This window comes from Tamandua tetradactyla, chromosome 6 (assembly GCF_023851605.1).
Source record: "Tamandua tetradactyla isolate mTamTet1 chromosome 6, mTamTet1.pri, whole genome shotgun sequence".
Taxonomy (NCBI): domain Eukaryota; kingdom Metazoa; phylum Chordata; class Mammalia; order Pilosa; family Myrmecophagidae; genus Tamandua; species Tamandua tetradactyla.
Genome location: NC_135332.1, coordinates 171,947,789 through 172,073,338, shown reverse-complemented (window position 1 = coordinate 172,073,338; position 125,550 = coordinate 171,947,789). Strand labels below are relative to the sequence as shown.

General features: G+C 45.0%; 1 protein-coding gene, 3 long non-coding RNA genes and 1 pseudogene across 6 annotated transcripts; 2 read left to right on the top strand and 3 right to left on the bottom strand.

The window, feature by feature from the left end:
- Positions 1 to 6,299: 6,299 nt before the first annotated feature.
- Positions 6,300 to 12,768, top strand: LOC143686508 (uncharacterized). The gene is made up of 3 exons (XR_013177211.1): positions 6,300 to 6,561; positions 11,728 to 11,857; positions 12,539 to 12,768. It is a non-coding gene; the product is annotated as an uncharacterized LOC143686508 (long non-coding RNA).
- Positions 12,769 to 13,591: 823 nt separating this feature from the next.
- On the bottom strand, positions 13,592 to 17,197 carry LOC143686890 (AP-1 complex subunit mu-2 pseudogene; annotated as a pseudogene).
- A 5,733-nt stretch (positions 17,198 to 22,930) lies between these two features.
- MYC (MYC proto-oncogene, bHLH transcription factor) lies at positions 22,931 to 28,158 on the bottom strand. 2 transcript variants are annotated; one of them, XM_077167654.1, is made up of 3 exons: positions 26,153 to 26,305; positions 25,133 to 25,904; positions 22,931 to 24,018 (listed from the first exon to the last, which is right to left on the bottom strand). In XM_077167654.1, exons 2-3 carry the CDS (start codon positions 25,890 to 25,892, stop codon positions 23,456 to 23,458), a joined length of 1,323 nt encoding a protein of 440 aa, XP_077023769.1. In that variant the 5' UTR covers positions 25,893 to 25,904; positions 26,153 to 26,305; the 3' UTR covers positions 22,931 to 23,455. The 2 variants fall into 2 exon arrangements, with proteins under 2 accessions (XP_077023769.1, XP_077023768.1); XM_077167653.1 differs by lacking the exon at positions 26,153 to 26,305 and adding an exon at positions 27,581 to 28,158 and having other exon boundaries at positions 22,932 to 24,018.
- Positions 28,159 to 52,915: 24,757 nt separating this feature from the next.
- On the bottom strand, positions 52,916 to 72,490 carry LOC143686507 (uncharacterized). The gene is made up of 3 exons (XR_013177209.1): positions 72,234 to 72,490; positions 63,384 to 63,447; positions 52,916 to 53,158 (listed from the first exon to the last, which is right to left on the bottom strand). It is a non-coding gene; the product is annotated as an uncharacterized LOC143686507 (long non-coding RNA).
- Positions 72,491 to 81,739: 9,249 nt separating this feature from the next.
- Positions 81,740 to 125,290, top strand: LOC143686506 (uncharacterized). 2 transcript variants are annotated; one of them, XR_013177208.1, is made up of 4 exons: positions 81,740 to 81,999; positions 86,487 to 86,668; positions 122,341 to 122,492; positions 124,661 to 125,290. It is a non-coding gene; the product is annotated as an uncharacterized LOC143686506 (long non-coding RNA). The 2 variants fall into 2 exon arrangements; XR_013177207.1 differs by lacking the exon at positions 81,740 to 81,999 and adding an exon at positions 82,577 to 82,812.
- The last annotated feature ends 260 nt before the right edge of the window (positions 125,291 to 125,550 follow it).

Here is a 125,550-nt window from a genome sequence, read left to right as displayed (position 1 = left end):
ACCCCACTAGGTGGATTTAATTTATCTAGAATAATACATACAAACACATCTGGCCTGGCTGGTAGTAAACACTCATGAAACATCTGTTCCTTGTTTGTTCTCTCTGTCCTCCTTTTTCCCCTCTCTTGACTCTGTGCAGACCTTTTCATATATTAGAAGCTGACACTTTTTTTAAAATGTAAAACAATTTGCAAAGCTGTCGGATGAAAGCTCTTGGACACAACTCTCCATTCTCAGGGTTAGAGAGCACTTAATACTCCATCTAATCCATCTACTGCTTTGATGGGTGACTCACCCTTCTTTTTTTTTCCCTCCTTGGCCTGGCTCTGTCATCAACCAAGTAGGATAGTCTCTGTAACAGGGTAAATTAGGCACAGGGAGGAGGCTCAGTGCTTTCTGCATTCTGTTTCTTCACCCTTTCCTCACAGCTCAGCTCCCAGCCACTTCTGCCTACAACTCTGTGCACTTTAGGATAGGCTGCCATGTCCTGAGGAAGCAAAGTTTGATCAATATTGATTTCTTCCTTGCCATTAGCTTGTGATGTGTTCCTTGGCATCTCATCCAAAGGTGAACTAATGCTTTGAATAGCTTGCTGGAGGTTATGTCCACTAGGGTGGTCACTGAACTCTTTCCAGGGATTTAGGGCCAAGAGGCCAGAGTCAAACAACAAGTGGGGCTTGGGGTGGGGCTGTCCCTTGGCAATCCCCACTGTCCCTTTTCTTTTATGTGGCTAATCACTATTCTTCCAGCTTATATAAAACACTATTCTCATACAATGCCAAGACCCCTTTTCAACTAAGTTGCCTTAAGCAAATCTATTTTATTTGGAAACATTAGAACTGCAAGAGACCATGGAAAAGCTAAAGGAAAATGAGAGAGAAGTCATGCTATACTTTTCTAATTAGAACCTATTTTATAATCTCTCTCATTCATTCATTCAACACAGTGTTTTATTGAGTATCTTCTCTATACCAGGCAGTAGGTAAGTTCCGAAGGTACAGGTGTAGACATGATGAAGGACATGACATTTATCTGCAAGGAATTTACAATCTGAGAAAGACCACATGGTCAATGAAACAGACATGAAGAATTATCTGAAGTAGAGTTCAGGTTTCCCGGTGCCCAAACTTGTCAAACTTGTTGCAGGCTTTAGCCTAGGCCTCCTTCACTTCATACTTTTTACCATCCAGTTAATCTTGTTGCCTCCTTTCAAATAACAGGAGATTTAAAGAACAGTCAATCCTGAAATCAAGAAGGAAGAATCAAGTTCCCTCAAGCAAGAATGAAGGATGCACTAGTTGACCTTTGTCCCAGGTGTAGGGATGCAAAGATGAATACATCCACTCCCTGCTCTTGGGGAGCTTGCAGTCTGGAAGAGACAACTACAATTCAGTGTGGTCAGTGCAAAGATAGAGGCATGCTGCAGCTCAGAGCTTTCCAAACTAGGGTTCTGATACCAGCATGAAAACTTGACATAACTTTAGGTGGTATACTAACACTAATAGCAATAATGTCATTTTCTTTTCATGAGTATGAGAAAAAAATATATAACCACAACCCCATATTAAATGCTTCCATTTGCATCCATTCATTCATTCATTCAACAAATATGTATTGCCCACCACTCTGTTCCTGGCACCGTTCTAGCCTTTGGGTATCCTGCAGTGATGAAATAGCTGGAAATTCCTGCCCTCATAGATTTGATATTTAAATTTTAAAGGTGAGATGATTTACAGAAAGAATTCCACAAATATAAAGAGGTAGGAGAGTGCAGCAGACAACTGGAAGCAGCACTACTACTTACTTGATCAGTTTCTCAGCCTCTTTGAGCCTCAGTTTCCTCATCTGCAAAATAGGGATAATATTAAAGAGTGCTGTTATGACCATTGTATGAGTTGATAGTGGGTAATGCACACTGCGCTTGGGACACCTTAAGCACCACATAAATGTGTGTTAATTAAAAAAAAAATACATGATAAAAATTGTGAAGATGAGGAAGATGCTCCGATGGCTCACTTTCAGGAGACTCATACTAGGTAGGGCCTCTTGACAAGCACCTATAGAACTTATGACGTGAATTTCACAGGCTACATCCCAGACTAGGAGCAAGGCTCAAGGATCTGCTTTACACAGCCAGTCTCCTGCCCTGAGGATGAGCCATCCTGCACTGCCTTAGGATTCAGGCGAGGGGTCCCTACATCATCCTGAGGTGGGCTGGGGGAAATGCCTTCCTGGATGCTATAGTGCTGGATCTTGAGGACAGCCTAACAGGCAAATAGCTGGGTTGAGAGGAAGGAGATAGGCCAAGGGGGCAGCAGCTGCAGAGGCAGGAGAGAAGGGGCTTGCTCACGAGACCGGGAGATGTGCCCCCTGAACCAAGCTGTCTTGAGGTGTGGTAGTGATTTGAGGGGACATGACAACTTATCCTCCGCACCCTGAGCATGCTGAATCGAGTTTAGTGGAAACCTGCCAAGGAGGAGCCTTTTGAAATTTCAAGTAGTTTGCATTTTAGGGCATAAGCACTATATCCAGAGGCCCAAAGCAGCTGCTGAGAAAAACAGACTCCATGGGAATCTTTGATCAAAGATCCACAGGCAGCTCATGGGTTCCCTTTTAGCACAACCCCACCTGACCCCACCTCACCCTCTCAAAGACTTTGGAGGAGAAGGGAAATAAGAGGAGTCTGGCTTAATTTCTTAAAGAAAATGACAGACTATTCCTAATGGTCTTATAGGGTTTTCAGGAAGCTCAGCGAGGAAGTAACTTGTAGGAATAATAATCCCAAGGGTCCGTTCACAGACCTGGCCTAAGGAAAAGTGCTCTGAAAACTGATGGACAAGCCTCAAATTCACCTTCCACCTTCACCTAACTGCGTGTCCTTGGGCAAGCTACACAGCTGCTCTAGACCACTGTAGGATGAGGAGCGTGCAAAGAATGAGATAATGTGTGCAAAGTGTTTGGCACACTTCTTGGCACAGAGCAAAAAACTCATGAAGTGATGACACGTTAATATTTTCATCAGAAAAAGTGAAGGGGCATAATGAAACTAAAGAAAGAGGAAGGCATGGGCAGTGCTAGCAATGAGGAACTTTTTACTAAGGACTTCTAGCGAAAAAAAATAGGAAGGGTGTGTGGCTGAGAGAATATCTGAGTAAGGGTGAGAGTTTCGGTCAGCTTTTGGGGGCACGCTAATCACCTTGCCCCTAGGAGCACAGACTAAAGAAGGGTTGAATGGGAGCGTGCTTGAGGTGGGGAGGGAAGAGGGGGCTGTTAGCTCAGAGATGCGTGCGTGTGCAAACACATACACACACTCCCCTGACCTGCCCCTCAGCCTGGTCATTTGTGTCTGGGAGGAAGGAGGCAAGAGGAAAGGGGGCAGTGGTGGCAAGAAGAGAGCTGTGTAAGAAAAGGGCAGGAAGCGTGCTTGGGAGTGGTTTTCGGTACAGTCCACAGGGGCCTGAGAAAGAAAACTGGCCTCAAGTGATCCGAGTCCATGGCTGCCCGCCCTCATGCACCTCTGCCCTTGTGTGCAGGTCCCACCAGGGTTTGGGGGTGCATCTGTACCCATGCCCCAATTCAGCCACCATGGGCTGGTCTATCTTGCATCCAGTCCCCAAGGGGCTTCCCCATTGTGGCAGAAACAAGGAACACTGACAGTCTCCCCTTTGCACACCCTGTGCTGACGGAACTGTGTGCAAATCAGCATGGCGTCCACGCCAGTGGGCCCCTTGCAGTGCTCTGTGCAAAGCAAGGATGGCCCCCAACCACCCCCCCCATTCACACACACACACACACACACACACACACACACACACAAATGAAGAGACACAGACGGCTTCTAATCGAGAAAAAAATTAATAAAGAGCAGTCCAGGATGAGTAGAAACTTAGAGGGTGCACAATTGATGAGGGGCTTCCTGTTATAAGTGCGTTCTCATTGGGGTTTTGTAAGATTGAAAGAATGTAGCTCTGTCAGAGAAATCACGAATGGGCATGTTGGGTATGTCCCCCTGTTATTTCCTTCAGGGTCCCAGCACCAACTCTGTCACTTACTTGCTCTGAGATCTTAATTTCCCTGTGTTTAAATTTCCTCATCTGTGACATGTAGATGGTAATTGGAGTGAAGATTCATACTGGTTTGCCTGGGAGACTGACACCTGATTATTTCTTTTTAAATTTTTTACTAAAAAAGGTATAGCATTACAGAACAATCATGCATAAAATACATAAAATACAACTTCCTTATACCATCTTATTATTTTATTAACACCTTGCATAAGTGTGGTACATTTGTTGCAAAGGGTGTAAGAACCTCTACATAACTGTGCTATTAACCATACTCCATAGTTTATTTTAGGGTTCACCATTTGTGTCGTACAGTCCTACGGATTTTTTTATTCCAGTAAATTTCCCCTTTAAAGCACATTCAGATATATATACATATATTTCAGTGCTGTTAATTACGTTCGTAATGTTGCGCTGCCATCACCTTCTAGCATTAAAACTTTTCCATCATCCCAAATAGAAACTCTGCACAGCTGAAGCGTTAGCTCCCCATTTAGCCTAGAATTGGAGACCGAGGCCTCTGGAGTGGACCGAAGGGGCTATGTCTCAGGTCCACCACCTCTTAGCTGCATAATCCTGGCAGTTCACTTCAGACACTCCCCCCCCACCTCCACCCCATCCTAAGTCCCAGTTTTCTCATGAATGTGACAGAGATAATGGTGAATTATCTACAAGATTGTTGAGATGATTAAATGGTATATGTAAAACCTTTGGCACAATACCTATCACAAAATAATAACTTCTTAAATGGTGTTTAAAACATCAAAGAAGTGTGTTGGAACTGTGCAGAATTTATTTGGGTTTGAGATGAGGACTCACTTTTAGACAATGAGTGTGGAGATGCTACAGGGTGCAGCCTGCCTGCTGTCCACTGAGCCCGTGGAGCTGAATTTCAGTACAAATTGTCTTTAAATGTAGATAATCAGAGAACCAAAATATGCAGCTGATGAGACGAGGAGACATGCCTCAGAAGATGTTTATTGCCAGGGTTTGATCATATTTGGACCTTGTTATGACTTTCAGTGTTCCTGTCTCTTGGCTTTTTTTTTTTTTCTTTAAGCTGTTGTTGTCTTGCTGCAAAGCAAAGTAGCATGGTATTGTGGAGAAAGCCTGAATGTTCCATTATTCAGATCTTTTTAGTTGCAAGAAATAGGGAGTCTTAGTGGCTAATTTAGGTTTAAAAGGAATTTGATGGAAGGACCTTGGAGATTTCCAGAACTGATGGAGGGCTAGAAAGCAGGGTGAATTCAGGTGTGACACAGGCAATGCCACGAGTCTAGAGAGCCAGACAACACGGTCTCTCCAGGGCCTCTCCAGAAAGACTGTGATTACGCCATTATGCTCTCTGCCCTTGGGTCACTCCAGTTCAGATTCGAGGTCTTGGGAGAAAGAGGCTGCTCCGTCTCCCTGGGACTCTCCATGGGGAGAGGAGGGCAGGTCCCTGCCGTGGGCCTACCTGGACCGCTCACGTTGGGTAAGAGGAAGTTCCGAAAGGAGATCAGCCTCTGTTATCCAAAGAAGCAGAAAGGATGCTGTGAGCGGCCTTCACGCCACAGGCCTCGCTAAACATGCACGGAAGGCCGCCCGAGTTTGTGCGGCAGCTGGCTGCGGGATATCCCGGTACAGGCCTCCCCACCGCGGCCTCGGCCACTTCATCTGCAAAACGAGGTGGTCACCTCACCAGCTATCGGGGCCTTTCCATTTGCAACGTGCCGGGCCCTTGGCAGTTCCCACTGCTCTGGTCTCCGGGTTCCGTGTGTTAAAACTCCTCGTCCTCCCACCTCGCTGGTCGCAGATGGAGACGACATCAGAGAGCAGGTTCTGAGCAGAGGCCCGCGGCAGGGGCCTGCGGGTCACCCCCACAGGCCAGCGCGGGAGGCGGCCCCTGACCATTCCTCACATTTATTGTGGAAAAGGCAGCAGTCCCCGGGCTGGGAGAGAGATCTGTGAGGGAACTGCCCACCACTAGCGAAGTAGGAGGAGAGGGAGGAGCCTGGAGGCCCAACTTCCCGCTGCCTTCCGGCCCGCAGTGATGGCGCCGCCGCGCCCAGGATCCCCTTCCGCCCAGGATCCCCTTCCGCCCCCAGGATCCCCTTCCGCCCCCAGGATCCCCTTCCGCCCAGGATCCCCTTCCGCCCCCAGGATCCCCTTCCGCCCCCAGGATCCCCTTCCGCCCAGGATCCCCTTCCGCCCCCAGGATCCCCTTCCGCCCCCAGGATCCCCTTCCGCCCAGGCCCTTCCTTCCGCGCCCAGGCCCTCCTTCCGCGCCGGCCTCTCTCGGTTCCTCACGCTGCGGGGCCCGCGGACCTCGGAGAGGCACTCACTGACCTTGGGGAGGCGCCCACAGTGCAGGGAATGAATCTGCGGGGCTTCACCCGGTACCTCTGCAGGGTCACACTGGGCACCTTGTGACAGTCCAAAGCAGCAGAAATGGCCGTCAAAGCCTTACACTGGCACAACCGTTAGGGTTGTCGAGGCCCTAAGACCCGGCATGCAGGTGGGGGTCAGGCCGAGGGGTCCCAGCGGCCCTAGGTGTGAATTCCTCCTCTGCTGCTTCTACGCTATGGGGGGAGGGGGCGGGGGGGTGTCCTTGGGCAATTTATTTAATTCATCTGCAGTCTTTCCTCTCATTTGCCAATGGTCTCTTAGTTGGCTAAGACTGCCGTGACAAACGACCACAAACCCGATGGCTTAAAACAACAGAAAGTGATTGTCTCACAGTTTTGGAGGCTAGAAGTCCGAAATCTGTGGGGGACACCCCTTCTCTGCCTCTTCCTAGATTTTCATGACTTGCTAACAATCCTTGGGTTTCACTCTTGACTTCACTTGGCATATCACATGGCCTTCGCCCTTTCTGTGTGTTTATTCATATCCAGTTCTCTCTTTCTTATAAGGACACCAGCCATACTTGATTAGGGCTCAGCCTAATCCAGATTGGCTTAGTCTTAACTAACAATATTTTCAAAGACCCTTTTTCCAAATACAGTCACATTTACAGGATGGGGTGTGGGGTTGGGGTTAAAGGCTAGAGCACATCTTTTGGGGGGGTCACAATTCAACCCATAACATATGGGCATAATCATATCCTCTCTTTAACTGGTTGTCAGGAAGATTCGATGGGAAATGCATGTGAAGTGCTTTGCATAGTACTCAGCCCATAGAAAACAATGTGTTAGTGTTGTTATTATTTTTCATTACCGTTATTATGTGCCCATTGGAAAGACCTCAAGGTTGGCAATTTGATGGTCTGTGTTTACTGACCCATGTTACAGACAAGGAGACTGAGGCCTGAAGGGATATATTGACAGTGTAGGAAATTCAGGGTCCTAGCACTCAGTCTCTTCACCGCAGTCTATTGAGGTGGTGTCACCATGATGGCACTGTGCGACTGGAGCAGCCAGGCAGACATGGTGGGAGTGGCACAGCCTTTTCCACTGCAGAGACTGTACCCCTTCATGAGGGCCTTGGGTGATTTGTCCTGCCACCTACCCCTCGTTCTTTCTGCTCGTTCCGTGATGTTTTGGTCTTGGTTCTCTGAGCTTGTGTTATTTTCTCCTATAGTAGGGTTCCAGCATGCTTGGCTTGCCTAATTCATGCCCATCCTTCAGGTCTTGATTGTAGCTCTTCCCCAACTCCTAGGCTGTCAGATGCCCCCACAATACTTTGAACTTCCTCATCCCACAACTTTACACCTTTGAATTTATTTAGTTAATTAGGTGTGTAAATACATGCTCAATGTCACCCTTCTTTATTAGACTATAATCTCCCCCAGGGCACTGTAGAAACTGTTGTCTGCTTTGTGGACAAGCTAAATAGTTGTTGACTGGGGCAGTCTGGGAATCAGGATAAGACCTGGGATGGACTTCAGAACTAGGGCAGGTTGAAAGGTCAATTACAATTGCAGATTGTCCCTGGTTTAGGAGATTGTCCTGGATTCATGTATGGTGTTGAAACAAATTCTGTATCTCAGAAGACCTGAGATCTTTAACTAATTCAGCAGAAAGCAAGTGGAGAACCTCAGGAAGACTGTTTCTTCTTTATTCTCTAGGGGTTTCGTCTAGAAGGTTTAGACTAAGCTTGTGTCCATCTTTGCACCTGGTATTCTATGCCATAGCCTCATGCAGCACAGCAGATACAGACTCATCTGAATGTAAACTTATAGCCAATCTCTTTTCTGACCATGACTGTCAGCACAGTGACTGCATTTATTCAACAACATTCATTGAGTCCCTTCTATGTGCCCAGTCCGGACTAAGCACTAGAGATATTAAAACATAGATGAAAGCATCTCAAATTCCAGTGCAGAATACAGGAACTGTTTAAAAAGTTGAAAAAGTGATCAGGTTTTGACTAGAGATATGAATGAAGCTGACCTGGATAAGAAGAAGGTAAATCAGAATACAGGGATGATATGGTCCATATTTTAAAACTTCAACTTCTGTGTGAGACCAGAGGAAGAGATGTTTTTTGATATAAAATGTATATTTGGGGCAGTGCATTATCTAATTTAATTGTGTGGTCAGTTTAGTTTAGTCCATAAGTATATGGACGCTTGACTAGGGCATGAGATCTTGTTTGTTTGTGCAGGTTAATGTGATGCCTTGGGATAACCCAGAGTAATTTGGGCAGTGAATGACAAAGTATTTGCAAAGTCCCTTTGGAGAATGGGGGAGAAAGGAGGAAATATTCAACTTCCCCATTTCAGGAGTTGCTGATGTTCTTGCACGCAGTGGGGACAACAAAATCAATAGGCTGAACCCTTGATCTTGGGGCTCACCCCTGTGAGACTTATTCCTGCAAAGGAGATACTAAGCCCACTTATAATTATGCCTAGGAGCACTCCCAGAGAACCTCCTTTGTTGCTCAGATGTGGCCTCTCTCTTCAACTCGCAGGTGAACTCACTGCCCTCCCCCTACATGGGACACGACTCCCAGGGGTGTAGCTCTCCCTGGCAATGTGGGACAGAACTCTTGGGCTGAGCCAGACCCAGCATCATGGGATTGAGAAAGCTTTCTTGACCAAAAGGGGCAAGAGAGAAATGAGACAAAATCAAGTGTCAGTGTCTGAGAGATTTCAAATAGAGTCAAGAGGTTATCCTGGAGGTTATTCTTATGCATTATAGAGATATCCCTTTTTAGTTTATGGTGTATTGGAGTGGCTGGAGGTAAGTGCCTGAAACTGTTGGGCTGTGTTCCAGCAGCCTTGATTCTAAAAGACATTTGTATAATGATATAGCTTGTACAGTGTGACTGTGTGATTGTGAAAACCTTGTGTCTGATGCTCCCTTTATCCAGGATATGGATAAATGAGTAAAAAAATAGGTTAAAAAATAAATTATCAGGGATAAAGGGTAAAAAATTGCATAGGTTGAAATACTGGTGTTTAATTAGAGGGAGGGGTAAGGGATATGGGATGTATGAGTTTTTTCTTTTTTCTTCTTTATTTCTTTTTCTGGAGTGATGGAAATATTCTAAAAATGATCATAGTGATGCATACACAACTATGTGATGAGATTGTGAACCAATGATTGGACACCATGTATGAACTATATGTGTGTGAAGATTTCTCAATAAGAATATTTTAAAAGCTAGGATGTTTTCTTGCAATAAAAAGAAAAATCCAATGGGGAAGTTAGGAGAGGAAACAGGCCATTTCAGTATGGCGTGGTGAACTGCAGGAAGCCGAGAAGCCCAGTGAAACGGAAGCAGAAAAATGTAGATAGGCTTCACTCCCTGCCCTGACACCTCCTTGCTGATATGACCCTGGGTAAGTTACGTGACAACTCTAAATCTCAATCCCTGGATGTGCAAACTGAGGATTTAAGAGCTTTAAGTAAACACTTCATAGGGGCCTTGTGAGATAAAACCAAGCCGAGACCAGCTGGGTGAATGGTGAGCCTGCTGCAGCTGTTGTAAAGGAGCTAAGCATGGAAAAGGAGCACCGGGGGAGCAGCGGGAGGACTCCCACGAGAGGCACCATTCAAACAGAAGCAGGAGGGCAACGAATGAAAACCAATCAGGGGAGGGGAGAGGGGTAGAGCACACCCGCCTTTCAGAGAAGATGCAAATTGCTTCAATAAGGTGACAGCCTAGATGAAAGGGAGCTGATAGAGCAGGAGGCCAGGCCAGACAGGTAAGCAGTGGACAGATCAGGGACTGGTACTAAGACATTAGGACCTTATCCTCAGAGCAAGAAGAAGCTGTACATTCTTTTAAGTGGACGAATGAAATGATCAGTCATTTTTGAAGACCACTGCTCTGCCTTCAAGGAGCCCAGATTAGAGGCTGGGAAAACCTACTACAGAGAAAACTACGGAAGAGACCCAGGCAAAGAGGACAGTGGGCAGGGGGAGGATAGCAGCAGTGAGCAAGGAGATGTGCAGAAGAAGCCGGAAATATTTAGGGGGTAAAATCTAAAGGACTTGATGCTGGATTGGAAATGAAGGGTGAATGAGGGCAAGAGGGAAATGACATTCTTATTTATTGAACATGTGCTGGAGCATTTCTCATTTAATTCTCTCAAAAGCTCTGGCTGGGAGGTATGAATCCCACCTTCTCCCACCCCTGCAATTCAATGAAATCAGTCTCAGAGAGGCTAGGTTATTTACTTTAGGTCACACGGCTAGTGGGCAGCACAGCTGGAATGAAACTTCAGGAGCCACAGACCTTCAACTTTAGCATCAGTTCCTAAAACTACTTGTTCAACCCTCTCATTTGTGGAACTTTAAAAAACGATGGGATCCTAGGCCCCTCCCTCTGGGAATTCTGGTTTAGTAACTCTGGTATGAACTTTGAGAATTTCCATTTTGTAAAATGATCCTCCCCAAGTGATTCTGAAAACCAGTCAGGTCTTTAAAAACATCTGGGACTCTCCCATGCAGTTCTGTGTTTAGTACCACAATTGCCTAATGAGTCAAGCTAGGAAACATCTGTTCCTTTTTTGCATGAACATCTTTCCCTTTTGGAAATCGTCTCTCCTGGGCCTGGTGGGCCCATCTCATCTACCACAGAAGTGGCCTGAGAGCCAAGCTGATCACTGGGCCTCTGCGACTAACCAGTCCGAATCCTACCTGAAGTCTTTGCCAAAGGGACAGGAGGGGCTTTCTTTCCTTGAGGAGCTTCTGTGCTCCCAGGGCTGCTAATAGCCAGCTTAGCCCCAGGTGGGTGCAACCAGACTGAGATGAAGATACGGAGAGAATTCTGAAGCTGTTTTCAAGTCTGTAGGTCCAGTCGCTGGACTTTCGCAATTACATGAATGAACATATACCTCTGTGTGTGTATGTGCCCATCTGAGCTGCTCTTCTGACCCTTGTAATCTAGAGAGCCTGACTGATAGACTGTCCGCAATGAATGAGGTGGACATCAGAAGGGGAACGAAATGGGCCTGGGTTGAGCACAGAGCATAGGGTTGAATGGGGTGGAGAAGACAGATAATAACCTGGAAAGAGACTGAAAACATATGGCAAAATCCATTCATTCACTCCTACACTCTGACCTTCAGGATACAATAATGATTAAGAAAAGCAAGCTCTTGTCTTTTAGGAGTTTAACATGTAGCAAGGGAGAAAGAGAATGAAACAGGTTATTTCCACACACATGTCACGTCCTGTGACAGCAGAGTGCCATGAGCACCTACAGAAAGACACCTGGCTCTCCTTTGCAGCCACAGGACACTACCGAGAGGACAAAAACTTAAGCTGTGACCTAAAGACCAAGGAGTACAGTTTGTGGAAGCAGTTCTGAGGACAGCCACGTTGGGATTGAGACAGGAAGAAATGCTTTTTCAGGGACAGGTAAGAATGAATGCAAAATTTTCTTCATCTTTCAAAAAAGGAAAAAAGTGAATGCAAAGGCCTGGAGATGAGAAAAAGCCTGGCCCATCCATCCATTCTGGAAACGCCAGGTAGATGCAGAACTAGGTGGCAAAGTTCCCTGGGAAAATGTAAGAGCTGAGGCTGGGGTGGGGGAGGGGGAAGGGAGGGCTTTGGGAGTTGGAATACAGTCTGTGGTGCTATCCTATCCTAAGGATACAGCAAAGTTTTTAATCTAGGGACTGAGACCCTTCTCCCTTCCCCTTCCCCCTTCCCCAATATTTAAAACCAAATGTCAAATATAGCATTTCTAGAAGCTTTGAGTTCAGGCCTTAGGCACAAGGACATAGTACAGTTTGAAGTATTAAGGTAAGATCCCTTTCTCTCCTCCCATCACAATCTCTACTCCCTCCCCTCCCCTCCCCTTCCTTCCCCTCCCCTCCGCTTTCCTACTCATCAAACTGACTACAATGAATGGGCTTATCTCCAGCCTGATCTCCAGACTCTTGAGAGTTCCTCATTTTTTGCCTTTCCTTTCCTCCTTTGCCTCCCTCTCTCCCACCCATCATGCCATCATGCCATCATGGTGGAAAGAATATCTTTCCTTTCCTTCATGGCACTTCCTTCACATTCACCTCAGGAATCTGTCCCCTTTCACTTCAGTCCAGTTTCATACCACTCCAGAGTTCCAGGCAACCTGCTTGACATGGACGGACAAAGAGAGACACTGCCCTCAAGGAGGCTCCATCTGGCCACATCAAACCCTCTCTTCCATGTCTTCAATTCTCCCACCAACAGCATGTAAAGAGATCATCTCTACTATCTTTAAAATCCAGACCAGCCTGGAGCAAATCAAGCCGATCAAGCCAAATAAAAACCTGTACTTCATTTGATGTAGCCTTCTTTTATTGTCTCTTTCCTTTTCTTCAGTTAAGCTTCTTGAAAGGTTGTCCAAAAACTTTTTTTCCACTTCCCTACTTATTTCCTTTTGATGCCTACTGCACCAATAAAATGGCTCTTTATTCAGCAATTCATCAAATAATGACTGCGTCACTGTTACATGCCATGTATTTATGTTAGTTATGAGGATTCATTTGGTCAACAGAATCAGTGCACTCCCATTCCTTAAGGTGTGATCTAAATAGTTAAGAGAACTGATTTCCATAAAGAAGGAGGCTTTTGACAGGCAATTCTAGTTCCCTTTGGAACCTTGTCTTGAGGGCAGAGAAAAATAGAAGGTGAGCCAGGAAGGCAGGGTGAAGGCATGTCAGGCTGGTGGACAGCACTGTTGGTGGATGGTGTCGTGGGTCAGCAATGTTTGTTTGTTTTTTTTTGATTCCTCTTTTTAATGATATACCAGCATTCAGAGGAATGGGCCAGGGGGCGTCTGGTTTTAGCAGCTGATGGAGGCGGGGTCCCCAACATCCCCTAAGACCTGTCACCAAAAGAAGACACTGATAAGGGGGGTCTTCGAGCCCCTCCCCTATTTCTTCATACAAAACCTGGGGTCACCTCGAGAGTAAGGGGCATAGGGAGAACATCTCTGCCAGCCTGTGGGTAGAGGAGGAGGCCAGGAGGGGGTGGTACTAGGATAAAAAAACTGCCAACTTAGGGAGGCGCCTGTCCTCACTGACCTTGCCACCCCACCCACCCTGCCCAACTCAATGTTTTCCAGCCAGGGCCTGGAGAGAGGGGGGCCCCACCACTCTCCCTCACTCAAGCTCCATCTCTCCTCCTTGTAGGTGGCCTGAGGTTGTAGGTGATGTAGCCCACCCAGGGCAGGGCCTGGTGGTCACTTTTCTCAATGATCTTCATGTAGCAGATCCCGGAGATGGCGAAAGAGGGTGTGCCAGTTTGAAAGGATTTGTGTGCCCTAGAAAAGCCGTGTTTGAATCCTGATTCAATCTTGCAAGAGCAACCGTTTCTTCTAATCCCTATTCAGTACTATAGGTTGGAAACTTGATTAGGTTATCTCCAGGGAGATGTGACTCACCCAAGTGTGGGTATTAATTAGAGGGAGGTGTGATTCCACTCATTCCAGGTGGGTTTTGATTTTAGTTTACTGAAATCCTTTAAAAGACGAAGCATTTTTTTTCTGTTTTTTTTTAATTTCTTTTTCTGAATTGATGCAAATGTTCTAAGAAATGATCATGATGATAAATATACAACGATGTGATGATATTGTGAGTTATTGATTATGTAACAAGAATAAAATGATCATATGGTAAGAATGTTTGTGTTTTTATGTTGAATAAAAAAATAATTTAATTGAAAAAAAGGAAACATTTTGGAAAAAGCTTGAGAAGGACATAGCCACGAGAAGCAGAGAGTCCACCAGCCAGTGACCTTTGGAGATGAAGAAGGAAAATGCTGCTGGGGGAGCTTCATGAAGCAAGAAGCCTGGAGAGAGAAAGCTAGCAGATGTCGCCAGGTTCACCAGGTGCCTTTCCAGTTCAGAGAGAAACTCTGAACTTTATCAACCTTTCTTGAGTGAAGGTAACTGTTCTAGTTTGCTAGCTGCTGGAATGCAATATACCAGAAACGGAATGGCTTTTAAAAGGGAGAATTTAATGAGTTGCAAGTTTACAGTTCTAAGGCCAAGAAAATGTCCCAATTAAAATACGTCTAAAGAAATGTCCAATCAAAGGCATCTAGGGAAAGATACCTTGGTTCAAGAAGGCCAATGAAGTTCAGGGTTTCTCTTTCAAGTGAGAAGGCACATGGTGAACACAGTCAGGGCTTCTCTCTCAGCTGGAAGGGCACATGGCGAACACAGCGTCATCTGCTAGCTTTCTTTCCTGGCTTCCTATTTCATGAAGCTCCCCAGGAGGCATCTTCCTTCTTCATCTCCAAAGGTCGCTGGCTGGTGGACTCTCTGCTTTGTAGTGTTGCAGCATTCTCTTCTCTCTCTGAATCTCTCTGAATCTCCAAAATGTTTCCTCTTTTATAGGACTCCAATAAACCAATCAAGACCCACTCAAATGGGTGGAGACATGTCGTCCCCTAATCCAGTTAAACAACCATTCTTGACTAAATCACATCACCTAAGGCGATGATCTCATTACAGTTTCAAATATACAGTGTTGAATAGGGAGTATTCTACCTTTAAGAAATGGGATTTATATCAAAACATGGCTTTTCTTAGGGGGCATACTTCCTTTCAAACCAGCACAGTAACCTACTGTTGGTGCCTTAATTTGGACATTTCCATAGACTTGCTTTAATTGGGACATTTTCATGGTCTTAGAACATGTAAACTAGCAACTTATTAAATTCCCCCTTTTAAAAGCCATTCCATTTCTGGTATATTGCATTCTGGTAGTTAGGGAACAAGAACATAGGGGATCTTGAACTTGACCCCATGGGGGCCAGCCCTCCACCTTCTACTTCTCCAAGCTGGGGGAGCCCAAGTGGGCTCACATCAGGCACTGTTTACCACCCAGGAAGGATTTAATACTCCAAACCATGACGTGTTTCTCAGGCACATATTGGCACTGTGCATGCTGGTCTTGAAATGTGGTGAGTCAGCATCACGGAGAATGGGCAGGACATCTTCACACTGTTACCATCAACTACTTCTTTTGAAATTAAATTAAATTTTTATTTTTTATTTTTTTTAACTTTTTTGATTGTATAATATAATAAATATATGAAGCAAAGAAAGAGGAAAGCAATAGTTTTCAATGCATTCATCAACAAGTGGTGACAGGACAGATCCCACAGTTTGTCATGGGCACCATACTGTCATTCAGATTTTTCCTTCTAGCTGCTCCAGAATATAGGAGGCCAGAAGGAAAAAACATTTCATCACAATCAACCTTTTTTTTTCTTTTATGTGAAAAATGCCATATATGAAAAAGCAATACATTTCAAAGCACCATACAACAATTGGTTGTAGAACAGATTTCAGAGTTTGCTATGGGTTACAATTCCACAGTTTTAGGTTTTTACTTCTACTTGCTCTAAGATACTAGAAACTAGAAGAAATATCAGTGTAATCATTCAGCAATCATATTTGTTTGCTAAACCCTACCTTCTCTGTATAACTCCATCATCATCTTTGAGCTATGGCCATTCTATTTTTTTTTATGTTGGAAGGGGTGTCAATAATATGGAATAGGGAGCTGGAACTAGCTGATATTCTGGAGAGCATGGACCCTCTAGGTTTCAGGTCTTATCTGGTTCAGGGACCCATCTGGAGGTTGTAAATTTTTGGAAAGTTGCAGTAGTGCATAGAACCTCTGTAGAATCTTTTTTTTTTTTTTTTTTAACTTTTTTTATTAATTAAAAAAAATTAACAAACAAAACATTTAGAAATCATTCCATCTCTGTAGAATCTTATATATTGTCATAAGTGTTCTTTAGGATTGGCTGGAATGGTTTTAGTTGGGGTTTGGCAAGTTATGATAGGTAGCAATTGTCTTAGTGAAGCTTGTGATAGATTGCAATTGTCTAACTGAAGTTTGTGTAAGAGCAATCCCCAGGGTAGCCTCTTGGCTGCATTTGAACTCTGAGCCACTGATACTTTATTAGTTATATGTCTTTTCCACCTTTTGGTCAGGATGGAATTGTTGATCCCATGGTGCCAATGCCGACTCATCCCTTGGAGATACCTCCCATGCCGCCACACCGATTGCTTCTTACATTGCCCCTTGGCCTTGACCACGATCTCCTTATGGCTGTGGGAGAACTTCTCTATGATGGACTCGATCCATATCTGGGGCTTGACCTGGGTGCTGAGGTGGTAGGACATGAGCTCAAAGTCACTGTGGGGTGGAATGATTGAGAAGGTTCTGTCGTTGTCCAAGCACCAGAGCTGCACACTCTGGTGGAACTTCATGTCCTCCAGCTCCATGGACTTGTTCTTGCTCTCTGATTAGGCCAGTGAGCCCCAAAAGCATGCAGTAGTTGAGCCCCAGCCACAGCTCCTGCATTCCCAACAGAAGACCTTGAGCTTGATGTATCCAGGATCTCACTTAGCAGGATAATGTCATTGGCATTGACCAGGAAGTCAGCTAACTCTGTGACATCAATGAGGACCGCATTCTTCTTGTACTTGAGGCCCTCCAAGTGCCAGGACAGCACTGGTGACAGAGGGTAGTACCCGAGACTTGCTGGTCTCCAGCTTTTTGCTCTCCTGGGTGATGTACTCCTGCAGGTTCTTGCTTCGTGGTCCATGGGAAACCAAAGTCCATGAGCTCATCCAGCACCCTGTAGATGGTGGCAAGGCTGTCCCAGATGTTTTCCTCCCTCCAGCTCTTTGAATGACTTAGAGAATACCTTGCCCTTGACATTGAAGATAAACACAGCCCAGGTGGACATGGTGGCCAGCAGACCTGGGAAGCAAGGAGGATGGATCAACAGTGTTTTGAGCAGAAAGGACACAGTAGATGGAAAAGTTCACAGGGCATAGGGAAACTATAGTGGAGGGATGAGGCCTGCAAGATCAGCAGAAGCAGGGTGCAGAGAACCTGGTAGGGTGACTTTGGTCTTAATCAAGAGGGTAGCGGGAATGCTCTGGAAGGTTTTAGGAAGGAGAGGGTCACAACCGCATTTGAGTTTCAGAAACATCATCGAGGATGGTGTGATGAAGAAGGGCAGTGGTTCTGCAACTTTGGACTTGTTAAACATAGCTTCCTGGGCCCCATCTCCTGAAATTCTAAGTCAGTGGTTTGGGATGGGGACTCATGTTCACATTTCTGATGAGCTCACAGGTTTTTCTTATGCTGGTCCAGGGACCACACTTCAGGGAAAAGGGACTGCAGGCAGGCAGGGCAGTGGGAAAATTATTTGAAAGCTGTTTCAGGTGATGGACTGAAGGAAGAGAGTGAAGGAGAGGGTGGATCCTGGATGGATGGAGCTGCCGTCCCAGTAGGGAAGAGGTATGACCAAGAAGATGGTTTGCTGGTTTGAAAGAATTTCGTACCCTAGAAAAGCCATGTTTTAATCCTGATCCATCTCATGGAGGCAGCCATTTCTTTTGATTCCTATTTAACACCTTAGGTTGGAAACTTGATTAGATTATCTCCACGGAGACGTGACGTGCCCAATTGTGGGTATTAACCTTTGATTAGAGGAAGATATGACTCCACCCATTCCAGGTGGATCTTGATTAGTTTACTGAAATCCTTTAAAAAGGGAAACATTTTGGAGAGAGTCTGGAGAACCACAAAAGACCACACAGCCAGAGATCTTTGAAGATGAAGAAGGAAAATGCTGCTGGGGGAGTGTGCTGGTTTGAAAGGAAGTATGCCCCCTAAGATAAGCCACGTTTTAATATAAATCCCATTTCATAAAGGTAGAATAATCCCTATTCAATACTGTGTGTTTGAAACTGTAATGAGATCATCTCCCTGGATGATGTGATTTAGTCGAGTGGTTGTTAAACTGGATTAAGGGACAACATGTCTCCACCTATTTGGGTGGGTCTTGATTGGTTTATTGGAGTCCTATAAAAGAGGAAATATTTTGGAGAATAAGAGACTCAGAGAGAGCAGAGAATGCTGCAGCACCACGGAGCAGAGAGTCCACCAGCCAGCGACCTTTGGAGATGAAGAAGGAAAATGCCTCCTGGGGAGCTTCATGAAACCAGAAGCCAGGAGAGTAAACTAGCAGATGATGCCGTATTCGCCATGTGCCCTTCCAGCTGAGAGAGAAGCCCTGACTGTGTTCACCATGTGCCTTCTCACTTGAGAGAGAAACCCTGAACTTCATTGGCCTTCTTGAACCAAGGTATCTTTCCCTGGATGCCTATGATTGGACATTGCTATAGACTTGTTTTAATTGGGACATTTTCTCAGCCTTAGAACTGTAAACCAGCAACTTATTAAATTCCCCTTTTAAAAAGCCATTCCGTTTCTGGTATATTGCATTCCTGCAGCTAGCAAACTAGAACAGGGAGCTTCATGAAACAAGAAGCCTGGAGAGAAAGCTAGCAAAGGTCGCCATGTTTCCCATGTGCCTTTCCAGTTGCAAGAGAAACCCTGAACTTCATCAGGCTTTCTTGAGTGTAGGTAATCCTCTTATTAGTGTCTTAATTTGGACATTTCTATAAACTTGCTTTAATTGGACCATTTTCACAGCCTTAGAACTGTAAACTAGCAGCTTATTAAATTCTCCTTTTAAAAGCCATTCTATTTCTGGTATATTGCATTCCAGCAGCTAGCAAATGAGAACAGATGGCTTCTGTACTGCTGAGTTCTGTACTGCTGAGTCCAATGGACCTTCTCCATAGGATGTTGCAGCATCTCTCTGCTGCTTTTGATATGCCTCTGAAGGACCTACTCTTTCCCCCGTTTCCAAAACATCGTTTTCTCCTAGTTTCCCTCTGATGACCATCTTGGATTTGACTCCTGCGTATTCTTGGCTCCATCCTGGATTTCATTGCCCCTAGGAGACTTCAGTAGCTCCCACCTGCCGTAGGGTAAGCACTATAAGAATCTAAAATAACTTACTGTCTGTGGGATCTTCACTCCGTATCTCCTCCCACTTCCAGGGCAATATGGGCGCATAATAGGTCCCCAATAAATACTTATGAACAAATGAATAATTCTGCTTTCACCATTTTGCCAGTTCCGTGAAAGCAGACCAGTTACTTAATCCCTCAGTGTTTCAGTCTCTTCATTTGTTGCTTTGGGGATGAAATAACAGCGTGCATGTAAAGTGTTTAGCGTGTGGTAAACATTAACTACGACGACATCTTTATTGTTGCCGCCTGTGTGACTTTGGACGAGTTATTTAACTTGCGGAAGAGACTTTCATATTGTCATATTCACCGATTGCTCTCCAGCCATTCTTGGGCTATTCGAAGGGTCACGGGAGATGTAGGGTCTGGCGCCTAGTAAAGTGTGCAGCAAATGTTCATTCTGTCTGCCCCAGCGCTCCCCTTCCCAACCCTTAGAGGACAGAACGCACTAGTGTGTTTTATCCCTTTAATGGGCTGACAGCGTGACGAGAGAAAGAAAGCCTCGGGGATCCTGGCTGACCTCCCTGGCTTTGTTTAAAAACAAAGAACATTCCTTTTAACCTCAGAAAATCTACATCCCATTAACACTTGTTCCCCTCAACTGCGCCTTCCTAAAGAGCTTAGGGTAGACTTATATTGAATGAAATAAAATTAAAAACAAATTACAAAATCAACACAGACTCATTTAGAGTCACCTTCGGACCTATTTGACAAAGCAAGTGTTGCTGGGTGTTTCCTCTCAGTTTGGAGTTAATCTAAATTCTCCCCGAAAGGAACTGGAACCAAACAGGATTATTGCTACTGGTTTAGTGGTGGGTGGCAGGGTCTTTTTAGTTTTATTTTTTTCAAATGGGTTCCTGTTTTCGCCCTGTCGCCTTTGTTTCTACTCTCTTTCTCCTTTGAAATGGGCCTATAATGGTCTAATAACCTTAAACTGAAGAGGCTTTTGTAAAGCTATCTAGTTCATTTATAGATAGTGATGGGGGAAGGGGGACCCTTTCAGCATTTTCTTGCCTAAGGATGATTTATTGTTGGAAAGAAATACTTTAGGGGCTCTTGTAAGTACACTAAAAAATAATTATTTACTGAGTCAATTATAAGAAATTGCACAGAAAGCTTAGAGAACCTCCAAATTCAACCTTTTTTTTTTTTTTTTTTAATGGCCTTTTCCCAAGCATTGTACTACAGAATTCTCCACACGGTCAGCAGAGATCGCTACTTATTCGTCCAAGCTGCGTGCAGCCCAGGTATCAGGCAGGGATTGTGAAAACTTTTATTCACTTTAGACTTTGTGTTTATGCTGCTCTCCTTTGTGGCTTCAAAATGGCAGCATAATATCTAACACTTCCTTCCTCTTCATACATTCTATCCCTAAACAAAAAGCACCCCAGGAATTCCCTGGGTTAGTCAATTCCTGGACAGTGCCGCCGGTAAAGGCACATTGGCATCAGTTTATTCCTTCCTGCCTTGTCTGTTCTGACCAAATTGCATTCTTCGCTCCTCCATCTCCAATTCTTGATTACTGTCATCTACAAAGCAGATTGCACAATGCCTTAGATCCTTGGGGCATAAGGCCCAATTTGTACTGGAGTCAAGATCTGCCTGGCTTTCTGGTAAGGAGCTGGCATCTCTCCTGTTTCCAGCCCATTCTCTGGAGGTGTAAAGCTAAGAGGGGCCTAATAGGTAGTTGGAATGGTTCCCTCCCATTCCCACAGCCAAGCTCTGCATCCCTAAAGTCATTTCCTGGTAATTTGGAATGGGGAATTGTTTTTCTAGCAAGGAACATGCTCTCCCATTCCAACCGCCTGCCCGGACTTAGTGATTCAAACGAACACCTTCCCTGTTCCCAAGTGAGTCACCCCAAGGCTGCACTCCAGCTCTGGGCCGCAAAGGGGCAAAGAGTGAACCATTTAGGTCACCCTGCTTTTGTAACATTTGAACTGCTCAACTTCTGTGGATTGTATTTCCCTTTAAACTAAGGATATAGGGTTTAGCGGCTTGCAGTTATTAGGATGGGATCCAAAAAAGGATCAAGAAAAAGACATTAAGGGATTGAATAGATTATTCTATTATTTTGGTGTCAGAAACAAAGACAGTTATCATTCATTGATCTATGGGCAATGAACTAAAGTCTCAAAGAAACTATAGGGATTTGAAAATCAATTCTGAGGCTGAGACAATGAGGTAATTAGAACAGCGATATGGTAATTTCCATTTATGTATGTAGTCAACACTCTAGTTTCTGATTTGAGCAGTGGACACTCAGAGGCTTATAATTTAGAACCTATACATTAAAAAACACTTTTCATGGACCCATCATGAGCATGCATTATGAGTGTATCTGTAGGAAAGAGGTTGGGATAAAGGAAGTTTGTAGTTTCCAAAATAATGATTCACATGACAAAGAGTAGGTATGTTTTATTTTAGGATGTGAACAGTAGCATTTCTAAATTGGCTCTTTCCCAGGAACAACTAATGAGTCTCCTTTACCAATTGGCTAAGGCAGGAATGGATGAGCCGTGAGCTTCTCAATGTGAAAGGCAAAACTAAGCTACGAACAACAAAATAAGAAACTAAACCAAACAAACACAAACAAGCAGGACTGATGCCTGACCAGGTCTAAATGTTGAAAGTGAAGATACACAATCCATGGGGCTGATGACCCATCTTCCCTAGCATCCACCCTGCCGATGGCTATTGGCCTGAGAGGCCGCAGCATGGGGTCAGGGCCTGGACTGTCGCAGACTGCCCGGGTTTGGATCCCGGCTCTACTTTCAGCTGTCAGTGAGCTTTGGGCAAATGGATTAGCTTTCCTGTGTCTGGGTCTCCTGACGTGTAACATGGGAAAATCAGCAGTACCTTCACAGCATTGCTGATAGAATGCTTAGAGTGGTGGTCAGCACATACATAGGGTTTGCTGTTATATTGCTAGTCAGTTTATCAGGCCCACGACCAAAACCATCCTTGCTGCACTTCAGACATGAGCTAAGGTTTATTTACCAACAAACATAGAACTTTGACCCCTTTGAGCTTCTGTATTTCCTTGTTTGCAAAATAGAATTAATAATAACACCCCTCCCAGAGCTGCGGTGGGGCTTAATCACAGGTAATAGGGTCCCGGCACCTACTAGTATCAAGAATGCAACAGAAGTTCCCTTCCCCGTCAACTCTTTTGCTGGGCAGAATTCCTGGTTTGATTCCTGGCTTTGAGAGGAACAGGGGTAACTAAACTGAAGGGGCTCTCATCTCCATCCTGCTCCCCACCCCCCAGGCTTTATCCGCCTTTGTGTGCTTTACAAACTTTATCTTTAACCTATTCTATCTCCTTTCCCCACCTCTAACCTTCTCCCCAGCCTCCGGCCTACCCTTGCATTCTTTTAAGTATCAACTCTGGCCCTTATCTCAAATCTCCAGGAAGCATCTTATAACCTTGAGAACTTAAAGACCTTAAGGCCCTCAGACTCATTTGAACAAAGAGTTTTTCTTAAAATAACTTTTGCCACCTTTGTAAGCTCTGCCCTCCTAAGGGCCCAAATTCTGTTGATTTGTAATTCATGAAAAGAAAGTCATAAACAAAGCAAAACACAGAAAACACTCACAACTTAAGATTTGGCTCAATGATATATTTGCCAGACATTTAGTTTTTTTTCTAAAAACAATAGAAAAAAAAACAACTTTAAAAAGGAAAACGTACTTAAATAAAAAAAATTATGGTTTATATAATACATGGTTTGGAATCTCGTATAACTGCTATAAAGGTTTTATTCAAGTTATTTACATTTAATGGCTATATTTACACAGGAAAAATTGAGGGTAAACTTTTAGGATTTTTTAAAAACAATTCTTAAATACAAACCTGTTAAAGAAAAAAAAAAAAGACAGCAAGCATAAAAAAAGTTTTTATGCCCAAAGTCCCATTTGAGGCAGTTTACATTATGGCTGAACCTTTCAGTCCCAAGACCCAGCCAAGGTTGTGAGGTTGCACTTGACCATGCATTTGAAATAAGTTCATAAGTAATGAATTGTTGCAGTTCTGTTAGCCTTTTTCCTTACTTTCCCTTAGTAACAAGTGAGAGTTCACGAGCAATTCCAGATCCCCCCTCCAATAGGTCAACTTAGGCACCAGAGTTCCGTAGCTGTTCGAGTTTGTGTTTGAACTGTTCTCGCCGCTTTCGCAAGGAGTCCTTTTCTGCAACCAACTTCTGCTCCTCTGCTTGGATGGACAGGATATAGGCTGTGGCTTTTTTAAGGATAACTACCTTGGGGGCCTTTTCGTTGTTTTCCAACTCCGGGATCTGGTCACGCAGCGCAAAAAAGCTGCGTTTCAGCTCGTTTCTCCTCTGGCGCTCTAAGACGTTGTGTGTCCGCCTTTTGTCATTCTCCTCCGTGTCTGACGACCTGGGGCTGGCGCATTTCCGGTTGTTGCTGATCTGTTTCAGGACTCTGCCACTGTCCAACTTAGCCCTCTTGGCGGCGGGAAAGTCCTTCCTAGTGGAGGGCGGGGCTGCATAGTTGTGTTGGTGGGTGGAGACGTGGCACCTCTTGAGGACCAGCGGGCTGTGAGGGGGCTTGCTGTGGCCTCCGGGCGACGGTGACCCCGATTCTGACCTTTTGGCAGGGGGCTGCCTCTTTTCCACCGAAACGACATCAATTTCTTCCTCATCCTCTTGTTCTTCCTCTTTAAGAAAGGAAATAGAGATCACCCGGTTAGCAGTGCTTCCCTTAGGGCAATCAATGACCTGATAAAGTATAAATGATGTCAGAAAGAACCCTGGGATCTCCTCGAGGGAGAAAGTTACTCCCAAGGAGCATCAAATTGGGAAAGCACCTCTTCTGCCCAGGCAGTAGTCTCAGAAAGGGAGGAGAGTGACAGCTGGGGCTATGGCACAGACAAGACAATTACACTTTACTGGGATTCAGAAGTGATGCCAATTCTTACCTAACATTTAATAAGGCTTTGGACACACCCAAAGCAAAGCACGTTCCCAAGCACCTCCTATTTTTAAGGGACTTGACCAAGAATGCTTCAGGTGTTGTAAATGATAGCTGCACATTTCTTGGTATGTTTTAGCAACTCCCTAGTTTACTGGAAGTGCAAAAAGAAAAAAAGAAAGAAAGAAAGAAAGAAATCTTGCAGTCCTGCCCAAAGTTCTGAAGGGTGAGGAAAAAGAAGTGCAATTCTGGCAAGGATCTGCTTTAAAGTTTTCGAAATAAGCTAAAAAGATCCCAACTCTTCAAGCCATTTATTCACTTATAAGGCACTTTCACTAGCTCCCAGCACCCAGGCAGGAAGGAGGCTTTTCTGTCCTCTGTCCACTGCCCCTCTTTAGTCCCCCCCCCCAGATTCCTAATCCATTCAATTCCAACTTCTCAGATGTTAAGGGAAGAGGGAGGCAAATCATTCATCCTTTCAGAGATCAATCCCCTCGTCCTCACTCACACACCCTCCCCCTGCCCAATAGGGCAATTAAAATGCTTAAGAGAGGTAAGAGGGAGTGGATTGAGTTGCAAGATAAACCAGAAGATTTAAAAACCCAAATGAAATTCCTAAGGGGTGGGAGGGATGGGGTGGGGGAGGGTGGGCTGGCAACTAGGGCGGTCTGTGGGGAAGGGGTGGGGGGGGGGGAAACGAAAGCCCAGAGCTCCAGAGATTAAAAAAAGTCCCTAGATCCTTCCAGATCTGCAATTTCTTCTTCCAAACATAAAGAAAAGCTGAATTAGCCGCCCGAGAGAATATCGCCAGATCTCCAGCCGCTCCCTCCCCCAAGCAGGTCCGGAGGGGCCCAGCTTACCAGAGTCGCTGCTGGTGGTCGGTGGGGTGTCCTCGTGGAGGGCCAGGGGTTCGGGGCTGGCCCGGGGGGAGGACTCCGCCGAGGAGAGCAGAGAGTCCGAGGACGGCGAGTAGGCGGTGGAGTCCGGAGAGGAGCAGGACTTGGGCGAGCTGCTGTCGTTGAGCGGGTAGGGGAAGACCACCGAGGGGTCGATGCACTCAGAGGCGGCGGCGCTCAGGTCCTGCAGGTACAGGCTGGAGGTGGAGCAGGCACCGTGTCCCCGGGCGGGGCTCGGGCTGCTGCTGTCTTTGCGCGCAGCCTGGTAGGAGGCCAGCTTCTCCGAGACGAGCTTGGCGGCGGCCGAGAAGCCGCTCCACATACAGTCTTGGATGATGATGTTTTTGATGAAGGTCTCGTCGTCCGGGTCGCAGATGAAGCTCTGGTTCACCATGTCTCCCCCCAGCAGCTCGGTCACCATCTCCAGCTGGTCGGCTTTGGAAAAGCTGCCGCCGCCGCCGCCGTCATCCCCCCCGGGGGAGAAGGACGCAAAGGCTAGATTGTAGGAGGGCGAGCAGAGCCCGGAGCGGCGGCTCGGGGACAGGGGCGGGGTGGGCAGCAGCTCGAATTTCTTCCAGATATCCTCGCTGGGCGCCGGCGGCTGCAGCTCGCTCTGCTGCTGCTGCTGGTAGAAGTTCTCCTCCTCGTCGCAGTAGAAATACGGCTGCACCGAGTCGTAGTCGAGATCATAGTTCCTGCTGGCGAAGCTGACATTGAGGGGCATCGCGGCAGTCAGCTAAAGGGGGCACACAAAGCAGGGGACCGGTTTTGAGTTAAGGGGGCTTTGGCTGGTGCCGAACCCCGACGCAAGGCACAGTGTGCACAGAACCGACCCGCTCGCCTTCCAGCGCTAGCTTCTCCCAAAGGGGCCCGAGGTGGGGGTGGGGGGTAGAGGAAACCAAAAAAAATAAAAAATAAAGGAAAACCCTTTCACCCCCTCCGGGTGAAAATGCTAGTAATATGCTTAGTATTTTGGACACGCACTGGGTGGACCAGCCTCGGAGTACCCGCCGAGCTCCCGTCCCCCGCGGCGCCCGGAGCGCAAAGCCCGGGAGTCGGCCCAGCAGCCTCCTAGGAGTCGGAATCGGCCTTGGCTCCCTGGGAGGCGGCGGCGGTGGCGGGGAATGCAATCTGCCAAATCTGAAGGCGCAAAGTTTTGCGCCACCTGAAGGAAGAAGGCTGGAGGCGCCGTGGCGCAGGCGGCTGCGCGCGGCCCCCTCCCGTGCGGGGGCCCCTCTGCGCCGCGCCCGTTCCCACTCGCGCCGGCGCCGGCGCCCCTCCCAGCCTCCCCTCCCCGCCTCCTCCGTCCCCACCCCCAGCGCGGCCCCTTCCTTCCTTTGCCGGCTTTTCTTCTTCTCTCTCCGGCTGGACAGGCGAGCTCAGCCGCGCGGGCTTTTAACATCCCTCCTCCCCATAAAATCAAAGGGGGCTGCTAATAACAGGGCACCTCCCTTCAACACCCAATACGGCGACGCAACTGTGCCAGAGACCCCGCTGCGATCCGCGCCGCGAGCGGGTCCTCCCCTCACCCCGCCGAAGGTAGCAGCTGTTCTGAAGAAGCCGGGAGCCCCGCTGCCCTCCTCCCCTCCGCATCTCAGGGGCGCGGGGACACCAGCGGGCGGCGGCGGGGGAAGCCGAGGCTGGGTTGGGAGATTCGCCCTGGTTTTCCCAAAGTCGACGATTCTAGGAGGGTCGGACACATCACTGCCCCACACTTCCCCTTCCTTCCCGTGCGTCAGGATCTCCCGAAATTTAAAGATTTTTTTCTTTCTTTTATTTTTTAAAGCCAAATGGCAACTTCTTAAAAGGAGCCGGGGGCGAGTCGGAAACGCGGCGGGAACGGGCTGGCGCGCCGCGCCGCAGTGTCTGTCTCCGGCTGTCAGCCACGCAGTACGCCGGAATTTAAATGCCCTCCCCGAGACCCGGGGAAAGTCAGCGGCTGCGGTGCTCTCTCGCTTACACACGCAATATGGAATTCTTACTCCAAGGAGCTCAAGATGCGAAGGGCTTTCTACCCACCGGGAAGCGCAGAGACCGCTCCCCCCCCTCACCGGCCCCAACTCCCACCAAAAAAAAAAAAAAAAAAAAAAAAAAGCAATTAATGCAATAAAGCAGGAATGCCCGCCCGGGTCAGCGCGTCACTACACACAGGCGAAAATTAAAGGCTAGTTTCAGAAACGCAGACCCGCTTTCCGCTGCCGTGCCCCCTCCCACCTTGACAAGTCGCTCTCCCCCCGATCCCGTTCTGGTCGGCCCCCCACCCCAGCCCGACCTACCACAACTCCTCAAGAGAAAAGTGTCAATAATGCAGAAATGGCAGAAAAGCAGCCCCCCAATTCGGGCATTCGAGTCTTCGCGGCATTACAGCGGTAGAGAAAATACACTAAAATACCCATCGATCCGGGCGCTTACCGGGTTCCCCACTCTCCGGAGGTAATCCAGCGTCCAAAAGGCTGCGAGGAGCGCCTTTCAGCCGAGCGGGTCGGGGGCAGCCGCGGGGAGAAGTGTCTCCCCAAACGGGCGGAATCGCCTGCCGGCGCCCTAGAGCCTGTGTCCTCGCTCGGGTATTGTAAGTTCCAGTGCAAAGTGCCCGCCCGCTGCAAGGGGCAAAGTTTCGTGGATGCGGCGGGGCTTGCGGACCGCGAGTGGGGGGTCGGGAGGAGGGGTGGGTTGGGTGCGAGCGGCTGCGCGGGAGGCGAAGCTCCCTTTTCCCTCCGGATCTCCCCGCCTGGGGCTCCCGGAGCGCGGACCTGCTCTGCTCGCCCTGCCCTCCCTACCCTCGCGGGCCCGCCCGCTCGCTCCTTCGGCTTCTCGCTGGAATTACTACACAGCGACGGTCAGATAAAGCTGAAACCCGGCTTTTATACGGCTGCGCAGGCTCCCTCCCTCCGGTCTACTTTCCCGCCAAGCCTCAGAAAAGCCCTGCCCTTCTCTAGGCAGGAGGGGAGCCGGGCGGCGGCGGCGGCCGCGAGGAGCGCAGCTCGGGGGTCTTCGGCCGCGCAGACCCTCTTTTTTAAAAAGGGCCGGTGGGCGGAGATTCGCGAGGGAGGATCGTCCCCCCCCCTTTTTTTTTCTTTTTCTTTTCCTTCCCCACCCTCAGCTTTAAGAACCCGGGAGGGGCGCCTCTCGGGAGGGCGGTACGGGGGAGGAGACTTAGACCTCGCAGCTCTCACTCCTGGGCGCGCAGCTATCGGGGATGTAAACAAGAGTGTGCATGAATTACGTCCCCGCGCTACCATTTTCTCTCGCACCGGCTCCCCCCGCACCCCCACCCCCCGCCTCTCCCTTTCTCTGTTGCTTCTCTGGCGCAGCACTCAGCTTGACAAACCGCGCACTTGGCCTGCGTGCTTACACCGCCGTGCTGGGAACAGCTGCGCTTTAGAACACTGCGAATACACGGCGTACCCACGGCCACACCACGCACGTCCGGGGCGAGCGGGCGCCTCCCTAAGGCTGGGGAAAGGGCAGCGTTTTGAAAACAAGTCAGATGAAGAGAGGAGGAAAGAAGGGGGTATACGTGCGCGCGCGCTGCGGGTTGGGGTGGCAGGGGAGCCGGGCGGGTGTGTAGTTGGGATTCAATACCGTAGATAGAAGCACAGAAAAGGTGCCGGGAATTATTACAATAACGCAGCATCGCATTGCCACGTATACTTGGAGAGCGCGTAATGAATACACACCCGTTGCATTTCCAGGGGGTGCAATGCATTCTGTGCGTACGGCTATCTCGGTTGGTCACCTTCCTGCTAGAATGAACCCCCCAGTTTGTTGCCCAAGAAGCAGACGCCCCTCCCCGCCCCGCCCGCGCGGACCTCCACGGGGACCCGCATGGGAGGTGGTGGCTGTACCTCCAGGACTAGCTAATCCCGCAGATCCTCTGCGTGTCTCCGAGATGGAAGAGCGGAGGAAAGCGGTTGTCAGTGAGAGCCGCGGCGCTCCCCCCCGCCGCCCGCTCTATGCCAGTATGCACCCCTCGCCCACCCTCGCGCCTCCCACTCGGAGTTCCCGATTCCGCAACCAGGTTCCAGAAAGACACAAATCCTCTTTGCGCCCCGTGGCGCGGGTTTGCACCAGGCTCGGGCTCCCGGGTTTGGGGAAATCAAAGGCGCGAGACAGGAGAATATGGAGGGAGCAAGGGGACGGGCGAACCACGGGGCCGGACTCCCCAGAAAGGGGGGAGGGGGCGAGCCTGCGGACCCCGAGGAAGGAGGGAGAAATTGGCCGAGACCCGGGTGAAGAAAACCGTTAACTCTTTCCTCCCCAGATAAGCTGGACGTTTAATTCCTTTCCAGGTCCTGCTTTCCCTTTATTATCGGAATCGTGATAATGCACAAAAATGCGTCGATTCGCATCAAAGGAGAGCGGAGTATTACTTCCGAGCTTTTTTTTGAGGGGGGGGAGGGAGAGTCTTGAGCTAATTAAAAATTGGCTGCATTTCAGGCATTAATTTTCTACTTCACTGACTCTAAATTTTATTCTGAATACCATAGTGAAAGTGCATTCTATATAATCTGAGTACATGTATACACATTCCTTGTACACGTTCACGCGGCTTGTCGCCCAACCCGATAGGACACATGATTTGCTGGTTCCCTGAATGAATCTACATTTAATACAGAATGCAAGTTCCCTTGGGATTTGCTACTGGCATCATACCAAGGCATCAAAAACAAAGACTATCGTTCCGTCCCTGGTCCCTTACCCAAAGATAATTTGTGTCAACTTTTACCACTCACCTAAAAAAAAAAAAAAAATCGGGGTTGGGGTTGGGGCGCCGGTACGACGTGCCTACATGTTCGAGATGTTATCAACCGTTGGGTTTGCAGCGTCTAATTGTTAAACGAGTGGTAAATTCTCCCAAAGCAGGCGTCCTGCACGGTTCAGCTTTAAGGATCACAAATTACTCCAGCCTCCAGGCCTTTGCCCCAAACGCGGGGAGCGACCAATCGCTGGGTGCGGTTTCGCAGCGAGGCGTCCTTTCCCCGCCCCCACCCCGCCTCCTTCCCCCGGCTGCGGCCCGGCGCTGCTGGCGAAAGTGAAGTAAGGGTGCCCTCTACTGGCAGCCCGCGGCGGGGGCGGCGGGGCCAGGGGCGGCGGGAGCCGGGCTGCAGGGGGGCGAGGGAAGAGGCGGCTCCTTCCATGCGGTTTCCAGACACCTCTGGACAATTCCTTCGGGCCGGCTGCGGAGGGGCGGGGGATGATAGGTTCCTGGAGGAAAACGAGGCTCGCCCCCGCCCGAGCTGTGGCGGTGAAAATGAAGCCATCACAGCTTATTGACAACGCACCTCACCCTTTGGAGAACCGATGCTATTTATGGGAAATGCCAAATAATTAACAAGTCCGCACAATAAAAGTTCCCAACAAAGCCCCGAAACTACCGAACAAGCTACAAGCCACATGACTAAGAAACACCCTATAGCTTCTAACCACATTTTTAGGGCGAGACCTTGGGTTGGTGGGGGAGGGGAGGCGCCCTGAAAGGTTTTTGGGTTTGCTTATTGTTATTTTTTAAAATTGTGGGTGAACAATCGCCGGATTTTGTTTTTCTTTGTTTGTTTGGATAGTGAGGAGGGGCTTTTGAGATTGCACTGCCAAAAGTATGAAGACTCATTTTATAAAAGTTTTAATAGGCCCACTCGGCCCAGAATGACCCAACCGGACAGATAAGGAAAGAGGGGAGCCTCCTTGGATCGGTTTTATATTACTTGTTCTACTTCACCAGGAGATAGGGTGCTGCGACTTTGGATGTTTTCTAACATCATGACAAGGAAGACTTGTTCCCTTCCTCTCTAAGAGAGCATAGTTTTGGAGGGGAGTATTGGGACCAAAAAAAAAAAGAAAAGAAAAATTTCATTTGGATTATGAAGTATGAAAAAAAAGTTGTCAACTCTTATATAAAAAAAGTTTTACTAGCCAAAGGCCGGGGAACTGCGACAGGACTGAACACAGCTGGTGCCCGTTTTAGGTGTGACTCTTTTCGGTAGTTTTTTTCCGTGAGAAGGAGGCTCCGCAGCCTCCTGTCCCTGGGTCTGTCCTTAGGAAGTGGCAAAGAGGAGCGTCCTTCCTGGAAGAGGGCTCTTGGGGATTTGCCAGGAATGGAGCCTTTAGGCGCTGCCGGGCTGGTTGCTAAATACCTGCCCTCCACAGTGGGGGGGGGGGGGGGGGGGGGGAGGAAAGGAAAGAAACGCAAAAAAACAATAGAGGATTAGCTTGACCTCAGAGTTTTTCCTTTTTTGTTTTTTTAAAAATATTTTGTGTATCTAATTTATAAACTTAGGTTTATTCAGATTTAAGACTGTTGTGCAGTAAGAATATGTTTATTTCACAAGTGATTTTAGTTCTTCTGCCATAATTTCCCCACCACTTTTTTTTAAAACTTTTTTTATTGTATAACATATATACAAAGCAAAGAAATAAAAAAGCAATAGTTTCAAAGTACTCTTCAACAGGTAGTTACAGGACAGATCCCAGAGATTTTTCCCACAACTTTACATCTTTTTTCCCCATACATTAAAAATATTAGATAGAGAATTTGCTAGAAGTCAAAAGGGAAAAACATTCCGTCTGTTGAATAATATCACACGTTTAACTTAAAATTTATTAACCTTTTGACTACCAAGAACTGAAGCTGCCCTGGGTCACAGGAATTTGGAGGTCCCAAAGTAGCTCCGAGGTCTAAATTGGAAAATGTGTTTATAAACTATAAGAAGACTCTCAGAGGGTTAGTTTTCTGAAAGTGTTTGCAGGTGACAGAGGAGCCCGAGCTCAAAGTGCCCGCCCACGTCCCAAGCGGGACTCTCCCGACACAGGACTCGGCGTTTTCGTCCCCCTCACTGGCGACAGCACCCGCAGCGTTACTTTCAAGGAACAACCTGGAGTTATTTTGAGTCAGCAGAAAAGATAGGGGCCACCCCCATTTGACAGATGGGGAAATGGAAAGTTAGATCTCAGTGAGGGCAGAGGACGCAATTGTCTTTCTTTAAGTAATTTTTGAGAACCATTTGACCTCGGATAAACATTTACTGGGTTGATAAATGGCTAAAGAGAGAGAAACCAATAGTAACATTCCATTTACTATTACCAAAGTATGTGTGTTCATTATTTTAAAAAAATGTAGAAAGAGGGGGAAAGAAAAGGAATAAGAAATTAAGAATTTCTAATTCCTCCCGCTCAGAGATAGGTGCTGGAGCACATTTTTAAGGAGAATTTTTTGACACCCTTGGTCTTTCTAATCCAAATTTTCCCTTTGGAAGTTGCCGAGGGATGGCTTCTCAGAGAACCGAAGGAGTGGTTGGTTGCCCTAGGGCCACTCTAAAGCGCTCCCTGTTTGTGTGCTGCTGGGGAGCAGGGCAGGACTTCTCGGAAGCAGCAGCTCTGGTATTACCTATGAGGTTAGCACGCCAGGTAAACAGTCTGATAGGATTGCTTCACAGAAGAGAACATTTTGTCACTGCAGGGAACATTCTTTCCTATAGGACGGTGCAAACAAGAATCGCGAATTCTCATGACTACCTATTCTCATAATAGTACTGCTGCGTTTATATTTGACGAGGAGAAGGGCTGGAAAGAAGGAAAGAAAGAATGAGCAATTTGACCAAACCATTCCCCCCCGCTCTTTTTTTTTTCCAGCAACACAAAAAGGAGAGATTCAGAATATGTGACTTGTATAAAATAATGCCAGTTTCCCTTTCACCTTATTTGAATATCTCTTTCCCTCCCTCTCATAAAGTTTCCTCCTGAGCTGATCGTCCGCAGATTAGAGCAGTTACTAATATGGAAAGAAACAGGACCCCAGTGATCAAAAAGCTAGCTCCAAGTTGGGGGTGAAAGAGAAAACTCCTCAGGATGGCTGGGCTGTAATTTCATAGATGACGGAAGACCTGACAAGGACACTCAGTCTAATGGGAGGGAGGCCAGGCAAGAGAGTGATAAATACCATCCACGGCACAAAGATCATTTTTGAAAGAATGGCTGTGAGATTAAAACCCAAGCTAGCCAGGGAATACTAAAGGAAGAGAAGGCCTCACAAGCATTTTAATGCCAGCCAGGAATATATACGAGGTGCAAACACTAAACCAATGACTCATGTGCAGTGTGTCCTGATGGGAAGAACGAAGTTCAGCTCTTTAGCAGACAAACAAAACAAAACAAAACAAAAAAAATCAGCATCATTAATAGATAGGAATGATAAAAAGGTGGCAGGTAAGAATGATAAAGCGGTGAGCAGAATCTTTGCATATTTTTAAAAATGCATTTTCTTTGTTGTCCTACCCCCTCTCACTTGCTTCTAGCATACTGCATAAATTAAAAGAGCTGAGAGGGGAAAAAAATTAGTGGATTTTTTTTTAAACCTGTGACGCTGAAGCTTATACTTCCTGGGTTGGTTGGAGGACATTTGGATTTTTGTTCTATCTCACTGGCTTCTAGACCTCAGGTCCTGGCGAAAGGTCCTAGACTGGATCTAGAAAAGTCCCAGGCTCATCTCCAGTGTGGTATTCTCCTTTCATTTCTTAGTGCTTCCCTGAAATCCTGCCTTGTTTTTGTAGCTCCCAGTGGAGACACATGGTTCCTTTGTTCAACCTCTTCAAAGGCTTGGTTCACTGTTCTGTAGGTGCTAAACCCAAGCAAATCCCAGCGGTTTCTACACTTTGGATCATTTGGCTTAACTTTGGGATGATCCTTTGGAGCAACTTCTGTCTCCAGAAGTTGGAGGTGGAGGTGACTCCAGAGGACACTTGTTAGGGACAACTTTTGCTTTTCCATCTTGGACCTTCATTTGGAAGTGAATGGAAATAGGAGCCTGTTCATTTCACGAAGCAGCAGAGATGCCAAGCCATGGATTCTGCCTTTCTCTTTAAAGCCAGCCTCCCTGAGCAGTTCACCTTGTGTGGATCTCTTTTTTACATTGTCTCTTCCCTCTGAAACTCCTTGTAAATAGACTTCTTTCGAAAAGGAGCTTCCTTGAAGGAATCCTGTGACCTCCAATCACCAAAGTCAGTGGTCTCCTGACTTTCCCCTCTTGATTTTGTTACTGTCAAGGAAACTGATGACTTTTGGAAATGAACTCTCTAAATAAACTTTTTTTTATGTAAAAAGTTTTATTCCCACACCATGCAATTCATCCTAAGGGTATAATCAATAGCTCTTCATATAATCACATGGTTATGCTTTTACCACAACAGTCAATACGCGAGCATTCTCATTTCTTCTGAAAACAAACAAAAATTCCATACCCCTTATATCCCCTATTATTGACATTTCGACATTTCTATTATTGACATTACTTTCTTAAATTTGTGCAATTAACCACTGTCATCGTCCACTCTGGGTTTTGCAAAGTTATCCAGTCCCAGTTTTTATCTTCTAACGTTCCTTCTGGTGACATACACAAGCCTAGCCTTCCTCTTTCTTCTGTACTCACACTCAGTTTTGTTACTTACACGGACAGTATTGTGCTACCAGCACACAGTATTGTGCCGTTCAGGCAGTGAACTCTCTTTTGCTTTCTATAAATCAGTGGTTCTCAGCTGGGGGTGATTTTGTCCCCTAGGGGATAGTCGGCAATGTCTGGAGACAATTTGGCAGTGGGGGCGGGGGCTGCTGTTGACCCCCAGTGGTAGAGGCCAGGAACCCCGGGAACAGTCTGTAATGTGTAGGGCAGCTGCCGCCACCAGGAGATTTGGGGTTCCAAGCGTCGGTAATGCTGATGTTGAGCGACCCTGGCCCAGCTCCATCTTCTGACAGTATTTCCATGGCTCCAGCTCATGCTTCTGTTCCTCTTTTTGGCCCTTTCATCCTTTTACCACTGTATGCAGTTGCCAGCATAGTCTTCCAGCAGATTCTTGATAGCCCATGGCCTCCCCTGTTCCATTCCACTTCACATGATGATGGCTTTTCCTCTTTATTTCAAATTCTTTGATGGCTCCATTGCCTAAAAATGAGGCTCCCCCTCATGAGCTGGGCACTCCAGGCCATCAGGCATCTGCTCTCCAACCTTCTCTTACCTTATTTTCCACCAACCCTGCCCTCCCTAGGAACAGGTATATTTACAGTCTCTTCCAAGTAATATTGACGTTCCTTCCTCATGGTGGGTGTCCACGCAGTTCCTCCAGGCTGCTTCTTTGTTGATCTAAGAGCTACCCTTTCCTCAAGGAAGAGCTGATGGCCCCTTTCTCTGTGGACCCTTCCCTCACTGCCCAAACATCTTACAGGATTGTAAGAATTTGGACATGGAAGAAGTTTTGGAGATCATCTTAGTACTGGGTTGAGTAGTGTCTCTCCCACCCCACGCCCACATCCCCCAAATTCACATCCACACGGGACATGTGAATGTGATCTTATCTAGAAATAAGGTCTTTGCAGATGAAATCGAGTTAAGATGAGGTCATACTGGATCCTAAACCCATGCCAACTGGTGTCCTTTTAAATATGTGGGCGCATAGATGCACAGGGGGAGCACCTCAAGACTGGACAGACACAGAGATTAGAGTGAGGGTCTATGAGCCAAGGAACCCCAAGAATTGATGGCAACCACCAAAAGCTAGGATGAGGCAAGAGAGGACCTTCCCCTAGAGCTCTAAGGGAGAGCATGGCCCTGCTGATACCTTGATTTAGGACTTCGAGCCTCCAGAGCTATGAGACTAAATACCTGCTGTGTGAGGACACTGAGTTTGTGGAGCTATGTTACTGCAGCCCCGGGAAACCAATACACCCTAGGTAAGCTGTCCTAACACATGAACACTTGTTCTCAGAGTCGATATCAAGGGTGATACCCTGGTGAAAATGGACGGCTGTGGCCTCTTCTAGCTGTTATAGAAGGGGTTCCCCCTCTCCCTTCCCCAAGGCTATTTGTCAAAAAGTCAGGAATCCAGTCTGGCCCATTGTAAAGTACTCAGTGAAACCATTTAGAAAGAATGAATGAAGGTATACAACCCCAGGGAAGAGAATTTAATGACTAGACTTTTACCGATAACTTCTTAGTTATGTAAGAATTGAGTATATGGGCAGAGGCTCTGGAATCTGTCTGTCTGGGGGGCCTATTCTGTTAGGACCACTTGCTAAAATTGGCAAGTCACATAAACTCTTGAACTTTAATTTTCTCATTGGTGAAACGAGGCTTCCACAACTGCAGCACCTGTGTTATTGAGGTGTTGGAAGAACTAAATGACATAATGTATGTATGGAATTTAAGGCAGAACCTAGCACTTGGGCCGTACTCAGTAAAGGCTAGCAATTCTTAGTATGGGCTCCTGGGCTAGCAGAAAATTATGCATGATGCTATTTTAAGTTTAATGTATCAGCATTTCACCATTGCTCCACAGAGAGCTCCATGGCATTTGTGTCCTCTATCACTTCATCAAATGTGAAAACTGCTGGACTAATCCAAACTTGTCATCAAACTGATGAAGAAGGGAGGTCAGAATCACAGAGATGTTATCTTATGTTTGGTGATTGATTTCTAACCCATCTCCCTGACTTCTGAAGACTTTACTTGTTGTCCTCGACATATGCTATTTTATAGACCAATCCATCTGGAAAAGACAAAACCCTGGAAGCTCTGGAAGGCAGACATTGTGCCTTGTTCTTATTTAATACAAATCAAGGAAATGTGCTAGGATTCTCTCCTTTAATTGAATTCATAGGTTGTCTAGTGATTGACCATGAGGGTGTGTCCTGGAGGGCCAAGGCACAAGGTAGTACCTTGGTCCCTGCTGGACAAGGCGTCTGGACTCTACCTGTTTTCTTGTCCTGGTGATCTTCTCTGGATATTAGAAAAATCTTTTCCTCCAAAGCTTAGACCAGCGCTCAAGTTTGGAAGCCCTTTCTGGCTTCTACCCCATAATCACCCCAACACACTTTAGATTAGGGTTGCAAAGCAGGTGCCTACAGGGTCCTGGCAGAGAATATAAGTGTAGAACCTAAAAGGAATGGTGGGGCCTGTGATGAACTGGAGAGCATTCACCTGTGCAAGGTTGGCAGCGGCTGCTCGGCACCTGCCAGGCGTTGTCTGTAGGAAGGACCATCCCATTGGTGGCAGCTCTTCCAGTTTTTCTAGGGAAGGTGGGAATCGAGGTTTTTAAATGTGGGAAATTACATTAAAAAACTATATGGACATTCAAGACAGAATTGGCCCTTGGGCTGCCATCTGAGATCTCTGCCTGAAGGCCTCAGCGATCTAAGTGTGCACCTGTAGGATCTTTTCCTGATGACATTTATCTCCCCTCAAGAGATTAAACCTCTCCTTCATTCTTTTGTGACAGCAAATCTAAAACGTTTTCATTTTTGTGGATTCTAATGTCTGACTCCTTGGCCATAAGCTGCTGGGGTCAAGCCTGATTGTGTTGTATTCACTTTCGCCTCTGCCAAGAATGCCTCCATGGTGCACAGCTCTAGGGGGCGCTGTTCAGGGAACGTGACCTTACAACCCAGCACAATGCTTAGCACATGGTAAGCCTTGAATAAATGTTTATTGAATGCAAGATATCACAGGGAGCTTCCAAGATAGCTCAGTCCAATTTTAATCAAAAGAGAGAGAGAAGCTCTAAGTCTCTCTTCTTCAGTTCCGCTGACCAGTGGGACACTGTTCATTTGTTCTTGGTGACAGGGCCCTGCGATGGCTAGAATGAGGGGGATGAAGACGGGAGCCAGCCCCAGATCTGTACAATTGGACTCACTGACATAAAAGCAATTGCAATAAAATAGAAACCAAACCACATTTCAACAGCAACTCAAAGCAGCACCTCTTGCAGGTTCCAGAGGGAGTCGTGGGAACAACTGATAGGGACTGGGCCGGGGAGAACCACATAGCCTCAGCGTATTCAAGCTGAAAGTGAAGGTCTATTAGCAGATCAGGAAATCAGTTTAATAGGTTGTGATTAGCATTTTCACAAAATAGAGTAGCATGGAAATTATCAAATTATTTTATAGATTAAGTGTTGTTTTGTGAATCATGCGTGTGTGTATATGTGTGTATGCAGTTGATCATGATGTGAAATGCATTTCTGGGAGTTAAAAATGTGAGAAAACCATGACATTAGCTCACCAAGCCTCCACTGTAACCCTATGAGGTGTAGATTGATAGATTACTATTCCATTCCACAAATGAGAAAACGGAGGCTCAAACTCACGCAGTGAGTTGTAGAGATGGGATTTGGCACCTGAATCCTTTTGATTCCACAATCCGGGCTGAAGCTGCTCCACCGTAAGTCTCAGCAAACCCTGATGCTGGAGGTTTGTTCTTTCTCTGTTGCTGCTGGTGCTGCTGGTGCTGAGCAGGGCAATTTCCTCTGGGAAATGCTGGAAGAATTAAAATAGAGGCTTCTCCCTCAGCCTCCTATGCTTCTCTTAGGGCGTATTCCTAAGGGGTCAAAGACAACATAAATACCAAAACAATGGATACAGAAAAACGTACAAGTCTTTTCCCTCTTGGGAGTTTGGTATAGCACGCTCTCTCCCTCCTGGAGATTTCCATATGAGAGATTAGTGTTTGTGAATATGACTTTTATCTTGGTGAGGGGATGAGGGCAGAGGAAGAGGCGGTGGTGGAGCAGGGAAAAGAACACAAGCTTAGCAGTCCTATTAGCCTGGGCTCAGATTCTGGCACTGCCCTTTATTGGGTGGGGAGCCTTGGAGAAATTACTTAAATGAGCCTCAGTTTCTGCAACGGTAAAAATGACAATGACACTAGCTGCCCTCAGAGTTGTGTATAGAGCCTCTTGCTGATCATGAGACACATTGCAAATGCTCCAAAAAATGACAGCTGCTTTGTTGTTATGTTCTGTTTCTCAGAGCCTCCAGTTTCCTCATTTTTTAAAAATTGGAACTTTTTTTGCCCACCTCTGGGATTTATGCCAGGATTCTATGAGACAGTGCCCGGCAAGGCCTGAGCCTCAGTGGGCATCTTGTGTCTGCATGTGACAGTTCTTATTATTGGAGGTAAAACAGAGGGTCATCACTTTGTATTTGCATATCCACAAGTTCACTGTATCAGGTCTGTAGTCTCAATTTAGCTGGGACATCAGTAACTTTGCAAACCCTTGCCTACGGCGCACTGGCCATCTTGGAATTCTTTCCCTCATCCTAGTCTCTCTGCATCTCTGCAGGCTGGGGTGTGTGGGTGGGGGTGGGGTGGGGAGAGAGTAGACCCTGGAAACTGGCCAGGGGACTTTGCAGGCCCAACAAAGAATTTTTTTTAAAGGGTTGATTTGGTAATAGGCAGAGGGGAATTCCAGGGATAAATAATAATTTATGCAAGGAATGCCATCTGCTTCCTTGGTGAAGCATTAGTGCATAATTACAGGCATAATTTCCTTCCCATTTCTTACCCTTTGCCTTTAAACTCCTTAAATAATGACCTCCCTAACCTGAGTGTTTGGGTGGGAGGAGAGGCAGGGGGTGCCCAGCTTGGATGTTGGCTGCAGACGGTTTGCCATAAAACTAAAATAATTAGTTGTAATGCATTAGAGGATTAAACACTAAATAAGAAATAGTGAAGCTCTGGCCCGTATATCCAAACATCGTGCTGGAAATGAATGAAAACCGGCTTCACTGGAGATATAAAATTGTAAATTAAATTTAGTCTTTGAACAAAGAATCTGTTATAGGTTCTCTAATGAGATTTGGAATCGAAAATGGTTCCCTCTCTACACCTCCCTACCCTTACTTTGGAATCAATGAAAATGTTTTGGGGTTCTTTATTTATGCATATATTTCTTCTATCTTTCTTTGTAGCTTGGATACCTACTAAAGTGAGGGGTCAACCTGGGTTTAGGGAGGATGGCGCGTTAGGGATGGGGCAGGGTAGGGGCCATTTGGGGGATCATGACCCCAGTCCTTAGGGCAGATGGAGCTAACCCACTTAAGCACCAATTCGTGTCCACCCACATATAAGTTTCCACCCTCGCAGTGTTTATTACATTTAAAAATAGGTGCCAACACTTAAAAACTTGAATTTCTGCCTTTCTCGAAAAGCCAGCTCTGTTAGCCCTGGAGATGCATTCCCATGTGGATGGAGGGAAGGGAAGTCAGCGGCAGTAGAGGGGCTGGAGACTCGCCAGGGTGCCTCTGTACACACCACTCCCTGTGCTGGCCCCACGCAACCCAGGCACTGCGCTGCCGGGCTCCTCCCTGCTGCCTGGAAGCGTCTGGGTTTATGGGCTCTGATTTAGGAAATTTCCTGGCATATTATGTAAATAGCTCTGAGTATCAGGATAAATTTCATTCCCAGAAAGGAGGTATTTAATAAGTGTCTGTTGAATAATGATGATATCAGCTTATAAAAGCACATACCATGTGTGCATGTGTCTGGTTCTGTTTTTTAATAACTTTTTTTGAGAAAAAATAATATGTTATACAGTTCTGCCAATTAAGTATACGATCAATGTGTTTTGAGTATATTCACAGATATGAACACAGTCTAATTTTAAAACATGTTCGCTGGCTCAGAAAGAAACCTTATACCTATTAGCAGTCATTCCTCATTCCCACCTCTCTCATCCCAGCCCCCCTCAGCCACCAATCTGCTCTCCATCTCTATGGATTTGTCCGTTCTAGACATTTCATATCAATGGAGTCAGACAATATACGGTTTTCTGTGATTGGCTTCTTCCACTTTACACAATGTTTTCAAGGTTCATCTGTGTTGTAGCATGTGTCACTATTTAATTTCTTTTATGACTGAAAGATATTCCATTGTACAGATATATCACATTTTACTTACCCATTCAGCAGTTGATGAGGATTTAGGGTGCTTCCACTTTTTGACTATTATGAATAATGCTGCCATGAATACTCATGTATGAGTTTTTATGTGAACATGTGATTTCATTTCTCTTAGGTATCACTGTATATTTACATATAGATATAACTCTATGTATAACCATTCAAACAACTGCTAAACTGTTTTCCAAAGCTGCACCACTTTGTATTCCCACCAGCAGAGAGTGAGGGCTCCAGGTTTTCTACATCCTTGTGAACATATGATATAATCTGCCTTTATGATTATAGCCACCCTAGTGGATGTATCTCGTTTTGGTTTTGATTTGCATTTCCCGGATGGCTAATGATATAGAGCATCTTTTTATTGTGCTTGTTTTCATGTGCATTTGCCAGCCCTGTTCTAAGTGCTTAAGTGTAGTAAGTCTTTATTCTATGATAACCTTGGGAGGTAAATGCTCTTATTAACATGCTTTCTTCTTAGATACCAGGCTCAGGTTTTTAGTTGCAAGCTTTCTTCTCAGAGCATGAAATTTCTCCTTATTATATGCAAGGGAATATTAGTTCCTAGTTCTGGATAGGAGTAGCATCCCGAAAGAGAAGTGTCTGATGTATTGTTAGCATTCAATCAATCGTCAGTGTCTCCCTAAGGTCTATCATGTTTTTCCTGACACAGTACCTTTGTATCTGCTGTTTCCTCTGTCTGGAGCTGTTTTTCCTTGGCTATCTCTTATCCATCTTTTAGGTTCTCCAAGAGGCTTCCCTGACCTTCCAGTCTTAATCAGGACACTCTTAATCTCTTTCACAGCACTATGGACTAGCCAGTATAACATTTTTTTTAAAATAAACATTTTGGTTTTATTCATTTGTAATTATACTATTTATGTACATTTGTATCTGCCAGTTTTTCATCCAACACTGTATTACAAAAACTGACAGCATTATTGAAAATATAATTTTAAATGGCTATAAAATATTTTATGCAGTGATTTTAAAAAGCTCATTTAATTATTTACTTTTTTTGTGATTCAAAGCAGTGAATTATTTCATTGCTTTGCTATGATAAATAACACCGTTATGAACATCCTTTGGGGGCATAATCCTTTCATCTATATTGAGGATTATTTCCTTAGGGAGAGTCTCAGAAGTGGAATTATTGGGACAGAGGCATTTGTGAGGCCCCTGATAAATATTCTAAAGTGCTATAGGAAAGAAAGTGTGGTAGTGATTTCGAACACTCCAGGGGCAGGTGAGGCTGCTGGTTTGAACAGACCCTGGTCAACACTGGGTTTGTTATCATTCTAAAACCAGTGTGGCTTTAATTTGCATTTCTTTCATTAATCATGAGGATAAATCTAATAATTACCTAGACGATGGAAGCACATCTTGATTGAAATGCCAATTAAGAAAATAGATATTGCATTATTGGAGCATTTCCTTAAGGGAGTCCAAAAAGACTGAATAAGAGCATTTGTTGGTAAGGATAAGAGAATGAAGTGGTCTGCATGGCCTCAATAAAACTGCTGATAATGGGATTGGCAGATAAGGCAGAAGGACAGGAAGTTGGACTATTACTCTATAAGCTTATTTTTCATACCTTATCAGAAGAGAGGCCTGCTTTCTTGTAAATGATGGATACACCTAGCAGCTCCATAAAATGATGTGTGCATGGCAGGTGGACAGTGAGACCTGCTGGTAAGTGGCTTTGATGTGTTTGACATAGAACTTACCACGTAGATGCTTCCATGGGAAGAGCCTTAGCAAACACTGGCATGTTAGGTGTTTTCAAGCATTCCACCTACTTAGCCATAAGGTCAGAACTGGAAGAAATAAATAGGACATCCCGTTGTTCATTCTCACATTTATACATTTGCAAATGGGGCAGTTTAGTGGGTAGGAGAACAGGGGCCCTTGGGTTCAAAGTCTGGCCCTGTTCTATGAATTTGGACTACTCAAGTTCTCTGAATCTTGGTACCCTTAGATTTAAAATAGGATCACAATGGCATCTACATCAGAGTTTTCGGGAGAGCAAATGAGATAATGCATGTAATGTGCTTATGTTGCCTGGCCACAGAGAAAGTGCTCAATAAATGTTAGCTGATCATATTTAGTTCTTCTTTCTTTCAACAAATGTTTGCCTGTCCCTCCCACCCCTTCCCCAGTACACTGAGTCAAAAGAAATGTCTTGGATAAACTGGTAAAGGGTTACAACAGAATGACAAGGCCAAAGGTCTTAGCTGCAAAATTCCCTTGCCCGTAAAGCCCTGCTGTGAAGTGTGTTTATGAGTTCGACTTTGAAAGGTAGAACTTCATAACTTATCTAAGAGGAAGCTAGAGGCAGAGGAGGTAAAAGGAAATAGACACAAGGACCACTGGGGAAACAGTATGAGAAGCACCCAAAACCCATGACTTTCTGACATTACATGTGAATTGTGCTCTTTTTAGTTGTCTAGAATAAGCACAACACAACACAATACAATACAGCATGACATGGAGCAACAACTAGTTATTCTCTGCTACTTAGGCTCAAAATGGGGATCTCTGTCATATCAAGCAATGCTTATCCCTTGTCTCTGGGGAATTATTTAATATTGAGTAGACAGATCAGACCATAGAACAAACTACATGAATTAGTGGATCACCTTCTGGGAATAAATCACCTAAATATTACATAAGAACTCAAACAAAAGTTTCATGTCTCTAAGGCAAAACTTTGACTAACTGTCTCCATGATTAAAAAAAAGATAGAAGAGTTAAAAGGAGGTCATTATACTGTCAAAACACATTTACCCCAAATAAGATATTCTGTTAAGTAACATTTTTAAAATACTGGTATTTGGAACTAAAATTACCATATAAACAGCTGTCCTTCACGTTACTTGCCAAGCTCTGCACCATTTTGATCCATTCAGCAGCTGTGTGTATTACAATTATTATCCCAATTTTATAGATGATAAAACTAAGGCTGAGAGAAGTTATGATTTACCTAAAGGCTTCTAGTTAAAGAATCAGAACCTGGAATTCAGACAAAATAGTGTCCTTGTCCTCTGGATCATGGGCTGGGAGTCCTGGTCCCAGCTCTGCACCATACCTTCTGCAAGCCCCTGCCCTGCTAACTCAGCCTCTCCTCTGAAAAATAACAGTGCATTTTCTGCTGCCTCTGCACATCTTTATCAGGATCAAATGCAATACTGGGCAGAAAAATGCTTTGGGTTTCTCCTGTTTCCAGTCAGCACTATGGACCAGTCACTTTGCCTTTTTGGGCTTCATTTTTTGCATCTGTACAACGAAGGCATGGGGCCGGTTGCATTAGACTCGATTTTAGCTCTGAAAGTGTAGGAATTTGCATCTGCACACCTCTCCCAGTTCCTTAGTGGTGAGTTGGAGACACTGACTCTCAGGGACAGGCTGGGAAATGGTGAATGCTTTCAACTGAGCTTTGGGGTTGAATAATGTTAGTAATTTCAAAGCCTCATTATCTTGTTTTCCTTCTAAATAACTGTAGTGCTTAGGGGAGGGAAGGTTAGAAAAGCTATGTTGGAAATAGTTCCACTGGGGAAGGTAAAGGGAATTTGGAATTTTTAACTTGAAGCTGCAGTGACAAAGTTCTGCTCAGAGTTTGCCCCTGGGGTGCCCAAGTTGCCATCAAGAATTAGCCTGTGTTTTGGAATTGAGCCTGCTATTAAGGGGCATGGGGCGGTGGGCAGACAGAGGCTGAGGACAACTCACAAAGGGTGGGGACTGTCCACTAGAGTGCTGAAGCCCAATAGCCCGGTTCTAATCCCCATTCTCTCTCTCTGTAGCAGTGGGACCCTTCTGCTTGGTGACTTAAGCTCTCCATGTCTGATTCTTGTAAATGTAAAGTGAGAATGAGGCATCCTCCTAACTGGGGAGTCTTAAGAAAAAGATGTTAAGCCTGAACCCTGGTGCATCATGAAGCGTTATCTCAACGGACTCTTCAGGGGATGGTTTGATCTTTCTGGAGCCCAGGTGGGACAGGAAGTTGCTCTGTGCTGACCTTTCTAATGGAGCTGGGTCTCCCTGAGCTTGAAACTTCTTGCAGTGAGAATGTACCTTGTTTTTTTTCTTCTCCTGCAGTCAAGTCTAGGCTGGGTAGAAGAAGAGGGATACCAAGCATTGCTTCATATACATTTCATCCTTATAACAACACTCTAAGGATGACTCTTTATAAAGAAGGAAATTGAGATGAAGGGAGGTATAATTTGGCAACCACTGCAGTGTTGAGATTCAGACTATGTCGAGGCTTGTGTTCTTCTGCAGACACCAAGAGTCCTAAAGGAGAAGAAGCTCTGATAAAAGATCTGCCCAATTCTAAACGTCTACACTGCCATTGGTTGTCAAAAAGGGGTGAGATTCTGTTTCACTGAACTTCTCTTCACCATTCAGAACTATTCTCAGGTTCAAAGAGAATGGGAACAAAAACAACTGCATGAAAAACTGACTGCACCCTGCATTCATGCTTCTTGTATTGTAACTGTGCAGCTCCTTCACCAAGAGGCATGGTCTATTTTCCTTCCCATGGGTCTGAGCTGGCCTTGTGTTCTTGCAGTGGCAATAAAATGAGATGGAGTTGATAGTGTGCCAGTTCCAAGTCGAGGCCTCAGGAAGCTTTGTGAATGTCTGCTCATTCTTTATGGACCCCTGCTAGTCACCATGAGAACAAACTCAGGCTGGACCAGTGGGGATGAGAGATCCCATGGAGCAGAGGCAAGATGTCCCAACCCAAAGCCAGCCAATCCCTAAAAGAGAACTTCTGAGTCGTGCCCCAGCTGACTGAAGATGCATGAGTGAGCCCAGTCAAGACCAGAAGAACCAGTCAACTGAGCCCAGCCTAAATCATCTATGAACAGAATTGGGAGTTAAATAAATGGTTAAATAACTACATTTTTTTTTTCAAATGAAAATTTTATTTTGGGATATGTTAGATTTATGGAAAAGTTGCAAAGATAGTACACCTAGCCCCAAGTTTCAATTTCCCCTATTTTGTCATCTTACATTATTGTAGTACACTTGTTAAAATGAAGAAACCAAAATTGGTGCATTATGACTGCAAACTTTGTTTGGATTTCACCAGTTTTTCCATTATTTTTTTTTTCTGTGCCAGCATCCAATCCAACCTACCACCGTGAATTATGTTTTCATGTTACCTTAGTCTCCTCTGGTCTGACAGTTTATCAGTCTTCATTGTTTTCATGACTTTGACAATTTTAAGGCATACTGGCTACGATTTTGTAGAATATCCCTCAATTTGAGTTTGCCCAATTTTTTTTTTCATTATGAGAGATTTGGGTTATGGCTTTTTGGGGAGAATACCACAGATGTGAAGTGCCCTTCTCATTACCTCATTGTGGGGGTGTATGATATTCTCATGACATCACTGGGGATGCTGACCTTGACTTCTTGGTTAGGATAGTGTTTGGTTTCTCCTCAATGCAGTTACTACTTTTCTAAGACACTACATTTTGGTATAAATATGCAGTACTAGATAACTGTCATATACCACTCCCTCATCTGATTTATGCCATGTTAAATCTTGCTTTCCCCAATTTATTTCTTGGACTGTTTCCAACTTTAATCTCTTGCCTCAATTATCCATTGTAATCCTATTTCCAGATCAATAGTGGTAAAGCACAGTTAGAATTTCATTATTAGATTCTAAGATTTTTTCTAGGTTCTGGTCAAATGTCCCCACCTTCATAAACCTTCTCTAACTTTTCTGTAAACTCTTATGGTAGTCATTCATTAATTCATGCAGTCATTCATTTTGCTGAGCATCATCCGTATGCCAGGCTGTCTTCTAGGTCTTGGGCCACAGCTGTGAAACCCCTAAATCCCTGCTCTCATGAAACTTGCCAGTGGGGGATACACAATCTACCCAGTAGTCAAATAATATTTAAAAAATGTAACTTTGTTCCTCTCTGATAACTATGTTCTCATGCTAGAGGCATTAGATTGTAATCTCCCCATGCACTTCAGCTAATCAATCAATAAAGAATTAGTTCTGCAAATATTGATTGTGCACATACTATGAAGCAGGAATCATGGCAGGATTCTTCAATGGAATCTCTCACAAGTCTCTTGGAGTCACAGAAAGCAGCCTCGTCTTGTCCAGTCCATTCTGTTGTTAAACTATGAAATGGAGCATAATTATAAGCTCAGAAACTCTGAATCAGGTAGGGTGGTTTATTGGTGGCAGAGCTGGGAGTTGAACCCAGGTTGATGCACTTCCAGCCTGGGGTTCTTCCCACGACACTCCCCTGTCCTCTTCTCTGCTGATGCAAAGGCATGGCTAGAAGAACTCAGAGGGGAGAGGAAATATGCTAGATCAGAGCGGGGCTAGGAGGTTGGAATAACATCAACTCCAAAGTCAATCTTTCTCAATAAATATCTGTGGAACGAATGAGAGAATACTGAATCAGGAGGGATTGAGGATTGAGACAGCGGCAGTTTTCACGGGAAACGTGGTTGTATTCTCCCCTTGTTTAAAATCCTAACCCTTCCATGGCTCCCCATGGCCTATGAACCAAGTCTGGAAACTCTACGGAGCTTTGTTGATCAGGTCTCATTCAGGACCAAGCAACGGAAACTATTATCTAACGAGCCTAAGCACACAAACAATATAAAACATATTTTAAAAAAACCATAAAATTTATTGCTACATTTCCTTTGGGTGCAGTCAGATCAAGGAGTTTGGTCAACTCATCAAAACTTTGCCCTCTCCCTCTCTTGGACCTGCTTTCCTCTATGTTGGCTTCGTACTCATGCAGGATCTCTCCACATGGCAGTTTTTGGTTATGTGAGCCAAGACATTCCCTTTTTTGCCTTAAGCCAGTTGGAATTGGATTTCTGTCACTTGGGCAAAATAAAAAGCACTGAGGAATACTTTTGCACCTAATAAGAACCTGGCGTGGTGTAGATATATGCAATGAATAAAGAAGATGAGGTTTAAAGATGAGGAATCTGAATCCCTGTTTTTCTGGATCCAGTTTACTGATCATCTTCTCACTAAACTTGAGTCCAGTCACTTAAGTCCCTCTGTAGAAGTTTGTCGCCTAACAATATAAGCTTACATGACGGCTTTTTTTTTTTCATGATAGTTCTTTCTGTGGGAACCAAAAGGTCTTACGTGTTAAACACTCAGTATGTTTTAAAGTAGAATTTAGACTGTCTCTTTTGTTCTGAGGGGGACCAGTCATAACGGCTTTTAAAAGATAGATGTTATCAGCTTCTCTTAGAAGCAGAGGTGTAGGGGTGAGGGGGTGTCCCTCCATTTCCTTAATTATGAAATGAGAGCTGTAATAGTGATCTCTAGGGTTCTTGAATTTATCTAGAGCTTCTGGAGATCACCAGCATTGCTCAGCTTTCAGGTGCCTCTATTTTGTTATGGATGGTATTTTGCAATTGCTTTAAGCTATTGCTCTTCCCAATAGATGCATAAGGGGATGCAGAAGCATTATTTTTTTATGGAGATGATGAATATTAAAAAATGGTGCCAAGGGAAGTTGGGACATGTTGCAAAGACCATTAGTGCTTGTGGAATACCCAGATGCTTCCCATATTCGCTAGCCTCCCTTTCAGAAGGTTGGGGCTAGTGATTGGTTCTGGCCAAAGGACAGTGAGTGGCAATGATCTGCGTCAATTCCAGGCCAGACAATTAAGGGCATTGTGTGTCCCCTTGCTTTCTCTTTCTGTATGGGCTGAACCTGTAACTTATCTATTGAGATGGTGGAACCAAGGATAGAAGAAGTTTGAATCCCCTAGTCACCAAAGAAACCTGCACTAAAGAATTACTTGACTTACAAAAACGTTGCATGAGGAAGAATCAAATCTTCATAGTAAACCACTTGAGACTTTAGGGTTTATTTATGACCTTAGCATAGTTTAGCCTATCCTGACTAATATAAGCCTGCATTTCTCCTCCAATCTATTTCTAGGGTATTTTCAGGCCAAGACGCATTTGTGCTTGGACAAGAATGTTTCAGTGTGTATATTTATCTACCTTTGGATTCCCTGTTTAAAAACAAGGTGTTGCCTTGAAATCATTTTGGAGCAACAGATCTGGCTTGAATCCCAGCTCTACTGTTGATTCACTAGATAACCTTGAGCAACTGGCTTTACTTCTTTCAGCATCACTTTCTTCAGTGGTAAAAAGTTGAAAATGATTTGGCTTATTGGGAGGCTCCCCCACTTTCTGCTTTTATAACTATCAGCAAGATACTCATCCATTCTAAGCCACAATTTCCTCATCTGTAAAAAAGAGATAATAACATTCACTCTCTTCCAAAGTTGTCATGAGGATTAAATCAGAAAATATAAAGGCCTTAGCATGTGTTTGGTCCAATGCAGGTACTTAGTACACTTTATTTCCTTCCTATTTTTCTAACCCCTTGAGATCTCCTATTTTTCCCTTTCTGCTTTATTCATTTCTTTCTTTTCTCTCCTTTCCAAATCTATACAGAGGTATAGAATATGACTTCCTTTTTAAGGAATATTAGAGTGTTGTGTGGTTGATTTAGTGTCATTGGTAAGGAATAAACTTTCCACAATAACTCTGAGTTTGTGTGCATGTGTGCATGCATGTGTTCAAACTATTTACACCTAGTTATGGAGAGGAAAACGGCCGTCGGAAGTGGAGGGCAAAGTTAAGTCCACACCTGAAGGACATACTTAACTACACTGATAAAGGCTGGGGGATCTCATCATTTGTCTTGAAGAAAACTGAAACAGTTGCGCTGATAAACAGACCAATTGAGAACAATTAAAATCTCAACCATTTATCTGAAGCCAAACAAGGACAACTTCAGTGCGTTTGAAGGTGAGAAGTCATTTTAGCAGAGACATGGGGAGTAGGATTCCTTGAGAAAGAGGGAATTTAAAACAAGATTTCATCCCTATCTTCCTTTATGTACAGAAGCAGGGTATGTACAAAATGAAGAGTTTTGGATGTGAGTCCCCTTTGTCCGCGTGCCAGGTAGGGTGGGGGTGGGGGGGTCAAGAATGATACAAAACAACCCCAGATAATGACAAATTGGGTTTGTGTCCCGATTCTTTCTTTCTTTCCTTTTTTATTATTTCTGCTTGAACTTTGTGGTTGTCCTCGGAGAGGAGCTCTGCAATTGGCGCCCCAGAAGGAAGAGTAGAAAGAACCAATTGAGTGTTCTCAAAACAAAACAAAACTCGACAAAGGCCTCTTTCTTCTTCAAGGACTATTCCCAGGGAAAGTAAAAAGTGAGCCCGCTTGGAATTACCTGACTGCAAAACAATGCCACTTTCATTAAAGCGAGTTAGTTTTTCACTCACCCAATTTAAACATGGCTCCATACAAATTGCCAAAGTCTTCAAAAAGGATATGGTCCTAAGACTAGAGACCAAGGCAGAGAAATTTAAGGCTGAAAGAAACATTTTTTTTTGAGTGAACCAAAAATAGGGGTTTAGAAGGGAGCCACTCTTCTCAAATTATGTTAATGGTAAGATACGTTGTTTAGATATCCACAGGCGAGCAATGAGGCTTTGTCTAACAGCATTTTCTCCAGTGTTCTGGAAGGTTGTACTTGCTTCGGTTCTCAGAATATTTTAAGTGAGCTCAGCACTTTTTTTGTGCACATCTAGATCTGTTGTGCATTGTGTTGAGATGAGCATGCTTGCCAGCTTTTTCTTACCCTGAGAAATGGACATCACTTTTGGACTCATGACCAGTGAGGATTTAAAATTGCAATGTCATTGAAAAGAATCCTGTCCCATCTGAGTGAGGAGCGTAAGGGATTTATTTATTTATTTTTCTAATTAACGTTGAGTATGAAGAATCTGTTATAACTTCTTCAGGAATCCCCCAGAATATGCTCACCCAAAAGAGGCACTGAAGGCTTATCCCATAGAGCTACTGGGAAATGGCAAGGTTTGAGTAGGGAAATCTCAGCATCATGTGGCTGTGGTTAACAAAACTATAGCCAAAGCCTGTCTCCTTCTTCTGAGCATTTGTGTCACCTCTGATTTTAAGTCAGGCGATCTCCTTGTCCAAGAGAGCAATATAAAAGGTCTTGTTGTAGGTTTTAACTCGGGTGCGTAGTAGATATTATTCTTATCTGCAGAAGAAATAAGTAGGATTGAAGAAACCCAGCTCATTGTTAAAGAGATTGAAAGAGTCGGCTCTTTGGAGACAAAAACCATGTCTTGTTCACCACTTCATCTTCTGTAGCAAGCCCAGTAGGGTTCAGTTAATGACTGTTGAGGGGGTGGAGATCAGATAGCGTTGCCTCAGGCATGACCATATATCCTAAAAGCTGTGTTAGCTCCATTCAGCACAAAGACAGACACAGACTGTGGTATCGTTCTTGCTTCCCTATTGCCTCAAGATGAACAAAAAGATTATTTTCATCTTGAAATAATTTTATCACTTATCCCTCTTGGGAAACAGCCTGGAGATAGAAATAACCAACGTAGCATGAGCACAAAGCTTGACACATTTTGCAGCCTGGTCTTAGTACTCTCTGTCCTGGTTCCGGAAGCTCGAATTATCTCACGCAGCCATACTTGTTGCTCTGTAGAGGCCAGATGATCTGGTTAGTATATGATTTGCATTCTCAAGAGCTCCAGACCAAATGACATCTGTTCATCTGTCTCCTGCCCTGTACATTGCCTCACTTCACAAGTGGAATAACATTAATCTGTGATTCACCCATTAATGAATGCTGAATATATATACATATGTATATATGCTTCTGGCATATATACCAAGCAAAATGCCCATCAACGGTGACACAGAGGTGAATGAAACATGGTTTTTTAGCCCTCAAGACACTCACTCACAAACTAAAATGGGAGAGAGACTCATGTAGAAACCATTACACTGAAATGGAAAGTGCCATGAAGGGAGGTTAGAAACAGTGGCCGAGGTGGCCCATGGGTGTCGGTGGCCACCCAGGGCCCCTGTGCTTCTCTCCTGACTGCAGTGCCTTTTTCAAAGGTTGAGGGACATTGTAAAAAAGTGTTCATTGAAAAGATAGCATTGAGGATGTTGCTCAATTCCTATAACTTTATGCATCCTTTTGGGAGGACAACCCTGGGGACAATTGTCTATCCAGCCTAAGAATCGGGAATAATTGCTTTTCCTGAGAAGTGGCTCAGTTTTGCATTATGGACACTTCTTGAGACTGAATCACGCTCCCCTTTTCATATCAGCTGCTGGCGAGTTTAGAACCCAAACTGTGGCCCAATCATGGCACATGTCAGTACTTGAAGGTATGTGTGTATGTAGTGTATTTAGGTACATAGTACGTGTGTGTGTGTATATATATATAGTATATATAGCGTATGAAGACATATACAGACATCTATAGTCTCATTTGCAATTCTGTTCTTTCTATCCTTGCTTTTTATTTTTATTTTTCCTTCCACTTCCTTTTATGTTATTTTCACTCTAATACTAAAATCTTGAATATAATATTTCTGTACAATTCAAGGCATAATAATGATTAAAAATCCCTTACCTGTCACAGGAGGAGACCCCTGAGCTGACATGACCAAGCAAGGGTGACTCAGAGAGTGGAGGAGTGTTTCTGGCAGAATAAATAGCATGTGAAAAAATAGAAAGTTGTGAAATAAACTTGAGTTCTGTCTTCCATTTCAGGGTTATAAATGGGATTCTACTAACAAAACATTTTTTTGCCCTTATATTGCCTTCTTATTCTACCAAGTTTGTCACAGTTGCATCTAGCGCGTCCTGCAGGGGGTGCGAGCGGGACTTGTCGGAGGCCATCTCAGAGTAACTTCATTTGGTCCACCACCACCCCTTTCAGTTTGCTCTGGGGATAGTCCTTCCCCTGGCCCTGGGAGGAAACTCAGGCAGTCCCCAGGACAGCATGGGGCTGTGCCTGTGAGGTTGACGCCCCCCGCTAGCCGCTCCCCAGCCTGTCCTGTACCAATCCAAGATGACGGCACACCAGGAGTCTTTCACCGAGAGGTGCCCGTCTAGTCCATGGGAAATCCACATTCCTTGCCCAACACTCTGCTGGCTCTTCTTGCTCTGGGGGAAGCCAGCCGCCATGGCGTGAGGACGCGCAAGCAGCCGCGCGGGGAGGATGTCATGGGGAAAGCAGTGCCAATGCCAGCCATGTGAGTGAGCCACCTCGGAGTGGCTGCTCCAGCCTCAGTCAAGCCCTCAGATGGTGGCAGCCCCAGCTGGCAGATAGCTGTATGTCAGGAGGTTCCAAGCTGGAAGTGCTCAGCAAGCCGCTCCTGAAACCCACCGCTCTGCAGAAACTGTGGGGAAAAAGCAAAAACAAAAACAAAACCAGATGATCATTGTTGTTTAAAGCCACTAAGTTTTGGGGTGATTTGCTATGCAGCAAAAAATAATTAATACAGGATTAGAAAGCAAGCCCCTCCCTGTGGGTGGGGGGACAGCTCTCTTCAAAGAAATCTTCTTCAAGCGTCCTCAGTCTCTCTGATGTCATCATCTCTGGGAGAGAGAATATTTGTGGGGTCATTTTTGATCCTTACCAAGAGGACTGTCTGGAGGGCCCAGTTGACGGTGGAAGAGGAAAACTGGAATTTTTGGGGGGGTGCTGATCCTTTTCGATTCAATATGAGGGATGTACAACGTTTACATGTGGAGCTTTGCCACCTTTTTTGAATTGTCGTGTACTTCATTCTAAGACCTTACTTTCGAATATGCCTCATCTTCCTTTTTTTTTTTTTTTTTTTACCTCTGGTTATGTTTTCTTTAAGTCAACTTGAAAATCAATGGAACCAATGTCCTAGTTAGGACACACCCTCCCCCAAATCCTCAACGATACCATCTCTGTGAATTGGTTTTGGGAAAAATACTGCATTGCAGAACTTAATTGATTTAGTGTAACGACATTCCTACCACAGCCAGACTGGGTAGCGATGGCCTTGGAAAACTGAGACGCTCCAGAGAGTAGGAATGTTCATTGCAAAACAGAAGGCTGGAAACCTGCCCATATTTGGGGGGTGGGGAACTCAGGTTTGCATGAGTAAAATTCTGTAAAAAGTCTTTTCTTAGAAAGAGAAAGAGACGGAGAGAGAGAGAGAGAGAGAGAGAGAACCACTTTTATAGCTCTGACCTAATTCTGCTAATAAGGAATTTATTACTAAGGGCCAGAGCCAGATAGTTTATTTAGCATCTAATCACAGACTGATTTCCACCCAATATGAGTCTGGGATTCCTTGGAGCACGAGGGAACCCAAGTCCAGTGCCCACTCTCCCTCTGGCCCTATGCGGCCCAGTGGTACATGTGTGACGTCTCCGTGCCAGGTTCCTTCCTCTGCACTAGCCTGAGAATATCTGTTAGACCAGAGAGAAGGCACCTGAAGGCTTTGAAGTGCTGGAAGTGTTTTACCTATTGGGGTTTCATTCTTATTTTGTGCTTTATATTTAGAATTGTTTTCTGGAAGAGGGGAGAAAAATGGCTTATGCGGCATTAAAAACATTAAAAATCAAATAAAAAACAGGTGGAGGCATGATGACTGTTAAGCAACTTTCTGTTAATTGAATCCTCTCTCCCCATCGATTTGCATAAAGAATGATGATTGGTTTCCATGGGTGGAGGGATTGTGGCAAAGCGAAATCACCCTGAGGACTGTTGAAAATCTTTAAGCAGGCATTTAAAATACCAACTGAGGTCACAAATGAGACTCTGCTATGACAGTGGACATACTGCGATTCCCTGAAGGAAGCTCTACGTGGGGGAAGGGGCCGCAGCACATTTAGCTTGGCTGCTCTTTGGATATCAGGTGTTTTACTTCTGAGGGAAGCAAAATCCTTCTGGTTGGTATGGGAATAAGATCTTCCTGTTAAAGGAAGTAAATAGACGTGGATCAGTTGGGGCTCAGCTGGGAGAACAGAAGCTCTAAAGGATTCCAGGGATTAAGGGTTTTCCTCTAGGGATTTAGGGCCATAGAGAATTGTTGAAAAGGCTGGGGGACAATTCCTTTCTACCCCTGTTGATCTCAGCCTGACGCGCCCCAACGGAGGTTCTCATGAGCTCTAATTCTCAAGAATGTTTGGGAAGTTCCCACCCGGCATTCTCAGGCTGCCGGAGGAAGGCGGCAGGGTGTCAGGGGCGCACGGGGAAGCTGCCGAGGCTTTCCCCGGCCCCGCTGCCAGGGCCTGCTCTGTCTTTGGGGCCCAGCAAGCACCCTGTCGTTGGCAAACTCTTGCTGGGTGCCGAACAGGCCAGGAGAATTTAGAAGGGTGGCGTGGTTGCTGACAGCAGCCACCGCACACAAAGGACACCACGCGTGCTGGATGTCAGGAACGAGGTGGCACCCTTCATCTTTTCAAGACTGTCACTTTTAATCGATGGTAAAGTGAGGATCAGAGCTATTCCATAACTGGCCCAAGATATGCAGCTGGTATTTAGTCATCAGGATCTCAATTCGGGTCTAAATAAAGGAAAATTCCAAGTCTGTTGGGTATTTTATGCCAGGTGAGCAGTGGCTTGAACTTCACCTGCATCAGAATCACCTAGAATGCTCTGCAAAAACCCAGGTTGCCGGGCCACACGCCGGGATGAGAATTTGCCTTTCTAACCTGTTCGCAGAGGGTGCTCATGCTGCGGTGCCGGGACAGGGCTGAGGGGTCCTAGTCCTCTTCTTGCTGCTGGTGCCCAGGGTCAGGCAGATCCCATCATTTGCTCTCAATGATTTTTGTGCCCCTAAACATATGGTTTTATCAAGTAGCATCGATGCCATGTTCAGATATGTGTGTGTGCACATGCGTGTGAGTGCATGATTTTGGGCATGTATTTAGCCAGATAGCTATAGCAGATAATCACAAAGCTGAATGGGAATGGATGGGCTCAGAATTCTAAGTCTCACCTTATCTGGAATCCAAGGAAGGCATCTGGTACTATATGTATTTTCCTGATTGAATTGGAATACCAAATTAAATGCTGAGCTGATGATTTATTTATTTTTTCATTGAAAGTTTGTAAAAATCAGTGTTTGATAAGTAAATGGCCCAAATCTTTCTTTGGCATTCATGGAAGTAACATTAGTCCTGATGAATTATTTACTTATTCATTGAATATGTAATTTAATTCTATAGAAATTGCATGGCAATTTAGCACACATTAATGAGCCGATACTGTCTCATGGCTTAGTGAATGTGCTATCTTTTTAAAGTAGGAGAAACATTTAAAGAACTAACAATTGACTGGGAAGTGGCCTCTTTATAAATTCAGTGGACTCAGCCAACCTTGATGAACCCACTTGAGTACAGGTATACAGATTTCAAACTCATTCCCTCTTCCTTCCTCCCTTCCCTCCTTCTTTCTCTCCTTTCTTCCCTCCTTCCTTTCCCCTTCTTTAGCTCATTCCCTTCTCTCTCCCTCCCCCTCTCTTCCTTCTGCTTTCCTACCTTCCCCCATTGCTTCCTTCCTTCCCCCTTTGTAAGCTTCTTCCTTCCCTCCTCCCTCCTTCTCTCCTTCCTTCCCGACCTTCTTCCTTCCTTCCCTCCCTCCGTCCTCCCTTCTCCCCTACTTTTCTCCATTCATTCATTCAATAACCATTTGTTTCAGGAATTGAGATGACCCATTTTCTTTTTCTTCTCTAACTTTTTATTTATTAAAAAAAATTACATTTGTTTACACACACGCTCCAAATTCAACAAACACACATTCTCCCTCCTCTACCCCATCCGCTGTTACCCCTAATCTACTTGCTGCCTCTGAGGATCAGCTATTTCTAGACATCTCTTATAACTGACACCATACAATATTTGTCTTTATGTATCTTGTTTATTTCACTGTGCATAATGTTTTCAAGTGTGTCTTGTGTGCTACACATGTCTCAGAAACTCATTATTTCTTATGGTTGAATAATATTCTTGTCTGTATATATACCACGTTTTGTTTCTCCACTCATTTGTTGGTGGACATGGGTTTCCACCTCTTGCCTATTTTTAATAATGCTGCTATAAACATTGGTGTTTAAGTATCTGTTTGAGACCCTGTTTTCACTTACTTCGTGTATAAACCTATACGTGGAATTTCTGGCTCATATGGGAATTTATATTTAACCTTTTGAGGAATGAGGCACTGCCACTGCTTTCCCAGCGGCTGCACCATTTTACGTTTCCACCGACAATACGCTAGGATTCCAATGCCTCTGCTTCCTCTTCAACTCTTATTTTCTGGTTTTTCTTTTCTTTTTTTTTTTTTTTTAATAGCAACCATTTTGCAGATATGAGGTGGAATCTCCTTGTGGTTTTGATTTGCATTTCCTGAATGGCTTATAATGTTGAGTATCATTTCATGTGCTTACTGGCCATTTGTATATCTTCTTTGGAAAAATGTCTATTTAAGTCCTTGGCCCAATTTTATTGTTGCACTGTAAAAGTTCTTTATATATTCTGGGTATTAAAACCTTATCTTTGAGGGCATGGTAGCCCATGACAAACTCTGGGAACTGTTCTGTAGCTGCTTACTGAAGTGTGCCTTGAAAATTATTGCTTTTTTAATTTCTTTCCTTAGTATATGTGTGTATATATATATATATACATATATACATGCTATATTTTACAACTAAAAAATGGTTAAAATAAATCTTATCTGATAAATTTTTTTTTAGGTTTTTAAAAAAATTTATTTTATTTATTAGACATACCAACATACAAACACAAACGTTCCTACTATATGATCATTCCATTCTACATGTATAATCAGTAATTCACAATATCATCACATACTTGTGATACACATTTTGCAACTATTTTCTCCCATACTGTAGTTGCCTTTTCACTTTCTTGATAATGTCCTTTGATGTGCAAAAGTTTTTAATTTTGATGAAGTCAAATTTGTTGTTTCTTTTGTTGTTCATGCTTTTGGTGTCATATCTGAAAGTCCATTACCGAATCCCAGGTCATGAATGTTCGTCTCTATGTTATTTTCTAAGAGTTGTATAGTTTTATGTCCATGATCCACTGATGACCCATTTTCCCACCTGGAAGGTCCAGCTACTCTGGACCACTCTGCTGTTCCCCAGTCATGTTGCCCCTTCTTCTACCTCCATGCATGCTGCACGTCTCCCCATTGTCCTTTTGTGTCAAACTCCTCTCCAATTCAAGATGTAGCTAAAGCGTCACCCCCTCTGGGAAGCCTGCCTCGATCATTCCCACTTATGCAGAGCTTAGGGCTGCCACCTGTGCTCCTTCCTCCTCCGTGCCTGCTGCCCCTTGTGTTGAAATTGCCTGGACCCATGTCTGCATCCTCCAAATGCCAGGAGCTTCTTGAGAAAATGGTTGTGGTTTTCAGCTCTGTGCCCTTAGGGCTTGGCTTGGGGATAATTGTTTTGTAAATAAATTGCTTAATGTTGCCTCTCATGCACACGGTGATATTAATTTTGTGACTTGAGGTCACTAGAGCTCAGCTGAGATAGGGGGTGTGGACACTTAGGTGGACGAGGCCCTGGAGCCCAGAATTTAAGGAGACGCTCACTCCATTGCTCCTGCTGGATGCTCAGCGCTGTTAGGAAACATCAGACACTCCATCTCTACTCATCACCCGTGATAGTTTTATTGCCATTGGGGCACCTTAATTTCAATACTAATTTCTTTTTTTTTCTTGTGAAATATAACATATATACCAAAAAAAAAAAAAAACAAAACAAACCCCAATGCATTTCAAAGCGCATGGTAACAATTAGTTACAGAACAGATTTCAGAGTTTGGTATGGGTTCAAATTCCTCAATTTTAGGTGTTTCCTCTTAGTTACTCCAAGGCACTGGAGGCTAAAAGAAATAACAAATAATGATTCAGTAGTCATACTCATTTGTTAAATCCTATCTTTTCCTTTGATCTTTCTCCCACTCTTTAGGGGTATTTAGGCTATGCCCATTCTAACTTCTTCATGTTGAAAGGGGCTGACAATAATATGGGATGGGGGGATGGAACTAGTTGATGCTCTGGAGAGGCTGGCCCCTCTGGGTTTCAGGACTTATCTGGCCTAGGAACCATCTGGAGGTTGTAGGTTTCTGGAAAGTAATCGTAGGGTATGGAATCTTTGTAGAACCTCAGATAAAGCACTAAGTGTTCTTTAGGGTTGGCAGGGATGTTTTTTTGGTTGGAGTTTGGCAAACCATGATAAGTAGTAATGTCTAGCTGAAGCTTACGTAAGAGTAGCCTCCAGAATAGCCTCTTGGCTCTATCTGAACTCCCTCAGCCACTGATACCTTATCTGTTAAAATTCTTTTCCCCCTTTTGGTCAGGATGGCATTATTGATCCTATGATGCTAGGGCCAAGCTCATCCCTGGGAGTCATCTCCCATGTTACCAAGGAGATTTTCACCCTAGATGTCATGTCCCACACAGTGGGGAGTCAGTATTCATATATTCATTCACATATTCTAAGAACTAACATTGGGTTATCCAGCCACTTGACATTTCTGAGACAGCACCATGGTCCCCACTGCTTCAGGTTTGGCAAAGGCCTGTGACGAGCCCAGCATGTAGCGTGGGAGCCACGGTGTGTGAGGGTGGATGGGATGGGCCCCTCTCCTCCAGCTCTATTTCCATCTCACCTTGGTGGAGCTCCTGTGGGGATAGGCTGGGGTGGGGAGAGCACTCATGAAGAGTTGTACATAAATGGTTGGAATACAAGGCTGAATAAAGTTACCTGCTGTGAGAATGGTGCAAAGTGCTATGGATTTGGAGATGACGTCCAGTTGGGAGGATGGACACACCTTGAGAAAGAGGTGGCGTTTGAGTCATTATGCCCGATGTAGTAGGTGTTGTCAGTTCCTCGCCCAGATCCCCTTGACAGGGCCCAGCAGCTGAGATGGTCACTGCTGCAGCTGAACTCTGTGCCCTTCTCAGGAGAATTGTCCTCTGCCAGTAGAAACCCCCTTTCCCAGAGGTGTTTGGGAGATTATATCCCTTCCTCATGGGTGGCTCCTGGCCACTGGCTGGTCTATACCTTGCCTCCAGGTGAGGCAGCTCTGAAATGCCATCCACCTTCTAGAACTTTCCAGGGTATTAGACTGAGGCCTGGCTGCAACCACCACTTTGCTTGGCTCTGTCTGGCCCGCACCCTCCACCGTTCTCCCTTGCAGGTTCTCCCAGGAGCTCACCCCCAGTAAACTACCTCCACAAACATCCCCACTGTCATGGACTGAACTGTCAAGTCCCAACCCCCGTCTCTATGTGCACCAGAGGCAGCATTGATTAATTTATTCATAGAATCATTTATTCACAAAAACAAATAAGAAAGTGATCTGATTTGGAAATAGGATCTTCGAAGATGCTATTAGTCAGGATGAGGCTATACTGGATTAGGGCGTGTCCCGATCCAGTATGATGGGTGTCCTTATAGGGAGAAGACATCTGAGCACAGATGGAGAGAAGACAGCCACGTGGCAGTGCAAAGGCTGAGCTATGCCAAGGATGGCTGGCAAGCTGCTGTCAGGACCTCGGAGACGTCAGTGGAAGCCGACACCTAATTTTGGACTTCCAGGTTCCACAACTATCAGACAATACATTGTTGTCATTTTAAGCCATCCAATCTGTTACAGTAGCCCCAGCAGATGAAGACACCCATCCTAGGCTCTGCATCTGGAGACTCAGGCTTAGGACAAAAAATTGAACAGTGTCACTCACAGCCACAGTCCCATGATTAGTCACTCAAGAGCTTTACATGTGTCACCTCGCTTCATTCTTCTCACACTGTGTGCCCTTATACCCATTTTGCAGATGAAGAAACTCAAGACCAGAGAGATCTGGTACCTTGCTCAAGTTCCCACAGGATGTCTGGCTCTCCACCCCTCCATGGAAGGCACTCCGTGGTCTTCCATTCTCCACATATCTCCAGGCTTTGAGAGCAGCTGCCTGAGAAGCTGCTGGAGGGCTCAGGACTTCGGGATGCTCCTGAGTTCTGAGCCAGGGTCTTGTTGGGCAGAGTGCAGATTGGGGAATCGGGTGGCCTGGGTTTTAGATCTGGGCCAGTACCTTAGTGGCAATGGAGCAAGATGGGCTGGACAGCTTCTCATGGGGCTATCATGAGCATTCTGTGAGAGTGGGCGTTTCTTACACCAGCGCTTGGCAGATAGCAGGCAGTTGGCTCATGATGCTATGAGCCTGCATGCGCCAATCTGATGGTAAAGGCAGAGCAGTACCCTAAGTGTCTGGGATGTCAGGAGCACTGGTGGGCAGGAATGCATGCTCTGGTGCTGGGGCAGAGGCACTTTTAAGATTGAGTAAGAGAACAAAGTGAGGTTTACTTCTTTCTCATAAAAGTGTAGTCATCCAGGGCTGGCCTGGTGGCTCTGTTGTGATACTCCAGAATCTTCAGCATGGGCTCACTTTTCAGGGTCCAAGACGGCTGCCTAAGCTCCAGCCATCAAATCGGTATAAGGGCCAGCAGGAAGGGCTGAAAGATGGGACATTTCCTGGAAGATATGTCCTTTTCCCATTGCATCTCTTTGGGCAAAGCTTAGTTTTAGAGTCACACCTTGCTGCAAGGAAGCCTGGAAAAAAGGGGGGCAAGTAGCAGTTCCTACCTCAGAGGACAGTCTGGGGCATTAGTCACCTTCTTTTATTTTCACATCCACCCCCAGGAGATGGACGCTATTAGCATTGTGCCCATTGTGCAGATGAGGAGGCTCAAGAGCAGACTCAGATTGGACCCCTAAGGGTCCAGCACATCGACCGCCAAACTGCACTAAGGCAGGGTCCAGAAGTGGCTAAGTGTGACTTGGGCTCGTAGATTTGCTCTTTACCCCCTGTGTGGCCCTGGGTTTTGCCTGCTGAGGTTGCCGCATTCCCACCTGTAAGCTGACCCGCTTACCTGACTGCATGGTACCTGGGCTAAGCACCGGGGACGGTCGGTCAGCTGGGGATGCTGGGAGGAAGACCCACCCATGATTTCCTGCAGTGGCCCTGAGGCACTGGTCCTAAAGGGGCTGATGCAGAGAAGTTGGGATTGATTGCTGACTCCACGAGACAGGATTGCCCGAACAAAAAGCTATTTTTAGGGTGAACGCCAGGACGCAGGACATTCCCCTTAATTCCTCGTCTCCTATCCTGGCGGGGTGTCCTGGTGACTGTGGGGATGACTTTGCTTTTCCACCCTAGTAGGCAGATGAGGGCAACAGAAAGCAAGTGCAGCTGGAAGTTCGCTGTGTAGGAAAGTGTGCTGGGTCTCTAAGAGGAGCCGGAGGCGGGCTTCTCACTAACTCCTACCACCTCGTTGCTGTTCAACACCACTCTAAGGGGCGCCGGCAGAAAAGCCTCTGCTACTCTCTGTCCATAACAGAGGACAAGACTTGAGGAAGCCTGGGCGGAGGTGGGGCCGCATGGCTCCTTGGCAGCTTCGAGCCCAGAGCTGCGCCCCCGGGGGAGCTCAGGTCTCAGGTGGTGCAGGAGCCGCTCTGGGCTCGGGTGGTTGGAAGGCTTCGCTACAGCAGCCGCCAAAGAGGTTTTGCCAGGAGCAGTCTCTGCAAAGTGGGTCACCGGGTCAATCGGGCCCTTTATATGCTGTCCACGCTGCCTATATTTACACTCGGGGTCAGCCGTCGGGGCAGAAAAGGATTCGGGGAAAAGGAATCCATTCACCACCTTTCTGTGCTGCTGCGGACTCCGTGAAGGGTCTGTTCATTATTTATAGACTGCACATTTGTGTTTTGAGCAGTAACCTTATTTGGGCATATAAATAAGCAAAGGATAAGAGGGGAGAACAGAAAGCATTGGTTTATTTTTTTTCCCCCTCCTGAAATGAGAGGTAGGTGAAGCGATTTTACATTGGAGAACTCCTCGCTGGCATTTTACCCAGACCACATGAATAAGAGATTTAATCCATATTCGTGTGGGCATTAAAGACACTATTTTGCTCATTAAATTTATCTTTTGGACATTTAATATATATTCTATTGCCGCCTTGCAGTCTAAGTGCTGAATAATGATACTATTTACCATTTATTAAGTGCTTAGGTGCTGTGCTAAGGAACACGGACTATCTCATTCCATTCTCACCACAAAAGTAGGAAAAGGCAATTCCCATTTCACAGGTGAGAAAACTGAGGCACAGAGAGGCTCAATCACTTCTGAAGCATATTTAACTGATAAGCAGGGAAGTTGGAGATTGAACCCAAGTTGTCCTTTGCCAGAGTCCATGAACAGTCCATGCTGTACTCATGGGGATACCTGCAGTGGTGGCTGAAAATCATGTCCTGCTCTAGAAGTGTCAGGGGAAGGGAGTGAAGGGAGCTCCGAGGCAGGCTCAGCTGAGCAGGAGGCTGGTCCTTTGCTTGCATGATCTCCTTCTGTGTTCTCAATAAATGTGTGGAACTTGGTCCACCTCTGGGCGTTTCTAGAACCCCTCTCTAAATTGAAAGAGTAACTTGAGTTTTCTTAACTTAAGCTTTAAAAAACTATGGCAGTTTTTCTAGCCTCTAGTTTCAGGTGTTACCAGTAATTTAGTTGGCTCATTTCTTTTAGTTTACATCAATAATTATTTTTTGAGCACTTACTATGTTCCAGAGCTGTGTCAGTGAGCGAAACAGACCAAGTCCTCTTCCCTCAGGAGATTACATCCTGGGAGGGAGGGGAAGACAGATAATCAGTAAGACACATAATAAATAAGTGAAGTATGCAGTGATATACACTTTATGAAAAAAAATCAAGAAAGTTAAGCGGGGGTCAGATGTATTGAGATGGGGGCACTGTGGGAATCTTCTCCTTTTGAATATGGCATTTGAGTAGAGATCTGAAGGCAGCGATGGGACATCTTGGGAGCATCCGGGCAGGAGCACACTTAGAAGGGGGAGCAGCTGTCAGAGGATCTTGAGAGGAGCTTGCCTGGTGGTTTGAAGAACAGCCAGGAGCTCAGTGTGGCTGGAGCAGTGTGTGCGGGGGAGGCAACGGAAGGGGCAGAGAGGGGATGGCGTCAGGCTGTAAGACCTCAAGCACTCAAAGACCTTGGCTTTTACTCTGAAGAATGGGCCCGGGGAGATATGGCATGGTTTGAAAAGGGAGTGATATAACACACTTTTAGTGGCCAGTTAGTATTTGCAAACGTTGGGAACATCAGGATCAAAGAAACAATCATGTAACAAGTCATAGTTTTATTGGGAGAGAGATATAAGGCAATAATTACAACACAGCGTGAAAAGAGCTGCACCAGGTAGGAAAGAGTGAAACTCGGGGCGGTAGGCAGCCTCTGAGTTGGCTCCATGTAAGTCTCACCTCCTCTCCTTCATATTCTCATGAAGCCACTGCCCACAGGGAATGGGGCTGACCTATGTAACCAAGATGAAATGATGGTATGTTACTACAAGCTAGGTCATAGGTCCTTCCTGCAGGTACTCAAGGAGCCCCCATGTGAGGGAGAAATGGTGAGGGGCTGAGGCTCCTATCTATGGCAGGGACCGATTTGCAGATCCTAGGGCCCCACTCACCCTTCAGACAACTTTAGTCTCGTGGGAGACCTTGAGCCAGAACTGGCCAGCCAAGATGCTCCCAAATTCCTTGACCCTCTGAAACTGCAAGATAGAAGTTGTTTATTGTTGTTTTAACTCGAGTTTTATTTGTTATGCAGCGGTAGATAACAGAAACACTCAGGGATCCAGTTTGGAGATGATAGTCAGGAAAGGCTTCCTGGAGTAGGTGGCAATGGAGCTTGTCTTGAAGGTTGAATAGGAGTAGGAGTCAGTGTGTCAGAGAAAGAGTGTCGAGGTGGTAGGGCATTTCGGGCAGAAGGAGCAATACATGCAAAGGGCTACCACCTGGTTAGGAATAGAAAACTTAAATGCCCACGGGGGCCAGGCAAATTATATGAGTGAAGGAGGCAGATGGTCTATCGGTATGGCACACTGTGAGGGGGAGAGCCAGTGAAAACCGGAGAGCCCGAGCTCTGGGAAATCCCTTAGCTCCCACTGATTGCTGCCACTCCAGAATGGAGGCTCAACGCAGCCAGATCTTCCAGTGTGCCGAGAGAAGCCAGATATTATATATATATATATATATTTTCTGCATGGGCAGGCACTGGGAATTGATCCCGGGTCTCTGGCATGGCAGGTGAGAATTCTGTCATGGAGCCACCATCACACCGCCCCAGACATTGTATTTTAATATAAAGTGAAATTTTCCAAAAGTGGCTAACCCAAACCCATTGGTGGTTAAATTCCCCATTTGTAGCCTCTCATTCAGGAGCTCATCGATTTGAGGGGGAAACTTGAGCTTTGCTCCTCTTCTCACCATAAACCTTTGCCCTCTGCCTCCTTGTCAGCCTGAGCCCCACGTGACCTGTGCAATGATTAACTGCCTCCTTGATTTTCTAAATGGCCATGAATAATGCTGAAGCTTCACCAAGCTCCAACTAGAGGAAAAGAAGTCTGCGTTAATTGGCCTATATACCCTAATATGGTTAGGTGTCAAAGCAAAATAGGTGGTATGTATGGTAGCTGAATACCGTAGGCAATCGGCCCTGGGTGTTTTTCTGAAAGCACAATGCACACAGAGATAGAGGTCAGGACCAGCTGGCTCGTGTGGCTTCTCAAAATCTGGGCTGCCAGAGTGGCTGTGTCTTAGGGGAAGAGTTGTTTGAGTTTATGTGTCAGGCATGGAGCTGTGCGCTGTACACCGGGAAGCTCATCTAGTCCTCACAGCAGCCCTTGGAAATCGGGCCTATCATTCCCATTTTACAGATGGAGAAACTGATCCTGGGATGCTGACAGACCTGCCCAAGGTCTCGCAGCCATAAGAGGCAGGGCCGTAATCGCTCCTGGATCTGTTCAAAGCCCATGTTCTTATCCTTTCTCCTTTGATTTGGCCCCTGGCATCAAGAGGCAGAAAGCAGTTGGAGTCTCTGAGTTTTTATATTAGAAGAACTCAGGAGTGACAATCTCATTGGACGGGCGGAGCTCTGTTTCTTCGGCAAGTGCAGTTGTTGCTTTTCTTAGAATGAAGTGATTTCTCTTCCTTTCCCCCCAGCCTCAGGTCATCCCTTGGTGACACCAGTGGCAGGCCCCCAACTGTGGACAGGCTCCAGGACAGCCAGGGCCCACCCACCTGTTCCCCCAGCAGAGTCAGGCATGTAGTTTATGCTGAGCTGGTGAGTTAAAGGCAGGGGGGTCAGATAAATTCTTTCCACGCTGGACCATGCACCTTGCTTTGTGATGGGAGGTGGCATGAAGTAGCAGAAGCTATGGGTTTTGGAACCTGGGAAATGAGGGTCCCAAACCCAATTCAAGTCCCTTGTTCCCTGTGTGCACTCAGGTGAATTGTGTAACCTGCCTGAACTTCAGTCTCCTCTTCTATTACAGAGGGGCAAGAATATTTAACTCATGGGATCCCTCCTGCTCCATGCAGTGCCTGGGCCACAGCAGCCATGAACAAAGCCTCATGGAATGACTGAATGTGTGAACGAGCAAGTGGATTGAGAAGATTTTGCAGAGTAGATGGGACCTGAATCTTTCCTGGAGGATTTATGTATGTGGAGAAGAGGTGGGAGGAAGTTGCAGGTGGGGAAATGGTTTCAGCAGATACCAAGAATGCCAGGTTTGGGGGAAAGCAACAAACGGAGTTTCTCAAAAACCTAACAGCCGATGGCCCCGAGAGGCTGGCTGGGCTTCCCTGTCCCTCTTAGGGACCAACCCTGCGCTGGGGGCTGACGCGAATATTCCTTTAACAGGCCCTTTCATCTCCCATCTCAAAACACTTTGCAAGAGTTAATTAAATCTGCAAACTCCTAGTGAGGTAAGTATTATTTATCTACCTTTTGTAGACTAGGAAACTCAGGCACAGAGAGGAGAGATTTGCCCAGGGCAGTGCTGAGATGGCTCTTTCCCACCCCAGTTCCAGCATCGCCTAAATCCTGCTTTAGGTAAAAGGAGAGGAAAAAAAATTAAGACGCCTTTGTCTTCCCCCCTCCCTACACCCAATGTAAAAGAAACAGAAATTAGGACCCGAAATGCAAGTCATCATAAAAGAATATATCTTAGAATTTTAAAGGCAAATTCTCACTTTTCAGGAGCCCCATGCGTTCTCAAATGTATGCCTCCCTCCCTGGTTTTCTGGGACTTTTGTGGACAAAGTGGTTGGGAAAATTGTTCAGTTGAATGCTTCCAAATTGTGATTTAGGTTTAAAATCTACATTTCCTATTTCTCATCTGCACCGTGGGAGCCCTGCCTCATTGAGCTGCTGCTAGGATTAAACAAGCGGGGCGGGGGCCCTGGGACCCGGGTGCGTCCTCTGGATCTAGTCTGAGGAAGTACAAGGAGTGGACGGTGATGCTGGTTCCAGTGAGGCTGCAGACTGCCCGGACTGGTCTCCCAATGGGCCCCGGATGTTTCCACCTGGGTGTCCGCCCATCACCTTGATTCATTTATTCGACCAACATTTCTTGCCCTCCAGGCACTGTGCTGGGTTTTGGGAATACTGTGTCCCAAACATGAGGGACATGGGGAGCATTTTAAAGACAATGATATTGAAGCTCAGGAAAGATAGACCCAGGGCAGTGGGCAAGCAGCGGACGAGCAGGTGAGGGCTCCAGTCCCTTGTTCTGTCCTGGTTTATGGTCCAGGTAGGAAGCCAGGTGCCAGAAAATAATCCCACAAAGTAATACTCCTGCCGAGATGAGTGCTTCTGGGAATGGTGGGTACGTGATGCTCTGTGGAGGCATGAGAGGGGTTCCTCTAAGTCAGGGAGGCCAGACAGGGCCCATTGGGGGGGAGGGATGGCCTCGCTGGCACCTACACGATGAAGTGGTGAAGGAGGGAGGGGAAGGGCATGAGACAGAGTGAAGAGCTGTGCAGAGACACCTCACCTTGAGAGATGGAGCGCCCTTCACATATCAAGCATTCCCGAGTTCCTTGGATGGAACCGGTGGCAGCACTGGGAGCAGAGAGGGGCCTTCCTTTGGAAATGAGCTCCGGAGGACTGGGAGTCAGATGGTATGAAATCATTCCTCAGACTTGATCCAGAGAATGAGCCAGAATTGTTCAGAGGCCATGGTGAATGGCGCTGGTTGGAGAAGTTGAGGATGACTTCCCAGAGGTGGCTTGGGGCTTCCTTCCTTCCTCATTGAGCATCTACCAGGTGCCAAGCTGCAGCTAAGCCCCCTGGTGAAGGAAAAGTTTCCTGCCCTGATGCAGGTGGCAGGTGAATAGGGGAGACAAAGGTTCCAAGTTTGGCAATAATAAGGAGGGTGACCTATTCGTCATGTCTGCCTTAGGGCACCTTGGAGAAGGGGTCATGCCAGCAGTACGAGATGTATCTGCTAATGCTGATGCCACTGAATAGTTACACTTAATGCTGATGTCACTAACAGCACCTGGCATTGGTTCAGCCCTTGGCTAAGGAGGTATATGCGTTCACTAGGTGGACGTCAGCACAGTTCTGGAAGTAGGTGGGACATTATGAACATTTTGAAGATAATGATGTAAAAACTGAGGAAAGAAAAACAAATGAACGATTTGGTTTTTTTTTTTTTTTTTTTTTTTTTAAAGAAAGAAAGACAGAGAAGGAAGGAAGGATGGAAGGAAGGAAGGGAGGAAGAAAGGGAAACATCTTTAAACATTTTCTTATTTTATTATATTTTGTTTGTTTGTTTGTTTTTTACATGGGCTGGGGCCGGGAATCGAACCGGGGTCCTCCGACATGGCAGGCGAGCACTCTTGCCCGCTGAGCCACCGCGGCCCGCCCACGATTTGGTTTTTATTAGAGGTCATGGCGCATTGTCAGTAACACACTGGAAGACTAGTTTCTGGATCCATCCACTTGGGATTTAGGTCCTGTGAGTTGTTTCTCCTAGACCTTGATCCTTCTTGGGGTTTCTGAATGCTCGCAGCTGTAGAGCAGGTTCTGATGCCCACATCAGATCCCCACCTGGAGCTGCAACTGGCAGATCTCTGCCAGCTCACCTGGAACAGGTGGTGCTTACCTCTATCCCCTGATGCTATCTCAGCATAAAAAAAGATGCATTTCTTTAAAAAATATCATGAAAGTAGGGTGACCACACCCTAGGTCACCTGAGCCAGGATCATTTCGGGCATGAATCACATGTGAGCCCCAGGGACCCACCTAACCAGCCCTGGCAGATGGCACCAGGTGGCCATCTTGCCTGTGAGTTAGACTCCTCCCTAATTGGATGAGAGTCCTCTTTCCATCCTCACTTTTTTTTGTGAATTATTTTCGCATTCGATTATTGGTGCACCATTTAACGGGCCCCTCTGCTGCAGTGCTGGGCAGCCCAGGAGGAACTCACAGGTCCTCTGGAGGGTCCGGCCGGTGGACCAGACCCTCTGGTGGTTTTCGCTGGCCATCTTCATGGCTGTTAATGAGTAATCGGAGAGGCTGGTCCTGGAGGGCGAGCCCATGTCTCCTGTGCCTTCTACAATGTGTCAGGCCTGTGGGCTGTTCAGGAACCTGGCTGTGTCCATAAACACGGCCAGCCCGGGCCTTTCAGCTGAGGGGGAAGCCAATACCCCCGGAATCGTAGTGCTCAGCGATTCCAGGACCCTGCTGCATCCCCCCTTCACGTGTCTTTTCCATTGCTCTTCCTTTGATTCTTGTATCTTGTTGTAATGATTGTGACATAAGTAATTGGTTAATTATTTTTGAGCATTGGGTTAATACTTGTCTGTCCAGAAGATGGGGGCTTGTCCCCAGTGCTGGGCAAGGGGCCAAGCCTGTGGAAGTCCTCAGTCAGTATTTACTTGCTGACTACTTGGCTAAAGCCCAAAGCAATGGGCTGCCTCTCATGAGAAGCTGGGAGAAGTGAACTTTCTGGGGGGCTAACAGGGTGCAGGCGGGGATTAGAGAGTTCATTAGTAAGGTGCTCATTATTGAAAAGGACAGTCTAGCTTAGGAGAAGGAATGAAATGCCACCTCCTCCAGGAAGCCCTTCCTGAGTCTCCCAGGTAAGGGTGGTAACTCTCCTAAGCCCCAGTGTCCGCCCAGCCCCCCGGCCATCTGTTCTATGCAGCCTTAGGCCTTGGCCTGATGCCAGCTCAGCTGAGTGACCAAACAGGAGTGGAATTTCCTGCAGGGACTGGGCTGAGCCCTATTTCCAGGATTCCAGATGTCCCAATGAAAAGTGCCCGAGGCAGCCAGCAGTCCAGGTGTATGCAGCTCAGAGCAGCTGGCCCGAGTGGCTCCCGTCACAGTCACCTGGCAACGCCAAGCTGCTATTTCCCAATTCTGTCCACTCCAGGACAGGTGGCAGCTGTTAAGTTTGTGCCTGAGCGGCCCTGGAGTGAGCTCAGTGGTGGGGGGTGGGAGTGGGGGGAGGCCCGTGTCACAGAGGGGAGGGATGGGGCTGGGCCCCTCTGGCTGCAGGACAGGCCCTAGAGCTGCAGCTGCATGCTCTGGCGTCTGGTGGGCACCACAAGTCCATGTCGCGGGTGCCGCCTCGCACCTCCGGTGACTCGCAGCCTGGACAGTCCCTGTAGACCCCTGCCAGGTGCAGGCCCAGCTCCACCGCCTGCTGGCCGTGTGGCTGTGAGAAGCGACTTCATCTTCCTTTCTTGGCTTCCTCATCTGCAGAGTGAGGATGGTACTAGAACCCCCCTCATGGGCTTCCCACGAGGAGGGAATGGTCTCAGGTACATACAGCCCTCGTGGCAGTTCCTGGCCTTAAGTGTCAGCCCAGCATGCCCTGTGCTCTCTTGTACCCTTTGCATTTTCCTGCACCGAGTTCCCACCTGCCCCCTAGGCATAACCTAATTACTTCATTCATTCATTCATTCATTCATTCAATAGACTTTGAATACCTGGGCACCTACCACTTGCCAGAAACTGGTTAGTGTATACAAAAACAGACAAAAGTGTCTGCTCTTAAGAAGCCTATGGTCCAGTGGGGCAGACAAAATAGGACGTGGATAATTTAGATAAAATGGAAAGTAATAAATTCACTAAGAGGAAGGTGGAGAGAAGTAGAAAGGGTTAGTACTTTTGGCAAGAGAGAGACTGGAAGGCCGCCTGGAAGAGGCATCATTTAAACTGGATTAGAAAAGATGGATAATATAATGATTATATTAACACAATTGTAATATGACCCAATAAAATCATGTAATAAGAATGGTCACTCCCACTTTTTGGGCATTTTCTAGGTGCCCTGCCCCATGTGTTTTTTGTGGATCATCTCTCTGCAGCAATCCTAAGAGGTAGGCACCATCATTCTGTACCCTATACAGAGGAACAGACTGAGGCTTACAACACCCTTTGCTTATGTACATTTTCACAGCCATTAAGCAGAGAATCAGAATTTGATTCCAGGCTGTCTGGACCTAGAGCCTGCACACTTACTTACCCACCAAACTCCACTGCCCAGCCTCTGGTCTCTTTCCGCTCAAGCCCTCGCCCTGTGGAGACCCGGGGACCCCTCCTCCCAGGGCTGCCCCCCTCAGATGTGCCCGGCGGGGTGCCTTGTTTGGAGCAGGCCTCTGTCCACCACCCCATCCCAACCCTTGTCGTGGGATGAACTACGTCCCCCCAAAAGATATGGTGATGTCCTCATCCGGCACCTGTGAACATAACCTTACCTAGGAATAGGGTCTTGGCAGTTTAATTAAGAAGCGCTCACAATGGATTAGGGTGGGCCCTAGTGCAATGACTGGTGTCCTTAGAAGAGGAGGAGGAGGGGCCAAGGGGAGAAGGCCATATGAGGACAGGACAGAGACTGCGGAGATGCAGCTACAAGCCAGGGAAGGGCAAGGCTGGCCGGCAGATAGCAGCAGCTGGAAGAGGCAGGAAGGGATCTCCCCTAAAGATTTCTGAGGGAGACTGGCCCTGCTGACACCTGGATTTTGGATTTTCAGTCTGCAGAACCATGAGAGAATAAATTTCTGGTGCTTCAAGCCACCTGGCTCGTGGCACTTTGTTTGCCACAGCATCCCTAGGAAGCTTAGAGACCCTGTGTGGTCCTCTCTCAGTGTTGCTAATTGAATAGCAGTAACCATTGTTTATAGAGTACTTGCTAAATGCCAGGCACTGATCTAAGAGCTTTACATATGTCAGTCCATTGTCCCTCACAGCCGCCTCATAAAACGGGAACAGGGATTATTCCTATTTTAAATGGGGAAACAGAGGCACACAGAGGTTCAACTACGAGCCTAAGAGCGTCCAGCTAGGAAGTGGAAGTCCTGGTTAGGATTGCCGGGCGCCCCCAGGTGTACAGTCCTCAGGCTTTGCTTCTTAGGTTTTTTTTGGCGTGCCTTTCTGCCGTGGGGTGTTTCAGGCTGGGGTGGGGGTGCCCATAGACAGCCAAGACTGCTGCAGAGCAACTCATTGCTGCATCCGGGGACTGGTGTGGACACCTGGATTTCCTGGATTTGAAAAGCACTGGGCTCCGTGGTTCTTGAAAGGACTTAGGAAGTACCTGTGTTAGGCTGCTGCTGACTCAGGCGGTCAGGCTGGCTGGCACTGGGGACTCTGAGCATCTATGGGAACAAGTCCACGGACACCTCCAAGGGGCCAGGACTCTGTTGCAGACATTAATTCAGAAGCCCCCCGTATAAAGCACCCCTTTCATTCCCTCCCTTCAGGGGTCATCCCCTGAAGGGACTGGAGCCCGCCCTGAAGGCCAGGTCCTCTTCACCTTTGCCTGCTTCTGTCCCTTCCAGCGCCTGGTGTGGTGCTTTGTGCAGAGTGGGTGTGGCAAACACACTCGTAAGGTCTAGAATGCTGAGCTTTCAGAACTCAGTGGGACTCCTGTGTTACATCACCTTGTGGTTTGTATCCAGGATGTGTCATTGCCTAGCTGTGAGACCTGGGGCTACTTTGTCCCTCTGGGCCTCAGTTTCCTCATCTGCAATTTGGGTTAACAGCATGACTGACTGTTGTGAGGATTAGATGAGATGATACCACGTTTCGAACAGTGCCTGGCAAGTATTCCGAGAGTGTTAACTGCTAATGATACTATTAACACTCAGTTTATATTGTTAAGACATTTGCCACCCATCATAAGGAAGTTCTGGAGCCAAAGAGAGCTGGCTTTGAATCCTGGCTCCTCTGCAGCGTCTCTGTTGAGATACTCTATCTCCGCAAACCTTGATTTCTGCATCTGTAAAGTGGGGCTAAGAGGGCGGGCCACGGTGGCTCAGCAGGCAAGAATGCTCACCTGCCATGCCAGAGGACCCAGGTTCAACTCCTGGTGCCTGCCCATATTAAAAAAAAAAAAAAAAGTGGGGCTAAATAAAGTTCCCACCCTAGAGGGTAGCTGGAGATAACGCGAGTCAAGCACACAGCTCGGGGCCCAGCGTGTGGCAAACGTGCAGGGAACCTCACATCTTCCCTGCGAGGATGATGGCTTGGGACAGCTGTGAGCCTCGGGACCATCCCGCTTTCGCCCAGAAGCCGGCGTCAGGGCGACCCTCCTGCAGAGCTCCACTCCCTGCTGCCTGAAGAATCAACTGCAAAGCAGAAACTGTTGGGTTTCTTCCACCACGCCCTGCCAGCCTTTCCCAGCCTGAATCCTCTCGGCCCCTGTAGAAGGGGTTTCTCCTTGTCCTCTCCCAGCCCCCCCGAGACTTTTGGTTCTGCAGAGTCGAGGGGTCCTGAAAGGGGAACTTCAGGCTGTGCCCGGCTGCGGGAACTGAGTCACTGCCTTTCCTTTCTCGTCTCTGAGGGTCCTACTGAGGTTTCTGCCTGATTTTTCCCTTCTGGGGAAAGCAAATCTGAGTGCATGGATGCAACCAAGCATGCTGCATTTTATTCTTGTGTGGGCCACACCTGGTGCATTAAAACCCAGGCCCAGGGGCTGCAAAATGCCTGGGCTGCTCTCTCCCACGCCTTCCCCAAGCCGTCCAGGCGGCAGCCCATGCAGGTCAGCTGCCTGCTCGCCCCGGGTTTGAATAAAAAACCACAAGCCATAATACACATAAAACCCTAATGTGCCTTCGAAATTACCTCATCTTTTATTTAGAGGTTATTCCGCCCTTGTCTTCCTTTATCGCTCTTTATATGACTGAAGTGGGTGAGCCGCACCGAAGGAGCCCATCTCGGGGCTGAGCGCAGAGTGTTTATGGCCGAACTCTGGCTCGGCAACAAGGCCCCAGGAGTCCCTTCGTTTCAGCCCTCCTGTCCCTAAAGCCAGCTTGTCCTGTTTGGAGCCTGCTGCTTCCCTATGAGGTCTGTTGTGTGTGTTTTTCTTCCAAATGTGAATTTTTTATTTTTTAATTTTTAAGTGCAAGGACGGTGCCTTTCCAAGAAGCTGTGATTTTTTGAGTGGGCTGAAAATACTGCCCTGGCCGAGGCTGGGGCTCTGACGCTCCCAGGGCCAAGGCTGCTGCTTGGCATTTCCAGCCGAGGTCCCTGTTCTCTGAGCTCAGGATCCCTGACATTTAAAGGCCAAGAAGAGCTGTGATTTATCCTTAAGCTCAATTTGGAGAAGGGGGTGGGAAGGATTGCTGGATTGCTTTTTTGCAGGCTAAGGCAACGGGTCTCAGGCTTTAGCCTATAGGGGAATCGCCTGGGTGGCTTGTTGAATGAAACCCAGGCTGCTGGCACCACCGCTGGAGGTTCTGATGCAGTAGGTCTGGGGCGCTGCCTGAGACTCTGCATTCTTAACGGGCTGCTGCTGGTGCTAATGCTCTGGGCTACTGCCCTTGAGAAGCCCTGGGCTAGACAAGTCAACAGATTAAAGGGGCAGCATTGTGTGTGTGCATGCTGGAGAGAGGGGAGAGAGAGAGAGAGTGCACAAGCAGTGACTTGACTTTTTGGAGAGACGTTTACCCCCTATAGAGAAGATGGGCTTAAATTACAGCGATTTGGAGTCTAGATTTTAAAACTGTGAGACCCCGAAACATACAGTTAATGCAGCTTAGAGAGTTTCCTTCCTTGGAGATTTCAGAAGGATAGCGAAGTATCAGACTTTGGAAATGCTGACATGGTCCTGCTGCAAAACCAACTGTGACCCCTTTATACACAAGTCTTTGCAAGTACAAACATCTCTGAGGACCTAACAGCCTCCTCTCTTTAGCCAGGGTGGCATAGTAGCTACAAATCCAGAGACGGGGGCCAGCCTATTGGGAGTCCATCTTTGTGTTCTTGGGTAAGTTAGAAAACCTCTCTGCACCTCAGTTTCCTCAGCTGTAGAATGGGATAATAGTGGTAATAACCTCAGAGGGTGTTGCAAGGATGACATAAAATTGAAATGAAATTAAACATATGTAAAACCTCCCTGCATAGTGCCAGAGGCACTATTATTCTCAATGAATTCTTACTGTTATTACTGAAAGCATATTCTTTTCTCCAAGCACCTTGAAGCTCATGTTTCCTTAGGTTCAATGTGCATGTGTTGAATACTCAACTATCTGCCAAGCTCTTTTATGCTCGTTATTTTATGTAATTATCAGGTTTTGGACAAATGGGTACTGCTGTCTTATTTTACTGATGTGAAAACAGCTGTGAGAAAGGTTAAGAAATTTGCCCTGGTTAGTTACAAGTCACAAAGCTTTTGTGAGTGTAGCGCCTGAGATGAGACCTAGCCCGATGGGCTCTCTTCCCTCTGCCACCCAACTGGGTTTGGGATTTGCTTGTTGCTTTGTCACTGGGGAGCTGTGTGATACTCGGTGATGTGACCAACCTCTCTAACCCATGTCGCATAGGAAGTGAAAGGACTGGGTTGTTCCAGTTGGAGTGAAAGGCTCCTTGCAAGACAATAAAAATCGCTCAGGGTTCAGTAGGTTTTCAGCAAATGTTTTCACTGTACCCAGCAGGTTCTATCATGCTGTCATTAATTCAGTAATTCATCAGATACCTATTGAACATCTACTATGTAGCCAGTACAATTGTAATTGATGGAGATGCAGCAGTAGACAAAACAGAGAAGAGACACTTCCCTCCGTGACTTCATGTCCCCTTGGTGGGGGGGTGGGCTGGGGAGGGAAGGTGGGTGGTGGCCACAAACACAGACCATGTAGACAAATGAGCAAGTCTTCTAGGAAGAGGAAATAGCAGCAACACAGGTCCCATGTTGAAGGTATGTTTGGAATCTTCCAGAAACATCAAGAAGCCAACATGGCTGGAGTGACGCAAACCAAGTGGAGGGTGGGGGGCAGAGCACATAGGGCCTCGTGGATCACGGATCATCCTTGTGGATCAGACTTTGGCTCTTACTCCTGAGGAGGAAGCTATGAGCTTTGGCATAAGTTTCCCACAAACATTTTCCAAGCCTAGGATTTGAGTGCGAGTAGGTTTTTTGGGGGGAAGTAATTCCAGGAAACATCAGAAGGGGAGTGGGGAAGTGAGTCAGGACAGGGAAAGATGCCAATAAAAGGCGTCTTATCAAGCTGTTACCACATGGGCTACTGCAGCTCTGCTCTGAGGGGCGATCCCAACCGGAGAGGAGAGAATGCCTCTGTTTCACCACAGCCAAAGGCCGCGGAACCAGGGAGAAAGCCAGGGCATGGGGGCCTCTGCTACACCACCTGAGGCTTCTGAGCGAAGGAACGTCCCCGAGGTTCGACCTATTTAAGTAGGTCACTTCGGATGGTGTGTTGAGTAATAGATTGGGAGATGGGGAAGAAGCAGGTGGAACAGCTGGAAAACTACTGCAATCAGCTGCCTCGGGGCAGGGTGGTGGCGATGCAGGCAGAATGGCTGGCTCGCATTCTGAATGTGTTTTCGTGATTTATCTCTTTGCAGCAATCCTAAGAGGGAGGCGCTCTCGTTACCTTCCCTCTACAGATGCAAAAGCTGAGGCTGAAAACAGATCATTTGCTTGCGGACATTTTCACGGCTGTTAACAAGGAATCAGGAGGATGGGAGCCGAGGCCGTCTGGGCCTACAGCCTGCACGCCTACCTACCACCTGCCGCCTCGAAGGCCTGGCCTCTTTCTGCTCGAGCCCTCGCCCTGTGGAGACCCGGGGACCCCTCCTCCCAGGGCTGCCCCCCTCGGACGGGCCTGGCGTGGCGCCTTGTTTGGAGCAGGCCTCTGTCCACCACCCTGACCCTTGTTGTGGGATGAACTGTGTCCCCGTTCAAAACTCACAGTTTTTAAGCATCAGCGACCAGTCTACCAAAGTACTAGATGGATTCATACCTCATTTCATTTTGTCTTCTTATATGCATGGAGGTGCAGTCTTGAATTCAACACCTAAATATATGCAAACAGTATGCAAATGAGCCCATCTGTGCATGACTCTAAAAAAAAACCCTGTTAAGTCTTACTTTTTAGGAAGAAGCATCAAATGCTTCTGACAGTGAGACTCAAATGGCATGCTAAGATTGTCGAAGCTTCAGAATAATGAAGAGACGTCTTGAATCTAAAACAGTCAACAGTTGCTTATCCAGGCAACAAGTTTAGAGATCTACTATAATTCACTAGTTTTCTGTGAATGTACTTGACTTGGTGGATATAATACTTCCCAAGTGGTAGGTATATAATAAATGTTTGTCAAAGTGATCTGAATCTGCATTTAAATCCTTAGTTGTGGAAAAGTTAATAATGTAGTAGCTTTATCTGCCTAATCCTGCTCTGAAGTTACTAACGTTTTCTGTATGCCTACTCTGTGCCAGGGACTCTACATGTAATATTTAAATTAATTCCATGGTCTCCAGACTGTTACATTCCCCCTGGGTTTACCTTCCCTTGTCTAGTCCCCTGCTACACTCACCTAGGGTGGGTCTATGTGGCCAAAGTGATAGCTGGTTCTTTCTGAGATTAAGTTATAAAAGACCCTGTGGCTTTTGTCTTATCGCTCTTTCCTCTCTGGGATCACCCTCTCTCTGGGAAGCTCTCCTGGCGAGGAACCAAGGTCTCTAGCCAACAGCCATGGGAGTGAGCTTGGAAATAGACCCCCAGCCCAGCCAGCCTTCAGGTGACAGCAGCTCAGATGACAACCTGACTGCAAAGTCACGAGTGAGCCTGGGCTGGAACTACCCACCTAAGCCGTGCCCCAGATTCCTCATCTTCCGACAACGCAGGAGATAAAAAATGCTGGGTGTTCCAAGCCACAGAGTTTAGGGGCAACTTGTTACACAGCAGTAGGGAACTAATACATTCTCCATAATAATCCTTTGGAGAAGGTTTTTGTCTCTATTTTATAGATGAAGAAACCAAAGCTCACAAGACTAAGTATAATGAAGCTATTTATAAATTTATGGTTTAAAAGGAGACACTTGAGCATGAAAGAGAAGCTCTTACTCATGACTCTGGGACAGGAGGTGCAAAACGGGAGCAATCCCTGGCTCAGCACGAGGAACAGCCACTTTAGTTAGGTGACTTAACTGGAGCCTCTCAGCACCAAGTATCAGAGGCAGGACTGGACCGAAGCTGCATGTTTCCACTGTCCCAAGCTGCCTCCCTGACTAAGCAGGAGCAGTAGAAATTCAGATGTAAGAAATTGTACATATAGAGTGATACCAATTTGGTTAAAAATATATATGTGTTATATATATTCTATATCTAGGTATAGGATAAAGACAGGAAGAAGACAAGGCTGAATGCTGGCTTATTTTCTTCATTGTATCTTTGCATGTATTACTTTTGTAAGTGTTAAGAAACATTTTTGAAAAACTTTTTTTGGCATAATATATATACAAAGCAAAGAAAGAAAAAAAGCAGTAGTTTTCAAAGCACTCTTCAACAAGTAGTTACAAGACAGATCCCACAGTTTGCATAGGCTACCATACCATCCTCTCAGATTTTTCCTTCTAGCTGCTCCAGAACACAGGAGGCTAGAAGGGATAAATATTATTTTTATCATCACAATCGACTTTTTTTCTCTTTTTTTTTGTGAAAAATAACATATATATGAAAAAGCAGTAAATTTCAAAGCACAGCACAACAATTAGTTGTAGAACAGATTTCAGAGTTTGGTATGGGTTACAATTTCACAGTTTTAGGTTTTTACTTCTAGCTGCTCTAAGATACTGGAGACTAAAAGAAATATCAATATAATGATTCAGCAATCACACTCATTTGTTAAACCCTACCTTCTCTGCATAACTCCACCATCACCTTTGATATTTCCCTCACTCTTTAGGGGTATTTTTGGGCTATGGCCATTCTGACTTTTTCATGTTCGAAGGGGCTGTCGATAAAATAGGGTAGGGAGATGGATCTAGCTGATGTTCTAGAGAGGCTGGGCCCTCTAGGTTTCAGGACGTATCTGGTTCTGGGACCCATCTGGAGGTTTTAAATGTCTGGAAAGTTACCCAAGTACATGAAAACTTTGTAGAATCTTATATATTGCCCGAAGTGTTCTTTAGGATTGGCTGAAATGGTTTTGGCTGGGGTTTGGCAGGTTATGATAGGTAGCAATGTCTAACTGAAGCTTGCATAAGAGCAACCTCCAGAGTAGCCTCTCGACTCTATTTGAACTCGTTCAGCCACTGACACCTTATTGATTTTTAAATGTGTGTGTGTGTGTTTTTTTTTTTTTTTGGCATGGGCAGGCACTGGAAATTGAACTCAGGTGAGAACTCTCCCTGCTGAGCCACCGTGGCCTGCCCCTTATTGATTTTTAAAACAAAGATCTCAGCAAAAATATTGAGTGACAGGTTGCTAACCAAAGATTGAAATGAGCTGGGGTGTGTGTAGGCCAGAGCTAGGCATTCTGCGGTATAGAATTTGTCGAAGATAAGTCACAAACTGACCAAGCATCACTGTGAAACATCTGTGCTTTCTTCTTTGGTCAGATCTGTGTGGGCAAAAAGAAACTGAAGGCAGAGAAATTTCCAGAAAAACCAAGACAGATAGTTCTGGGTTGAAAAACTACTACCACCCAATCCTGCAACACACAATTGTCTGAGGACTTGAGGTGAATTAGGCTCACATTCTCTTTCTCTATCTCTGTGCTTCTGTCTCTGTTTCTCCCTCCTTTCCCCCACCCTCCAAACGCCTTTCCCTTCCTTTCTTCTTTCTCTCTCCTTTTTTTCTCTTTCCCACTCTTGTTCTCTTCCTCTATTCCTTCCTTCTCCCTTGGTTTTTTCTTTTTCTTTCTCTTCATTCATTCATTCAACAAACATTCTTTGAGTGCCAACTATGTGCAAGGAAATAAGCTAGATTCTGGTGACACCATTCATTCATTCAGAAAATACTGAGACTTTACTAGGTGCCAGGCACTGTTCACTGCATTGTGCATATAGAAATGAAATAGACAAAAGCCCCTGCCTTCTTGAAGCTTATATTCCAGTGTGGGAGATGGACAAGAGCATAAATAAATAAGCATATAAATAAATTTTAAAAACCACAGTGTGTTAGATGGTGACAAAGTCTGTGGAGATGGGAAAAGGCAGCATGTCTGAGGTAGGGACTTCGATTTTAAGTGGACTGCTCGGGAAGTCTCACTGGGGAGGGGTCAGCATTCAAACAACCACCTGAAGGAGGTGAAGGAGGTAGCCTTCTCCACTAAGTGGACAGGGTGCTCCAGGAAGCAGCCATGGCTGATGCAAAGGCCCTGTGGTGGGAATGTGCCTAAAATGTTTAATTAAGAGTAAGGTGCTAGCGTAGCTGGAGAAGAGTGAATGAGGAGGCAAGTAGGATAAGGTAGAGTCAGAGAGCTACTAGGTGGGCATAAGGAGGCAGGGTGCAGACTGTGTTGGAGCTGGTGGATCAGGGTCAGGGCTTTCACTTTCATTCCAAGTGTGGTGGTAGCCACGGAAGGCTTTTGAGCAAGAAAGTGACACAATCTGATTTGCAGTTTTCCAAGCTGTCTTGCTCTCTCTGGCTCTCGTGAACCATGGTGAATAAGGAAGGGTTCTGCTCCCAAGGAGCTCATGGTTTAGAAGTGGAGAAAATCCCAGAAACATTTACAAAACTGAAGTCAAGTGTTATAGATGCTGTGACAGAATCTGTCCTGGGGCAGAGGGGGCAAGTGAGGGTGTTCCTTCCTGGATTGGGCAGGCTGGCAGGCAGTGTCAGGAACAGTTTGATAGAGGTGGTGTCTTCTGAGCTGAGGCTGAATGTGCCATGTTCACTAAGGGACCAAGGAAAGGACAGTTCAGGCTGGAGGACCAGTGAAGGTGAGGAGGCTGAAGAGTGCCTGGCATATTTGGGGAACCTAGGCAGTTTTTAGCAGGGCTGGGGCAAAAGTGAAATAGCGCAAGGCAAGGAGTAGAAGTCAGGAGCCACATCCGGAAAGGCCTTGGAAGCCCCTGGAAAAGGGCCAGCAGAGAAGGCCCTGACCAGGTTCTTGGCTGCGGCTGGGGGGTAGAGACAGGCTAATTTGCATAGTCCTTGCTTCCCAAGTCACCCCACATGCAGCCAGGAATTAGATTTCGCCAAGGCTCGATGGTATCTTGGTTGCAGCTCTCTGCTCATCTTCCCTAGCGACCCTATAGAGTAATGCAGGACTCAGGAAGTGGTTCATGAACGTGAGTGAGAGGGCCAGGTGAGCCTTCTAGAGAATTCTCTCCAGAGTGTTGAAGAAGATGGCAAGCCAGCAGCAAGGGAGCAGAAGGTTGTTGCAGAAATGTACTATGATGTCATTGTAAAATGTTCTTTGTCTCTTACGCCTCAGCCTGGATCTTCACGACAAGTGGTCCCCAGATTGTACTGGAAAGTTTAGAGAAGTGGAGGATGGAGAAAAAGGATGGGGAGCAAGTCCCAGGACCTGCATCATCCCTTCCAGCCAGCACTGGAAGGGAGGCCCTGGAGAGCCGCCTCCCAGCAGTTGAGCTGGGCTCTCTTGGCAGCTGCCCCAGGAATTGGCCTGAGGCGAGTTCCCCCCGTGAGAGGTGCAGCCTGGGCATGGGCCAGTTTCCTTGTGAAGGCTGTTGCTTTCCCTCAGGCTCACCCTAGCTGCTGCTGAATGATCTGCAGGCTGCAATCTGTCAGTGATGGGTCTCTTGCAACACATGGTGTCATGTGAGGCCACCAGGTAAGCAGGCAGCTCATGCCCAGAGCTCGCTGCCTTTTCCTCTGGGGCGGCCTCCCTCCCCACTGGCCTCTGGGCTGTGCCTCCACCCTGTTCTCAGGCTTGCTCTCTTGGCTGCCCTGTTGTTCCCTGGGAACCAGGTCAGCGGCCCCATCATACAGCATGAATCAGGTCCCTGGAGGAGAAGGTGGGAGAGCTGGACAGAGGCCAAGCAAGACAGCTAAGTGAATGATTTATCTGGTCAATAGCCAATCTATTAAATGCCTCCAAGCATTATGAGCCTGAATATGATGGGTCATCTCTCTGTGGGAGAAGTTGAGGTAAGTGGAAACCAGATTTTGGTCAAGAATGACTCAGCTGATTTTCTCATGTTTTTAGTGAGGCATTTAATTTTGCACTGATAAGTGACGTCAGAGTGGTGACCGCTGGCTGTCGTTTTGGCTGGTGGCCCAGAAAGGCCATTTATTCCTTTAGCTGGCACATGATTTTCAGGATAGCTGGACTTTTAAGGCAAATTCACTAGGCTGAGGTTAAGCCTTTCAAATGGTTCGTCTCAGGGACCTGACACCCCGTGAGCTGATGCAAACTGAGTCACATCAACTTAATTCCACAGACCCTTTCTGTGCTGATTTGAAAGGATGCATGTACCCTAGAAAAGCCATGTTTTAATCCTAGTCCCATTTTGTAAAGGCCGCCGTTTCTTCTAATCCCTATTCAGCATTGTGTGTTTGAAACTGTAATCAGTTCATCTCCCTGGAGATGTGATTTAATCAAGAGTGGTTGTTAAGCTGGATTAAGTGACGACATGTCTCCACCCATTTGGGTGGATCTTGATTAGTTTCTGAAGTCCTATAAAAGAGGAAACATTTTGGAGAATAAGAGATTCAGAGAGAGCAGAGCAGAACGGCACAGCCACAAGAAGCAGAGTCCACCAGCCAACGACCTTTGGAGATGAAGAAGGAAAATGTCTCCCAGGGAACTTCATGAAACAGGAAGCCAGGAGAAGAAGCTAGCAGATGACGCCGTGTTCACCATGTGCCCTTCCAGATGAGGGAGAAACTCTGACTGTGTTCACCATGTGCCTTCTCACTTGAGAGAGAAACCCTGAACTTCATTGGCCTCCTTGAACCAAGGTATCTTTCCTTGGATGCCTTTGATTGGACATTTCTATAGACTTGTTGTAATTGGGAACTTTCCTCAGCTTTAGAACTGTAAACTAGGAGCTTATTAAATTCCCCCTTTTAAAAGCCATTCCATTTCTGGTATATTGCATTCCAGTAGCTAGCAAACTAGAATACTTTCTAAATATCTACATATGCCAGGCAGTTTAATAAAAGCTAGGATATTGGCAAAGGGAAAGATTCAATCCTGGCTCTCATGGTCCAATAAGGGAATCAGATATAAACACACAAGCAAGAATAAGGCTTAAGTCACAGTGTAGGAAGGAATTCATTCTGTTGGAGAAGGCCAAGGATCAAGGAAGGCTTCCTGAAGGAAGGAGAAGCTTAAATAGGTCTGTAAGGATAAATAAGAATGAATGTTCCCCAACTCTGGCCCACTGGGTGCAGGATTGATGTATTGTTATACTGGTTTTGAGAATGAATGAATAATTCATTTGCAGCATTTAATAATATGAGACACTTTCTGTAAGATGGGTGCACAGCTGAGTCTGAAAGGTCAGCAATGTATAACTGTTTTCTGCAGGATTCCAAGATCCCCTGCAAAGCCCACTTGACTTTATCCCCTACTCAGGTCTAGCTGTGGTCGCAGCTCCTCTCCATATCCTGAAGACTTATGTTCGCCAGCTTTAATTTTCTTCTCCAACTTGCCTTGTACTTTGAATGGGATTTTCTCTTAACTGATTGTTCCTCTGGTCCCTAAGCTACACCTGCCTTTTTTTTTGAATTATATCCAATTTTTTGTTGACTGAATGGCAGCTGTACTCATGTGCACCCTTGAAACAACATTTCTTCTTCTATTTTAAAGATATATCTTATGTTTGATCCTTTTCCTGCTTGACTTCATATATGACTCACTGCCTCCTTCTGACTACGCCCTTTACTTTCTCTTCTTTTAACATTTTTATAAATGTCTACTAGGCAGTGGGTTATGGGCAGAGCATTCAAAGATGCCTGGCACAGTTCTGTGAGCAGAGGCAATCAGAATGTGCTGTGGGAAGTGTCAGGTGGTGGTAGGGGGAGTAGGGGGGTTGTAGGAGCCCAGAGGTGGAGCCCTGAGTTCTGTGAGGGGGGGCTCAGTGAGGACGCCCAGACACCAGTTATGAGCCAGGTGTCATCCCGGGTCCTGGGGTGGGTCAGGGAGGGGATGGTGAGCATATGGGGGCAAGGAGAAGGGTCCATGCAAAGGCAGGAAGGCAGGAGAGAGAAGCCTGGAGGTCTTCAAAAGATGGATGATCAAGAATATGAAAATATAGACTCAACTTCGCAGTTGATCATTGGGAAATAATATAGAAGGAGACACTACTTTATAGAGGTTAATAAATGAGACTGAGCTCCGGGGAACAACTCTGCACTCTCCACGCAGCCTTTCTGTTCCCAGCAAGGCTGCAGACTGATGTTCAGCGAGGGACAGGTGCTTCCTTTCTCTCCACCTGTCTTCACTTCTCTGCTCCTTTTAGTGACATTCAGAGCAATCTGAGTTGTTTTGTCGAATCTCCTGAGAGGTACTACCCATGTGAACTCTCCCAGGTGGGCTTGCGGGTGGGATCTGGGTGAGTTTGTAGTTACTGTGATGAAAAAGGCGAAAGTGAAAAATGGATCACACTGATCAAACCTGTGTGATCAAAAGACTTTACTGAGACTTGATGATGCTGTTCAGGGTGTATTTTCCTTGAAATTCATCTTGAAAGACAGCAGCTTAGAAGAATGAGCAAGACGAGATTCACAGAGATCACGTTTCAGAAGGGAACACAGGCAGAGTTAAACTAAATAAGGGAGTGACGGAAGGGGCAAGTGTAGCTTAAAAAAAAAAATCATCAAATGCCTCTGCCCCATGGATCTAATGGATGGCAAACTTTCTTGTGTGTGTTTGTATTTTGAGTGACTAAGAGTGAAAGGGCAAGTTCAAACACAGAGGTCCAATATAAACATAAGTGAGATAACATTGGAGGAAACTCATGATGAAATGTCCCTTTTCATATAATGCACTTTTCTCTAGAATTGAAAATATCCATTGCTCATAAAGGACACAGCAACTACTATTTAGTTACTTTGAAGCACGTCCTTCAGAGCATCATAGCGTAGCAAATGGCTTCAGAGGGAATTGCCCAGCTGCGTTCACCAGGCCAGGAAAAAAGTAGTGATGATATTTATTTTCAGGTAATGTAGGAGATGCTCCTAAGTGAAATTCCTAGAAGCCAGTATTAGGTATGAGAAAAAGAAACATGCATTTATTCAATACATATTTATTTGCTCACCTACTATGCACCAGGCGTTTTGTGCCAGTGTGAATATTCTCATCTGTTAAATCAGGGTATTCATATCTACTTTTGGGCTGTGGTTTTTGTTATTAAGGCCAATACTTTTTTTGGTACTATGTGCTAGGATTGAATGAGCCATTCAGTACTCCCAAGGACTCCATGAGGTAGTTGTGAATCTATCCCCCACTGTACAGATGAGGAAACTGAGGTACAGAGAGATAGATAACATGCCCGAGGTCACGTGGTTAAGAAGTGACGGAGTCAAGGTTTGACTCAAGTAGTCTATTCCCAGTTCTAGGTAGCTACTGCCTTTGGTGCCTGCACTGTGCCTAGTTTCAATGGTACTTTGGATCAAGTTTGCTGAATGCTTCCAACAACAAGTACTTATGGAATGTCATCTATGTGCTTTCCTGCTTTAGGGTTGGGGATTCAGCATCCAAGGAAATAAAATGTCTGCCCTCATGAAGCTTACATTCTAGTGGAGGAATGGTTTGATTCAGGTCTTATACACATTTATTGAGTGCCTACTTTGTGCTGGGAATAGGACTCTGGAGTTATGGCAATGAACAAAGGTTTGGTCCCTTGTCTTTGCACAACTTATAGGCTAGTCTTACCATCATGTGTAAAATAATGGATCATCCTTTTCTCATTAAATGGTGTAAGTGGGGATGTTGTTTTGGCTATGAATACCATGGGGGTTGGTGTTTTGCCTTATGAAAACTGCATTGCTTAATTTGACATAAAAAATACTGGTTACATAAGCAGTGGCCATTCTGGGTCAGGAAAGCCTGGTCTCCTTCACAACTTGGAATGGCTTCCAATGGTTGTGGCAGAGACTAACATGCCTCTGTCCAAACCCACTTCCTTCTCCTCCTGAGCACACGGGTAGACTGCATTTCCCAGCCTCCCTTCAGTTGGGCGGGGCCCTGTGGCTGAGTTCTGGCCATTGGAATATGGTGGAATGATGACTGCCACTTCCAGGCCTGGCTGGTCTTGCACAAGCCTCCTCGTTCCCTCCCGGGCTGGATGCCGAGGATCTCACAAAGGAAAGTGAGGCCCTGGGGATGATGGCAGAACCTCAAGGCAGAAGGAGACTTAGTTCTTGAACAAGTATATTGAAGATTGTCAGGCTAGGGGCCACAGAACATACTGTGATGTGAGTGAAAAATAAACTCTGTGTTATGCCACTGGTTCCCATTTGGTGTCACAACTGCGGGTGGGGCAGGTGTGCTACTGGCATTTGTGGGTAGAGGCCAGGCGTACCGCTAAACGTCTCACAATGCACAGGACAGCCCCCGCGGCAAAGAATAAGTCACCCACAAATGCCAATGGTGCCATTAAAATGTTGATCTCTCTCTGTTACAACAGCTGGCGTTGTACATACCTGAACGAATACAATAGTGAACTGCGGTGATGGGATCATTCATTCACTCATTCAGCAAATTTTGGAGCAGGTGCTATGTGCCCGGCAACTCTTCTACACACTGGGGAATCAGCAGTGAACAAGACAGGCCTGGCTCTCCTGACAGCTGCAATTTGTAGGGAGGCAGGTAAGCAATGACAAGCCTCCAACAAAACATACATTCTATCAGTGGTGGTTACTGTCACAAAGACAATAAAACAGGATCTGGGGGAGTGATGACTACATGATGTTTATATGTATTTTACTGAAACTCAACTCACTGTTGAACATAACATGTGGGGAGGATGATACCCGCATCTCTGTCCTCAGCCTTGTCCTACCCGCCTGAGCCCCAGACTTAGATATTTATCTGTGATCTGGATATCTTTTTCTGGATGTCCTCAGGCACCTCAAACTCCACCTGTCCTGAACTGAATTCATGGCCTCACCTTCCTTTCTCCCAATTTGATCTTACTAGTTAATCTTAATAAATCATAGCATCATCATCCATCCCATCCCTTAAATTTAAGGTCGGCCTCCTTTCTCTTCTCACCATCACCATCAAAATCTTGCTGCATTTGATTCAAATTATTTTTTTGAACTTGTTCCTCCCTCTACATCCCAGCCCTAATCTGACTCCCACTGTCACTCCCTTGGAAGAATACTAGCCTCCGAACTGGTGTGGCTAAAAGGGAAACAGGCTCAGAGACAGGAAGACAATTTCCTAGGACACATGGCCAGTAAAGGCAGTGTGCTTTGATCTAATCTAGGGTAGGAGGTCTTAGGGAATCATGGCTAGAGAAGATAGGGCCTGACTCAGGACCTGAGGACCAGTAAGAGTTAATTATGCAAAGGAAGAAGGGAAGGATGTGCCAGACACAGGTGCAACCTGAGCAAAGCTGGTGGAGTGCAAAATTCCCAGCAGGAGTGGAGAGACTGAGGCTAGGGTGGGAAATGAGGCTCAAGTGTTAGAGGGCCTTGCGCATCATAAGAAGTTTGAATTTTTTTAAAAGGGGGTGGGAAGTAGATGATAAGCAGTGGATGATTTTAAGTGGACACTTCAATTTCCTTCTGTGAACAGGAGCGGCAAGCCTGGAGACAGGGAAACGAGAGTGGCATGAGGACTGAGTGAGCTAATGCTTGCCAACTGCTTAGACCTACTCTTTAAGTATTTGCTGTTATTGTTGTTGTTATCAGTCAGAATAAGTCTAAGTCAAAGCTCAGCAAACTTTTATTTCCTGTATAGAGCCAGTTGGGCTTTTCAGGCCATTCACTCTCTCTTGCAGCTCTTCAGCTCTGCTGTTTTAGTGTGAAAGCGTAGACAATGTGCAAATGAAAGAGTGTGGCTGCGTTCCAATAGGATTTTATTTACTAGCCCTTGGTCTAGGGTATGGTGTCATTACAATCCCCACACCCTAGTGGCTTATAAGGATTTATGATATCTGTTCTGATTAGTCAGAACAGGCTAGGTGATGCTGCATTAACAAACAACTTCAAAACCTTCATAATTTATGGAAATAAGGATTTCATTCTTGTCCCCACTACATGTCCATTGCAAGTCAATTGGGGGCTCCATTCCATGCCTTCTCACTCTTAGACCCAAGCTGATAAAGCAGCCACCATCTCGAATGTTTCTTGTCTCCAAGGGGGAGGGAGAGAATGTTTGAAGTCTTGTAGAGGTAATTAGATAATTCTGCCCAGAAGTGAGACACATCACCTCCACTCTCAACTCACCGGCAGGCACTAGGCACATGACCTCCCCAGACACAAGGAGACTAGGAAGTGCATTCCTACCACATGCCCAGAAGGCACAGAGCTAGAGATATTTGGCAAACATCACCAATGATTTTCACCTTATTATTACCTACTCTTAAATTTTCATGTTCACGTTACAGCTTTGACCACACGGGAAATGAGATAGGCTCTCAGTGTAGCTTGAAATTACTAAGGAAGGCAATATGATCAGCTTAACTTTGGTCAGAGGCCCATTGCTGGTCCATTTAACTGAGACAGGTAGGGTATCATTTTTGTACAGTGATGGTTGCTGGGAGCCCATCCTTTGGATTAGAAAGTGTTGGGGAAAGTTAAGGGAGTTATTGTAAGTTGGGTAAGTTACTCCAAACTTTGTGTACTTTATTAGTAAGGTGGAGGGAAGAGCTGAAAGACCCCTCTGTGTCAATGAAGTTGGCATGGAGAAGTTGAGGCACAAGTCTCGGTTTGGTAGCTAACCTGGGGCGAGCCATGTCAAATGCTCTCAGTGCCTCGGTTTCCTTCCCTGTAAAATGTATACCTTAGTAAAGTGGCAGACAAATGCAGTACAGCTGCTGAGGAAAATGGGGTGTGTCTGGATGGTCTGAGGATCAGATGAGATCATGATTGTGAGCATGTTTGCAAACACTTTCTTTTCTTGTCTGCATCACTGTGCAGTCTTGGCCAGGTTGTTTACCTTTTTTTTAAGCCTCAGCATCCTCCTCTTTAACCTGGGGTAAAAAGATTTACTTGCCAGAGAAGTAAGGATTAGAGGTTATGAAAGTTGAGCACTAAAGCTCTAGGTCTGGCAATACCCCCCACTAATGATGGATCTTTTTCCTACCGTTCAGTATCAGTGGGATTTCAGTCCATGTCTCTTATTGGCCTCTGAGGTTGATTAGGTTGACCTGTCCTGTTGGGTGTGTTTTCTTTCCTTTTCTTTCTTGCTGCTATTGGCACCCATGGCTCGTGAATATGCACTCTTCCAGGAGCTGGGGCATGAACAAGGCTGAGCACCCAAGCAAGATGCCTTCTATGAGGTGGAATATTAGAGAGCTGGTACCCTTAATTTGACTCCCAATGGGTCTGTTTGGATTCTTATCCTTTGGATCATATATTATCTGTTCCTTAAGGAATTGCTTGGAGAGGAAACTTGTGAGAGCAAACATTTAATTGGTTACTAGGTGGAAGCAGATGAGATATATGATTACTGGGTATGGGACTGGACTTCGAAGCAGTGAGATATGTTACTAACGTGGCCACGCATTGGAAACTGGGTTTACATGAGGTGCTTTAAAAAAAATTAGTGCTTGGCAATATGGTAAAATTCTGAATTAATTTGTTTGGAGTGTGGCCTGGTTTAGGGGATGTTTAAAAGCTCTCCAGATGATTCTAATGTGTAGCTAAAGTCGAGAAACATTGTTGCGGGCAGAGGGTACTGCTAGAGAGCCAGCCCTGTTTGGGGAACTGTGGTGCGGCCCGAGGCAGACAAGGGAGCAGGTGGGGTGACTGTGTTCCTGGGAAAGGTGGTGAAAGACCGACTAGGAGAGGAAGATGAGGGAAAAGGTGGGGACGTCAGTTTCACCCAGGCCAGACCTAAGCATCAGAACTGTTGTGAAATGTGGTAGAGAGTAATCAATGGTGATAAGGGAGGCGAGGCCTATTTTTACAGCACCCCAAAGAGGTGATGTGAGCTGTCTCATTTTATGGGTGAGGAAACTGAGTTTTAATAGTGTGCCCAAAGTCACACTCCCTGGAAGTTGGGGGTCAGGAATTGGACCCAGGCAGTCTGGCTCTAACGTCTACTCCGTGCCGCCTCTCAGATTCTTTTTAAAAGGGGTCAGTGTGGTGTACAACCATGAAAAGCTCATTTTTTCCCCTGGCTGCACCACTGACCTTGGTAAAATCATTTCTATCTTCAGAACCTGACTTCTTCATCCACAAAATGAGGGGCACAGTTAGGGGGAAATTTCCACCCCTTCTCCACCTGCATCGGCCAGAAGAAAACACTAAAAGCTGATTCTGGTCTGTTGATAACTCTGGCTGGCGCACTTTGGCAGTGCCTCTGGGTAGTGCAGTGAACAAACAGGTTGGCTCTGCTGTCCTCCTTGCTGCCTCTCTCCTCGAAGTCCCCTTCCTCCCTCCTGGTCCGACCTTTTGACTCCCTGAGACTTCTCAGTTTCTCAACTCACGTTTGCAGTTTCCTCAACGGAACTCTTCCAGCGGCCACTGCCTGATGCGTAAGCAATATGGGAGACTCAGATTGATTGCTTCCAGCCCAACATTGGTTGGTTTTGGTTTTATTTTTTAGGGTGCATGGTCCGGGAATCGAACCTGGGTCTCCTGTATGGAAGACGAGCATTCTAACCACTAACCTACCCGTGCACCTGCACATTGGTTGGTTTTAAATGTGTTCACATCTTGTCATACTAGTTACTGCTGCTGACAGTGTTTTCAAGCTCTGGGGTTTGTGTGTGTGTGTGTGTGTGTGTGTGTGTGTGTGTGTGTGTGTCTTCTTTTCTAAGTCCCTAATATTTTTTTAATGACATGCCTTTCTGAGTAGAGCAGCTCTGCCCTAACGCATTTTTCTCAGCCCACTTTCCATCTGCCTGAACTCTGGTAGATCAAAGTTCAGTGCTGGGCAATAAAGTTTTGGGAACATTTCTCTGCTCTAAGAAGGGCACCTGGGATTCAGATGCCCCCACTCCCGCCCCACACCTCTTTTTTTTATCTCATTAATCTTGTTTCGTTCCTCACCTAATAATTTCACTATATCAGTCAACTTTCATTGTTTTTAAACAGCTTTATTGAGGAATAATTAACATACAATAAATTTAAATATTTAAAGTGTACAACTTGATAAGTTTTTAAGTATGTATACATCTAGGAAATCATAAACACAACCATTATGCCCCCTCCCCCCCCAGTTTTCTGTGCCTTTAGAATCACTCCTTGCCCCTTTCCCCACTATATAATAGTTTGCATTTTCTAGAACTTTTCATAAATGGAGCTAGACATTTTGTCCTCTTTTTTGGCTGGCTTCTTTGACGCAGTGTAATTATTTTAGATTTATCCATGCTGTTACAAGTCAATTCATTTTTATTGCTAAGTAGTTTTCCATCATATGCCTGGATCACAGTCTGTTTATCCACTCATCTCTGGATGGTTACTTTTAGTTTTGGTCTGTTAGAAATAAACTGTGATAAACATTTGTGTACAAGTCTTTGAATGGACATATGCATTCATTTTTCTTTGGAAACTATGTAAGTGAATGGGTAGATCACGCTGTGTGTGTATATTTAATGTTTTAAGAAACTACTAAACTCTTTTCCAAAGCAGTCATGCCATTTTTCATTCCCACCAGCAGTTATGAGAAATCTAGTATGTGCAGACTTCTATATATTCACCTTTTCTAATTGATATGTACTGACATCTCATTGTGGTTTTATTTTGCATTTCCCTAATCACTGATGATATTAAGAAAATTTTCATGTATTTTCCATCTACATATCTTCTCCCATGAAGTGTCTGTTCAAATATTTTGCCCATTTTTTTTTCTTTTTTGGTTTATTTCCTTATTATTGGATTTCAAATGTTCTTTATACATTCTGGATACAAGTCCTTGATCAAATTTTTGCTTACAAAGATTTTCTTCCAGTCTGTGCCTTGTACTTCCCTTCTTTTTGCAGTGTCTTTTGACTGTAAAGAGCCACAGTGTTTAACTCAATAAGCCACAGTGTTCTCCTAGGGATCATGCTTGGGGTTATATCTAAGAAATCTTTGCCCAACCCAAGGCCATGAAAATTTTCTCCTGTAAGTTTTATAGTTACAGGTTTTATGGTTAGGTCTATAATCCATTTTGAGTTAATTTTTAAATATTATGTGAGGTATGGATCCAAGGTCTTGCTTTTGTGTTTGTTTTTCATATGGAAATCCACTGTTCCAGCGTCATTTGTTGGAAAGTCTATCCTTCTCCACTGCATGGCTTTGGCACCTTTGTGAAAATTAAGGTATTCAAATATGAGTGAGTTTATTGCTGGACCTTCTCTTCCGTTCCATTGCTGTCTTTTTTTTACATGAATAACACACTGTTTTGATTTCTGTAGATTTATAACAACTCTTGAAATCATGTAATATTAGCTTTCTAACTTTGTTCTTCATTTTCAAAGTTGTTTTTGCTACTTTAGGTTTATTGCATCAACATGCAATAAAGTTATCAACTTATCAATTTCTTAAAAACCACTTGCTTGAATTTTAATTGGGGTTGCATCAAATTTAGAGATCAATTTCAACAGAATTTCCATCTTAACAATATTAAGTCTACTGAGCTATGAACATGATATATCTTTCCATTTATTTAGGTCTTCTTTAGTTTCTCTCAGCCATGTTTCCTAGTTTCATTGTACAGGTTTTTCCACCTCTTTTGTCTGATTGATCACTAAGTATTTCCCATTTTTGATGTTATTATAAATGGTATTGCTCTTTAAATTTTATTTTCTCTGATGCTTTTAAGAGTTTCTCTTTATCACTGGTTTTAAGCAATGTTATTATGATATGCTTTGATATAGTTTTCTTTGTTTCTTCTAGTTGTGCTTCACTGAACCTCTTGGAACGATGAGTTTATAATTTTTGAAAATCAATTTTGGAACATTTTTCAGCCACTATTTCTTCAAATAATTCTTTTATACCCTTCCACCTTTGCTTTTTCAATAGTTTCTATTGCTATGTTTTCAGGTTTATTTATATTTTCTTCTGCAATATCTAACTTGCTGTTAACCCTGCCCAGTGTATTTTTTCTTACTTTTGTTTTTTTTGCATGGGCAGGCCCTGTGAATCAAACCTGGGTTTCCAGCATGACAGGCAAGAACTCTGCCACTGAGCTACCATACCACCACCCTATCCAGTGTATTTTTAATCTCAGACATTGTAATTTTCATCTCAAAGTTTGACTGGGCCTGTATTGGCTTGCAAACTGCCAGAATGTGATGTACCAAAACTGGAATGACTTTTTAAAAAGGGGAATTTAATAAGTTTCAAATTTACAGTTCTAAGCCTATGAAAATGTCCAAACTAAGGCATCCAGGTAAAGATACCTTAATTCAAGGAAGGCTGATGAGTCAAGAACACCTCTGTCTTCGTGGCTGGCATCTGCTGGTCCCTTGCTCCTGGGCTCCGTGCTTTCAGCCTCTGTTCCTGTGGGGGTTCCTCACTTTGCTTCTCTAGGGCTGGCTTTCATCTCTTGGCTTCCCTTTCTCTCTCCAGGTTCTGACTTGCTTAACATCTCATCATGATGTCTTCTGGGCTCCAAGCATCTGTGTCAGCTCTCACCTTCTCTCTCTGTTGGCTCTTGTCATTTCTATAGCTCTGTCTCTGTCAGCTCTGAGGTTTCTGTAATTTCTAAGGTTTCTGCAAAATGTTTCATCTTTTAAAGGATTCCAGTAAACTAAACAAGACCCACCTGGAATGGGTGGAGTTGCCTCTCCATCTAATCAAAAGTCACACCCACAATTGGGTGTGTCACATCTCTGTGGATATAATCTAAGCGAAAACATCCAGCCTATAGTATCTAATTAGGATGAAAAGAAACAGCTGTCTCAACAAGATTGGATTAGGATTAAGGCATGGCTTTTTTGGGGGTACATAATACTTTTAAAGCAGCAAAGGGCCTTAAAAGACCTTCTATGTCTCTTCTATGTCTTCTATGTACTTTTTTTTTGAACCTATAAAATATAGTCAATTTTTAATGCCCTTGTCTGTTAATCCTAGTATTTATGTCAGTTCTGGGGTTATTTTGATTGATTTTCCTCCTTATATAGGCATATTTGTCTCTTTAAATAAGAATATTTTCCTGCTTCTTTGCATGACTAGAAATTTTTTATTGATTTTTGTTTGTGTGCCAGACATTGTTTATATTACCTTGTTGACTCCTGGATCATACTGTACTTTATACCTATTCTTGAGCTTTGTTATATGGGCAGTTAAGTTACTTGGAACCATTTGACCTTCTCAGGTCTAGCTTTTAGGATTTGTTAGGTGGGACAGGTGCTGTGTTTAGTATATGGCTAATTATTTCCCCTCTGCAGCAGTTTCCTTTTGAGGATTCTGCACAGTGTTTTCTGCACTATGGAGTTTTCCATTCTGGCTGGTGAAAGTAGACACTTTTTCCTAGCTATGTACGAGTGCTGGGTAGTGTTTCCTCTGATCTTTTCAGGTGGTTTGCTCCCCAGGTTTGAGTGGTTTCATCACATATGTGCCAAATGGTAATGTGATGAATACTTGAAGGGAGCCCTGTTCAGACCTTTGGATTTTTCTCTGGGCAGCTCTCTCCTCACTGGTACTGTCTCCTGCAGTCTAGTCACCCTGTTCTCTCCAGGCTCTCAGTTCCATCTCCAATTCTGGAGGTCTGCCGGGCTCCATTGGGTTTCCTTTCCCTGTGCTATGGCCTGGAAACTCTCTCACACTGCCCACAATAAGCTGTGGCAATCATAGGACTCACCTTGTTTGCTTCCCATTTCTCAGGATCACTGTCCTTTGTTGCCTGGTGCCCTGTGTCTTGAAGGCTATTATTTTATCTATTCTGTTGTTTTCTTGGCTAAAGGGGGAAAGATAAATCCTATCCCTTTTACTCCATGCAGGTGGGAAGCAGAAGTCCATAGGGCATCTTTAAATAAAAATAATGTCAGGTTGTGGCCTATTATAAAAGGTCCTAGACTGTAATCTCTTACAGCAGTCACATATATTCAGGAATTGTAACTGTTATTTCTAAATGCTGAGATACTGGACTATTTATGTATAACCTGGCTGTTCCCTGAATCTTTGGGTATTTATGTGATACGTGTCAGCAGTACCCCATACAGGAACTGCTTTAAAAGTTGAAAAAGTGATCAGACTTCAACTAGAGATATGAATGAAGCTGGTTTGGATAGAAATAAGGGTGTTCTAGTTTGCTAGCTGCTGGAATGCTACACACCAGAGATGGATTGGCTTTTAATAAAAGGGGATTCATTTAGTTAACATATAGTTCTCCAGAGGAAAGGCAGCTAACTTTTAACTGAAGTTCTTTCTTACATGGAAAGACACAGGGCAATCTCTGATGGCCTTCTCTCCAGGCCTCTGGGTTCCAACAACTTTCCCTGGGTGATTCCTTTCTGCATCTCCAAAGGCCTGGGCTAAGCAGCAAGTGCTGAGATGAGGTATATTGAGCTGCTTGGGCTGTGCTACGTTGAGCTGTCTCATTTAAGCACCAGCAAATTAAATCAAATATCATTCATTGCAGCAGGCACACCTCCTAGCCAACTGCAGATGTAATCAACAACAGATGAGGTTCACATGCCATTGGCTCATGTCCACAGCAACAGAACTAGGTGCCTTCACCTGGCCAAGTTGACACCTGACTCTAACTACCACAAAGGTAAATCAGAACACAGGGTAAAGGATGATATCCATATTTTAAAGCTTTAATTTCTGCCTGAGACCAAAGGAAGGGATATTTATTTGGTGCAAAATTTATATTTTGTGAAGCACATAAGATAATTTAACTTGTATGATCAGTTCATTTGGATACCATAATTGCATGGAGTTTTGAATATGGCGTGACATCTTGTTACTTTGTGTAGGTTAGTGAGATGTTGCAATGTATTCTAGGGTAATTTGGGCAGAGAATAAAAAAATATTTGCAAAGTCCCCTTAGGGGACTGGAGAGAAAGGAGGAAATATTCAACTTCCCCATCTGGGGAATTCCTGATATTCTTGCAAGCAGTGGGGACAACCAAATCAATAGGTCAAGCCCTCAATCTTGGAGTTTGCCCCTATGAAACTTATTCCTACAAAGGAGAAGCTAAGCTTGCTTATAATTATGCCTACTAGTCACCCCCAGAGAACCTCTTTTGTTGCTCAGATGTGGCCTCTCTCTCTCAGCCAACTAGACAGGTGAACTCACTGCCTTCCCCACTATGTGGGACATGACTCCCAGGGGTGTAACTCTTCCTGGCAATGTGGGACATGACTCTTGGGATAAACTGGGACCCAGCATCATGGGATTGAGAAGGTGTTCTTGACCAAATGAGGGGAGAGAGAAATGAGACAAAATAAAATTTCAGTGGCTGAGAAATTTCAAACAGCATTGAAAGGTTATGTTGGAGGTTATTCTTATTCATTATATAGATATCCCTTTTTAGTTTATAGTGTATTGGAGTGGGTGGAGGGAAGTTCCTAAAATTGTAGAACTATGCTCCTGTAGCCTTGATTCTTAAAGACATTTGTATAACGATATAGCTTTTACAATGTGACTGTGTGATTGAGAATACCTTGCATCTGATGCTCCTTTTATCCAGGATATGGACAGATGAGTACAAAATAAGGACAGAGGGTATGAGGGTAGTTCAGTGGTAGAATTCTTGCCTGCCATGTGGGAGGCCTGGGTTTGATTCCTGGCCCATGCACTTCCCCATAAAACAAACAAACGAAAAACCAAACCAAAAAAGAATTGAACAAATGGGGCTGCAATAAGGGAATATTCACATGAATAAAGAATGAAATGTGACCCCCGCTATATAGTATACAAAAAAAAAAAAAATAAGGACAAAAAGTAAATAAATAGTGAGGGGGATAAAGGGTAAAAAATTGGGTAGATTGAAATACTAGTTGTTAATGAGAGGGAGGGAAAAGGGGTATGGGATGTATGAGTTTCTTTTTTTTATTTCCTCTTTATTTCTTTTTCTAGAATGATGCAAATGTTCTAAAAATGATCATGGTGGTGAATATACAACTATGTGATGACATTGTGAGCCATTGATTGTATACCATGTATGTGTGTGAAGTTTTCTCAACATAAATCTATACAAAAAAGGATTTTAAAAAATAATGAGATTGCATAGGGCTTAACTTTTCAAAATCTGGTGTATGGTTCAGTGGCATCACCTAGAATCTTATTAAAAATGCAGAATCTCAGGCTTCATCTCAGATCTACAAAATCATCTAAAATCACAGGTAATTTTTATGCATATTAGAGTTTTAGAAGCATTGGTATAGATTGTTTTCTCTCTCTCCATTTTTTTTTCTTTTCTCAAAATTTCAGCCTTTATGCTTGGGGAGGAGACCCCTTGAGGTGACTCCAGTTAGATCAGTATCAAGGAGGAAGTAGCTCAGAAAGAGACTCAGAAAATACTCTCCTGGGGAAACTGCCCAAGGCCTGACCTTCATGGTTATGTAACATGGGACCCATTCAGTGCGTGCAGTTGGCAACCTTAACCACAGTAAATGTGCATTTGTTCACATTGGAACCATGAGGTCCGACCGAGGATGGGGCAACATGAGCTGAGTGTGCTTTTGCAGTTGTGATACACAGTAGAAAATCTGGAATTTTGAAACCAATAAGGTTCATAAAAGATGCTTTAAATCTTTCTGGGAGCAAGGCAGGATATCAATACAGTGAAGAGTCATGGAAATATCATACAGGTGAAGAAAGAGCTAGGAGCCTCATCTCAGAAGGCTTGGATTTGAATCCCTCCTTTTCCACTTAATAGTGGTATGTTGGGAAAGTTGCTGGATCTCTGCATCAACCCCCTCATCTGAGAAATGGGTATAAAATATCTACCCAGATGTGTTGGAAAATTTTAAAACATATTATTTCCTTAATTCAGTTAGTATTTAGCATAGTTTTTAAATACCAAAGAATCCTCCTAGGCTTCTATTACTCTCTTTTTGTGGAGGAGACAAAAAGAGACACAGGTATGGAGAAGTCCAGGATTCATAGTGAAAATCTGATAAGTAACTTCCTACTTTCCTCCTCCTTTCTAACTCTCCTGCCTTCTTCTCTCCTGTTTCCCCAAATCCAAGGCTCTTCTCAGGAAAGACAATGGGGGTTCAGGCCCCAGACAATCCCCTGGGGTGTAGTGACACGGAAAGTAAGTCATGCTTCATGCTTCCCCCTGTAATACTCACATCTGGGGAAGTAGAAATAAAAACACACATCAAAAACAGTCTTGACAGGGAAATAAATCCACCAAAATGCCCAGGAGAGGGGCTGTGAGGGCAGGAGCGGGTCCACTGGTGGAGGTGGGTGTGTGGCTGAGGATCGTGCAAACATCTTGGTATACTGGTATACCAGTAGCCATTCATAATTTTGCTGTGGTCCAGATATGAATCATGCAGCTGGGAGAGGGGCATGTTGGAGGAAGGCTTTCTCAACTGGCTTTTCCCCTCTGCTCATCCAAAGCACTGAAATGGTCCCTTAGGTAGTTCCCGGGTACTTGACTGCTTTGCAGTGGGGGAAATGACATGCTTGACAGATTTTCCCAAATTTGGGGAATGGCTGAATTTTCAGACTCATGCTTCTCAGAGCCACCGAGGCAGCAGCAGCTCCCTCTCCTACCTGGTAACCTCCCTCCCCAAGTGATTGCCCACAAGTCTGGTTTGAGGTGTGGCAGGCCTTTTAGGTGGGACCAGCTCCCCGAGGGAGGGAATTCCATGTGTGTTTCTCTTCCGTTCCAGCCACAAGTACCGTGCCTGGTGCTCCGTAGCTGCCGGGGAGTATTTGTGCAGTCCAGTGTGTTGCCAAGTGCAACCTGTCTCCCTCGTAGTGCTCGGCTTCTTGGCCCCAGCGAAGATTAAGGTAGAAGGAGGGAAGCCAAGGGATTTGGAGCGTCCACTATGGGCCAGGCACTGGGGTAGGAATCAACATAGAGATGATTCCATTTACTCTTTTTCTTTTTTTTTTTTCTCAAGTTTTAAAAAATTTTATTGTGGCCACACTCATATATATAAAACATAAAATTTGCCATTTTAACCATTTTTAAGTGTACCATTCAGTGGTGTGGATCACATTCTCAAGTTGTGCTGTCATCTCCAACTTCCATTACCCAAACTTTTTGTTGCCCCAAACAGAAACTCTGTACCCATTAAGAAATAACTCCCCCATGTGCCCCTCTCCTCAGCCCCTGGTAACCCCTAATCTACTTTCTGTCTCTATGATTTTGCATATTATAGATTTTCATATAAGAGATATTATACAATATTTGTCCTTGTGTGTTGGGATTATTTCACTCAGTATAATGTTTTCAAGCTTCATCCATGTTTTAGAATATATCAGAACGTCATTCCTTTTTATGTCTGAAAGGTATTTCATTCTATGGGTATACCACATTTTATTTATCCATTTCTCTGTTGGACACTTGGGCTGCTTCCACCTTTCAGCTATTGTGAAAAATGCTGCCATGAACATTGGCAAACAGGTATCTGTTTGAGTCCCTGTTTTCAATTCTTTGGGGTATATACCAATATAGAACTGGAATTTCTGTATCATACAGTAATTCTATGACTAATTTCATTTTCTTTCTTTCCTTTTTAAACATTTTTTTATTGTGAAACATAACATATACACAGAAAAGTGATAAATGTCAAAGTAAAGTTTTAACAAATGATTATAGAGCAAATTTCGAAGTGTGGTATGGGTTATAGTTCCACAATTTCAAATATTTCCTTCTAACTGTTATAATATTTTAGAAACTAAAAAAGAGGTATCTAGAGAGTGCAAGGATAGTTCAGTGGTAGAATTCTTGCCTGCCATGTGGGAGACCCGGGTTTGATTCCCGGTCCTTTCACTTCCCAAAAAACAAACAAGCAAAAAAAAAACCAACAAACAAACAATCAAAAATTCAACAAATGGTACTGCAATAATGGGATACTCACATGGAACAATAGTGAAATGTGACCCCACCATATAGCATACAAAAAAAATCTATATAATGATTCAGTAGTCATCAGCCTTTGTTAAATCCTAACTTCTCTGTTACAGCTCATCCCTCTCATTTGATCATTCTCTCAATCTTCAGTGATATTTGGGCAATGACTGTTCTAACTTTTTCATGTTGAAAAGGGGTGTCGACATTATGGGGAAGGGAAATGCAACTGGTTGATATTCTGGGAGAGACTGGTACATCTAAGTTTCAGGGCTTATCTGGCATAGGAACAATCTGGAGGTTTTAAGTTTCTGATAAATAAACCTTGAATAAGGCATGAGATTTTGTAGGTTGGTCCAGAGTGATGCCCTGATAAATCCTAGAGTGATTCAAACAATAAGTAAAAGAGTATTTGCAAAGTCCCCTAGGGGAATAGCGAGAAAGGGAAAAATTTAACTTTCCCATTTGGAAAATTCCTGATATTCTTGCAAGCAGTGGGGACAACAAAATCAATTGGCTGAGCCCTCAATCTTGGGGTTTGCCTCTATGAAACTTATCCCCACAAAGGATAGGTTAAGCCTACTTAAAATTAGGCCTAAGAGTCACCCCCAGAGAACCTCTTTTGTTGCTCAGATGTGGCCTCTCTCTCTCTCTCTCTCAACCAACACGGCAAGCAAACTCACTGCCTTCCCCCTCTCTATGTAGGACATGACTCCCAGGGGTGTAAACCTACCTGGCAACATGGGTCTTGCTCGAAAGGGGAAAGAGAAATGAGACAAAATAAAGTGATAGTGGCTGAGAGATTTCAAACAGAGTCGAGAGGTTATCCTGAGGTTATTCTTACATATTTTATCTTCCCCTTTTTAGTTTAAGGTGTATCAGAGAGGCTAGAAGGAAGTGCCCCAAAACAAACAACAGCAACAACAAAAAACTTAAGTAAAACTTTTATAGAGTCTTAGATAGAACCCTGGGTTTTCTTTAGGGTTTTCAGGAATATTGTTGGTTGGAGCTTGGCATACTGTGGCAATTTGTAATATCTGGCTGAAGCTTGCATTAGGGTAACCTCCAGAATGACCTCTCAACTTTATTTGAAATCTCTTAGCCATTGATACCTCATTTTATTACAGTTCTTTCCCCCTTTTTGGTCAAGCAGGCATTCTTGATCCCACAATGCCAGGGCCATGATGCCTAATTTCTTGAGGAACAATTTGCTCTTCATAATTATTCTACAACAAAGGAATTCTTATTTCCATCTTACTAATAAGGGAATGGAGGCCCAGAGTGGTTAGGATACTTGCCCAATGCCACACAGCAAAATTGAGATTTGGATTCACACTTTTCCCAATACCTTAACCTACCTCCACATCATCCAAAGAGACGATAAGATCCTAGACCTAAAAAAAAGATAGAGCTAGCATGCCTGGTGTATGAACTCTGTGCCAGGCCCTGGGGACTTGGTGAACAGTGAGTGGTGTGGGAGAAAGACTGGGAGGGAGGCGGGGGCAGGTATTGATGATGATGAGAGAGGGGCCAGGATTGATGTGGCAGGATGTTGTTACCAGGCTTAGGAGCACAGGTGTTAGCTGGGGGTGCTGGAGAATAGCAGAAGGGTTTTATTCTAAGGAAGGACAGGATGGAGTTTACATTTGGAAGGAGCATTCCAGGGCAGGAAGTGAGGCAGGAGGCGGAGACAGCTGTTACAACACCACCAAAAAGAGAGACTAGGGGTACTGATGAGGTGCAAAAAGTTCTGAGCACCTATTTGGCAGGTATTGTGCTCACTCACTTACTATTCAGAACATCTTTCTGCAGTAAGCACTGATATTGCCACCATTTTCCAGATGAGGAAACTGAGGCACAGGAAGGTTAAGTAACAATCATCCCAATCATAATAGAACAAGTCCTGAAGAATATGCCCTCTTGCTCTGAATCTTACAGCTTTCAGGCACTAAGTGACAGAACCAGGCTTTGAACTTACATATTCTGGACCCAAGGCTGATACTCAACTTTTCTGCCATGCATATTTGCTTTCTCACTTACCAAGTCGCATTGAATGAGAGACCCTCCGGAAGAAAGGAATCTGCACCCACCAAGGCCACTCACACCCTTCCCCACCCAGGTACTCAAATCCCTCCTATGCCATCTGCCTCAACATCTCCAGGGACAAGTGTCTCCCTCCGTGCCCAGATATCCCGGGCTGTGTTTTGATATTAGCACACAAGAATTTTGTCTTTTTGGCTGAGTCCCGGTGACTTTAACCCCTCCTAACAGTGCTTCCTTCCAGAGTCTCTTCTCGCCTTGCCTCCACCAAACAGCACTTGACGATAGGAACCCTGGCTGCTGGGAACAATCTGGGGCAAAGTCTACCAAGACTTTGAGGCATGTTCTTTGCACAGGCTAATTGGCTGTATTTGAATGATAACAACATTCAACCCAGCAAGACAATTAAAGCGGAAATGATCAGCTGGGATTAAAAGGATTCAAAGGGTAATTGCTTCATAACAAGCTACATTGCTGCAAGTAGCAGGAAGGATTGACAGATCTGGAATTAATTATATTGGAGTACTTGTTTATTTTTATAGAGTCTTTTAAAATCATTTAGGTTTGGCCAAGTTGTGCCTTTCCCTCAAATGCTCTCGGGTTTGGGTAACTGCCGTGGACTTATCTGCCAACTGCAATTATGCCTGTTCTTGGAATCTGTGGAGACGCAAAACGTACTCACCATTTATCAGTGTGATAAATCCTTTTATTGCCTTTGTGATAATGAGGCCTTAAATCTGTAGAGTGCTTGTAACGTTTTCAAAATGCTTTTACATCTATTATCTCCGTTTGTCTTTCCAACAACCTGGTGAGATGGTTAAGGGTTGGAGATGATAAGACTGAGGCATAGAAAGGTGAGCCGTGCCACAGCTGACGAAGAGAGCTCAGACTAGAATTCAGGGGGGTGTGTTCACTGAAAAGCACAGTGTGGCCGGTTAGGCTAGGCTGTCCACTGCTGTCACCAGCTGCCAGAATCATTGCTGGGGTTGAAGCAGAAGCTGAGACCTCTTGGTGTATTAGCCATTTAAACAGAAAAATCACAGCAGATCAGTGGTCAGATAGGAAAGGTACTTTCTGAAATGGTTTTGCTGTAATAAGGTGGGCAGAATAAAGCTTGGTTTGGAGCTGCCGCCTTGGGCTAAGCTTCCACCTCTTGGTAATCTTGATTTCCTCTTTGGTGAAATGGGGTGAACGGTGACTTTTTCCCAGTGCTATAATTAGGGTCAAGTGAAACGTTGCATGTGCCAAGCCCCGACAAGAGCAAAATCATCTTGTGCTGTCATTGTCTGTCTGAGGTCCCTATGTTTACTGAGCATGTAAATCTTTACATCCCTAAAGGAGCAAGAAGAATGTCCTTGACTGAGACAAAATAGCCTTTGGAAGGGTCCTAGCACAGAACGTGGCCCAAGCGCTGTTATGTGACCTCGTCATTCTGTCCCCCCATTCAATAGCTGCTCAAGAGCTGCCTCTGACCAAAGCCTGCCTCTCTCCACCTCGCTGCCCCAAGCTGCTCTGTTCAACTCCTCCCTAGAGATTTCACACCAAAGGCACTCTGCTCCTCTGCTTGGAATTCTTCTGACTTCCTTCCTCCAGTGCCTGGGATATTCTTGGGCCTAGGAGAGGCACAACCTCTCTTCTTTCAAACCTTCTTTCAAAGTCACTGGCTAAGTCCAGCGCCCTGGCTTGACCAGGGGACTGTGTTTCCATTTCACAAATGCATTTTGAGTTCCTGGCATCAGGGAAACCAGAACTTTAACAAAACCTCATGTCACTGGCCCCAGCTCCCAGCCCTTGGCCAGTGGAAACAGCCATTCATTCCCCTGTGGGATGCCAGGGCTTTCAGAAAGTTTGGCCTTATGCTGAGCTAAACGTGGTGGGATGGCTGAGAGCTAAGGGACTTGGGCCTGGCATCCAACTGCCTTATCTTCTCACGTAATTTTTGGTGTGCATGTAAGAAGTTGTCATATTTGATGGAGTCAAATTTACCCATCTCTTCCTTTATAGTTTGAACGTTTTGTATGACCATTACCACTGTACTATGTGCTTTTAATTATGGGGTAGCAGGGGCAGTAATGGGGCTGGAAAATGTTGAGGCTGCTGCAAAGGCGATCCGATGAATTCTAGTGGACGCTCCTTTTAAAGGACTGGCTGTGAGATTTTTCTTAAGTTTTAGTTTTGAAATAGTTATAGATCCACAAGATGTCATAAAAAATGTCCAGGGAGGTCCTTTGTACCCAACACGCAGTTTCCCCCAATGAGGAAACTTGTATAGCTGTAGTATAATATCAAAACCAAGAAACTGATATTGGTATGGTCTACAGAGCTTATTCAGACTCCAACAAATTTTCAAGCCCTCATGTCTTTGTGTGTCTCTGTGTTTGTTTTTGTTTTCTTTTTATGTGTATATGGTTCTATGCAGTTTTATCACATGTATAGATTTGTTTAACCACCACCTGTCAAGAGACAGAGCTGTCCTACCTCCATGAGGCTTTCTCATGCTACGTACTTACAGACTGTTGGAGGCATCTTAAAGACATATTAAGGGCTGAACTCATTTTCAGTTTCTCTGGATAGCTTCAGAAAAGTAAATTTAAATCTAAAAATGTAATAATTATATAGATTATATATATAATAGACAAAACAGAAGGAGCACTGGCTCTGGACTCTGATGCACCTGGGTTTTGAGGCATTGCAAGGCTATTTGGCAGCTGGGGGACTCAGACAAGACCACCTGTCTGTGCCTTGTTGAGAAGAGGGGGTGACAGTACTTGCTATAATGTGCAGCATGTTTTGCAGTGGCCAGTAAGTGCCTCGCCAGGGGTAATTACTGTAACTGAGGTTTTTCTCCTTTGACAACCAGTCTTGTTAGCGTTATTTCCCTCCATAGGAACCGGAATCGTGGCTGTTCTGGTTGCGTCTTACTATCTCAGCTTGCGGAGAATTCTACTTGGGAAGCTCTTCATTTCATTTAATTTCATTTCATATCGCACAGCAGGGGTGATAACTGCAGCAGAGGCCTCCGAGACTCCAAGAGGGGGCTTGCCTCCTCCTTGCCTTTGTGTTTCACACGGTTCCTATTTTCTCTCTGGCGTGCCAGGGAAGCTGCTGGCCTTTGCTTTCTGCCTGGGCAAATCCACCCGGTGCCAGCACAGACGTGTGGTGCCCTTTTAAGAGGAGCCCCGCCGTGCTGCTGGCTCCTGATCTGAGCAGGGAGGGCTGAGCTCTGGGAAAGCAGAAAGCATCATTCCAGGGGGGGAGAGCTATTCTGGGAAACAAACGCTCCAGGCATCTCATTAGCATAATCTCAGGAATTAATGGCTTGACTGATGCCCTGCATTTCCCTGCAGTTTTCTATAAATGATAATGTATTAAAACGAGATGGAGAGAAGAAAACATGACATGACATATATTATTTAGGTGTTTGCAGAGGAGCTGACACACAAACATACACGATATATCAACAGTCATTTTTTGCATGGTGTTCTGAGCCCCAAGCTTCCAAGATGTGGAATTAATTTCATAGCAGGTGATTCTAGACTATTTCACATGGCCCATCTGTCACTTCTTCATTTACCTCTCTGCTGTTAGAATAATTAATCATTTCAGGGTCTGGCTTGGCCCAGGAATGTCCACTCTGGCTGAGAGTTCTACAAGACTGGATAATCCAGAGTATTTGCTTTAAAGTGATGGGTTTCTATGAAGCAGGTATGTTCTTTTTTTTTTTTTACTCAGTTTTATCACCCTACACCAGTGGTTCAACAGTTGGGGGCTGCTTCATAATGTGTTAGATTGTTGCTTCTGAAATTGTTTGTGTTCTTACATGCTGCTGAAGAAATGAAGTTCAGAGAGGTTAATTGATTTGTCCAGGGTCACAAGCTAATCTAGGAGGGCTGGGGACAGAACTCAGGCCTCTCAACTTCTTGTGCTTTGGTGCTCTTTGTCCTTTGTCTGAAGTGGTTCTTTCAGAACGAGCTCATGGACCACCCATTCGCATCTGGCACTTAATAGGACAGGATCCTCTCCAGAAATAATGAGAGGATAGCTTTAGAAACCACCAGAAGTAAACAGAAAATAACCCTAGAAACTCTAGGGATAGCTCAGAGTGAGACATTTGGGGCACACTCAAATAAAATAATACAAAACAATAACCTAATCATTACAGGAATCAAAATATACCCCTGCCATAAAGTAGAATTAATGTAAGCAGAAGCCAAGTAGTTGAAGAAATGTGAGTCATGGCCAACTGAGCTTGATGAAACAGCGGGAGGGATAAAACACCAAGATGTTTCCTTGGTTAAGAGGTGGTCCCTAGCCAACATTTATTGATTTATCTATTGATGATGCAAATATTGATTGATTGCCTGTTCATGCCAGGGACTGGGTCTAGAGGCTGGAGACACAGTGGCAACAACCATTTACCCATGGAACTGATATTTCAGTGGAGGGACCAAAAATAAAGAAGTAAGCAAACAAATACAAATTGTGGTAAGCGCTACAGCAGAAAGAATCAAGGGGCAGAGACAAAGAATTGGCGCCATATTTTCCTCTCATGTATGTATGTATATGTGTGTGTACACGTGTGCATAGGGGTACCTTCAGGTGGCATGCCATAGCAGGCCCCTTGGGGAAGTAGCATTTGAAATTGGACCTGAGCATGAGAAGAGCAGGGGAAAAAAGTTCCACACCATGAAACTGCATTCGCAATGGCTCTGTGTGGAGAATAGACCCAGGAATGGGAGACTAGTAAGAAAGCGGTTTGGAGAACGAAGTTGGAGGCACTTCCTTGGGAGTCAGGGTGTTGAGTCATTTCACTCTCGGAAAGCCACTGGGTGGGTTTTTTAAAAGGGGAATGATGGAGTCTGATGTACATTTTGTCATCGCCATTTTGCAGATGAGGAACTGAGCTATGGAGAAACAGCGTAAGGTGCTGAAGTTGTAAGAAGAGAGCTGGACTTCCCACCTGGCTCTCTCTACCTCCAAAGTCCAAGCTCCAAGCCTGGGGTTGGGAAATTATGGCTTCTGGGCCACAAGCAGCCTGCTGCCTGTATTTTGCATTAGAGTTTTTTGGAACACAGCTACGCCCCTTCACTTACCTATTGGCAAAGGCTGCTTTCCCGCTACACAGCAGAGATTCATAATGGAGACAGAGACAGTATGGCCTGCAGAGCCTAACATATGCACGATCTGGTCCTTTATAAAGTTTGCTAACCTGGAAGTGCCAGCAGGGAGGGATCCTATCTTCCTTACTCCTGGCTATCTCCCTAAAGTCAGCCAGAGACTGGAGTTCAGCCAGTATCCAATGAGCATCCACTGAATAAATAAAGGATTGGGGGTGGGGTGGGGCGGGGACAGGGCCAGGGAATCCAGAAATTAAAGGGCCAGGAATTGGACGGACAGAATCATCAGCATGAGCAAAGGAACACAGCCCAGCAAGCGCAGGCTTGGCCAGGATGGGGGCAGGTGGCCAGAAACGGGAGTGTGTCAAGGGAGAAGCAAGATGTTGGACTGCTGACTGCTGGAGAGATCTCTTGGGGGTCAACTGAGAAGAGCTTTGAATGCCCAGAGCTTTAAGTGGCTGAGTTAGCAGTCACAGCAGCGAAGGAAGAGCCCTGCCTTTCCAAGAGGAAGATTGTAACTGGTTATTGATGCCCTATTTGTATGCTAATGTTGCTCAATAAAGTAGCTAACCCACAATTAACACTCTGGCTTCTTCTCAAGAAAAAAAAAAGAAATCCACTGAAAGGTCAATGGATTTCATATAATAAATTATTAAATAACGGGGAACACAGAACACTTCTGAGCTGTAATCTTAGGTTTTACTAACTATTATTTATTATAAGCACCAACAATATTTGCATTTTGCTTCTGCCATTTTCCTGCCAGCTCCAAAAACTTTTAGAGTCAGAGTCTGTGTTGAGTGAAAGAAAGATTGCATGCCAGACTTCATCTGTTTGGAAATCAAGGCAGCATTACCTCTGTAATCCGATTTCTCATCTCTTTGTGTCAGCGTTTAGTCAAGTGGTTATAGCAGCCATGTTGGCAGAGTTTAGGTTACATGGAAATCATGACCAACACCAATACAATGCCACTTAGATTTAGTTGGTGGCATCAAAAATATACTCCAGTCCTCTGTGGATAAAATTCTTACTCGTGTCATGCAAATTCTGCCAGAAGGAAGACCTTCCCTGCAAAGGATTGACTTTACAAAAGGATATATGAGCTCTGCTCTGGAGCTAGGCTCTCTGGATTGGAACCCAGCTGTACCAGTTAATAGTGGTGGATTTTGTTGTTAGCACTTCTGTGCCCCAGTTTCTTCAGCTAGATAGAGGCATCAGCTATAACTACTGCATAGTGTTGTGAAGATTAAATAAGAAAATGTGCAGACAATGCTCAGTACAGCATCTGGCACACAGCAAATGTTTAATGACTGTCACCCATTACTGTAATCCTGCAAGGTTTAAAATGCTCAAGGACAATGACCCCCAAGGAGGTCAAATGCGTGGGTAATTGTATCAGCTTTAGAGTTTTCTCTTCAAACACCAGTCAATTCATTGGGAGTTTGTACCTTCCCTGAATTATGTGTTTGGGAAAGATGCTAAAAGAATATAAACTGAGAACATCCTGGCTGTCAAAGAAATTACATTTCTGGACCAGGAATTAAGTCAAAGTCCTCTAAGGCGATCAAAGGATGGCCCGGGGTAGTATTTAATAGAGCTCTTGTGCCCATTTATTGAGCGCCTACTATGTATTAGGCCCCATGTTGGGTTCTGGGGATACAGAAGTGAGTGGAAGCGCACTGTTTACTTCTAGGGGCGCCTGTGGGCAAGAGCTTCGATAAGGGGTGGCACAGGCGATATGGGAGGTGCTATCCCAAGTGGGCATGGGGTGGAGAGGACATGTGCCGAGAGTGCTGAGCTTTGGATTTTAGTCCTTGTTCTGCTAAAGGCAGAACTTCAACAACTTTCTGGCCTCAGGTTCTCATCTTTATTTGAGCCGAAGTGAAAGGTGCTTGCAGCACCCAAGGACTCGCTTCCTAACAATTCCTAGTACTTCTATAATTGAGTTATTGATGATCAGCCTCCCCAAAGTACGTTTAGATGATCAAAGTCATATAGTCATGTTAAAATCACACCTAATCCAAGCACCTTGACATAGCAATCTAGCTCCTTTCTTTTTTTTCTTGCAATCTAACTCTTTACAAGCTTTTCTGTCTTTTCTTTTTGGTCATGTTCTCAAGCACTGTTTTAGTCATAATTTCAATCAGATTTACACATAGAACAATTTTCTAGGACCTCAGATGTGCAGAATCAGATATTAATCATAGCATCCAATGCTCATCAAGTTTTTCATCAACATAGAAATTTTATTTACCTCTTCTAATTCAGTACTATATGAGCATTTTGCTGTTGCCACTGAGTTTTATTTATTTATTTTTAGCAATTGAATGAATAGGTTTCACTTCACGGCACTGGTTCCTACATTCAGGAGCATACATCAGGATTACCTGTGGAGGTTTTAGGAATATTTTAAGCCCAGGCCTTCCTCCTGGAGGAGGGGACAACAGGGACCAGGATTTGGGTATTTTAAAAAAGCTCTTCAGGTAGCCCTGATGTTTTCCTCTGGTCAAGTCACTGGTTTTAGATTCACTGGGGCACTTTGGGTTTGGGGGTCATTGCTTGGGGATTTGACGAGTTTTTCTGGCTCATATACCAGGAGTAGCAAAGAACTTGGCCTCTGGGTTCTTTGGAAACTGTCTTAGGTCTTTTTTCCCCAGTGAAGAGCTAATTTCTTTCTCTGTCTCTTCTTTGACTTATGGCTTCTTTCCTGAGCCTTTACCTGGGGTCTCTGGTTCTGCAGTTCCTGGGGTCTTTGAAGCTGAAGGGGCCTTTCTCTTCTTCACCAGAGGTATGTTGGGACCAGGACTCTTTTAGGGAGATTTCTTTACTGTGGCACATTTTTGCATCTCTATGATTTCTTTATTGAAGTCTCCTACCATTATTATTGATTATTGTATTATCGCTCCTTTAAGTTTTGTCAATGTCTGTCTCATGTACTTTGGAGCTCCTTGATTGGGAGCATAAACATTTGATTGTTATTTCTTCTTGGTGAACTGTCCCTTTTATTAATACATAGTATTCTTCTTTTTCTCTTATGATGTTTTTACATCTAATGTCTATTTTTGTCTGATATTAGTATAGCTACTTCTGCTTTCTTTTGATTACAACTTGTGTGGAATATCTTTTTTCCATCCTTTCACTTTCTATCTATTTGTACCTTTGTGTCTAAAATGAGTCTCTTGTAAACCGCATATAGCTGGATTATATTTCTTAATCCATTCTCCAATCAGTATCTTTTAATTGGTAAGTTTAGTCCATTAACATTCAAAGTTATTACTAAAAAGGCATTTCTTGAATCTACCATCTTATCTTTTGGATTTTATTTATCAGATCTATATATTCTTTTCCTTCTTTCTCTTTTTATCCTTTAAGCCATCCTTACTGGTACTCTTCAGTTCTATGCCCTCCTCCAGACCTCCCTCCCTGTCTTTTTTTTTCAACTGGCAGAACTCCCTTTAGTATTTCTTGTGGGCCAGTCTCTTGTTGACAAATTCTTTCAGAATTTGCTTGTCTGTGAAAAATTTAATCTGTCCCTCAGTTTTGAAGGACAAATTTGACTGGGTACAGAATTCTTGGCTGGAAGTCTTTCTCTTTCAGGATCTTAAATATATCATACCACTGCCTTCTTGCCTCCATAGTGCCAGCTGAGTAGTCTGAACTCAGTCTTATGTGGTTTTCCTTGTATGTAATGGATTCTCTTGCTGCTTTCTGGATTTTCTGCTTCTCTTCAACACTGAACAGACTGATTAGTATGTACCTTGGGGAAGGCCTATTTGGATTTATTCTATTTGGTGTTTGTTGAGCTTCTTTGACTTGTTTGTGTCCTTTATAAGGGTTGAGAAGTTTTTCCTCATTATACCCTCAACAAATCTTCCTAGCCCTTTACTCTTCTCTTCTCCTTCTGAGACACCAATGATTCTTATATTTGTATGCTTTGTTTTGTCCATCATTTCCTTGAGATCCAATTGAAAATTTTCCATCTTTTTTGCCATTTGCTCTTTTGAGTGTTCAAAATCAGTTGCCCTGTCCTCTAGTTTGCTTATTCTTTCTTCTACATCTTCAAATCTGCTGTTCCATGTCTTTAGTGTGTTTTTTATTTGGTCTACAGCATCTTTAACCTCTGTGATACCCATTATTTTTCTATTTATTCTTTCAAATTCCTCTATGCTCTTCTAATGTCTTCTTGATCCCCTTTATGTCATTAGCCATCCCATTTCTTTTATTTAGTAGAGTTGTATGAACATCTTTGATTAGTTATTCTAATGTCTGTGTCTCCTCTGGTGTTTTAATTTGGTCATTAGGCAGGGCTATATCTCTCTCCATCATGATATGTTTAGTGATCTGCTGTCTTTGTAGCATGTAAATATCTTGATTGGTTTACTTTGGGAGTTGATTTCCTTCAGTAGTCTAAGGCCTTGTATTTGTGGAATGGATGTGGAGCAGAATGCAGGGGACCAGGTGTGGCACAGCAATGAGGTGATACATTGCAGCGCAGGTATAGGCACAGGTTGGGGATGCTATGCTGTGCTTGTGAGCATGGGTGCCCAGAAGCAGGGGAAGACGTAGCTATGTGGGGTGCATGGGTCTGGGGGGTGGGGCCCTGGTGTGTGCTGGTCTAGGGCATGGGACCCTTTGTGCACCTGCGCAGAGCTAGGGCAGCGGTTCCACATTACGCCTGCGTGGGCTGGGGGGTGATGTGGCCCCAGTGCACATCTCAGCGCTTGCCCAGACCTGGGGGGCATGACTGGGGGCTGTGGGCATGTGAGGATCTGGGATGGCTGTAAACTGATGTACCCCGGCATAGAGCTCAGGGGGGCGGGGTGGGGCTGCGCGACTATATGGGCAGGGGGTGGGTGTGGCCTGGGTGTGGAGGTCGCCCGCACCCCTTCAGTGCTGGCGACCATCTGCAGGGTGCAAGGACTGGTAGGAAGGGTGCGGGAAGGGCGGGTGAGACTGCACTTGCGCTGGAGAGGTGGGTTGGCAGGCGTGTGTGTGCTTGCGGTGGGGTGTGGGGCGGGTACGCGCCCAAGGGGTGACGGGGGTGGGTAGGGAGGGGGCGCTTGGAGCGTGGGGAGTGGGGGCAGGTGACCAGGTTCAGGTGCGTGGGGTGTGGGGTGGGTGGTGGGTCGCCGGGCTGCTCTGGTGAGGGTGGCTAGTTCAAGGAGCACAGCTTGAATTACTTCCTCGTCCCCCTCTCCTGGTCCGTGCACTCCTGTGGGCTCTGGGCTTCTGCCTTAGGCTCTGGTTCACTGCATCTCAGTTTCTCAGCCTTTGCAACCTAGGGCCGTCCAGGTCACTGACACCCTGGAATGGCCACCTTTGGTTGCCTTTCTGTCCCTTCCTAGCTGCTCCTTGGAGCAGGGGTGAATTCGATCTATCCCATTCTGCCATCTTCTTGGAACTCCTCTATGATTTCTTTAGCAAGTCGTTGCTTAGTTTCAATAAATATTTTTAGTAACATCATTGCTGTTGAGTGTGTGGGATGTCACCTTCTTTCAGCTGTTTTATATTCCTACTTATTTCCAGCTATGTAAGTTTTCCCGAGAGTGAAGGAACTGAAAGTGGGCAGTGTCAAAGCAGGCAGTCTCAGTGACATTGGGGACCTGTTTTGGCCTTGACCAAGGAAGGGACATGTCAGAGAAGGGAAGCTGTGCATGATTTCTTTGGGGTTGGGGATCGCCACCAAGCCCCCTGCCCCTCAGATGGGCATGGCTGGTTGACTTCTCTGCCCAGGAACCAGTTTAGAGGCCTTGTAGGGGTAGTTAGCAGCAGAAGTAATATTGTAGGCACTGAGATCAGAAGTTTTGCTTTTATATTCACACACACACACAAATACATATAATTAATTAAAAAAAATATAACAACAAACAAACACAAACATTCTTATATGATCGTTCCATTCTACATATATAATCAATAATTCACAATATATCACATAGTTGCAAATTCATCATCATCATTTCTTAGAACATTTGCATCAATTCAGAAAAACAAATAAAAAGACAACAGAAAAAAATTCATACATACCATACCTCTTACCTGTCCCTTTCATTGATCACTAGTATTTCAATCTAGTAAATTTATTTTAACATTTGTCCCCCCTATTACTTATTTTTATTCCATATATTTTACTTGTCTGTTGATAAGGTAGATAAAAGGAGCATCAGACACAAGGTTTTCACAATCACGCAGTCACATTATACTGGTGGGGTGTGCGGTGTGTGTTTGGCTACTGGAACACAGCTCTACATTTTCAGGCAGTTCCCTCCAGCCTCTCCATTACATTTTGACGAACAAGGTGATATCTATTTAATGCGTAAGAATAACCTCCAGGATAACCTCTTGACTCTGTTTGGAATCTCTCAGCCATTGACAGTTTGTCTCATTTCACCCTTCCCCCTTTTGGTTGAGAAGGTTTTCTCAATCCCTTGATGCTGAGTCCCAGTTCATTCTAGGGTTTCTGACCCACGTTACCAGGCAGTTCCACACCCCTGAGAGTCATGTCCGACGTAGATAGGGAGAGGGCAGATATTCACATATATTTTTTAAACTTTTTTTATTGTATAGTATAACATATGTACAAAGTAAAGAAATAAAAAGGCAATCATTTTCAAAGCACTCTTCAACAAGTAGTTACAGGACAGATCCCAGGGTTTGTCATGGGCTGCCATACGATTAATATATGTTTTTGCTTATATATTTTTAAAAACACTTTTAGCATAAGAAGGCTATATACACCTCCTTAATTTTCTATATTCTCTAAAAGCTTATACAGGTGATTGTACCAAAAACATCTCAATGGGGGTCAGGTTGGTAGGGATGGGGTGGGGAGAGGGTGTCAGTTCCTATTTCCTCGAAACAGTAAAGGAGGCGAACCTCCCTGCACGTACCCTCCCGGCACTACACTGCAGAACTAAATATTTCAGTACAAACTGAACTAGGTCACCTCACTAGGCTTTGCCCATTCTGCCAGGCTATAAGCTGCAAAACCTTGTCCTCAGGGAAGGAGCCACCTTAGTTATCAAATTTGAAAAATGAATGAAAAATTTTACTAAATAAATTTTTAGATAGAGCTCAAATAAGTGTGCTCCACATGTCTTTGTCTATGGACATTTTTCCTGATTATTTGTAGACAGAATGGTGTAATGAGCACTCAATATCCATCACCTAGCTTTCCTACTCACTGATGTTTTGCTGGTATTTTAAAATCTAAACCTACAGTGTCTTTAGCATTTTAGATTAAATCCTATCATCATATTTGCATTATTTGTAATGGCTGTCCATTACGGGTTACATCAGGTGGATTGTGCTTATGAAATGTTCTTCATTGTTGGCTAATAAATAACTCCACAGTGGATACGGTTAAGTGTAAAGTTTGTTACTGTTTGATGAAAACTACTGTCTGAGATTTTCTCTTCCTCCCACAAGATGTGGAACAAATGAGAGAGGGCCTGTGGTTAGATGAATGGCGAATAAGATATCAACTATATGGAGTTCCTAACACATTTTTCCCTAAATTGAATTTTGCATCTCTTCTCATCCAGTGCAGATCAAACCAAGCCTTTCCAAAGTGAGTGTGGAGAGCGGGGGTCGAGCACATGGTGAATGCTATTGTGTGACTCCTTCTCCAAATGCGTCAACTCAGTCCCTTCCTTCCCTTGAGGCAGCATGAGAAAAGGGAAGATTTTGTATCTTCTTCAATGCAGAATTTTCTCCCCTCGAAGGAAACCAGAGGACCAGAGGATAAATGTTGCTTATAGAAAGCTTTCGGACTATTTCCTTAGGATCGATCCCAAGATGAGCAGCTCCTGAGTCAAGGGGTGTCAGGAGTTTATAGCATGGTGCCAATCTACTTTCCAAAAGAGTTGTACCTATTTATACTCCTACCAGCCATCAATGAAGCTGCCCGTATTTTAAATTGGCCTAATTGCATAAGACTTGGGGAAGTATATTTAGCATAACTGTATTTCAATAATAAGCCCAATGATTAGAATTCGTTGACTGTTCCCCAGTAGAAATTGCCAAAACCCAACTAATCAAATTGGGTTTTAGCACCCTTATATAGAGGGGGGCTGTCTGAATTGAATCAGGCACCAGTTGTAAAGCATGAAATTACTGACTTTGTTTAAATCTAACTGCAATTTATCTGTAAGAACAGCACTGAGAGGTGACATTTGTCTTAGTGAGTTTCCCATTCATTTCCAGAGCTGGAGTTCATCAGTCATGCAGTGCAAGTGCACGATACATGCAGATGAATATTTATTATAGATGATGGAGTATCCTTCTGGCAGCATAATACACTTCATTCACTTGAAAAGGGAATTCAAACAGATCCATGATAGACTGCTTGTGTGCCTGGAACGGCCTTTCACCTTCCCTCAGGAGAAATCTGTAGAGAAGCTGCCACCGTGGTGCCAGGGAATCCACTTGGGTAGTGTCTACTTGCAGAAAAAAATTCTTTATGCTTGAATTCAGCCAATAGTTTGGAACAAAACTGTGTGATTGAATGTAATCCACTGTTGGAAATCTTTTTAAAGTTCACTAGTGAAGACACAGATTGGGCATGACTCACTGAGATTCTACGCACTAGAAAAGGCTCTTAAAATAAAGCATGCATTTCCAACATTGATCTGACACTGGAGGTTAAGTGCTTCTTTCTTAGGAAATACAGGATCAAAGACAATGAAATGACAGGATAAAATATACTCAGAGCATCGCTTTTTCTCTTTTTAATTTAGAAGCTACTCCTCTTCCCAGGAGAGCAAAGGAGAAAAATCACTAGAAAAATAGTTCTTCGTGCCCATTAAGCTACCCTTTGTTTTCTTTCACTGACTGATGGGCATCTTGTTCATTAAAATTGTGTTGGTGCCTTCTCCTTTCTTCCCACTGTTTATTTACACATAAAAAATAGATGATTTCAAGGACTCAAGTCTCATACTGCTAAGGCTGCCTGAACCCTCCGTGCAAGCAGTAACCTCTGTTTGCAGAACCTCTGGGAGTTCCCTACAGTGTACAACGGTGTATTCCAGTGGGTGTGTTTGTGGAGTGTGGACAAGGCTGGACTACTGAGGACAACCAGTGTTACAACAAGCCTCCCTTGTCTTATTTTAACAAAGAAGAATCACCCTGATGTCCCGATCCCCAGACACATGCCTTTCCCATTACATCCTGAATGGAAGTTACATGAGGTGCAGTGAGCCTTGGAGACTGAAACCAAAAGCACGGCCATTGAGGAAGATTAAACTCAACTTGACCTCCAAGCCTGCTGGACAAATGCTGATTAGAAAGAGGATATGTGTATCTAAATTGCATTCTATCTCTATTATGGTCTAATGAGATTACTAAAATTGCTGTTTGATAATTCGTCAACGTGAAAATGTGTCCACTTATCTCAGCCCATAAAAAAATCATTGATTCAGTCCTTCAGTATGGGCTTTGCCAAATGTTCATGGGCAGATGGTCAGACCACTGAATTAGAGTAGGGCCGGAACTGCCTCCGCCTTTCCCCTCTCTCTCCACTTCTCTGTTTTCCATCTCCAAGCAAGTATTTGTTTTGTTCCTATCGTGTGTTTAACATTCTCTGGCTTCTGCCTGTACTGCTTTCTAACCGACGATCTTGGCCAAGTCACATGAAAAAGTCTCTGAACTTTGGTTTTCTCTGTTTGATGCATAGAGTCATTGAGGAGTGCAAAAGTTAAGGCATCTTGTAGGCATCAAGTGCTCTATAAACATGACATCTGATGCCCACTTGGATCAAGGCTTTTACTATGTATCATTGAGTGCTTACTATGTACTAGGCACTGGGATGGGCTCAGGGGATATGGAGATGAATACGATATCTCCCTGTGCTTCATACTCTTCAGTTCAGTGTGGGAGATGGACTTAGAAAGAGCGTGTGCAGGGGAGATGGTGTGGGAAGACAGCATCTTATAGATAAAAGAGCACATGCCAAGGCCCTGAGGCGAGGGTGGAGAAGGGGTACCTTTTGCCTGGTGGTTATTTATATAGATCCTCCCTTACCTCCTCCTTCCTTCTTGAGCCAGCCCAGGTGGAGCCCCCCTAAGTGATCTTCATGGATGGGTCTTAAGGCACTGTCACATCACTGCTGGTAAGGAGAGGCTGAAACTGGAAGAGGAGGAAGAATAGGGAAGGCGTGAGAGTGGCTTGGGAGGAGGCTGCTTCCCTTCCAGGTGTCCCTTTTGCTGGGGACTGGGTGGGCTTTGGCTGACCTGGCTGTGGGGCCTTGTGGTGAAAGCACTTACCTGGTCCTGGAGAAGGAGAGGCCCCTGCAGTTGTTTCTGAGACGTCACAGCTGGAGCTCTCCTTGGCCCCAGGACACAGGCAGGCAGTGGAGTCAGACTGACTGCTGTGCGTCACTATTTATGTGAGCTAAAGCAAGTTAGTTAAACCCTTTAAGCCTCCATTTCCTGGTCTGGACAGTGTGAGTGACAGTGACAGCTGTGGCGTCATGGGGTTGCTAAGTGGCCCGTAGACTCAAAGGGCTTATCCCAGGGATCCACTATACAACAAGCCTGTAGCAAATGTTTCTGTTGTGGGGCTTACGTGTCTTCTGGATTTTGAGAGAATTAGCTGGGGGAAGAAAGAGAAATGGCTTCATCTTCCCCTGTGTGTTTCATTTGCTTCTTTCAGTGGGAGAAATGCTTTTTTATTTCTTTTTTTCTTTTTAACAAGCCAGCAGCCAAGGGAGAGGCACTCCAGCTGTCATGCCAGCTGCTGCAGATGAGACTTCCCTACAGGTGCCTTTGTGAGGGTTTCCCAGCAGGGGTTTGCAGGCCATGCTTCACCGCATGTGTGATCTTTCAGGCCTTCTGTCCAGTCGGCCAGGCTGGGCTCTGCTGCAGTAACAAACAACCCCCAGATCTTAGCAATATATAATGACGAATGTTTATTTCTTCCTTGTGCTACCTGCCCATCAGGGGTTAGCAGGGGGCTTGGACCATCTTGGTCACTCAGGGGTCCAGTTGATGGAAGCTCCATCCTGAAATAGGCTTTCATGGATATCAAGGCAGGAAAAGAGCATGTGGGGAATCTTGTATTGGCTCTTCAAGCTTTCCCTGGAAGCAACACACAACACTCTGCTCACATTTCACTGGACAGAGGTAGTAGGGTATTCCCACCATGTCTGGAAAGGTTGGGGAACCAGAACTGTTGGTGAGCAGCACTGGGACCCCCAGTTGCCGTTTCCCTTTCTTTCTTGCTAAGGGAATGCTGACTTAATTAGGGTGGCAGTATGCCAAACCTTAGGGGACAAATCACTGCTGTTCTAATGTAATTATGGTATTCCAATTTCCATTTGACAGAGATTGGTCTAGACGAGAGGTGAGCATATGATCCAGCCCAGACCTAAGAGACATCTTGCTTTTGGGCTTCCTGATAAAAAGGGAAAGTGGCACAAAGAAAGTTTCTTTTGCTCTTCCCTTCTTCCTGACTGGTATTTGGTTACATGATTATATGCTACTTGGAGCAGTGGCAGCCTTTCTCTAACCATGAGGGAGAGGAATTGCACTGTCATTACTATGTTGCCAAACCAAACCTGGAATTATTTCCTAGACTTATAGGCTTCCCCTTAAGTGAAATAATTAAATGCTGTTGTATAATTTAAACCCTTCCAAGTCAAGTTTCTATTCTTACAGCCAATACAATTGTAGTTTACTACCTTTCTCAACTGACCTCCCAGCTGACTCTTTCTGTGAAAAATGCCCATGGTCACTGAAATAACCTATGCTCTCTGTCTTTGCATGTGCTGTTCCTTTGGCAGGAATGTCCTTATCTCATGGCCAGCAATTACTGATTCTTAGAGGCTTAGCTCAAGCATTCTCCCTCTTTGCTATTCTCCAAGGCAGAGATACAGAGTAAACCAAGCTCTCCCTCTATTACTACTGTGATTTATACATATAGCACCAGGTGACAGTTGTAGTGAGGCTAGCCACCATAAGCTGAGCCATTCTCTGGACCAGGCACTGGGTTAAAATCTTTGTGAACATGGCCTTGTTAATCCTTACCTAAACCCTACAGAATAGGGGCCTTTAACATTATATTATTAATGAGGAAGCAGGCACAGAGGTGCAGGTATGCTAGGGTGACTCAGGTAAGTAGGCAACAGAACTGGGTTTGAACTCAGTGCAGTCAGACTCCCTGGTGCAATGGAACTGTGACTATAACAATTGCTTTACCTGTCTGTTTCCCATCCTGGCTGGAAGATGTCTTGAGGGATCAGTTTGCGTCTTATTCTATTTGTCTGGCACAGAGGAGGGACTCAAGAGGTACCTGTGGAATGGCTGAATGGTTAGTTGTGCCCAATATATAGGGTGCAGGCCGGAAAGGTGGTGAACTTGCTAGGATTGCTTTGGCTGCATTGAACAGAAAACTAGATCCTTTAAGAAGGCTGGATATTAGAAAGGCATTTCTTCATCTCATGTTACAGGCAGCATGGAGGGAGCTGGGTGGGGTCAGCAGCTCAAAACTGTCACCATTTCAGGTCAGCCCCTTTCTCTCATCACAAGCATCACCAGTGAAATGACCCCCACTCTGGAAGCCAAATATCTTGTCTCGCAGATATGTCTGGAAAGACAGAGGTTATAGCTTGAGACCTGACTGTGGGTCGTTCATCCCATACCATCTGGAAAGCATCACCAACCCTGGTTAAGTCCTGAGCAAAAGCATTTGCCCATGTGAAATCTCCACTTTGAATAAGTGAAAGTAAACATATGGAATCAAATGTCTGGGGATGTGTGCTGGTTTGAAAGGAAGTATGCCCCCTAAGAAAAGTCGTGTTTTGATATAAATCCCATTTCTTAAAGGTAGAATAATCCCTATTCAATACTGTATATTTGAAACTGTAATGAGATCATCTCCCTGGTTGATGTGATTTAGTTAAGAATGGTTGTTAAACTGGATTAGGGGATGACATGTCTCCACCCATTTGAGTGGGTCTTGATTAGTTTCTGAAGTCCTATAAAAGGAAACATTTTGGAGATTCAGAGAGACTCAGAGAGAGCAGAGAATGCTGCAGCACCATGAAGCCAAGAGTCCATTGGAGATGAAGAAGGAAAATGCCTCCCGGGGAGCTTCATGAAACCAGAAGCCAGGAGAGTAAGCTAGCAGATGACGCTGTATTCGCCATGTGTCCTTCCAGCCGAGAGAGAGAAGCCCTAACTGTGTTCGCCATGTGCCTTCTCAGCCGAGAGAGAAACCCTGAACTCCATCAGCCTTCTTGAACCAAGGTATCTTTCCCTGGATGTCTTTGATTAGACATTTCTATAGACTTGTTTTAATTGGGACATTTTCTCAGCCTTAGAACTGTAAACGAGCAACTTATTAAATTCCCCTTTTGAAAAGCCATTCCATTTCTGGTATATTGCATTCTGACAGCTAACAAACTAGAACAGGATGTTACCTAGTCATGTGATCTTGGGCAGATCACTGAATTTCTTTGGACCTTCGATTATTTTTCTGTTAATTGGGAGTTTGGGGCTCTGTGGCTCCTTCCCCCAATATCAATGCCACCTTGAATTTTCTGCTGGGTATGTGAAGACGCATTTCCCAGCTTCTCTTGCAGCTAAGTGCGGCGGTGTGAGTGACCTCTGGCCGATGGTGTCTAATGGAAGGAGTCAATGATAGCTTGTGGGGTCCTCCTCAAGACTCAGCTCCAGGGCATCCTTCATGCCCCCATCCATCTGTGCCTGGAAAGTGATGTTGCCATCTTGGACCACAATATTGAGGCCACAGATAGTGGGCAACATGGAGCCTGGGCCCCTGGCCCCCCAGTACCCTGTTAGCCCTGGACCACTGACCAGTCTTATTTGAGAGAGAACTACCACTGTCTTGTTGAGGCTAGTGTTGTTTTGGGGTTTCTATAACTCACGGGTGAATCTCATTCTAACAAATAGGCTATGCCAGTGTTTCCTAAATTTGCCGAATCATAAGAATCATATGAGGCACTTATTAAAAAAAATGGTTCGCTAGCCCTTCCCCTGGAGATGCTAGTACGTAAATTGAGGGTGGGGCTGAGGAACCTGTATTTCTAATAAGCACCTTAAGATGATTTTTATGATTAAGCAGGTTTCCAAAGCAGTGGGTCAGGAAGATGACGTGTTTGTTTGTTCATGAATATGTGCATGTGCTTATAGTTTGTTTATTTTTTTAAGTTCCCTTGGCAGTGGTATGGAAAGTGTTGTGAGGAGCTAGGGACTGGGATGAAGAGAACAGGAGGGGACTGTGGTCAAAGTCCAGGTGAGTGGGGATGAGGACTTGAACTCGGGTCAGAAGAGCTAGGAAAGCAAAGCACAATTTCACTCATCAGTTGGCCTTGGTGACCGATGAGGATTGGGAGATAAAGGAAGAGTCTTGGGTAATTCCCCAGCCTCTGGGTTGGGTGACTAGACAAAGCAGGTGAAGAGGCAGATTTGCAGATTTGGGGTGGAAGATAAAGAGGCTGGTTTGGGAGGTGCTCAGTTGGAAGCACTGATGGGTGGAGCTGTCCAGCTCAGTTCTGATAGGAAGGGCCCAAGGACAGCTGGTTGTAGCACCTGGAGGGAGTCAACAGTTTGGGCAGGAAGAGGACATCCACCCAGACTTCTTGAGTCCAGCCAGGCCACTGAGGCTAATGTCCTTTTTGAGTCTAAAAATTTTCCACTCTTTGTGTGGTCATCTGGTCTTCCCATCATAAAGCTTGATGCAGGAATCAAAGCAATGAGTGGGAAGATTTATTCATTCATTAAATCATTCATTCATTCATCAAGGTGTAAACTCTAATATATACCAAGAGCTGAAGATAACGTAATGGAAAAGATGTGATTCCTGCCTTCATGGAGCTTTGATGGAGTGGGGAGTCTGATAGAAAAATAAGTAAAAATAAATACAAATTTGAACTATAAGAAGTTCTACATAGGACTCAAAACTTTGTTCACAAAGTACACAGAGTAGAAAAGTGAACACAAAAGATTTGGAGACAAACGAAATGGACTGGAGCCTTGGCTAGTCACTCTGGCTACACAACTTCAGGTAAATCATGGCCTCAGTTTCCTCATCTGTAAAATGGAGGGTGGTAAGTTCACGTCCACACCTTACGGTTGCGGCATAGTTGAGGCTAAACTGTGTGGTGGCAGCAAACCCTGGCCAAATCTCAGCAGCCCTCAGGAATGAATATGTGTTTCTCATTCACATTCCACATGGGTCGCAGGTCTGTGGCCACTCTGCCTTTGTCCTTTTCTCAGGAAGGACACCTGGCATCTGGGACATTGATGTTCTTGTGGCAGAAGGAAAAGAACAACGGTGGAAAGGAGCTTCTTGTTGCTTCTGCTGGAGCACGGCATACGCGTCCCTGCAAGTTCCACTGACCAGAGCAATTCAGGTGGCTCAGCCTGAGGTCAGTGGGGTAGGAAATTCCCTCCTCCTCCTAGGAGTGCACTAGGAGAGCATGGTGGGAAAGGGCAGCTTATTTTGATTGTATGATATGACATATATACAAAGCAAAGAAATAAAAAAGCAATAGTTTTCAAAGCACTCTTCAACAAGTAGTTACAGGACAGATCCCAGAGTGTGTCATGGGCTACCATACCGTACTCTCGGATTTTTCCTTATAGCTGCTCCAGAATATGGGAGGCTAGAAGGAATAAATATTTTTTTATCATCACAATTGACTTTTTTTGTGAAAAATAACATATATACAAAACAATACATTTCAAAGCATAGCACAGCAATTAGTTGTAGAACTGATTTTGGAATTTGGTATGGGTTACAATGCCACAAATTTAGGTTTTTACTGCTAGCTTCTCTAAGATAGTGGAGACTTAAAAGAAATATCAATTTAGTGATTCAGCAAATCATATTCATTTGTTAAATCCTACCTTTTCTGTACAACTCCACCATCACCTTTGATCTTTATATCACACTCTTTAGGGGTGTTTGGGCTATGGCCATTCTAACTTTTTCATGTTGGAAGAGGCTGTCAATGATATGGGATAGGGGGAAAGAACTCGTTGATGTTCTAGAGAGGCTGGGCCTTCTAGGTGTCAGGATTTATCTTTTTCAGGGACCCATCTGGAGGTTGTAGTTTTCTGGAAAGTTATCCTAGTGCATGGAACTTGTGTAGAATCTTATGTATTGCTCTAGGTGTTCTTTAGGACTGGTTGGAATGGTTTTGGTTGGGGGAAAGGACAACTTTTTTCTTTTCAATCTACTAAATTTATTTTAACATTTGTTCCCCCTATTATTTATTTATTTTTAACCCATATGTTTTACTCATCTGATGATAAGGTAGATAAAAGGAGTATCAGACACAGGTTTACACAATCACACAGTCACGTTGTGAGAGTTATATCATTGTACAATCATCTTTAAGAAACATGGCTACTGGAGCACAGCTCTGCATTTTCAGGCAGTTCCCTCCAGCCTCTCTATGATACCTTAACTAAACAGGTGATATCTATTTAATGCATAAGAATAATCTCCAGGATAACCTGTCAACTCTGGAATCTTTCAGCTATTGACACTTTATTTTGTCTCATTTCTCTCTTTCCCCTTTCAGTTGAGAAAGTTTTCTCAATCCCTTGATACTGAGTCCCAGCTCACTCTAGGATTTCTGACCCACGTTGCCAGGAAGGTCTACGCTCCTGGGAATCATGTCCCACATAGAGAGGGGGAGGGCTGTGAGTTTGCTTGTCGTGTTGGCTGAGAGAAAGAGGCCACATCTGAGCAACAGAAGAGGTTCTCTTGGGGGTAACTCTTAGGCCTAATTTTAAGTAAGCTTAGCCCATCCTCTGTGGGGTTAAGTTTCATATGAACAAACCCCAAGATTGAGGGCTTAGCCTATTGCTTTGGTTGTCTCCACTGCTGGGACTACTTTTAAAAAGCTCTTTTTTTTGAAGTATATATAAAAAAAAAAGCCTGCAGAAAGCTGTACATATTGTGGTAGCAACTATTTTCTAAGAATTAATACAACAGAACACAAATGTGAAGATAAGTGTTGGTAAACATGTAAAAGTGCTTTGTACAACATAAGTTTCAAATGCAAGCATTAAAAATTCTCCAACTAGCTTCAGTCCTGTTTAGGAAATGATTCCAATTCCATTGAATAATCCATTGATTAGTGTCAGTCACCTATCTGATAAGATATTAGGAGTTATGAGGAAGGCTAAAGGATGAAGAGGAAAAAAATTATCGATTAATGTTCCTGTTTTTACAGATGTAGAACTCAAACCTTAAATGGGTTACATAATTTGCTCAAGGGCACAGGACTAGGATTTGAGCCAGGCTCTGTAACCACTGTGGAGCTGGGATGAGTCCACCTGTAGCTCAGCTCCCTCTCATGGAAGACATTCTCATGGGAAGTGGGAGAAGCTACTCCGAAGGCAACTCTCTCTCTCTTGAAGACAGAGTGGAGGGAGGACCATCAGTGTATTTGGAGGCCACAGGTAGACCCTTCTGACACTACTTCCCAGGGACCAAGAACTGCTACCCTGAAGGCTGGATGGGTAAATACTGCAGACTGTGAGACAACCTCTTCATTGCTAATGACCTTGATGTGGTTTACAGAAGGCTTGGGGTCATGCTGCTGAAACCAGTCTCCCTTACCAAAGAGGAACGAGAGAAGGAGCACACAGCTGGGCTCTTCAGGTCAGAGCTAGAAGGAGCAGGGCTTCTTTTCCTCCTTGAATGAGAGAGTGAGAGTGACCTGTTCCCCTGGGAACCCAGGCTGGTGACTGATAACCTAGAGGCCTCCATACTGACCCCAACTTGCCAGCCTTCACTGACTCACATTTTGACTCCTGGGAGAATTCTCTTCTCTTTCCAAAGCTAGATTCAGATACCAGGAGGCCAAGGTATGTTTACCTGTCTTGGGCATACATTTGCCTATGGCACTACGGTTGACTTATCTATGATTAAGTGGCTTCTAAAGGAACAGCTTGTTGAGTCTGTCACATGTTATCTTTCTCTCTGTGTTATTTCCTCTACTTCACATAGTCCCAGTGGCCTTGTGTAGGCTGAGAGTTGCTGCCTTGCTGAGCGAAGGGGAGTGGTAAGAATTATAAGCAATCCCTAGACTGAGCTGGGAGAACACTGATTTGGATGCAAAGAAAATTCTGGGATAATTGTATTTGTCGTTCATTGAGTATTTTACTATGCAGACTTTGTGCTAAGAACATAAGCATTATCTCATTAAATCTTTGCAACAACCCTGTAGGGTTGACACTGTTGCCATTTTATGGATGAAGAGAATGAATATTAGCAAGGTCATGTAACAGCACCAAGACCACCCAACCAGTAAGCAGCAGGGCTGGATTTGAATTCAGGTCAGTGTGGCTTCAGAGCCCATCCTTATAAATCTCTTCCCCAGGACGTTGGGTTATTGTTCACAATTATTTCCTCCCTGCCCCCTCCCCGTAAAAGGACTACAGATGCCCCCCACCCTTCAGTGCCATGTG

What these genes read in the sequence shown, in the direction of transcription:
- MYC (XM_077167653.1), bottom strand. Translation starts at nt 25,892, where the DNA reads ATGCCCCTCAATGTCAGCTTCGCCAGCAGGAACTATGATCTCGACTAC. An exon ending in GACCACCAGCAGCGACTCTG is followed by an intron (nt 24,019 to 25,132) that starts GTAAGCTGGGCC and finishes CCTTTCTTAAAG; the next exon opens with AGGAAGAACAAGAGGATGAG.